This window comes from Bombina bombina, chromosome 4 (genome assembly GCF_027579735.1).
Source record: "Bombina bombina isolate aBomBom1 chromosome 4, aBomBom1.pri, whole genome shotgun sequence".
In the NCBI taxonomy this organism is placed as follows: Eukaryota; Metazoa; Chordata; class Amphibia; order Anura; family Bombinatoridae; genus Bombina; species Bombina bombina.
The window spans coordinates 292,270,188-292,414,366 of record NC_069502.1 but is presented as its reverse complement, the minus strand read 5'-3'; positions in this window follow the sequence as shown (position 1 = coordinate 292,414,366).

Here is a 144,179-nt window from a genome sequence, read left to right as displayed (position 1 = left end):
CGGTCGGCAGATTAGGGGTTAATACTTGAAGTTAGGTGTCAGTGATGTTAGGGAGGGCAGATTAGGGGTTAATACTATTTATTATAGGGTTATTGAGGCGGGAGTGAGGGGGATTAGGGGTTAATAACTTTATTATAGTAGCGGTGAGGTCCGGTCAGCAGATTAAGGGTTAATAATTGTAGGTAGGTGGCGGCGACATTGGGGGCGGCAGATTAGGGGTTAATAAATATAATATAGGGGTTGGCGGTGTTAGGGGCATCAGATTAGGGGTACATAGGGATAATGTAGGTTGCGACGGTGTGCGGTCGGCAGATTAGGGGCTAAAAAAATTATTAGAGTGTCTGCGATGTGGGGGGCCTCGGTTTAGGGGTACATAGGTAGTTTATGGGTGTTAGTGTACTTTAGAGCACAGTAGTTAAGAGCTTTATGAACCGGCGTTAGCCCAGAAAGCTCTTAACTCCTGGCTTTTCTCTGTGGCTGGAGTCTTGTTGTTAGATTTCTAACGCTCACTTCAGCCAGACTCTAAATACCGGCGTTAGAAAGATCCCATTGAAAAGATAGGATACGCAATTGGCGTAGGGGGATCTGCGGTATGGAAAAGTCACAGCTGGAAAGTGAGCGTTAGACCCTTTCCTGACTGACTCTAAATATCAGCGGGAGGCCAAAATCCAGTGTTAGGAGCCCCTAACGCTGGTTTTGATGGCTAACATAGAACTCTAAATCTAGGCGATAGTTACAGAAAATAATAAAAAATTACAAGATTTTTAAAACTAATTACACCTAATCTAATCCCCCTAACAAAATAAAAAAGCCCCCCCAAAAATAAAAAGCCCTACCCTACACTAAATTACAAATAGCCCTTAAAAGGGCCTTTTGCGGGTTCATTGCCCCCAAAGTAATCAGCTCTTTTACCTGTAAAAAAAAATTACAAATCCCCCCCAACATTAAAACCCACATCCCACACAACCAACCGTACTCTAAAACCCACCCAATCCCCCCTTAAAAAAACCTAACACTAACCCCCTGAAGATCACCCTACCGGGAGACGTCTTCATCCAACTGGGCAGAAGTGGTCCTCCAGATGGACAGAAGTCTTCATCCAATCCAGGCAGAAGTGGTCCTCCAGACGGGCAGAAGTCTCCAGACGGCATCTTCTATTTTCATCCATCAGCGTGGAGCGGGGTCCATCTTCAAGACATCCGACGTGGAGCATCCTCTTCTTCTGACGGCTACGTCTGAATGAAGGTTCCTTTAAGTGATGTCATCCAAGATGATGTCCCTTCAATTCCGATTGGCTGATAGAATTCTATCAGCCAATCGTAATTAAGGTAGAAAAAAATCCTATTGGCTGATGCAATCAGCCAATAGGATTGAGGTTCAATCCCATTGGCTGATGCAATCAGCCAATAGGATTGAGCTGGCATTCTATTGGCTGTTCCAATCAGCCAATAGAATGCAAGCTCAATCCTATTGGCTAATTGCATCAGCCAATCGGAATTGAAGGGACGCCATCTTGAATGACGTCATTTAAAGGAACCTTCATTCAGTGTAGCCGTCGGAAGAAGTTGGACCCGCTCCACGCTGGATGATTAAAGATAGAAGATGCCTCCTGGATGAAGACTTCTGCCCATCTGCAGGACTCTTCTGGTTGGCTTTGATGAAGACTTCTGCCTGTCTGGAGACCACTTCGCCCTGCTTCGTTGAGGACTTCGGCCCTGTTGGGTGAAGACTTCTCAAGGTAGGGTGATCTTCAAGGGGTTAGTGTTAGGTTTTATTAAGGGGAGATTGGGTGGGTTTTAGAGTAGGGTTGGGTGTGTGGGTGGTAGGTTTTAATGTTGGGGGGCATTGCCACTTTTTTTTACAGGTAAAAGAGCTGATTACTTTGGGGCAATGCCCCGCAAAAGGCCCTTTTAACCCACCAAATCCCCACACACATAAATACACATTTATACACATGCATAGACACACATAATTACACATTATACACATACATAGACACACATAAACACATTTATACACATGCATAGACACACATAAACATATTTATACACATGCATAGACACACATAAATACACATGTATACACATACATAGGCACACATAAACATATTTATACACATACATATACACACATAAATAAACATTTATACACATACATAGACACACATAAATACAAATTTATACACATACATAGACACACATAAACATATTTATCCACATACATAGACACACATAAATACAAATTTATACACATATATAGACACATATAAACATATTTACACACATACATAGACACACATAAACATATTTATACACATACATAGACACACATAAACATATTTATACACATACATAGACACACATAAACATATTTATACACATACATAGACACACATAAATACACATTTATTCACATGAGTAGACACACATAAACATATTGACATGTGCTGTATATACATTGGAGCCATTCACAGTCAAACACCTTGTCATTTACCATTTTCCTTAACCCTTTTAAACATTTTTATTAATATAATATGATATATTTTTTTAAAATTTTTATTTATAACCAATAATGGGTACAGCCATACACGGTACATCAGTAGTCCACCTTGCAGGGTGGGTTAAAAGATGGAATATTTCAATACAGTAAATTGTAACGACATAATATAATATATAATTGAGTATTTTCAATGCGCCTACACTTGTTCTAGTAAGTATGTGCTTGTACCACCATATTGGGGTTTTATCAATATTAAGTCTAACCTAAACTACATACACACAAATTAAACAAACAAACAGACCTAAGCAAACAAACATGAAATAAGCAGTCTCCTCCACAAAGATATTGGGATAGCGAATAAAGGTGCTAAGCAGTTGTCGTATGCAACTGAGCTACATAAAACATTGATGAGGTCCAAGTTATTAGCCTAATACTGAAAATGGGTTTGACAATTTTAAACGTAAACCTTCGGCTTTTTGCAGAGTGCTTCTGGAAAGAGGCATTAAAATTCAATACAGGCATAACATAACTAGCAGCATTACAGTGCCTTGCAATCTAATTAGCAGACATGTCCAAATTTAATAGCTTCCTTGACCATGGTGAGAATAACAAGTAAGCTCAAATTGATAACCTCAAGCCAATATATGTACAAAATGAAAATATAAGTAGAGCAAGAACAGTAAAGCTAAGATGTAAAAATTTCCCCTTATTCACTCTTTAAAAGCATGGATTATTACAGGATGATATATACATAAAGATCTGGAGTGTCGTGGATATGGGAATATACCTAGATATGCCACCATGGCTATACCAGTTACAGTTTAATATGAGAGATGTATTATCTATCACTGATTATGATAATAGGGTTCTCAGCTATGTGTGCGATATGAGAAAATATTCAAAAGTGGCATAAGGCGAGATTGGCGTCATTGATCAGATGCTCCAGTTTTAGAAGAGTTATAATTGTGATGTGCGTCAGAAGGTATTATCAGGCATTGATAAATAAACACTCACCCAAGGTAATATTCAGATGGGTGTAAAGTGGAACAAGTGGCATAAGAGAAAAAGAAAACAGCATACAAAGCACATCCCACTCAAGGAGGGGGCTGGGGGGAGAAAGAGCTCAAGTATAAACAAAAGAAAATTAGATAAACAACTTATAAACCTATATACTTATAAACCTAAAACAAAAAAAAGAACACAAAAAACTGATATCACAATGCTGCATCCATCTGCCTGAAGTAAACACTATGCCGGACTGTATGTGTATTAGTATAAAGTGAGTTCAGCATTGCGATGTACTTCATGAGTTCCAAGCATACCCTGGGAGAAATGACTGTATTATAACATCTGCAGGTTAAGGAGACATTCATACGATGACAGCCAGTGCTAAAATTGATATTGATATGCATCCCATCGGGTAGAAATTAGCTAAGCCTCAAGGGTATATACCCATACAGTATTATATATATATATATATATATATATATATATATATATATATATATATATATACATATGAATTAGTTTAGGGGCTGACCCCAGTGTCAGTGCGTATACAACAAGCAGAACAGTTCCTTAAGGATCTTTTGAGGCGATGAAGCGGCCGTCCCCATGTGTCATAGGCACCCAGATACAATTCAGCCAACACCGCAACCAAAAAAGACTAGCCACCAGCCAACATGTGTACTGCTACAATACTCAGGAAGAGGCCCCTGCAAGCCAAAACCCAGCGCTGCAGAGCATCAGGAAGACAGCCATCAAATCCGGGGGTCAAGTTCGCAACATGTGCAAAGGGAGAATCCTGCAGCCTGCTCATACACCAGTAGTGGCTCTATGCCCTGCCTCTCCGCACCTAAAGCAGAGTCCTCTAATGGGGCGACTAATATACAGGAGCAGCGCCCATTCCATGTAGTAAGACAGAGGTCCCTCGGCCAAGTTTGTGAAGAGGGTTGCTGGATCATCAGATGTAGCAGACTCCTGTAGATTCATAGTGATTGAGTGTTGCGAATCTCGTATTGAGGAGCAGATGCGTTTATTCACAGGGTCAGGTTCCGCATGATAGGTCCCCTCAGTTGAGTGAATTGCTTCATGCAGAGTTTTAAAGCTGGAGGCTAAGCGGTCGAATACAGGCAGGAAAGTCTCGAGCAACTGAGCAGCAACACATTTTTCTGCCTCCATCGTTCTAAAGCGATCGGGAAGGAGACCAGTGAGTACAACTCTGTGAGGGTTACTATGTACAGTGTGGCGGTTAAGAACGCACCACCATGCCAAACGGCTTTTTACTTTTAATAGGACCTCCGTGGGAGAGAAGGTGATAGTTTCTCTATCTGCATTGATTCTCGGACACGTAGCTGTCAAGAGATGCGCAGATGGTAATGGGTTCAGGCTGTAAAAGGGTTTTCTTTCTTGAAGGTATCTCCGGGCTTCAAAGAAATGCAGCCATCTTGGTGTACCACCCACCGGAAGTCTCAATATGATATATTTTTATTAAAAATTTATATATGTGTGTTTGTGTAATACTTTAATGTGCTTTGGAAGCATTTATTGCTTTTTTTTTAACCCTTACACTTTATTTCAGGGCTCAAGTTGCGCTAAATATTCTAGCACAGTTTCAGCTTTCGCTCGCAAACTACAACTTTCGAATGGTAATATGAGCGCAAGTTATCGTGTTTACCATATCCTTTGAAAATTTAGGTTGCACTCGAGCGAAGTTTGACACCTTCTCTGGTAAACAAGCTTTACTATGTAATATTAAGTAGTGTGTTAATGTATCACATCCTGATCTATCATTAGTGTGTCACTTGCAATCTGACCCTCTATTGGAAATCATATAAAAGCTGTCTGGATTTTCTTAAAGGACACTAAAGTCAAAATTTAACTTTCACGATTCAGATAGAGCATTCAGTTTTAAGAGACTTTTTAATTTACTTCTATTTTCAAATAGTGCACAGTCTTTTATATACACACTTTTTGAGGCACAAGCTCCTACTGAGCATGTGCACAAGTTCACAGGGTATATGGTCCGCTAAATGTATTTGTAATGTATTTTTATGTTGAAGGGCCTGCAATGGAGACAATTGCATGGGATGTTGCAATAGGGGTATATGCAGGTAGGTTTAGATTATAGTGTAGTTTCAATAGCTATCAATTTTACATTTTAGATTTTACAGAGCATTGCTGTTTTAGAGCAGTGCGTTAGTAAACCCATTGGAAAGCATAGTAAAATTTGTATTTCTGTATTGATCTATTAAATCTGAGACACTGCTCTAATGGAAATAGAAATCTTACGTTGTACGGGCAGGGGACACTGTTCGTCCGCTGCCCGTATTTAAGATTACACACTCAAGCAAGTGTGTAATGCCGTCCCTTCCCTTGACTGACCAATTGTATGAGGGAAGGGCCTGTCAGTCACCCTGAGCAAACATGTTCTCTCCTCCAACTAAGAGGTGGCAGAGATTGTAAGAAGCAGCCTGTCTGACATTGTGGGCAGCAGGCTTCTTACATTGTGGTAAGCAGTCTTGCAGATGGGAATCTGCCCTACAAGGAATGTTATTTATAATGTAGTATTTCTATACTCTTTAGTATAACCATACTCAGTAAACTCTACGTCTTCACTATTTTTCCAATTCAGCTAAATCGCTAAAGCTAACTCATCTGCATATTTTTTTGTGAACAAAGTACATAAAGCTGATGGAGAGGCTGGTGAGACCAATGATAATTACTAGATAAATATTTGTTTTCCTATATACATACAATTTTAGGAAATCTGCAATATTTTTTGGCCTCCAAACATTTTGCAAAATTGAATTAATTAAACACAGGCAATATAAGTAATAAACAACCATTGTAATATTTTATTTTTACTATACTTAATTTACCACTGAATGGCAGATTTATTTTATGTTTAATGCCCCTGTAGTCAGTAAAATTATTTTACTGTTTATTTAGCTGTTACCACAATAGTGGCACAAATCTAAAAATAAATTAAAAAGAAAAAGTAATTTGGGGAGAAAAAAATTAACACTTTTTGGACTTTAAAATAAAGCTATAATTATATTTTGAAGTATATATATATATATAGGCTCAGGAGCAGCAATTACAGGGGCCTTTCCAAGTGTTAAACATAGTTATATGTAAGCAACTGTAAAACAATAAAATGTTCTAACACATTAGATTATAATATTTTTGCACTTTTATGTCCCTTTAACAAACACAATAATTTCCTTGAATTTTAAAACACTGCTGTTTTCAACTATTAAACTTGTTCAGAATAAACATATGATCATTAGAATGTTCATTTATGGCTGCAATTAACTGTTTTGATGTTTACATGTTAATCATTAAATTATGCAACATGATATTGAACTTCTTAATTGCACTTGTGATGAAATATTATTATTAGTTAAGTTAAAAAAAATCATATAAACACATTAGGCAGTCATCATCATTACTGAATTAATAGCCGCCATGTTTTACTTGCTGTGCAGCATATATGTTTTTTTTATGTGTAATTCTGAGGAAGACCCCACAAAAGTTTAATTTGTCAGAACATGTCATTTTTGCGTTACTGAGACAAGATAACTTTGTCCAAGATTTAGTAAGGGCCGGCTGGACAAGATTCGCTCCCACAAACCTGTCCTCCTGATATTACGGCTAGCGGGCAGCACTACGCTTCCAGCGTTTAACATTGCACAAGCCACTGCTTTTTCTGGGGTGATTGCAAACTGCCAAATATGGGTTAACAAATTGCATCTTAACTATCAGCTGCATTAAAGCTCTCAAAAGCTGCATCACGCAGCTTCATAAATCTCAGGCAATGGGGCCGAATAAGGCTCGCCAGAAAAAGCAGTTATGAAGCAGCGGTCTAAAGACTGCTGCTTCATAACTTGTCCGCCTGCTCTGAGGCTGCGAACATCAATCCGCCTGATCCTATACGATCGGGATGATTGACAAGAACTGCTTTTGCAATGATAAATGCTGACAGCGTATGCTGTCAGCATTTATCGATGTGCGGCGGACATCATACGCTACATTGTATCATGTCCGTCCGCACTTTAATAAATCGGCCCCTATGTGCTTAATGACCGCAAAAGGAGTAAGTAAAGTCGTACATGGGAGCTTTCAGCTCTTGAGAAAGGCATAGTCAATTATATGCAAGATTCTGTGACTTCTGCTCTTTATTAGCTCCTCAGCTGTGTCTTGCCGAAGAGCTGCAAGGCCTTTCTGTTTAACCATTCATTGAGGATTAAACACATCTATAGTCTATAGTTTAGTCATTAATGCAAAAACTGTATTCTCTAATGAATTAAAGCATGTTATATTTGATTAGAATGTTTCTTTTAAATATATTACTAATATCTATTTACTAATAACTATTGTTATCATTATTATTATTATTAATAAAGTGACAGTGTATACCAATATAACTGCATGTAATAGGCACTAATATAAAGAAGAATATGCACAGATATTGATATAAAATTCCAGTATAAAACATTTTAAAAACCTACTTAGATGCTCCCAGTTTAGCACTGATGATGAGGTTAGGCTGGGACACCCAGTGAAAGGAGCTAAGAATCTGACACTTTGGGGCTTGGTTGGAAGTCTGAAAATCAGCAGAATGTTCTTAAAAAAATACAGTGGGGCAAAAAAGTATTTAGTCAGCCACCAATTGTGCAAGTTCCCCCACTTAAGAAGATGAGAGAGGCCTGTAATTTTCATCATAGGTATACCTCAACTATGAGAGACAAAATGAGAATTTATTTGCATATTATGGTGGAAAATAAGTATTTTGTCAATATCAAAAGTTCATCTCAATACTTTGTTATATATCCTTTGTTGGCAATGACAGAGGTCAAACGTTTTCTGTAAGTCTTCACAAGGTTGTCACACACTGTTGCTGGTATGTTGGCCCATTCCTGCATGCAGATCTCCTCTAGAGCAGTGATGTTTTGGGGCTGTCGCTAGGCAACACGGACTTTCAACTCCCTCCAAAGGTTTTCTATGGGGTTGAGATCTGGAGACTGGCTAGGCCACTCCAGGACCTTGAAATGCTTCTTACGAAGCCACTCCTTTGTTGCCCAGGCGGTGTGTTTGGGATCATTGTCATGCTGAAAGACCCAGCCACGTTTCATCTTCAATGCCCTTGCTGATGAAAGGAGGTTTGCACTCAAAATCTCACGATACATGGCCCTATTCATTCTTTCATGTACACGGATCAGTCGTCCTGTTCCCTTTGCAGAGAAACAGCCCCAAAGCATGATGTTGCCACCCCCATGCTTCACAGTAGGTATGGTGTTCTTTGGTTGCAACTCAGCATTCTCTCTCCTCCAAACATGACGAGTTGTGTTTCTACCAAACAGTTCTACTTTGGTTTCATCTGACCATATGACATTCTCCCAATCCGCTTCTGGATCATCCAAATGCTCTCTAGCATACTTCAGACAGGCCCGGGCATATACTGGCTTAAGCAGGGGGACACGTCTGGCACTGCAGGATCTGAGTCCCTGGTGGCGTAGTGTGTTACTGATGGTAGCCTTTGTTACGTTGGTCCCAGCTCTCTGCAGGTCATTCACTAGGTCCCCCCATGTGGTTCTGGGATGTTTTCTCACTGTTCTTGTGATCATTTTGACCCCACGGGGTGAGATCTTGCGTGGAGCCCCAGATCGAGGGAGATTATCAGTGGTCTTGTATGTCTTCCATTTTCTAATTATTGCTCCCACAGTTGATGTCTTCACACCAAGCTGCTTGCCTATTGCAGATTCAGTCTTCCCAGCCAGGTGCAGGTCTACAATTTTGTTTCTGGTGTCCTTCGATTGCTCTTTGGTCTTCACCATAGTGGAGTTTGGAGTGTGACTGTTTGAGGTTGTGGACAGGTGTCTTTTATACTGATAACAAGTTCAAACAGGTGCCATTAATACAGGTAATGAGTGGAGGACAGAGAAGCCTCTTAAAGAAGAAGATACAGGTCTGTGAGAGCCAGAAATCTTGCTTGTTTGTAGGTGACCAAATTCTTATTTTCCACCATAATATGCAAAAAAATTCTTTCCAAATCAGACAATGTGATTGTCTGGATTTGTTTCCACATTTTGTCTCTCATAGTTGAGGTATACCTATGATAAAAATGACAGGCCTCTCTCATCTTCTTAAGTGGGAGAACTTGCACAATTGGTGGCTGACTAAATACTTTTTTGCCCCACTGTAAGCAAAACTATATATTTTTACAACCCCCACCCCCCCCAGATGGGCTATATAAATAGATCATCTACAAAACATTTATGCAAAAAAAAATCTAGTGTACACTGTCCCTTTAAGTATTAAATATTTTTTAAAAATGTGTTTTTCTATCATTATACACATTTTGTATTATTTGATTTTGTTTTTATCATTTACACACATATATATGAGAAGTGCACAAATATTCTATTAACATTATTAAATATTAATACATTTATTATAATATGCACAAAAATACATTATACATTTTTTAAATATCTCATCTTTCTGCAGAATGGAAGATAAGTGTTTTGCCTACAAAGCCAGCAGATGTCACTATTTATATAGCTCAGATATATGAATAGTGTAACACTTGGTATCATTATTATTATTTTTAGAACTATATAAAAACACCATTCAGTCCCCAAAACATTGAGCTCTTACATAAATTGAAATAATTTAAAATAATTTAAGGCTAGTTTGCTAGTTACAAAGTGAATTTCTACCCTGGTCTATATTAAACTAAATGGTGCCTTGGTGTTGCATCATTCTTTGACCTCTACTATATTTTTTTAAACTTATCTGTTTCAGGAGAGAAAAAAGATGAGAAAAGAGAAAAATAGTTTTTCTTTTTTTTTCTAAATTAAACGCAATTTTCTCACATATGCTAGAAATCAAACTTTAACGAGTTGATCTACTAGTTCTCAAATAGTGAAGCTTAATAATTTTCAAGTACATATAAATATTGCACTTTAACCAGTTCTACAACTGGTGTGTTTCGTTTTATTAATATGTTCGCTTTTATCCCACTTTACATGTTGATATTAATCTTCCTAGGACCAAATCTATCCTCTTTGCCAACTCCACTTTCTTCTATTTAAGATTTCTTAAAACCTGGGGGTTAAAAAGTTTTTTGTACTATATACTGAGAAATCTAAATATTGAAACTGAAATGTACAGATGAGTGTTTCATACTAGGGGATCTATTTTATCAAAGCCTCAAACTATGTTGCATTCGTGTCAATAAGCTCGCAAGACTTTGCTGCCGCGCGGACCTGAATACGATCTCCTTATTTATCAAAAAAGCCGTCAAAAACACTGCGCGTCAAGTACAAGTGCGAAAGAGCAATTGGACCTGGTGTTAACTAACAGTCATCAACGTCTCGGTTTTATGGGTTTTTCACAACTTTATTTATACCATTTCAATACTGTCCATGAACAAGCACATTTCTCCTAAAGCCTAATCTTTTATTTTTTCAACTGTTAATGTCCAAGAATAGATTGATTTATACCTCAACAAACAATATCTCATAGAAAGTTATTTTTTATATTGATTTGTTATATGATACTTTCACAGACCATTATTGTGTATTTGTATTTCTTGGAGTCATATTTTTTATATATAAATATATATATATATTTTATATATATTTATACCCACTATATGTATATATTGTAAATGTACTATTATTTCTGAGCAGAGTAATAATTGTGAATATAACATGTAATCAGAGTATCATATATATTTATTTGCAATCAATGGATATTTTAAAGGGATAGGAAAGTAAACATTTTAAGTTGCATGATTCAGATAGAGCATGGAAATTTTATAACACTTTAAAATTCACTTCTATTTTCAAATGTGCTTTGTTCTCTTGGTATCCCTTGTTGGAAAAAGAATACGCACCTATCCTACACTAGTAGGAGCTTGCTGCTAATTGGTGCCTGCACACATTTGTCTCTTGTGATTGGCTAAATAGATGTGTTCAGCTAGCTGCCAGTAGTGAATGCTGTTTCTCTGCACAAAGGATAACAAGAGAATGAAGCAAATTTGATAATAGAAGTAAATTTGAAAGTTGTTTAAAATGTTATGTTCTGTCCAAATCATGAAAGAATATTTTGGGGTTTCCTGTCCCTTTAAGAGCTGGGCCAGTTTTCTCCCTGCACCTGTCTAACCCTCTGATTGCAATCATTTTTTTAAATGCACCCCTACACACAGGTGTTATAAAATGTGCTGGCATATAAGATGACATTTTCTTACTGAAAAATAAATTCAAGAGAAGGAAGAAATACACTGAAAATAGCATGACAGTAAAGGTAGCGTGATTTTAATTTCTGCTGTATCTGAATCATCACAGGTTTAAAATGAGGGGTGGACTATCCCCTTTGAGCTATCAGTTTAAGATTCTATTGAATCAAAACATCAATTCAAATTTAAAAATCTTGTCTAAAATATTACACCGTGTGCCCTAATGTCATCATCAATGTTTATCTTTAATACTAATTTTACATGGTCATACTTTCAAAGTATAATACACAATGTAACAAATGGCACTTACAAGTTCTGATGAGTGATCAATGACACAAGTATCGAGCAAGCAATTTGATTAGTTAGTGATAGTTTATAATGTGTATTCTGAATCAGACTGGCAGATGTCATAATCATTTGATTATGCATATATTCCAATCAAAAGTGGTGGACAAATTCACTAGTGTGTGGGTTATTAGGAAGTTTGGCATCATATTTGGTGCGAAAGTGTTGAGTCAATATGGCGCGAAGTGGAGAGTGGACTTAAAACATGGTGTGTACATAGAGTTTTTCACCAAAAAATACAAAGGAAGTTCATTATATTATGACAAAGTTGTAGCATAATCCATAAGTAGTAATGTATTTTACATTGTTATCCCTATATCTACTAATCGACCAAATGTGTAGCAATAATATTGGTTGATTTAGAAAGGATATACTCAAATTTAATAAAGTTTCTAAATTTACTTTTATTTATGTAATATACTTCATTCTCTTGCAGCATCGAACATAAGCTTTCTGTGTTTTCAGACTCCCATTGACTTCTATGGCATACGCGACCTCAGCGTGGCGGATTGAAAAAACTAGGTCCGCTGAGTGGAAAAGACGCAAGCGTAAATGTAGAATTTTTGATACTCCGTGAAAGCTTCAAATTGTGTTGAATTGGAGGTGAATGAACACAATTCCGCTCAAATACCAACGGTTTTTCAGCTTCACATCGATCTGCGTCGGATTGAGATCGCAGGATCGTATTTTTACATCACAGATTTCAACATTTGCTGTTTTTTGACGCTTTGATAACTATGGCGGGATCAATCTCGCGACAATTATGACGCGAATTCCCAGGTTTTTTTTTTCAGTTGACGCTTTGATAAATAGACTCCTAGATTAGAAACATGTTGACATTGTATTTGTATTTGCACAAAAGGTGTTATACTTCAGAGATAATTTTCATTCGACTAGATTACGAGTCTTGCATTAGGCTTAAAAAGCAGCGTTGCTTTTTAACGCCCGCTGGTTATTATGAGTCCTTGCAGGTACAGGTGTACCCGCTCACTTTTTTGGCCAGACTTGGAATACCCGCAAAACCACTTACGGCAATTGTGTATCCTATTTTTTCAATGGGACTTGCAATAGCGCCGGTATTACGAGTCTGCCAAAAATGTGAGTGGTAGACCCTCTCCTGTCAAAAACTGGTACCCTACCCCCCTGCATTTTAAAGTCAGTAGTAAGAGTTTTACACTACAACGCCGTAGCATAAAACTCTTAACTAAAGTGCTAAAAAGTACACTAACACCCATAAACTACCTATTAACCCCTAAACCGAGGCCCCCCCCCACATTGCAAACACTAAAATAAATGTTTTAACCTCTATCTCTGCCCGAACCGGACATCGCCGCCACTATAATAAATATATTAACCCCTAAACCACCGCACTCCCCTACTCGCCAAACATTAGTTAAATATTATTAAACCACTAACTACTGCCGGCCCCTAACATCACCGCTCACCGTACCTACATTTATTACCCCCCTAATCTGCCGCCCCCCAACGTCGCCGCCACTATTATTTCTAAACCCAATGTCTAACCCTAACACCCCCCTAACTTCAATTATAATTTAAATAAATAAAATAAAATTACTCATCATTAACTAAATTATTCCTATTTAAAACTAACAATACCTTACCTATAAAATTAAACCCTAAGCTAGCTACAATATAACTAATAATTACATTGAATCTATCTTAGGGTTTAATTTTATTTTACAGGCAAGTTTGTATTTATTTTAAACTAGGTTAGAATAGTTTTCTAAATAGTTATTAACTATTTAATAACTATCCTAGTTAAAATAAATACAAAAGTACCTGTAAAATAAAACCTAAACCTAAGTTACAATTACACCTAACACTACACTATAATTAAATTAATTCCCTAAACTATATACAATTAAATTTAATTAAATAAAATTAGCTAAAGTACAAAAAAAACCCAAAACAACTAAATTACAGAAAATAATAAACATAATTACAGATTTTTAAACTAATTACACCTAATCTAATCCCCCTAACAAAATAAGAATAGCCCCCCCCCCCACCCTACACTAAACTAAATCAAATAGTCTTTAAAAGGACCTTCTTGCAGGGCATTGCCCCCCAAAGTAATCAGCTCTTTTACCTGGAAAAAAAAATTACCAATGCCCCCCCCCCCCAACATTAAAACCCCACCACCCACACAACTAACCCTACTCTACAAACCCACCCAATAACCCCTTAAAAAAACCTAACACTAACCCTTTGAAGATCACCTTACCAGGAGAAGTCCTTCACCCAACTGGGCCGAAATCCTCAACGAATCGGCAGAAGTGGTCCTCCAGATGGGCAGAAGTGAATCCTCCAGACAGGCAGAAGTTCTTCATCCAGACGGCATCTTCTATCTTCATCCATCTGGCGCGGAGCGGGTCCCATCTTCAAGACATCTGACGCGGAGTACCCTCATTCTTCCACGGTGACTGAAAGAATGAAGGTACCTTTAAGTGATGTCATCAAAGATGGCGTCCCCTTCAATTCCGATTGGCTGATTAGAATCCAATCCTATCAGCCAATAGGATTGAGCTCACATTCTATTGGCTGAATGGAACAGCCATAGAATGCCAGCTCAATCCTATTGGCTGATTGCATCAGCCAATAGGATTTTTTTCTACCTTAATTCCGATTGGCTGATAGAATTCTATCAGCCAATCGAAAATCTAAGGGACGCCATCTTGGATGATGTCACTTAAAGGAACCTTCATTCAGCAAGAAGACGTCGGAAGAAGAGGATGCTCCACGCCAGATGTCTTGAAGATGGAGCCGCTCCACGTTGGATGGATGAAAGATAGTAGATGCCGTCGGGATGAAGACTTCTGCCCGTCTGGAGGACCACTTCTGCCGGATTTGTTGAGGACTTCGGCCCCCGGTTGTGGGAAGACTTCCTCCCGGTAAGGTGATCTTCTAAGGGGTTAGTGTTAGGTTTTTTTAAGGGGGGATTGGTGGGTTTTAGAGTAGGGTTGTTGTGTGGGTGGTGGGTTTTAAGTGTTGGGAGGGGATTTGTAATTTTTTTTACATGTTAAAAGAGCTGATTACTTTGGGGCAATGCCCCGCAAAAGGCCCTTTTAAGGCTATTTGTAATTTAGTGTGAGGTAGGGCTTTTTTATTTGGGGGGGTTATTTTATTAGGGGGATTAGATTAGGTGTAATTTGTTTAAAAATCTTGTAATTTGTTTTATTATTTTCTGTATTTTAGTGTTTTGTTTTTGTGTACTTTAGCTAATTTTATTTAATTGTATTTTAATTGTATTTAGTTTAGGGAATTAATTTAATTATAGTGTAGTGTTAGGTGTAATTGTAACTTAGCTAGGTTTTATTTTACAGGTACTTTTGTATTTAGGTAGTTTATTAAATAGTTAAATAACTAATTGGTAACTATTATACCTAGTTAAAAATAAATACAAACTTGCCTGTAAAATAAAAATAAATCTTAAACTAGATACAATGTAATTATTAGTTTTATTGTAGCTATCTTAGGGTTTATTTTATAGGTAAGTATTTAGTTTTAAATAGGAATAATTTAGTTAATGAAAGTAATTTTATTTATATTTATTTAAATTATATTAAAGTTAGGGGGTGTTAGGGTCAGGGTTAGACTTAGGTTTAGGGGTTAATAAATTTAGAATAGTGGCGGCGACATTGGGGGCAGCATATTAGGTGTTAATAAATGTAGGTAGGTGGCAGCGATGTTAGGGACGGCAGATTAGGGATTAATAATATTTAACTAATGTTTGCGAGGCGGGAGTGCGGCGGTTAAGGGGTTAATATGTTTATTATAGTGGCGGCGACGTTGGGGGCGGCAGATTAGGGGTTTAGAAGTGTAGGTAGGTTGCAGCGACATTGGGGAAGGCGGATTAGTGGTTATTAAATATAATATAGGTGTCGGCGATGTTGGGGGCATCAGATTAGTGTTCATAAGTATAATGTAGGTGGCGGTGGTTCCGGTAGGCAGGCAGATAGGGGTTAATAATAAATTGTAGGTGTCGGCGATGTCGGGGGGCTGCATTATTTAGGGGTTAATAAGGTAAGTATAGGGGTGTTTTAGACTCAGGGTTCATGTTAGGGTGTTAGGTGTAGACATAAAATTGTATTTCCCCATAGGTATCAATGGGGGCTGCGTTAAGGAGCTTTACGCTGCTTTTTGGCAGGTGTGTAGAACTTTTTTTCAGCCGGCTCACCCCGTTGATTCCCTATGGGGAAAAATCGTGCACGAGCACGTTACACCAGCCTCACCGCTAACCGCTAATGTAAGCAGCGCTGGGTATTGGAGGGCGGTAAGGAGCAAAAATTTTGCTCAACGCTCACTTCTTGTCTGGGTTGTGAAAAACCCGTAATACCAGCGCTGTCTGTAAGATGAGCGGTGAGCATAAACTGCTCGTTAGCCACACGCACAGCCTCTAACCGGCCCCCAACTTCATAATCTAGCCGATTGGGTCCACAGGCAGCTATCAACAAGGAAGATTAAAGGAAAGTGTACTCTATTTTTTTCTCCCCTTTAATGTGTTCCAATGATCCATTTTACCTGCTGGAGTGTATGAAATGTTTACAAATAGTTTATAATTATTTCAGCATTTGAAATGTTTTTGCCTGTGGGATACCTACCTTACTGAACTTTTCTATACTTGAGTATGTCTTTAGAAAAGCTCTGTAAACATAGCCAGTAGAAAAATAAATAAACTCAAAATGGGGGGGTTAAGAAAGATAAGTAATAAAATAATTAATTTTCAATTCTGTCTAAGGGCCTGATAAATCAAAGATTCTCCTACTTGAAGAGAAATTGTAGTGCAGAACTCACAGGGGCTGAAGTCACTGAATGCTCAAAGAAAAACGGCAGACACTTTTCAGCAATGCGAGATCTCTCTTCATTTCTGCATCTGAAGTATATACAAGCCCAGTGCAATATAGCAACTGCATGATATGAGAGTTTTGTACACACTTACACTTTGTGATTTTATTTTTTTATTACTTTACACTTTAGATTGGGCCTTTCAGTATTATTACATTAAGCTTTGCACTTTATATTTTATTCTTTAATAGATTTAGATTTGATTCCAGCAGTGATTCTTACAAATTCTGATTATGTTTTGAACATTTCTGTGTAACTTTAACAAAGTAGCATCACACTTTTTATATTTCTGCGTATCTTTACAACTTATATTGCACATTTATATTTTCTCCTCTCTTAAAGGAAGCCCCAGAACGGATTCCATCACTACCCTACGTGGCTATTTTGTAGGTGCTTCTGATGCCACCGGTGAATACGGCGTTAAGAGACTAAGGGGCATATTTATCAACGTCCGTATGGAGCTTGATGCCCTGTGTTTTCTGGTGAGCCTCAGGCTCGCAGAATACACAAGTTATGAAGCAGCGGTCTAAAGACCACTGCTCCATAACCTGTCCGCCTGCTCTGAAGCGGCAGACAGACATCGCCCGAAAATCAACCCCGATCAAAATACGATCGGGTTGATTGGACACCCCCTGCTAGGGGCCAAATACAATCGGGTTGATTGACACCCCCTGCTAGGGGCCAATTGCCGCAAATATGCAGGGGTGGTATTGCACAGAGTCACCAGCAGTTCACAAGAACTGCTGGTGCAATGATAAATGCTGACAGCATATGCTGTCTGCATTTATCGATGTGCAGCGGCCATAATCTCGGATCATGTACGCTCGCACATTCTTAAATAGGCCCCAAAATAGCAAAGATGTGACAGTCTCTGGAATTACCTACCCACGTCAACCCTTAAAACTCCTGCCTTTTGGTGCAGAGACCTCCTTAAGTTTAAAGGTAAAAATGCAACTTCTATATAGGGAAGCATCACTCAAAATTCTATTTTCCCTCTATGCTGAGACACATGGACTGCCAGTAATATCAGAATTGGAACTTGGACTTGTATTCTGTTTCTGCGCCCTAACAGATCTGGAATTGGCTGATCTTATTTACATTAGCTCCATGTAGAGGAGCTGCCTCTAACATTAGTGTCTGCAGTACATTATATTTGTTCCCCCAGACCCTGGCCTAATTTTTCACCATTATTACTGTTTTCACTGCGTATATTGTTTGACCTCTTGACTTTGCACCAATGCTGTATCTTAAATTTTGCTAAGACCTATAACTACTGCTAGTGACTCTTGATGGCTACTGCACCTGAAAACTAAGGACTGATCAGCTCTGGGACTTATTAGAATTAGCAGACAATAATTACATAGCAATTGGTGTTCCCATTTTATCTGTGACACCTGTTTCCTTAGTTATTTCTTATTTTCCAGGTTCCAATATGTGACATACACTCTCTAATGTTTACATGTACAGGTGGCCCTACGTTTTTACAACGGTTCAATTTTCCACCGTTTCAGAATAACAACCTTTTTTTTCCAGTCATGTGACTGCTATTGAAAAGCATTGAGAAGCAGTGCATTTATTAAATTAGCCAGCTAGGTGGAGCTAGTCACGCTTATGTTGCACAAAAGCCAAGCAAGCTGTAATTAATCAGTTTAACCAGACCTGAGCTATTCGAGCAGATTTCAAAGGAACAAGATCTTCCTGTCTATAATATCAGTCCAGATTAGAATGCTAGAAAGAACTGTTTGCAGAAAAATGCAAGTGAAGTCTGTGTTGTGATTATTTTATTAGGTTTATAATGCTGTTTAGCAAATGGTGTTTGTTCATTTAATCTTAGTTTAATTATATATTCTGTGTTGTGTGATTATTTTTTTAGGTTTTACTAATGCTGTTTAGCATTTAAAGTCTTCATTTCAAAGCTTTAAAAATAATGTATTAGCTGTTACTTATGCCAATTTTGAGAGGGCCTGGAACCTAACTCCCTCACTTCCCATTGACTTACATTATAAAACTGGGTTTCAATTTACAATAGTTTCGATTTACAAACCATTCCTTCTGGATCCTAACCCCCGGCGTAAACTGCGGGCTACCTGTATAATCTCATATTTCATTTACTGCTAATATAATTTTATTTCAGCTTTTAATATTTTCATCATATCTATGAGTTCATTTTATGCATACTTTTATAAAATAACTTTGCTTATGGACAGGGGCTGCTCAGTAACTAGATATAGCTATTTTCATGCGGAGCTCAGTATAATTGCTTCATAAGCAGGTATCATTTTAATTTCCCTTACTTTGTAATATTTATCCAAAAGAGTCCCATAGACCTGCTCTAAAACCTCCATTGTTTTATATTTACTTTACTCTTTAGGTCCAAGAGCGACCCTCCCACCCATAGGAAGTAAATCTGCATTGTATATGTCCTTGTTTAAAATTCATTGTAGGTTTCAAAGCTATTTATTTATTCAGAGTATATTATAACTCTCTATGGGGGATATTTATCAAAGCCTCAACCACAAATAGCCAGAATTCTGCAGCGTAATTGTTGCGAGATTGATCTGACCTAATTATCAAAGCCTACAGACCAGAAAATGTTGAAATTTGTGACGTAACATACAATCCACCGGTTACTTAGTCCAACGCAGATCGATGCTTACATCATTACAGATGTTCCGAATACACATTCGGCTCTATCTGACACTTTTTTCCCAGTTATCAAACTTCTAACAGGTACGCTCGTGGCTATTCCGGCACAGCATATCTGGGTTTTCAATCCGCCTCCCCTGGAGTCCGCGGATGCCATCAAAATTAATGGGAGTCTGAAAGCAGCGAAAGCTTATGTTCGATGCTGCCAGATATCCCATTTATTTATATGGTAGAAAACAAGTTAAGTTTACACCTAACACCCTAACATTAAACCCTGAGTCCTAAACACCTCTAATCTGCTGCCGCCAACATCACTGCAACCTAAAGTTATTACTACCCCCTATTCCGCCGCTCCCCAACACCGCCGCCACTAAATAAACGTATTAACCCCTAAAACCTCTGGCTTCCCACATCACCACCACTAAACTAAACTATTAAACCCCTAAAACTGTCAGCCCCCCCACATCGCCATAAACTTAAATTAAGCTATTAAACCCCTAAACCCTAAACAACCCGCTAACTTTATATTTAAAATTACAACATCCCTATCTTCAAATAAATTTAAACTTAACTGTAGAATTAAAATAAACTATTTTAAAATATTAATTAACCCTACCCTAACTATTAACTACTATAATTAATTAAACTACCAATTAAATTAACTAAATGACATATTAAAAATCCCTTACCCTACTCCAAAATTATTTAAAGGGAACAGTAAACCTTAAAAATAATGTACATAGTGCAGAATTATATAACATTATTAAGTGCTATAGTTCTAAACGCCTTTTTAACCTTTGAATACGTAAAAATTATGGCGCTTTTACAGACCCCGCTCTCTGCTCTATGCTGAGCGGGTCTGTAATATGCAGTCAGCGCATCGGGCCCAGCTGTATAGTCCACAGCCCGGCCCGACCGCGCCATAGACGATAGAGTGCAGCTCGCTCCTGTCACAGCGGCGGGGGTTGGGTAGCGGCTGGATAGGGGTTAAACATTTTAGTATAGTGGCGACGTTTAGTGGACAGGGTATTAAATAAAGATTGGAAAAAGCTGAATAGACACAAGATCTATGATTGCTAGTTAACAACAGTCCGATGCTCATCGCCCCGTACTTGGTGCGAGCCTTTTTGACATTTTTTTCATAACTAAGGAGAGCGTATTGAGATTACGGGTCCGCGATGTTAATCGATGTTAGGCGAGCGTATTGGTGCCGACGAATGCAACAAAGTTGAGGCTTTGATAAATATCCCCCTATTCTCTTTTAAGTATGAAACCTTTAAGGAGTTTATATATTATTAGCTTGATGTTTCCTCATTATTACTATATTTTACCCAGTATGCCCAAGTGTGGCCTTCTTTATGATTAAGGAATTCTCTTTACAATTAAAAAAAAAGGGGGAACATATACAATGCACAGCTATGTTTAGAATGATTTAACTGATGTCCTATGTTCTTCTCTAAGTATATTTAGGCTTTGTAACCCATAATTGTATCACTACACATATCTTTATTCTACTCTAGCTTGGTCTATATGTGCTGTCCATTTCTTTATTGTAATTGTATTACCTCAATAATATATATATATATATATATATAATATATATATATACATATAAATACATATATATATATATATATATATATATTTAAAAAAAAAAGATTTCTAAATCACATTATAAGATACATGTACATATATAAACAATATAAACATTTTGCACATTCTTGATCATTAGACTTAGAACGCAAGTTCTAATATTAATTATTAAAATTGCATAAAGTTTCACATTTAGGATTAATTTATAATGGGAAGGGTTCAAGTATCAGTCCTAAATTTTTTAGATGGTACCTATATAGTAACATAGTATAAGAGGTTGGAAAAAGTCCATCAAGTTCAACCTAAACAAATCTAATATACTTACAAAAAAGCTTCAGTTGAACTTAATTCTATTAAAAAGGTGACCCATTTAACACAAGCAATCATATGCCTGAATTCTGTTTCTAGCCAGAAATGTATCCAAACCATTTTTAAATGTATCTAAGGTTTTGGCATTCACTTCCTCCTTTGGTAATAAGTGCCACAACTGTATTGCTTCTTACAGTGAAAAAAACTTTCTGTTGCAGGAAATTAAATATCCTTTTTTCCAGCCTTAAATTGTTACCTCTTGTCATAAAAAATTCTTGGACTAAACAGAGGTTCCTGACATCTCTGTATATGGGCCTTAAATATACTTATATAAAGTAATCATGTCACCTCTCAAGCACCTTTTTTCTAGAGAAAACAGACCCAGATTTGCTAACCTCTCCTCATAGCTTAAATTCTCCTCTTCTTAGCCTTTGTGGTCCTTCTATGAAATTTTTCTAAGTCTGGCAAAATCTTTTTTTGAGATCGGTCCTCAGAACTGCACTACATACTCAAGGTGAGGTCTTACCAGGGATTTATATAATTATGTTTCCCATCCTTGCATTAATGCCTCTTTTAATACATGCTTATTAGCCTTAAAAGCTGCTTGCCCTGCATTGTGCACCCATCTTTAAGCTTGTTATCTATTACTACTCCCAAATTATTATTAATTATTATCGGTTATTTGTAGAGCACCAACAGATTCCACAGCGCTAAATTCTCTGTTTGGCTAAGTCCAGTCCCTTTTAAATAATATATTGTCTTCTTATTTTTGCTTACAAACGTTAGAACCTTGCATTTTTCTTGATTAAATATCATTTTCAATTTACCTGCCCATACGTCTACTTTTTGCAGATCCCTTTGTAATGCAAGTTCATCTTGCTCTGACCTTACACAACTTTTTTATCATCTGCAAAAGTAGAAAATATTTAAAAAAACAGGGCCCCAGTACTGATCCCTGGGGGACTCCACTGATTACCTTTTGACCAATCTGAGTATGATCCATTTACTACTACTAGTTGCTCCCAGTCTATTACCCAGTTATTTATCCATGAGCTAACATTTTCAGCTATTCCAGTCCCTTAAATGTTGTACATTAATCTCTCGTGTGGCACCCGTATCAAACGCCTTTGCAAAATCCAAGTATATGACATCAAACTGATTCCCCTTTACTCTATATTTTTAATTACTTCTTCATAGAATCGAATTAGATTAGTTTGACATGATCTATTTCACATAAAACCTATATACCTAGGTCAGTATATTGTGCATGCAAAACATTTCAGGTTTGAGATATCTATTTATTTCAGTGTATTTATCTCTGGTAGGGGACCAGATAGGAATATGGACCTTTTTTTACCAGATATAAGTCCTCTATGCATTCTGCTGTAAAAAAAATTGAGTATGAGATTCCACTGGTTACACGATCTAGCACTAGTAGAAATCTCGGAAAAAGCCTATTTTTATTCATGTGTTTTGAGAAATGAAAAGATGTAATATAAGCATAAACAAATAATAAAAATGAACAGTATTTTACACCAATAGTGTTTATGATTGACACACCACAATTTCAAGCTACATGTTTATTTAGAAGCTGTGAGATTTCCTCACTTAGTGAGTGAACTTGGCTAGGTTGTCAGTTTTCTGAGAACAATGTTCATTGGAAACCCATGTTTTTGTCCACAGTAGATATCCTAAATGATATTCTTGGTCCAGGTTTTTAGAAAAACATCACAGTTTTCCTCACTGATGTCATCAATGAAGCCTAACCATTACTGGTTTTTCATAGAGACAAGCGATACCATCATTATTCAATAGGTTCAGGGGGACGAATTTTTATCAGTTAATGTTCTTCAAACTCCTACAAATTCTCTCACGCTTATCAAAACTGTCCTTGAGTTTCAGTTCATGAAGTTCTGTTACTTCTTTGCTTTTGACATAGATGTATGTTATCCACTAAATCTTCTCATTACAAAAGAGAAACATGTCATCAAGAGTGAGAATTTGACTCTCTGTTGACTACCAAAATAGAAAAACGCTCTGGGAAGCACCAGTTTGGTAAAACATTTTTTTTTATTATTATTCTTAAAAAACCAGTTATCACAACATGACATAAAATCAAATGGAGGACTACTCAACAGCTGATGCACTTCGGTCTCGTGGTCATACTCTAAGCTGATAGCAATAGATTAAAAACAGCTCTTTTAAAGGAAGAAAAGTCCCCATATTGGTTGGTCAATTTATTATATTATTAACTTTATCTGTACCATACAATTTTCTTGTTTATCTGTACTTTCAAGCAGAATTTAGATCTATTTCACCCAAAATATTAATCCTCATTTAAGTAATACCTGTAAAAGTTTTTTTTTATTTTTTTATTTATTTAACATGTACCTAAATGCTCCTAGAATATATGGAAGAAAGTGTCCTAATCCTTTAATTTTTAATATTAAATCCTAAAACTCTACATACCATAGACAATCTAATCCAGGTTTGGTGAGTGCGATCACACTAATTTTCCTATTTATATACTATTTGCATTAAAATGAAAGGAATCAACTGAGAAGAGAAAAGAAAAATAATTTCACCACAATTACCGGTTCAGTTTTGGGTTCAGGCAGATACCCATCTAGAACAATGTTTATAAAAAAAAATAATGAGGTCATAATCAGAATTTAATCTTCCTAATATCCTGTTTAAAAAGCCAGAATACCACCTGTATTGCAAGTAAACTCTTTCTCTATCACCTCCTTGTACAGGGGGGAAAACCTTCTCAAACTGCTGTCCCACTTAAAGGAATTCAGAACTTTTGTGGTATTACATTTGTAAAATGTTGTACTAATGGCGTTCTTGAGGTACCAAATTCTTGTACTGGAAAAATGTTCTCTAATTCTAGATCTTACTTCTAAGGTAGTTAACCCTACATACTGCTTGTCATATAATGTGCATGTATATAAGGTAAATCACAATTCATACACATTTTTTACAGAAACATTGTCCTGTCATGATGATCTAAATTGATCTCCCAGTTCTATTTTTTTCACAGGCTACACACTGTCTATAGTTTTAATTGTACATAATGATAGCCAGGCTGAGCTTGCAACTTGAGGTCTTTGTAATTTTGTGGGGGATATTATGTTACCAATAGCTTTGATTTATTTTGTAAGCAAAATGATCACTGCCTCCTTACCTTACAGGAAGCAGGCTCGCATATGCGAACCTGGCCCTGGGGAGAGCTCTGTAGCAGAGGTCACCTTTTTTCCACAGATTCCTCTTATGTGACATCACAAATAATTAATGATCAAATGATTATATTCAAACGTGAAACCAATACCTTACTTATTTCATATAGAGCCCAATCCACAACCTTCTGGATATTCACCTTTCCAAATCAATAACCAGATCATCTATAAAACGTTTGACAAAATCTATTTGTGTCTGTTTCCTGCTCCCACCACCTCCTACCACCTCATTAAGGAGATTAGCATAGGAGGGGGAAAACTAAGCCCCCATCGCTAGTCCCCACAACACTGGAGGTAGAAAACCCCCTCAACATCAAACACAAAATAGTTATGTGTAAGCAAGAACAAAGGTTGGGTTATGGCCATGATATTATACTCATGAAATATTGAATTGCCTGTAAACCTTTATTATGGGTATGGATGAATATGATTACTTTACATTTATAGTCAACCATGGTAAAGCTATCCTTCCAAACTATGTTGGAAACCAAATTCAATATGTGTTTAGTATCCCTCACATAACCCCAAAGGTTCAATATCACTGGCTTCAAATATGGCATCCAGCCATTCAGATAGGTGTTGTAATAGTGAGCCTATTCCGCTGACAATGGGTCTCCCCACAACATCCTCTGTTGTCCTCTGCATACTGGATTTTGTTGTTTCCCCCTTATGTTGTTCAACTAACCCTGTCACATGAATTTTTGCACATGGGACATTGCAAAGACATTCCATTTGGCTTTTATACCAAAGTCCTTTTCATGGTTGAACAGATTAGCACAATTGTTTTTGTTTTTATATTGGCTTGATCCATTCCAAAAATAAATTATATTTTCCTGTCTTGGGAAGGATCCCCTTATACTTCACTAGTGTTTTGTTTGGTTTCACTAATTATTCTGAGACATTGAATTCCTTGCTGATTTGGTTCCTTGACCATGACATCAAAAAATACATTTAAAAGTACAGTTACACTCATAATAACACTCTCTAATAAAGATTATTAAAAACAATATTGCCTCAAATTTTTTTATAAGTACTCAAAGATAATGAGGTCTCAAGTGTTAGAAGAAAAAAAGGCATGCAAAGGGCTTTTAAGATGGAGATACATAAATGCACATGTCTAAATATGTATGCATATATATATATATATATATATATATATATATATATATATATATGTATGTATATATATATATATATACTATATATATATATATATATATATATATATACTATACAGTATCTCACAAAAGTGAGTACACCCCTCACATTTTTGTAAATATTTTATTATATCTTTTTATGTGACAACACTGAAGAAATGACACTTTGCTACAATGTAAATAAGTTAGTGTACAGCCTGTATAACAAGTGTAAATTTTGCTGTCCCTCAAACTAACAAAACACACAGCCATTAATGTCTAAGCCCGTTGGCAACAAAAGTGAGTACACCCCTAAGTGGAAATGTCCAATTGGGCCCAATTAGCGATTTTCCCTCCCCTGGTGTCATGTGACTCGTTAGTGCTTACAAGGTCTCAGGTGTGAATGGGGAGCAGATGTGTTAAATGTGGTGTTATCGCCTCTCACACTCTCTCATAACTGGTCACTGGAAGTTCAACATGGCACCTCATGGCAAAGAACTCTGAGGATCTGAAAAAAGGGAATTGTTGCTCTACATAAAGATGGCCTAGGCTATAAAAAGATTGCCAAGACCCTGAGACTGAGCTGCAGCATGGTGGGCAAGACCATACAGTGGTTCCACAGGACAAGTTCAGAACAGGCCTCGCCAAAGTTGACCAAAGAAGTTGAGTGCACGTGCTCAGCATCATATCCAGAGGTTGTCTTTGGGAAATAGACGTATGAGTGCTGCCAGCATTGCTTCAGAGGTTATAGGGGTGGGGGGGTCAGCCTGTCAGTGCTCAGACCATATGCCGCACACTGCATCAAATTGGTCTGCATGGCTGTGATCCCAGAAGGAAGCCTATTCTAAAGATGGATGCACAAGAAAGCCTGCAAACAGTTTGCTGAAGACAAGCAGATTAAGAACATGGATTACTGGAACCATGTTTTATGGTCCGATGAGACTAAGATAAACTTATTTAGTTCAGATGGTGTTAAGCGTATGTGGAGAGGAGTACTAAGACAAGTGTGTCCTTGTCTACAGTCAAGCATGGTGGGTGGGAGTGTCATGGTCTGTGTCTGCATAAGTGCTGCCGGCACTAGGGTGCTACAGTTCATTGAGGCAAACCATGAATGCCCAGCATGTACTGTGACATACTGAAGCAGAGCATGATCCCCTCCCTTCGGAGACTGGGCCACAGGGCAGTATTCCAAACTGATAACAACCTCCAAGATGACCACTGCCTTGCTAAAGAAGCTAAGGGTAAAGGTGAGGACTGGCCAACGATGTCTCCAGACCTAAACCTATTGAGCATCTGTGGGGCATCCTTAAATGGAAGGTGGGGGAGCGCAAGGTCTCTAACATCCACCAGCTCCATGATGTCATCATGGAAGAGGACGCCAGTGGCAACCTGTGAAGCTCTGGTGAACCCTCCCATCCCAAAGGTTAAGGCAGTGCTGGAAAATAATGGTGGCCACACAAAATATTGAAACTTTGGGCCCAATTTGGACATTTCCACTTAGAGGTGTACTCTTTTTTGCCTGCACACAGTTTAGACATTAATGGCTGTGTTTTTAGTTATTTTGAGGGGGACAGCGATTTTACACTGTTATACAGGCTGTACACTCACTACTTTACATTGTAGCAAAGTGTCATTTCTTCAGTGTTGTCACATGAAAATATATAATAAAATATTTACAAAAATGTGAGGGGTGTACTCACTTTTGTGAGATAATGTATATATATATATATATATATATATATATATACACACACATATATATATATATATATAATATATATATATATATATATATAATAAATGTTAGAGAGTGCACTCACATGGACTTATTAATAGCTTTTATTCCTTAAATGTGAATGTTTTTCGGGGGCTTAGCCCCTTCGTCAAACATACAAAAAGAGATATTAACTTTACCCGACACTAAATACCTGTGGACTGTAGAGGTATTTGGTGCACCTGCTAGAATTTTGCCTGAATATATATTATTTCAAATTTTGAGAACCAGTTCTTTCTTCTACAGTTACAGGGACAGCGATGGGTCGAATGTGGCCCCGTCGTTATGCCAACCTATACATGGCAAGTTTTGAAACCATGGGCACAGAGCTGTTTATGGATTACTAAATTAAATTTACAGATGGTACATGACGATCTGCTGCTCATCTGGGGGTGGCACTGAACATGAATTGCACCAATGATAATGAAAAGCTCAACATGTTCAACATGGCCCTAAATTTAAAATGCAGTTCTTGAAAAGTCGAATAGACTTCTTGGATGTATGTCTATACAAAAGAAATGCATAAGATACAGTCCCACTCTGTTCAGGAAAGAAACTGACAGAAATTTTTTATTGCACTATACTCTTGCCATCCACCCGCACTAAAAGTGCTTTACCTAAATCATCAACTACAAAGGGTCATTTGTAACAATTCTGAGGACTCCTAACAGCTACTAGAGATGAAGAACAGATTTTTTCAAAGAGGATATCCCCCCAAAATTGCTTAAAATGCAGACACTACTTCAAAATCCAGAACATAACAAAAAGGATGATTCTGAGGAAAGAATGACTTTTGTTACCACCTCTACGGGTGGAAAAGCAGTTGATTGGCAAAACATCTGCCCAATAATTGGCATATATTTTCCACCGATCATGCCCTTCCCCTTCCCAACAGATGGCCCCATCAAGGATAGTTTCAGTCGGTCCAGAACTTCTAAGGGAATTCTGGTCAAACAGACCACTTATGAGCTATAGCAAGAGCTCCTGGCTAAAGATGGAGAAAAAGGGAAGTGTTTCGATGTATAGTATGCACTACTTGCAGTGGTCTCATAACGGGATAGTATTTCACCCACCCACATAGACCCACAGAAGTTTTTCCACAAATGCAGGATAACATGTATCACCACTATATTGAATATTTATTACACTGCATTTGTGGTATATTCTATGTGATAAAATCACTGATGATTTATGCACCCGCATGGGCAAATCACCAGTCTGCAATAAGGACAGCCCTTGAATATGGGCACCTCAGAACAACCAGTGACCTGTCACTTTGTGGAAAAGAAACATACGGTCAAAGACCTAAAGTACACTATCATAGGACCATATTCCACCGTTGTTCAGGGGGAGGGGACAGAAACACCCAGCTTCTAGAAGAACAAGCATGCTGGAAACTTATGTGTTGGATACTCTGATCTCCAAATGGACTCAATACCCAACTTGATGGGCAAGTGTGTCTGTAAGATCCTCTTTGATTTTAACCACTGGTTTATATTGATACAATAACTTATTGGAGACATTTGTAATTTGTTCTGATGCTTAACATATTGGAATGTTTTCTCTCCTCCTTATGCCTAAAGCTCTAAGTATACATATGCTCTATTTACATATGCTTTATCCTGCTAGGATTCTGTTTTTCTATTATGATTTTAGTTGTCACCTTTAAACATATTAAACATACTGTTACAATAATGGAAATTTATATGCCGCTTTTTTTTTTTCCCTCCATTGCTTTACCTTAAATGCTGTTAACTAGGATGTACTCAGTCTTAATGAATATTGACTTGGTGTTGACACACAATACCTTTACTGGCCACCACAAAGTGATGGTTTATCTGGACCTCTGCCCCCTTTTTGGTTGGCTGAGGTTATATGCCGGCTCTGGTGCTTATCGTTAACAGGCTATGTTGCAGTAAATAGATTTGCTGTGCTTACTTTGGAGCTTGAAACGTACATTCCCAATTATGTGTTCTTATATTGCTAGAATTCTAGTTGCTTTATGGTGATTACACACTATGTGTTGGTTTAGGGATAGTTTGCTACCTTTGCTGCCTGCAATAGATCTTTAATGGATCCCTGTTACCAGCCTGGTATTGAATGTTCTTTCCTATTGGCCATATAATGCTCCTATTTATTTATCTGATTTGATTGTTGGCGCCTTGTATGGCTGATATGGTGATATCATTTGGTGTTAGACCCTCTAGTTCTGTTGTATTGCGTAAACAATGCTCACACATTATTTTCTTCCATATTGCGTTTATTTTATTCCATTTGCCACTTTATGTTCTTGGTGATATTTATTTTCTGACAGCCTAAAGATTGCCAGTTATAATATTCCTGTGATCTCGGTATGCACTGTATATGTATATATTAGCCTGATTGGCCGCTATGTGCCGGGTGTTTATTATTGCCATTGACTACAGGTTGCTTATGATTGACTGTTTTATGCTTTATACCGGTTTCTCGGCTCCATTTTTATTCACATTCGATCTCTCAATGTTTTCACTCATTAGATTGAGTATACCTTTTATGTACTAATATAATAATATATTGTGATGGATTGCTTTGATATATGCTGTAATGTACTATCTTATGTTATGATTTATGTTGTTTATTACATTTTGATTCCAGGACCAAAGTCCCGTGTTGCCTGGGATAGTGATGTCACCAGGGGGGTGGCGCCCTACCGAGGAGAGCATGAGAGATGGCGGTGTTTCACATATATGGGTGTTTTGGAATTAGGGTAAGTTTATATCTCTTTTTGTATGTCTGAGGAAGGGGCTAAACCCCCCGAAAACGTTCACATTTAAGGAATATTAGCTTATTTAATAAGTTCTTGGTGAGTACACTCTCTAACATTTATTGTGCATTTCTTTCTGCCTGCAACCCGGGCAGTTCAACTGGGAATCTGGAGTGCTTGACTGTTCTGTTTATATACTATATATTATAATTTATGTGTGTGTACATATGAATTTATGTATTTATATTTGTATACAGTTGTATTCAAAATTATTTAACCCCCATTGCAAATCAGGTTTATTGTCAAAATTTACAGACTTTCAGCTGTTTGCAATGAACAAATCAAACCATTTTGGAGCAGACTTTTCTTGTGCTTTTAGGTCAGTAGTAGCGTACGTTTTTAAATTCTTGCATGGAAACCATCTGTGTTTAATATGCGCCTTACTGTGCAAACTGAAATCTCGTGTCTGTTGCCACCAAGTCTTGATGTAAGTCTTTTGCAGTCACTTGAGGGTTTTTCTCAACCAATCTGGTTGCAGCCATTGATAGCTTCCTTTTTCTGTTGCGCCCACATAGTGGCAAAATGTGAACTATGCTTCCAACAGTGTCTCTAGGAACATTCTCTGCCTTCGCTATCTTTTTGTTTCCTGCTCCTTATTTGTGAAGGAAGATAAACTTTTCTCTTAACTTTTTGGGCCATTCTTTAGACTCAGCCATATTTGTAACATTCAGTCGACCGTAACACTCAACAAACCCCTAACCAGTTCAGGGCCCCCATTTATCATTGTGCGGACGGACATGATCCGCTATAGCGAACCATGTCCGCCGCACATCGATAAATCGCCGGACAGCATACTCTGGCCTCGCTTCCATTGAGTCGTAATTCGGTTTGCGTGCACTTGCACACCGATAAATTTGCCTGTCGGAAGCAATATCGTTTATCGACTGTTTCCAATGGCGCCGTTTATACCTCAATATCGGCAGCCGGACTTCGGCTGCCGAAAAGATCTTCGCGTCCCACAGAAAGTAATAGAAGCCGTTAATCGACTAAATTATACCAGGGTTTCCAATGAAGCGCTAACCGTTAATACACTGCCGGAGGCTGGTCGATACCATTGAGAAATATTAATACACCAGCTCAACTAAGGTGTAAGGAGGAAAAAAGAGCTTTTTGAGTCTGTTTCCTCATTGAAATTGCAAATCACAAAAAAAATTATGAGTGTTTCAGTGTACAAATAACATTATATATGCTACATTTATTGGTCCTATGTATAGGAATATTTGCACCCATGTTTTCATAGAAATATCAATATGTATGTACAATATAAAAAATATATGCAAGCATATATCTACCCTATTCAAAATAAAAACTTTGCCCAGGGATGCTAAAATAATTTCTCAATACATATAGAAGTATAATTTTATCTAATAAAAATCTTCTCCTACATGTATATATGTATGATAATATATATATATTTGACTATATAAATCATATAATTTCAATAATTACTTTTAATTGTTATGTTAAAGGCTGATATATTTAAATAGAAAAAATATAATTACATTCAGTGTCCTTTGATTTCTGATATGTAACTACACATATGTTGAAATTGTAGTTTCATATCAAAAATAAAAGTCATGAGTAAGTATATACTTTCAACTGTTCATTAAATTAAGGATTAGATGTGTGCATAAGTATCAATGCTAAAAAACCTAATAGAAATTCTGTTATCAGATTGCAAGAGGCGGATAGCTGAATAATCCGGAATTATTAAAACACTTACTAAGGACTCCTGCTGGTCAATCAGAAAATTCTTGGTTCAGATATATGGTCTAAGTGTCCCCTGCCAAAGAGAAAGTTCTTTTTATGCTTCTCTGAACTGCTCAATGACTCCTGCGAAAACAAAAAGGAAATTGTAAAAATTAATATTTTGACCTTGTGTGTTAAATTTGGTTTATCTAATATGGGCAGCAAATTTATATATGAAAAATATTTTTTCTTACTTGCTAATATAAAAGTTAAGTCAAAGAGTCATTTAATATCAAAATCTATAAATCAGAGAGAATAAAAGAATAGTTTATCTAGAGACTAAATCTCCTCGCCTAGCAGAGAAAACTTACTTTAATCCTCTTAAAAATTATTGCTCTAGAAAAGTGAAATTAATCTAAATAACTCTGATAACTGGAAGGAAATAATATCCAGGTTTACTCCAACTTAAAAAGAACCTATGAACTATAGAATATTACAACTGTGTAAGAGGTTCTTCTTTCTCTCTGTACTTTATCTGTTTTTTTTCTCCTCTAAATCCTTAGAGAAATTTTCTTGTGTACACATAAGAACTATAGAGATGGCTGTTTAGATTTTTCAAAAATCTGATACTCTATAATAACCATATTTAAATATCAGATGAAGCTACTATAGGTATAATTAATCAAATAATGACGTGAAGGATCAGAATTAAATTAATACATTAGTTGAAATAGGGGGATTTTACCCAGTAGGGTAATAGAACCTGCAACTGCGTACTTAAATTGCTCTTAACTCAACTTGTGAAACTAGATACCTGTAACCTAAATAGGTAAACATACATATGTGGTCTAGCCCTCAGATATAAATGAATGCAAGGACATACATTGCTATTTTGAACGCTATTAGAGTATTCTGCTGTGGTATTTATTGATAAAATTCCTGTTTAAGACCTGCCATAACTCTGGGCTTATATTTTCACAGTAGCACGGAAATAATTCCATCACTAAGATTAAGTAAATTCACATTCTTTCTCCCTTTTTTTTTTTTTTTTTTTCTTCTTCTTCTCTCTTCTTTCCTCCCCCCACACAGATAACCTTCACCTTCACTTCCATCCTTACTTTATTCCTTTTCTACCCCGATTTTTCGTATCACCATTTTGTATGGACAAATTTATTACTTCACCATCCCTCACAATTAAACACAATCCAGGTATGGCAGCTAAACAGAGGGAGCGAAAAAATAAAACTCTCACAGATAGCCCAGCCGAAGCACAAATAGAAAACACTGCAAAAACCCAAAATACTATGACCTCACTAGATACACAAGCTCTAGTTGCTAGCATAATGGAAGCTATAAACCCAAATTCGACGTGTTGAAAACTGAGATTAAACAAGATATTCTAACCTTATCAACAGAGGTAAACACAATTTGCTAGAAGGTTGCAGGAGGTTGAACAACGAATCTCAGACATTGAAGATGTTACAAATGTATATATTCCTAAAACAGAAGCTAACCAGGGTGAAATAGAGAAAATTCATACTAAAATTTAGGAGTTGGAAACAGGTATTTGAGCAAATGACTACAGACCTGAACTCAGAGAAAGAAATATGTAATGTAAAAATGGTCTAAATGTATTAAAATATTCCCATCTAGAGAAATTGATTACCTATTTTTTTCCATTTAGAAACACTGAAATGGTTTTGTTGGATATTTGGTAAAAATACAGAACATGATGAGAGATGTGGGGGGATGGAGGGGGGATTGGAAGAAAGTTCTTCTTTTTTTTCTTTTTTCTCTTTTTCCCTCTCTCTCTTCATCTCCGCTGTTGTTATTTAGTATGCCCCTGCACTATGTTAGGCCTTAGTCTCAATAAGAAATAGATTACTGGTACCGAAATAGATTCAAAGGTGATAGGGAATGCAAAATAGGAACTCTTGAAGTTAAAATTGAGGGTCCTTATTGATAATTATTGTTTATGATATTTTATTGCTTCCCCTAATATTATATAGATGGTTAAGGCCTACAAATACAAGGAATGTTGGTAATTCCCTGTAAACTGTCTATGTCAATATATATATCTAATCATATCTATCTTTTTTTTCTGTTGTATTTTCCAAGAAAAAATTAATAAAAAAGGAATTAAAAAAAATTAAGGATTAGATGAGATGAAGATAAGCCCCCCCCCCATGATTATTCATTGTAATCACCAGTTTCACATATGTTAACAGCAACACACAGCTATAAAAAAACACCACACCTAGCCTAACCTCAGAAAAGATATTTCAAAATTGCAGGTTGAGAGAGAAGCTGACAATGCTTGATGTAGACAGCGTAGGCCTGACATCCCCAGAGTGAGGCTGGATATAGAACCCTGAATGAGCAGCAGGTGGTTGAAAGTTTCAGGCTCACCAGGGAGAAAATATATCAGTTATATGCCCTGTTGCAAGACAGGCTGGAAAGCCAGGGCTATTCAAGCAGCAAAGATACATTATCTAAACATACAATCCCCTGAGATTGAGCACTTGAATGGCAATGGTTACCTCATAGAAAATAATATAGAAAAATAAGTCAAAAGGAAATAAGTTGTTTATCATGAAAGATGAGTTTTATTATTACAGATTTACCCTCATTCAAATGTAATTTTCAATGAGAAAATCATTGAACATATTTATTCAATACAAAACGATGAGACATTAAAGTATATGTGTCCATAGTACTAATATTTATAAATATATGTAATATCATGTCTGCTAAAGCAGATAATACATTTGCAATATTTAGATTATTAACCAAAATACATAAGTGCTTAATATTACATACTTCAAGAGATATGAAGTATTGTCTTTAACATGGAGTTTTTGAAACAATTTAAAAGTGAATTGTGCATTGGTCCCAGGGAGAGTCTGTGTCTGTTCATATGATGTCAATTAAAATGTATTAATCACCTCTATATCATGACAATCACATATATGTTGTGTATACATCAGTGTTTAAATATCATAGAGATATATTTATCTAATTATTCTAAATATTGAATAATAATCTTGACAAAAAGGAGTGCATTAGTCATGATAGGTATTAGTCATGATAGGTATAGATTTCAGATATTACATTCCACATAGGACTATAAGAATGATGCAAGGTATTTGGCCATATCAACAGGAAGGAGTATTTACTTTTCAACTCTTCTATAACTGGATAACCCTTATTAGCTTCATCTGAAGGAGCAAACAACATTTGCTTGTGGAATATAAATCATAACATTTACACATGTCACGTTGACTAATGGTAGATAGCATATACTGTATTAATTTCAGACACGTATCCCCAAGTATTCTTAAATGGCATAATATTCTCAATAAAAGGACACATACATTTATTAACAATGTACACCTGCATATTAATTGACATCATGTTAAATAAAAATGAATAAAGCTGTTTAATTTTTAGCAGATAAACAGCTATTAGAAATAATATTAAGATATATGTTCAAATTTGGGATTAGAACAATGGATGCATATTTATGAGATGAAAATCGCACTTAAAAAAGTGCTTTAGTGCAAAAATTAGATATGATATATCCTGTGTGGAAAAAAAATAATATTAATTAATTCTTGCGGCGGGATTTTGACTTTGGAGGAGAGGGGGAAGTGTGGCGTCTTGTGCGACGCCCACCAGCTGAATGTGAGGCTAATAAATGGGATTCAGGGTCCTGCAGGGAGATGACAGAGGATGCAAGAGAGGATGGAGTTTGGGGCCTATCACGAGCCTCTCCACTGCCTCTGCCAGGCAGACGAGTGAGGCATTATGGATGTCCATTTGGGCTCTGTATCCTCCTGAAAGCCTGCTGCTGCTGGAGCCTGGACAGCCTAAGCTCTCTATGAATGAGCCTCAGTAGATCATCCTGCTGGGACTGTGCCGGACCCCTGTTGTAGAGTGGTGTCTCAGGAACCAATAATTGGCTGGTTCCAGGGGTGTCTCTCCGTATTGGTGACTGGAGGTTGTCTGTGATGGCACTGTTGGCAATACATTGGTGGGTGCAGTGGGGTGGTGGTGTGGATTCCTGTGTGTGCCATAGGAGTGGGAGGCATATAGTACAGGTGATGCAGATCTGTATGCTGCTGTGGTGGGTGCATCATCTGCTGCGGAGGATGATGATGTTGTGGTGGGTGCATCATCTGCTGCGGAGGATGATGATGTTGTGGGGGGTGCATCATCTGCTGCAGAGGATGATGATGTTGTGGAGGGTGCATCATCTGCTGCGGTGGGTGCAGCTGTGGGGGCTGTGCCATTTGTTGCTGTGAAGTATGCATGAACTGCCAGTGTTGAGGAGGATGAGTCTGCTGGGGTTCAGAACCCAGAACATGAAATGTTGTCTCCGAGGTAGATGGAGAAGGGCCTGATACATCCTCCACCTCATATGCCCTAGGCTGCTGCATATCACCTTCCTAAGAGGCTGATATAGGAGGTAGTGTCGCCCTAGACATCCTCCTCAGTGAATGTAGGGAACATCCTGCTGTGGTGTTGGTGCAGCTTTATAACTCCTACTGTTTCGGAACCTACAAATAAATATACGGTATGTTTACATTATCTATCTAATAGAATATATTACTTTGTAGCATAACAATACAAACTATTATATTCCATATTTATGTGTATATATTACATACATATATACACACACACACACACATACACACACACATACACACACACACACATACACACTCACACACATACACACATCACACACACACACACACATACACACATACACACACATACACACACACACATACACACACACACACACACATACACACACCACACATACACACACACACATATAGTGTGTTTGGGATAAAATCCAAGCATATATGACCATAACTGATGAATCTTTATAGGACTGTGTCTTAAAGGAACATTGTTAAGGACAATGACACATGATTTATATGAAATGTTTAATATTTCTTGGATATTATATTATCTATATTTTGCTTGTCGGGTGCAGATATACAATACAGAGTGCTTGCTGAACATATTAAATACAACTATGTAAATTTAGGATTCATAGCTAAACACAGATGGGTATTTATGATCTACAACATATATACATCACATATATGGTTATATTTAATATAGAATATTCACCTTCATACACCTCTTCAGGTGTCACAGAGGTTGTCATTGTCCCCTTACATCCGTGAACAGCTTCACCTGTGATGACATTTGACAGCATCTCCTCCCATGACCTTAGGTGAATTCTCTTGCTAGGACCACCACCTGTCCCACGTGCATATTTGGCCTGCTGTGCCATCTTCGCTTTTGTTTTTCTCCTGCAGTCATGAGATCGGTGTTTTATACTAGCAGTAGAACGATTACGTTCTAAGCAGCTGACTGCCACTCGAATCTCCTCCCACAGCTTATTTCGGATCAGACCGCCCTCAGGTTAGGGTTCTCCAGCTGAGGTGCCCTATCCAAGTAGGCCTCAACAAGAGCCTCCCTTCTCCTCCTCAGAGTACCTCTCCTCTTTTAGGCCTGCCCTTCACACCTGAAGGGCCAGCAGACACAGACTCTCCCTCCTGTGACTGGGGACCAGCCCTCTCTCCCTCCTCTGTCCCTGCAGGCCTGTGACAGGCTACCACCAGCCCCACTCCCACTTGCCACAGTCTGCCCCACTTTCCCTTTTCTTTTTGTGCCTAGCTGAGGCTGACTTCTCCTCACTCCTCCCACCTCCACTCCTCTTCCACCCTCTCTCCTTCCCTCCTCTGCCAGGGTTTGAGGAAGGACAAATCCTCCACCCAAACCTCGACCCCTAGTCCTGCCCATACTACTCCCTACTTCCCCCCCTCCCCCTATACACCCTCTCCACTGCCCTCCCCTTAGCCACCCCCTTCCCAACTCCACTAGGCCTATCCATCCCTTCTCTCCTTCCTCCCTAACTCTAACCTAACACTAAAGTCCCTAGCTTACCTAACTACACTAATTCACCTAACTAGACCCTAAATTAAATATCTCCAAAACTAACTACCTAACCTATCTAGACCTAAATATCTCTATTCAATATCCCTCCAAATAAATAAAAAATTTGGGGGTGAAAATAAACAAAGGGATGTAAATGAAAAAAGATTAAAAAAAGAGGATTATAACAAAATTATAGAAAAATAATAAGGGATGCAAATGAAGAAAGGGGTGGGCTATATAGTCAAATGAAAAAAAAAAATATGGGGATGTAAAAAAAAAAAGGATGGGCAAAATGTATTAAAAAAAAAAAAAAAGTTATATAGTGGGAAGGGGAAGGGTAGTCAAAGGGGGGATGGGAAGTGGGATAAGGGGGTTAATGAAAGGAGTAATAAAGGAAGATGGGGATATGGGGGGTTAATGAAATAAAAAAAAGATGTGAATGTGTTTGTATCAAATAAAAGTGTGTGTGTTTGTGTGTATAAACTAATGTGTGTTAATTAACTAATGTATGGATGTGTGTGTGTGTTCCTAATATTATATGAGCCCTACAATAAGAATATATGAAAATAAAATATCAAACTCTCCACTAACTCTCAAACAACTCTCAAAAACCCAAAACTCCTACCAACGCAACTAGCTCCCGTGTCTTTCTCTCTAGAGGCGATCACAGGTAAAGAGCGCAGGCGCAAACCGTTATTCTTATAGACAGAGGTCGGGTTACCATGGCAATGCACTTGTTATGGTGCGATTTTCGTCAAATCCGACATCGGTTGGCAACGCAAACTTACGTACGGCCGAAAAGAGCGACTGTGCGCAACACGCTAATCTTTTCAATGGAAACCTGGTACTAAAATGGAGCCGTAAATTACTTTTAGCTGTCGTCCGCTTCGGTAGCTTACGGCTCCATTTTTAACGACTCAATGGAAGCGAGGCCTCTGTCGGCATTTATCATTGCACCAGCAGTTCTTGTGAACTGCTGGTGCAATACCGCCCCCTGCAGATTCATGGCCAATCGGCCGCTGTCTGCCACCTCAGAGCAGGCGGACAGGTTATGGAGCAGCAGTCTTTAGACCGCTGCTTCATAACTTGTGTTTCTGGCGAGCCTGAAGGCTCGCCAGAAACATTGATCATCAAGCTCCGTTCGGAGCTTGATAAATAGACCCGCAGGTATTTAATGTGGTCTAGCTCAAGCACATCTGGTGCAACTAATGAAACCCTTGATTAGTTGCATCAGGTGTACTTCAGACAACACCTGTTTTACATTGCAGCCCTTTGCAGTTAAGTAGCTGAAAACATGTAACATCATATGCAATTCATATTTAATAAAGTGTTTGTGTATTTACTGTAAATATTTCACATTCCAATGTTCTTCACATTGGGGAATATGTTCTGTGTATTTTTAAATAGATATTCCTATATATATATATATATATATATATATATATATATATATATATATATATATATATATATATATGTATATATCTATAGCTATATATCGCACCCGTGCTAATACATACACATATTTAGACATATACATGTCTAAATATGTGTATATATTGATATACTGTATACATATATATATATATATATATATATATGCATATACATACATATATACACATATAAACACATATATACACGTGTATACACATATAGACAAATATATATGTACTTTGGAGACCTATACCTATTTATATTCATATATATATATATATATGTATACATACCTATAACTATATATATTCATATATATATATATATATATATATATATAAATAGATAGATTATAGATATATGATAGATATATATTTTCCAAATGGTATGCTGTCGGCATTTATCGATGTGCAGCAGACATGGTGTTACGGTTGACTGAATGTAAGAAATAAGTCTATAATCAGCCAATAGAATGCGAGCTCAATCCTATTGGCTGATTGCATCAGCCAATAGGATTTTTTCTACCTTAATTCCGATTGGCTGATAGAATTCTATCAGCCAATCGGAATTGAAGGGACACCATCTTGGATGACATCATTTAAAGGAACCTTCATTCCAGAAGAGCCGTCGGATGAAGAGGATGCTCCTTGAAGATGGACCCGTTCCGCGCCGGATGGATGAAGATAGAAGATGCCGTCTGGATGAAGACTTCTGCCCGTCTGCAGGACCACTTCGCCCGGCTTGGATGAAGACTTCTCCGGGCTTCGTTGAGGACTTTGGCCCGGTTGGATGAAGACTTGTCCCGGTAAGGTAATCTTCAAGGGGTTAGTGTTAGGTTTTTTTAAGGGGGTATTGGGTGGGTTTTAGAGTAGGGTTGGTTGTTTGGGTGGTGGGTTTTAATGTTGGGGGGGGATTTGTAATTTTTTTTTACGGTAAAAGAGCTGATTACTTTGGGGCAATGCCCCGCAAAAGGCCCTTTTAAGGGCTATTTGTAATTTAGTGTAGGGTATGGCTTTTTTTAATTTGGGGGGCTTTTTTATTTTGTTAGGGGGATTAGATTAGGTGTAATTAGTTTAAAAATCTTGTAATTTGTTTATTATTTTCTGTAATTTAGTGGGGGGTTTTTTTGTACTTTAGCTAATTTTATTTAATTGTATTTAATTTAGGTAAGTCATTTAATTATAGTGTAGTGTTAGGTGTTATTGTAACTTAGGTTTTATTTTACAGGTACTTTTGTATTTATTTTAACTAGGTAGTTATTAAATAGTTATTAACTATTTAATAACTATTCTACCTAATTAAACTAAATTCAAACTTGCGTGTAAAATAAAAATAAACCCTAAGATAGATACAATGTAACTATTAGTTATATTGTAGCTATCTTAAGGTTTATTTTATAGGTAAGTATTTAGTTTTAAATAGGAATAATTTAGTTAATTATAGTAATTTTTATTTAGATTTATTTAAATTATATTTAAGTTAGGGGGGGTTAGGGTTAGTGTTAGACTTAGATTTAGGGGTTAATAACTTTTAATATAGTGGCGGCGACGTTGGGGGCGGCAGATTAGGGGTTAATAAATGTAGGTAGGTGTCAGCAATGTTAGGGCCAGCAGATTAGGGGTTAATAATATTTTACTAATGTTTGCGAGACAGGAGTGCGGCGGTTTAGGGGTTAATATATTTATTATAGTGGCGGCGATATCCGGTTCGGCAGATTAGGGGTTTAAATTTTTTTTTTAGTGTTTGCAATGCGGGAGGGCCTCGGTTTAGGGGTTAATGGGTAGTTTATGGGTGTTAGTGTATGTTTTAGCACTTTAGTTAAGAGTTTTATGCTACGGCGTTGTAGTGTAAAACTCTTAACTACTGACTTTAAAATGCGGTACCAGTCTTGACAGGAGAGGGTCTACCGCTCACTTTTTGGCAGACTCGTAATACCGGCGCTATGCAAGTCCCATTGAAAAAAGAGGATACGCAATTTACGTAAGTGTATTTGCGGTATTTCCAAGTCTGGCCAAAAAGTGAGCGGTGAGCCTGTACCTTCAAGACTCGTAATACCAGCGGGCGTTAAAAAGCAGCGTTAGGACCAGCCAACGCTGCTTTTTTAACCTAATGCACAACTCTTAATCCAACCGAATGTGTGCACTATTGAGAGCAAAATTTAAAGGTTAACATTAAATTTTTTTCCTTGTCTTACATGTCATATTTTACTATTTATTTTTTTTTGGCTTTATATCCCAGAATGATTTACAATTCCAGACAGATATGAGAATCTTTACTTAATCATGATTGTTTGTTAACAGATTCTATTTTAAAGAGACATGAAACACAATTGTTTTCTTTCATGATTCAGAGTGTGATTTTAAACAGCTTTCCAATTTACTCCTGATATCAAATTTATTTTGCTCTCTTGGTATCCTTTGTTGAAATGGATACCTAGGTAGGCTCAGAAGTTGCTGATTGGTTGCTGCACATATTTGCCTCATGATATTGGCTCACCTGATATGTTCAGCTATCTCCCAGTAGTGCCTTTCTGCTTCTTCAACAAAGGATATCAAGAGAATGATGCAAATTAGATGATAGAGTATATTGCAAAGTTGTTGAAAAAAATAAAATTCTGTATCTGAATCATGAAATAATTTTTTGGCGTTTCATGCCCCTTAAAGCTAGATGTAATAACTTGTAGCCAATCAGAAGCCCATATTCCAAGTTTCTACACAAATAATCATATTTTTTAAATAAAAAACAACTTTATAAACAAGAAAATATAATTAATCTGTATTAGTTAACACACTTAATTTATATATACCATTGTGCGGCTAATATATTGATGAATCCTCCAACCCCCTAAAGATTGCTGGAAGCTAACATAAAACACATAGGGATACATCTAAATGCCACAATCCCAGGGTAACCAAAGTTACTCATATTCTTTTGAGGGGTGGACAATGCTTTCTAATCATAATACCTCATACTGGGATAATAGGCTAAAAATAAATTCTTTTAAAGAATTGTAAATTCTTAAAAAGTCCTTACCAGAAAAACACTTGTCAGGCAAATTAGTAAACAATTGTACCAAACATGTGCTAGTATCAGGCCTGCACGTAAATTCACCCGCCACTCCAATTGCCTGGGCAGTTGTCTTCTTATCCCGGTACCAGGTGAGGTGACAGGTAGAAAGTCTGGCAGCCAGAGGTAGCGAGTAAGGGCCCCAGAGGCAAGGAGGTTTGCAGGAAAATTTGGAGCAAGAAGGCAGAGGAGGGCACAAACACAGAGGAGTGGTCAACAGTCTGAGTCGGCAACAGGTGAGTACAGAATTAGGCAAAATCTTTAGGAAAAGGAGGGTCAGAGACAGGCCAAAGATCAGAATATCAGACAATCAGCAAAGGTACCAAACAAAGAGCCAAATGAGCATCTAGGATGGTCCAAGAGGTCAGGGCTGGTGGCAAGCAGAGATTAGTCAAATATCCATGCAGCGATCAGCAGAAAAATGTGCACCCAAGATACAGAGAACTAAACATTGGCAAGGACAGGAAGCAGCCTTTTATAGGTTGCTGATTAGGTAACTGCCTGCAGCTGGCAAGCAGGTGGAGCAAGAGAGTAAGCCAGTGCATACAGTAGGACTCAGTAATTCACTCAAGGTGTAAACGGCCAGAGACTGGAGGATCTAGGTTCAACTCCAGGAACACCAAGGAGCAAAGTGTACTCTGACAGCTAATGATCATCAATTTAATATGTAGGTTGAAGCACAATTAACTGAAAAAGTTGTGTAGGAGGAATGCAAAAACTCTGCTGACAAGGTGAGGTTGCTGAAGACCATTTAATGTGAAATGTCATAACCAAGGCTGAGCAGAGCAACAAGTCATCAGGTAGTTATACTGCATTAGCAAGGTTTCTCCCAGGCAGAAATATCAAAGCAGACAGGGGTTTCCAGATGTGCTGTCCAAGCTCTTTTTGATAAGCTCTTTTTGACAAGCGAGGACTGTAAAAGTGGTGGCCAGCCAAGGAAACAGTGTAGCAGATAAAATACATGTCATGCTTACTTCCCTAAGCAAAAGGAAGATGTCCTGTAGTGCCATCAGATCAGAATTGGCAGAAACCAGTGGAACCTTGGACACCAATCTTCTTTCTGGAGAAATCAGGTCAGAATGGGTTCTCATGGAAGCCAAAAAGCCATTCCTCTGATGTGGAAACAAGGCCAAGCGAATCAACTATGGATGAAAACACAGGAACTGGGGTGCAGAAAAATATCAGCAGGTGCTCTTGACCACTGGTTTTCAAACCTGTCTTCAGGCCTCCCTGGCAGTCCAGTCTTTGAGGCTATCTGAAATAGAGCACAGGTGAAATAATTAGCTTATTAATAAACATAGTAATTTTACCTGCTCTCACCCAAGGTAATCCTGAAAATCTGGCCTTTTAGGGAGGCCTGAGAACAGGTCTGAAAGCCAGTACTCTAGACTGATGAGTCAAAATGTGAAATATTTATCTGCAGCAGAAGGCAGTTTGTTCGCTAAAGGGCTGGAGGACTGGAGAGTGGTACAAAATGAGGGTCTCCAAGCAGCAGAAAAGCATGGTGGAGGTTCTTTGCAAGTTTGGGGGTGCAGAGAGGCATCTGAATGGCTTGAAATGTATTCTGCGGCATGACAACAACCTCAAAGATACAGAAAAATATTCAGAAATATCTTGATCTTATAAAAAACAAGGAGTCCTTGAATTGATGCTATGGCCCCCACAGAGTCCTGATCTCAACATTATCAAGTCTGTCTGGAAATACATAAAGAAACAAAAGCAAATGAGGCTACCTAAATCCACAGAACTATGGTTAGTTATCCAAGATGTTTGGAAAAACCTACCTGCTGAGTTCCTTAAAAAGCTGTGAGCAAGTATACCTAGAAGAATTGATGTTGTTTTGAAGGCAAAGGGTGGTCACACCAAATATTGATTTGATTTAGATATTTCTTTTGTTCACTTACTTTGAATTTTGTTAATTTATAAAAATAAATTATTAACATTTCTGTTTTTGAAAGCATTCATACTTTATAGCATTTTCCACATCTACCTAAAAAAATGTATAGTACTGTATATGTATAGATTCAAATAATGGGGGATATTTATCAAAGGTCTGGCGGACCTGATCTGACAGTGCGGATCAGGTCCGCCAGACCTCGCTGATTTTCGGCGATGTCTGTCCGCCTGCTCTGAGCAGGCGGACAGGGTTATGGAGCAGCGGGCTCGCCAGAAACACGGGCCCTCAAGCTCCATTCGGAGCTTGATAAATGGGCCCCAATATTTCTACCAGTTTTCTTATTTCATAGATTTCATAGAACACATCTCTTGCAGATTTGTTTCTGAAATAAAATCAATACTTATATAACACATACAAATAGATTTTTTTTTAACCTCTCTCTTTCTCCATTCCTTATTACACAACTGTTAATTCTTAAAAATTACCAAATTAGGGCTAGGATTATAGCTGTACTTACACACACACACATACTACTTTATCAACCCATTCTTTATTCCTGACATCCTTAAATCAGACCTTTATGGGTAATTGGGGCTAAACTGTCTAACTTGTAAGACCTCCAATAATATATATATACATTTTTCATATGACTAAAACAGGTTAATTTATAAAGCCCATTTGTAGTCAGTGTGCAGTGTAGTCAAGTTTATTATCAGGACTCAATAATGTACTTATAACTTCTTAAGCTTCAGAGTTTATTAGCCTAGGTCTAACATAAGAATAATCAATGTAAAACAACAAATGACTTTCAGTTTAACATGACTACCAGCATAATAATAGTCTTGAGGCAAAGCCATTACCTAATTGGCTGACAACCAGTACAGTTTACTTTTGTGACTTACTTCAACCCAAACTAAATATCAGTCCACCTCACTTCATCTTTTGTTTTTTTGTTTATTTAAATTCAGAATTTATCTTTAATGTATAAAGTTTTAATAATCAATAAAGAACCAATCTGTGCTTATTTTTCTGAGCACTAATAACTTTTGTTATTGCATTGCTTTTTTATGTTGCTTTATTTAAAAACATCTGCTGTTGAGTTTATTTAATTGTATAGGAACAAATATAGAAAAATAATATTTTTAAAGCTCAGAAGAGTGCTAATGGGTTGTAGATTGTCTCAGTTGAGTTATTTCAGATTCAAATGTGTTTGTTTTTTGCAAAAAATGCATCAAATTTAGCAGAATAATAGTACATTTTGGCTTTAGACCATGGAGGACAGATTCAGAAGAGTTAACTGCATGAGATGGAGAATTCCAGTAAGTAGAGTATACAGTTTCCTCACACTGTGGTGTGAACACAATGAAGATGAATTCAGTGTCATAGTGAAGTGCAGTCAATGAGCTTCCTGGGTCCCCAGAAAAGTATGTATTAATGGTCTACAGGTCAGAAGTATGTTAGAGATATTTTGGAGCTGGGTACTCAGATTACAGATCTAGGTATATCAGCAGTGGGTGATAACACAGCAAAGATTAGGGTGTCAGTGCAAAGATTGTGGAAGGTGTTTCTGGGGAACTATATTGAGAGTTAAGTTTTGGGGTTAGTTGACATGGCCTGACAAGAGGTTAACACTAATTATAATCTCTTAGATGGCTTAGATAGCTGCTTGCAAAGCTCATGGTTGTACAACATTCAGTATTGGGGCAGATGGTATCATCAGCACAAGATTGGATGCCAGCTGCTTTGTGTACACTAAAAGGGAGGTATGCTATGGCACAAAGGGTGCTAAGTTCCTTATTCAAGTGATAACTATTTAAATGGACTGCAATGCCATAGAAAGTGGCTCCTGGAGGCTGCAGGGCTGGAAGGAGTGAGCTTTGACCTGGGAGGAAGAGGCCCTGTATGGGGTAGGTGGAGCTATAGGAGGAGCTGGAGGTGAGGTATTAAAAGTAGTGAGCTGAGCGGGAAAACCAGCATAATTTTGTGTAAGAGTAATGATAAACATCTCTGATTCCTGGTTCTCTCGCTCAGCCTGCGTTATGGCGGATATTGAGGAGTTATTGCGGAGGCTCAGGGAGGCAGCAGAGGAGCGCGGACCTACCTGGCTGGAGTCGCAGGTCCGGTCTTTGTTGGGAGCCTAGGTGGCTGTTTCGGAGGTGGGGCAGGCTGCTCCCAGGAAGAAATTTTTGAGGCGTTCCAGGCCTCCATCTAGGCTCAGTCTGGAGGTGAGCTGCAAGGCTGTTGGAGGGTGGAAGTCCGGATCCGATGCTGTGAAGAGGTCGGTGGTTCCAGAGGTGACGGTCAGGGCATCTACACCATCCAGGCCCGTGGCGGTGATGTCATCGGTGGGGAGGAGCGCCAGCGATCTGGAGGACAGTGGCTGTTCCGGCCACTACAGATTTTTCAGGTGACGCTGCTGTTTCTCACGGCCAGGAGAGGCCTATCAGTGGGGAGAAGTTGTTAGGGAGTGATCCTTGCACCGCTGGCCCTAGCGGTACTCCTTTTGCTTTTGGGGGGGGTTGATAGTGACAGTGAGGGGGAGGGAATTTTGGCCCATACTCAGGATCCTATGGTGGGTGGCGGAGGGGGTGGCCTCAGCTTGCAGGAACAGGTGTGATGGAGGATAGTAACATCAAGGCTCATTATGGTGGTTGCGGTCAGGCATCCAAGGACAGGTCTCAGGGTTTTTTAGTGGACATTGATTATGGGTCTGGGGAGGAGGTTGATGATTTTGAGCTAGCTTCCGGGGCGATGGAGTTGCTTTTGCATTCATCAGACGAGGAGTGTGTCCCTCCCTCTCCTGGGGCTAGCGGTAAGATGGTTAGTCATTTTGGGGGGGTGAGGAATAGGCCCTCCACGCTTGTTAAGCCTCCTGGGGTTTCCTTTGCTGCCGGGGTGTGTAGTAACGATGATGCGGGTGGTTCACATGTGAGTTTTTCTTTTCCAGACACTAGCCCTGCAGTGCAACGGCCTAGCCCCCGGCCTGGCCCGTCCGCGGAGGCGGACACTGTTGATGGCCTAGAGGAGGACTTCTTTGGCCTATATGGCTCCTGGATGGATTCCATTCACCTGGAGACTGATGACAGCGGACAGCGGGATACGTTGCCAGTTGCTGGTGGTGAGGTGAGAAGAGGGGGTAGGCCAGGGGGGTAGAGATAGCCAGGAACCAGAGTGGGGCCAGGATAGGTACGACGCCCACTCGGGGTGGGGGGGGGGAACAGATGGCCGGGTAACTTGATAGGCCATGTTGGGTTTCCTAGAGGGGGATCTAGATGACAGCCAGTGGCTGAGGCCGCCTGGTCAGGGGGTGAAGGGGGTGGGGCTCCCAAGAGGGGTAGAGGGGTGCCTACGGTTATGGGTGCCAGCCTGCACCCAGGGAGAACGGGGGGAGGGGTTTTCTTCCCCTGAATATGTTTTCACGTCCTTCTGTTTTTCAGGATCATCCACGGCAGCCGGACCAGCATACATGGATGGCTGCCACAATGCAGGAGAGTGTACAGCGGAGAACGGAGCCGCATGTTGGCGGGCTCCACATGTCTATTGGAGAGTCCTCAGGGGGAATGCAGTCGGCGGACACTTCCACAAGTGAGACAGGGTTGGTAAATGTGAGGGGGAATGTTGCAGTGAGTGACAGTGATTATGTGGCTGTGAGGGTAGTTGCGAGGTTGTTACAATTGGAGTGGGCTGCCCCTCCTCGGGGTGTATCGGTTGAGAGGTCATGTGTCCCGGCTCCGGGGGCTTTGAATGCTCCGGTGTTGGGGAGGGTCGAGGTCCGCGAGTAGGCGGGGTCCTTGGGCATGGTCGGTGGGGACCCTGTGGCGGTTCAGGGTCCTGGGCCATCGGTGGTTTCTGCTAGTGTAGCCCCTAAACTGGTGAATGGGGCGGAATTGAGAGTGGCTGACACGGCGATGTCCCATTCTTGCCTCTGCTCCATTGGACCACTGGGGATGCATTTGACTTTGGAGGTCAAGGAAAAGATATATAAACGAGAGTTTATTGAATTGTTTTCCCTCCTTCCACTTGAGCAGTCTTTTGAGATTCTGGAGTATTCGAAAAAGGATGTGGCCAAGAAGGAGGAGGAGGAGAGGAATAAAACGTTATAGGAAATTACCTAAAACGTTTACTAATTGGTTCCAAGCATTTTTAATTTATGCAAGTGTGTTTGCTAGTAGGTTCCCGGATCACGGTTGTGCCTTGTTTTGTTATCTAGATGAGATCGCGGCCACGCAGCAGACATACAGGGGTATGGCCCGGTGGTCATACGACGAACAATTTCATCAACGGCTGTCGGTTAAGCCACATATGAGATGGGACGACCAGGATTGTGGCTCAAAATTATGACACCTTTGAGAGCCTCCCAGTCCTTTCGGTCGGGAGCCGGTGGCTCCTCCACAAGTGGGTCCCCGGCTTCGGTTAGGAAGGGGTGTTGCTTCGCATTTAACGAAAAACTGTGTAAGTGGGGCGCCACGTGTAAGTTCAAGCATGAATGCTCTGGGTGTGGGGGTTCCCACCCCTATGCAAAGTGTTTCCGTAAGGGTAAGTCGGGTGGAGCCGGTGATTCGGCTGACAAAGGGAGTGACTCCGGTGAGGCTAGACACGATGGCGCCTTGGCTTGTCCTGTACGCTAGGCGTCAGGGCTGTCGGGAGAGGGCGGTGTTATTGTACCATGGTTTTCCGTTTGGTTTTGTTATCCCGTCACAAGGGGGTTGTCGGGTATTCAGGGGTAATTTGAAATCTGCTCACTTGTGGCCTGGGATGGTTTTGGAAAAGCTACAAAAGGAAGTGTCATTGGGGCGCATGGCGGGTCCATTTGATTGTCCTCCTGTTGCGGATTTGAGAATCTCTCCACTTGGGGTCGTTCCTAAGAGGGAGCCCGGAAAGTTCCGGCTTATACATCATCTATCTTTTCCTACAGGGGGATCGGTAAATGATGGTATTCCTCAGGAATTGTCATCGGTTAAATATGCCTCTTTTGACCAGGCAGTTGCGTTGGTGAGGGAAGCGGGGCATTCGGCTTGCTAGCTAAAATTGACATTGAAGCGGCTTTCAGGTTGTTGCCTGTGCACCCGGCTTTGCACCATTTGCTAGGTTGTTGTGTGGAGGGCTCGTACTATGTGGATTTGTGTTTGCCCATGGGCTGCTCCATTTCGTGTTCGTTTTTCGAGCAGTTCAGTACGTTTCTGCAGTGGGTTGTCTTGGAGCGGTCAGGCTTGTCGTCCTTGGTACACTACCTTGATGACTTTTTGTTTGTGGGTCCGGACGGTTCGAGGGCTTGTAAGCGGCTTCGGGATGTTTGCTGTCAGGTGGCATTAGATTTCGGTGTGCCCATTGCGAAAGACAAATCGGAAGGGCCCGTCACGACCCTAGACTTCTTGGGCATTACGATTGACTCAGTCAGAATGGAGTGCAGACTTCCCAGTGATAAGGTGACGGACTTGCTGGAGGTTATTGACCGCTGTTTGTCGGCGAAAAAGATCACGTTACGTGATCTCCATTCGTTAGTGGGCAAGTTTAATTTTGCATGCAGAATCATCCCGATAGTGAGAGTTTTTTTGCAGGCGGTTGTCACTGGCTACGGCGGGTGTTGTTAAACCGCACCATTTTGTGCATTTATCCAAGGAGCTAAAGGATGATTTATGGGTTTGAAGGCATTTTTTTTGTTGGGTTTTAACGGTTCAGCATTGATTCAGGCACCTAGGGTGTCTAATGAGGAGTTGGGGCTTGTAACTGATTCAGCTGGTAGTTGTGGTTTTGGCGCATATTTTTCGGGCCGTTGGTGTGCGGCTCGGTGGCCGAATGGTTTTTGTTGGGCTTGGTAAAGAATTTGGTCTTTTTGGAACTGTTCCCGATCGTGGTCTCCCTGTTTGTTTGGGAGGCTGATTTGTTTAATCGGTCGGTGGTGTTCTCAACAGATAATATGGGGGTGGTGCATGCTTTGAATACTTTGACAGCTTCATCTTTGCCAGTGCTGCGTTTGTTGCGTCTATTGGTTTTGAAGTGTTTGAGGATGAACGTGTGCATTAAGGCTAAACATATTCCAGGTGTTTATAATTTTATAGCCGACTCCCTCTCTCACTTTCAGTGGCAGCGGTTCCGGGAATTGGCCCCTCTTGTAGACGCGACTGGTTGCCCGTGCCCAGATTATCTGTGGCTGCTTGGGGTGGAGGACTGGCTGGACTGGTGAAGGCTTCGCTGGCTCCAGGTACTTGGGCTGCTTACTCTAGAGTGTGGTGGGACTGGGAGTCCCGGCTGGGTGTCAGGGGTATCCGTGAAGGGGGTTTCGATCTTACTGGTGTCCTGTTGGATTGGATGTGGGAATTGGGGTCTCAAAAATTGTCGCCTTCCGCAATGGATATGCATCTGGCGGCTTTCTCTTTTCACTTTAAGCTCTTGGGTGTGCAAGATGTTACAAGAGTTTTCTGTGTTCGGCAGGTTCTGAAGGGTTTGAAGAAGGGATCGGTAGGGCCCTCCCCTGATAGGAGGAGACTGATTACCTTTTCGTTGCTGAGTAACTTGTATAGTATTTTGGAGGCTGTTTGCCTGTCAGAGTTTGAAACCTGTTTGTTCAGAGTGGCTTACATTTTGGCCTTCTTCAGTGCTTTCCGGATCTCGGAATTGGTTAGTAAGAACTTGTATTCTATGGGGGGTTTGGGTTTTGCGTATGTGGCCGTGTTTGAGTCCAGGGTGGTTCATTGTTAGTCCACCAAGATGGTAGGCCTTTGTCGCACTTTCAGTTCAGGGCAATGCTTAAAAAAGCCTTTTGTCATTTGGGCCTCAATTCGGCTGATTTCGGGACCCAATCTTTTCGTATAGGGGCAGCAACGGAGGCTTCAATGAGGGGTCTTTCCGAGGCAGGGGTTAAAGGCACTGGTAGGTGGGGATCTGGTCATTTTCGTTTGTATGTCTGCCCTGAGTTGGGTCTTTGAAGGGAATTTTTCTAGTGGTTTCATTTGTTTTCTGTGTTTTAGGTGTGGATCGTTCGTGGTTAGTCGGCCATTCTTTTATTTATTGGGCCCGGAGGGCGAAGGTGAATGGATTGCAGTTGGATATTCCCAAGTCTCGTTGTGAAGTTAAATGCTTCGGTGTGAGGGGGCTCAGGTGGGACGGATTGTTGCCTCTGGTGTTGGATTATTGCAGGCGTTTTCAGCCTCCGACTGTTTTGTGATCCACGCTGGGGGAAATTATCTTGGTTTTATGCCACAGAGAGACTTGGTGAGAAGAATGGTGAGAAGACATTTTGCAGCGGATGGTGTGGAGGGCGGCTTGGGATCTGGTACATCTAGACAAAAACACAAGGAAAGTGAATAAGGTCATGGGGGCCTTTGTGCGGAGGCTTGGTGGTGTGGTGGTTCACCACTCAGACTTAGCAGAGGTTGGTGAGGGTGAGTTCAATTTGCCTGATGGGGTGCATTTGAATGACTTCGGTCTGCAGCTGTTTATCCTTAATTTTTAAGCTAGGCACTGTGTGCAATTGGAGGGTTGGCGGGACTGGGCTGAGGTGTCAGGCCAGTCGGTGGCGGGGGTGCTAGCCCTCAAATTGCAGAAAAATTATGGCCAATGGTTAGTGTGGTGGTATTTTGCATTCCCATGGGGGAATTCAAGATGGGGGTTTCTAAGGGCAAGGGGTTCCTTAGAAACATATATGGATGATCGCTGAAGGGCCCAACCACTTGCATGGTTGGGTCCAGTAAATGGAGTTACGGCCATAGTTAAAAGATATGAAAATCAGGAGGGACTAGCACCACTGTGGGTTAATGTGTAATATGTTTACAAATCATTTGCACTGTTATCTATTAAGTTATTAAAGTTTTACAAAGTTATTTATTAAATAAAGGACTGCGGCCAATTTGCACCAAAGCTAAGTTTGTTGTCTGATTATTTATGAGTGGTTGTTGTAAGGATTGGTATTGGGGTCTTTTGGTGGTTTAAGGGGCCGGAGCTTGACGACATAAAAGGTCAAGTGGCTCCTGGAGGCTGCAGGGCTGGACGGAGGGAGCTTTGACCTGGGAGGAAGAGGCCCTGTATGGGGTAGGTGGAGCTATAGGAGGAGCCGGAGGGGAGGTATTAAAAGTAGTGAGCTGAACGGGAAAACCAGCAGAATTTTGTGTAAGAGTAAAGAGAAACATCTCCCTCCCACCCGTCCCTAGTTTTTTGTTAGGGATACGTGTTTTCTCTGTTTTGTCATTTTAGGTTTCTGTCGCAGTTGGAAGGCGGGGGTGCTAGCCCTCAAATTGCAGAAAAATTATGGCCAATGGTTAGTGTGGTGGTATTTTGCATTCCCATAGGGGAATTCAAGATGGGGGTTTCTAAGGGCAAGGGGTTCCTTAGAAACATATATGGATGATTGCTGACGGGCCCAACCACTTGCACGGTTGGGTCCAGTAAATGGAGTTACAGCCATAGTTAAAAGATATGAAAATCAGGAGGGACTAGCACCGCTGTGGGTTAATGTGTAATATGTTTATAAATTATTTGCACTGTTATTTATTGAGTTATTAAAGTTTTACAAAGTTATTTATTAAATAAAGAGCTGCGGCCAATTTGCACCAAAGCTAAGTTTGTTGTCTGATTATTTATGAGAGTGGTTGTTGTAAGGATTGGTATTGGGGTCTTTTGGTGGTTTAAGGGGCCAGAGCTTGACGACATAAAAGGTCAAAGTAAGCCAAAAACTACCCAGGTTTAATTCCATTTTTTATACGTAAACTCCAATGGATTAGAATTGAGGAATATGTCATGAGAAAAGAAAAATATTTATTAGGTATAAGAATTTGGTGGATAAAGATTATGTTGTCTTGCTTTTGAAACTGGACTTAATTTAAAGAAAGTTTGCTTTGGGGTGTTTATTTTGGCATTGATGAAAAAGGTTTATGAGTCTTTTCTATGAGCAGACAAGTCTGCTAGGTGTTTTCCAGGTTATGGAAAAGCTTACTTTCCCCTTAACGTTATTACAATTTTGCTGTCCTCCTTGTGTGTTTGCACCAAAACATAATTTATAATATTTAAGGCTAGATTTTGTGCATAATAGAAAACATATAAGCCTTCTGACTTTACCTGCAAAAGGGAAAAAAATGTAGGCAATTTTTTTTAAAACAAACAAACTATGATTTCTATTGGCTTTCACAAAAAGGAAACAGCCAGCTTATCTATCAAAATCAGAACAAAAACTAATATTATCTATCTCATTGCATGCTGCATTTTAAGTTTTGCAAGTTATCACTATTTACCAGATGTTACAGAAAAATGGAAAGCAGGTATGTTAAAATGATTATTATGGGATGAGTAGATTTTGAGATAATTTGCTTTGGGAAATCAAATGATAAAAACAGTTTGTGTATTAAACTCATCAGATACACATTTCTTGGAAATTTGTGATTTAGATTAGTTTTGGAAATCTACATGCATTTTCAGTCTTTTTTGTTCAATATTTTCCTTCATTTGATGGGGTTCTATATTCTAATTAATCCATTCATACTGGGGCCAATTATGAACAACTTATTTTTGTACGTACAACTCTAAACACATATGTGCCTTACCTGTGAATATATCTATGGTAATATATATATATTAAAGTCTTCTCTAGAACGTGTCATAAAATCTCAATAGTAAAATGTGCCTAGAAAGTGGAATTATTTCCTGGTCTAGCCAGTTTACTAAAGAATTCTAATTACAGGCACGCAGAGAACATCTGATTTATGAATATCTTTGAAAGATAGATTCTAAGAAGATATCAAGTTTGTACTATATGGAGATGAGAGCTATTATATTTTAAAACAAAATACAGTGAGATATGATTATAACAATTTTTGTAAAGATGGTATATAGTTTCCATGTATGTCATTAAAGTTTTATATTATAACATAAGTTTTTGCTTTAAAGGGTTTAGATGATGGACATCAGAATTTTTTTTGTTTTTTTTAAAGTATTTCTATATAGAACACATATAAACATCAACAAAGTCAGCAAAGTAAAAAATCAAGAGACAAGAGAGTATTCAGATCCAGAAGTCAGCAACGGGATTGAAACAAGTGTTGCCACCTTGGCCATGTTTTCCTGGACACTTATGAGTTACACAGGATGCAGGGTGTGCAGGGAGGAACATGAATAGTGCTGTCTAGGGTCACTATTTGTGTACAGTGCATGTTGCCCTCCGCACACCCTACAGCATGTCTAACTCATAAGTGTCCAGAAAAACATGGCCGAGGTGGCAACCCTAATTCCAACCCAAACAGTAAACAGCACACCCTGGAAGCAAACCCTATTAACAGGCAAGGAATACAGGAAGGGGCTGGATTTAGTCTATGGTTGCAGCTGCAGATAGGTGGTGACAGAGAGTAAAATAAATACAAAAGACTCATTTGCAACAAGCAGCTTGCAGCTAAAGTCTTCCAGTGGCACATTGGCAACAAACAACCCAGCAACCTAAAGACCCCAGTTAAACTCCCACACTGACAGAACCACAAAATTGGTATGAGAAGAAAAAAAATACACAAAAGTGTAGCTAGGGTGTGATAATACCCAAGTGACAAACATAAAACCTTTGCACCAATAATAAGGGATGCGTTCTAAAATTGTAATAAATGTAACCTTTGGGGTGTCTTGGACAACTACTCTCTCTCAGAGAGAAAACATTAGAAACAAAGAAAGATAAAATAGAATATGACAAAATGTTGGAGCTACATATAGACTAATACAAAATTTAATTTTGCAATATGAAAGCTAATTACTTTTTTCAGAAAATGTCTTTAATATGTAAGGCACAATTAGACATAAGCACAGACACATTGTTTGGACCAATCATTCCACCCCCCCCCCCCAAAAAAAAATCTGGTATTCATTATCAAATTTTATTAAAATAATCATTTTTCTGATATTTCCTAAACAAAACATCTTCAGGACAGCAGGATCAACTAGACAGCACCTGAAACTTAAATACAATTATTATTATTATTATTATTATTATTGTTATCATTAATTTGTATAGCGCCACACAATTCCATAGCTAGGGGTGCTGTTACAAACCAGAAGCAGCACAATATTTTTTAACTTGGTCAGGACTGTCAAATAACAAAAAGTCTAGCTTACATATTTATTTGCTGAAATTAGAATCAATCACCTTAAAAGGAAATTGAGGGGGGCGGAGCTTGCCTAGGACCATGATGGCTGCTTTATGAGAGAGCTCTGAGAACTTAGCCCCTAAATCGTAATTATCAGCACAAATAAAGCTATGAAAATAGCTACTCTGATGACCGGATTCGAAGGGGATAACAATGAGCCTTATTAAGGCGAAGTTTCAAGAAGCTCCACCACAATTTTGAGGCAATAACTAGCTATTAACTATGTGGCAATTCTAATTATGGTGCCAATATGATATTTAACTGGCTAGTGGAATCCTGCCCACACCAAATATGTGGTAACCGACAAAGGAACAACCTGTGCCTCCTTGACTATAACTCCAGTAAGCTCTGAGTAAAGAAAGGGCTTTTTGCAGGGGCGGCTCCACAGTACAGAGGAGAAATAGTGGCGGTCGCCATCTTGGATGCTCGGTGACGCAGCAGAGACATCGGAGTGCTGGCTTTACCTTTCAGAATGTGGAACTGCACACAATGACACCCTGTGACTTTCTCTAGGGGGATCGGTTGTCACACAATAGGGCAGATTTGAGATCCATGCGGGCTATAGAAATGGAGGCGCCCAGTATCACTGAGAATGCTGCAGAAAGAACATTCGTATCTCACAGGGTACTCAAAACCTCAGCACATCACTACCGCAGACTAGCTATTCCTCTCATGTCAACAGCAGTGACCAATCTACGGGGTCTTAAAGAGAAGTTTTTCACAACTAAGAGACGCAGTCTGCTAAAGTGTGGAATAGGCTGAAGGATATCAGCATGGTGAGGATCCTAGCTTCGTTTAGAAGCATTGATTACAGAGACTGATTTTATATTAACTCTTAAACCCAAGATAGCAAGTTATATGTTTGCGTGATTTCCCTCCCCACATTTCAGCTATGTGTCTTTTCTACTCCTTCTGTATCCAGGTCGTAAGGCTATGCAGTTTGTATTGAGAGCACTTTAGTCTTATTTGTGCTTTGTTCAGTTACTCCCTAAAAGAAATGGGCTACTTTATATTTTTGCCCAGGACCTGCCTCCCTATTAAATATTATATCTTATAGAAGTAATCCTGCAGACTTCGTTGCTGGCACATAATGTCAATTAAACTAGACTCTAGGAAGGTCATTAGCTTATGTTTTATGTTTAATAAGTATTTACATGTTTTATGTATAGATGTATAAACAGATACCAGTTTCATATTCCAGTTTTGTACTATATGCAGATGTACTTCTGAGTTTCTTCCTACAATTTCCCACATGCTCCATATAGAGTTATGCATTCACAAAGGGGATTCTCGCATTCAACATGCTCCATATAGAGTTATGCATTCACAAAGGGGATTCTCGCATTTGATGTCGAAATATCCTATAGTGTGCTTTGAAAAACGTGATATCAGGCTAATCAGACTAAGAGCTGCAGCAGATTTTCAGGCAATAGTATTTAATTCTACCTACACCTACAACATTAGCATTAGTTCTTGATTTACATACAACAGTCACTCTACAACACGGTATTAAGATAGTGGCTCTTAATGTCTAACCGCATAGATTGATAAGCATTTGTATTTGAATGCAGATATGCCTTCTTACATACCTCAATGAACACACTCAAATCTTTAATATTGAATCATGTGTGCTAGGTACTATGTGTGCTAGGTATAACGTGTACTAGGCATAGTGTGTGAAATGTGTGCTAGGTACAGTGTGTGCTAGGTACAGTGTGTGCTAGGTACAGCATGCGCTAGGCAGGGCGGGTGTCGGGCGTGGCGTGTGCTGGGTACAGCGTGTGCTAGGTACCGTGTGTGCCGGGTATCGTGTGTGCTGGGTATCATGTGTGCTGGGTATCGTGTGTGCTAGGCATCATGTGTGCTAAGTACCATGTGTGCTAGGTACCATGTGTGCTAAGTACCATGTGTGCTGGGTATCATGTGTGCTAAGTATCATGTGTGCTAGGTACTATGTGTGCTAAGTATCATGTGTGCTAGGTACTATGTGTACTAGGTATCATGTGTGCTAGGTACTATGTGTGCTAAGTATCATGTGTGCTAGGTACTATGTGTGCTAGGTATCATGTGTGCTAGGTACTATGTGTGCTAGGTATCATGTGTGCTAGGTATCATGTGTGCTAGGTACCATGTGTGCTAGGTACCATGTGTGCTAGGTACCATGTGTGTTAGGTGCCATGTGTGCTGGGTATCATGTGTGCTGGGTACCATGTGTGCTGGGTATCATGTGTGCTAGGTACTATGTGTGCTGGGTATCATGTGTGCTAGGTACCATGTGTGCTAGGTATCATGTGTGCTAGGTACCATGTGTGCTAGGTACCATGTGTGCTAGGTGCCATGTGTGCTAGGTACCATGTGTGCTAGGTATCATGTGTGCTAGGTATCATGTGTGCTAGGTATCATATGGGTTAGGTATCATGTGGGCTGGATATCGTGTGTGCTAGGTATCATGTGTGCTGGGTATTGTGTGTGCTAGGCAAGGTGGGTGCTAGGTACGGCGTGTGCTAGGTATGCAGTGTGCTAGGTACTGTGGGAACTAAGTATCGTGTGTGCCAGGTATAATGTGTGCTAAGCACAGCGTGTGCTAGGTACCATGGGTGCTAGGTGTCGTGTGTGCTAGGTATCGTGTGCGCTAGGTATCATGCGTGCTAGGTGCAATGTGTGCTAGGTACAGCGTGTGCTAGGTATGCAGTGTGCTAGGTACTGTGGGAGCTAAGTATCATGTGTGCCAGGTATAATGTGTGCTAAGCACAGCGGGTGCTAGGTACCATGTGTGCTAGGTATTGTGTGCTAGGTATCATGTGTGTTAGACATCATGTGCGCTGGATATCATGTGGGCTAGATATCATGTGGGCTAGGTATCATGTGTTCTAGGTACCATGTGTGCTAGGTACAATGCGTGCTAGGTTCATTGCCTGCTAGGTTCATGTCACATGGGCGTGGCGTGTGCTAGGTACGGTGTGTGCTAGGTACCATGTGTGCAAGGTGTCGTGTGCTGGGTATTATGTGTGTTGGGTATCATGTGTGTTGGGTATCATGTGTGTTGGGTATCATGTGTGCTGGATATCATGTGTGCTGGATATCATGTGTGCTGGGTATCGTGTGTGCTGGGTATCATGTGCGCTGGGTGTCATGTGTGCTGGGTATCATGTGTGCTAGGTGCAGTGCGTACTGGGTACAGCATGTGCTAGGCAAGGTGGATGCTAGGTACGGCGTGTGCTAGGTATGCAGTGTGCTAGGTACTGTGGGAGCTAAGTATCGTGTGTGCCAGGTATAATATGTGCTAGGCACACCGTGTGCTAGGTACGATATGTGCTAGGCATCGTGCACTGGGTATCACGTGCGCTGGATATCATGTGCGCTAGATTTCATGTGGGCTAGGTATCATGTGTTCTAGGTACCATGTGTGCTAGGTACAGTGCCTGCTAGGTTCAATGTCTGCTAAGTTCAATGCCTGCTAAGTTCCACGCATGCTAGGTTTAATACGTGCTAGGTACAATGCATGCTAGGCATAATATGTGCTAGGTTTAAGGTGTGCCAGGTACAGCGTGTGCTCAGCAAGGTGGGTGCTGGGTACGGCGTGTGCTAGGTACAGCGTGTGCTAGGTATGTGTGCCAGGAATAATTTGTGCTAGGTGCAGTATGTGCCAGGTACTGCATGTGTTAGGTAAAGTGGGTGCTAGACTCAGTGCGTAATAGGTATCATGTGTGCTAGGTGCAATGTGAGCTTGGTACAGTGTGTGCTAGGCAAGGTGGGTGTTCGGTATGGTATGGGCTGGATACAACGGGAGCTAGGTGTCATGTGTGCCGGGTACAATGTGTGTTAGGTACAGTGTGTGCTAAGCACTGTGTGTGTTAGGTACAGTGTGTGCTAGGTATAATGTGTGCTTGATATCATGTGTACTAGGGACAATATGTGTTGGGTATAATGTGTACTTGGCACAATGAGTGCTAGATTTAATGTAGGCTGGATACAATGAGTGCTAGGCACAGTGGGTACCAGTTAGGGTGGGTGCTAGGTACAGTATGTGCTAGGTACAGAGTGTGATAGGTGCAGGGTGTGCTGGGTACGGTGTGTGCTGGGCAGAGCTGCCATCAGGGGGTGACAGGGGTGACTGCTTTCAGGGGCCCAATGGGCAAAGGGGGGCCCATGAGGCAAGAACTAAAAAAAAAAAAAAAAAAAAAATTTTTTTTTTTTTTTAAATTTTGCCAGCCACCAGTGGGTACTACAGCAGAGTGCTAATTGAGCATGGGAAATGTTATTACAAGGAGTATAGCATTAGCATTTGAGAGGATTTCTGAGTGTGCACTAAACCACTATGCACAGTGTGAGAAAGACAATGTGTGCCTGAGTCAGACGGCAGATCACAGATCACTTTCATTTGCAGAGGAAGTAGGACTTACTTAGCAAATGTTTTTTATTTCTTTGTGCAATTTTGGATTGTAACTTCAGTGTGGTAGTAGTTGTATGGTGGGGCCAGGGGTCCATAAAATCAATTTTTTTTTAGCAGCAGTGTATTTATGATTATTTGATAATGCTGTAGAAATTCTATATTTAAAGCCATGCAGAAATGTTTCCTCCTCAATACACAAATGGTAGGTGCCCTTTTGGCAGATATGCATTTTTTTTAATATATATATCATGCATGTCACACACTATTGATTTAGGAGATGCAAGGTGCATAAATGTTTCCTCCTGTGAGTGTTTCTGTGGGTGTCTGTGTTTATATCTTTGTGCTTTTGTTTGTGTCTCTTTGAGTGTGTATGTATTTTTTTTTTTGTGGGTCTCTCTGTGAGGGTGAGTGTGTATGTCTTTGTGCATTTTCTGTGGATGTCTGTGAGGGTATGTGCATATGTCTTTGAGCTTTTTCTATGGGTGTCTCTGTGAGGGTGTGTGTATGTTTGTCTTTGTGTATTTTCTCTGGATGCCTCTGTGAGGGTGGGTGTCTATGTCTGTGTTTTCTGTGGATATCTCTGTGATGGTGTGTGTTTTCTGTGGGTGTCTCCGTGAGGGTGTGTGTATATGTATGTCTTTCTGTGTTTTATGTGGTTGTCTTTCTATGTGTGTGTATGTCGTAGTGTGTTTTCTGTGGGTGTCTGTGTGTGTGTGTGTGTGTATGTCTTGTGTGTGTGCTTTCTGAGGCTGTCTCTGTCGGTGTTTCCTTGGGTGTATGTGCAAGTTTAAGTTTGTGTGTGTGTCCATTGTCTGTTCCTTTTTAGAACATTTTGACCTTACTACTGATTATTCACATCTTTCTACAGACTTTGAGACTGAGACCTTTCCACCATTTAACCTTTAAATTATTGTTTAGGCAGTCCAGGGCCCTTCCTTTCAGCCACTCCATGCTATTGTCATCATTTAGTTGGCATTTTCCTTTACAAAAAGATAATCAGAACTCCATATTTTGTTTTCTAAATCTCCTTTTTTTTTTCTTTTTTTTAAAAAAAGCATTAGTCTACCTCATAACTTGTCTTGTCAGGTCAATGTAAACAAGTGCTGAGTGTCTGTTTGGGTGTCTGTGTCTGAGTGTGTTTCTTTGCGTGTCTGCTAGTGTGTCTATATGTGAATCCTTATGTGTTAGTGTGTGTGTGTTTGTATGTTACTACCTTTACAACATTTCCAAGTTTAAATAGACACTTAAAGGGACACTGAACCCAAATTTTTTCTTTTGTGATTCAGATAGAGCATGAAATTTTAAGCAACTTTCTATTTTACTCCTATTATCAAATTTTCTTCATTCTCTTGGAATCTTTATTTGAAATGCAAGAATGTAAGTTTAGATGCCGGCCCATTTTTGGTGAACAACCTAGGTTGTCCTTGCTGATTGGTGGATAAATTCATCCACCAATCAAAAAACTGCTTTCCAGAGTTCTGAACCATGAAAAAAGCTTAGATGCCTTCTTTTTTATATAAAGATAGCAAGAGAACGAAGAAACATTGATAATAGGAGTAAATTAGAAAGTTGCTTAAAATTGCATGCTCTATCTGAATCACGAATTTTTTTTTGGGTTCAGTGTCCCTTTAAGAATAAAGTGCATATATGTTTTAGTCACTTGGTCAAAAATTGCACATGTCAAAGGGGGGGGTGGGGGGCCCTGATCAATGGTTAAGTCAGGGGCCCCAAAATTTCTAGTGGCGGCCCTGGTGCTGGGTATAGTGTGTGTTAGATACAGTGTGTGCTAGGTATAATGTGTGTTCAGTACAATGTGCGCTAGATATAATGAACGCTGGGTGCTGTGTGTGTGCTGGGCACGGCGTGGGTTAGGCACAATGAGTGTTAAGTGCAGTGTGGGTTAGGTATAAGGTGCACTGAGTACGGTGTGTGCTAGGTACAATGAGTGCTAGATATAGTGTGTGTAGGTATAATGAGTGCTAGATACAGCGGGTGTTACGTACAATCTGTACTGGGTATTTTTTTGACTAGTATGTGGGCAGAACCTGCTCCTCAATTTATATGGTCAAACCCTGTTACAGAAGCATTAGTTATTTTGTTGTGAAGAGCTTATTTCCCAGCAGCAATGCCTGAACCAGCCAAGCCAGCGCCTAAGAAGGGCTCCAAGAAAACCGTAACAAGTATCATTTCATAAAGAGTTAACTTTTTTTCAGCTTTTAGAAACTATTTTCTAAATACAAGTTTGCTGGCCTCAGCTCTAATTAAGTTTAGTGATAAAACATTCCCATTGTCTAATCACCTCCGGAGTCAGACTGCTAATTGATAAGATGGACTGCATTGTTTTCTTATGTGTAACTTGTTATCTGAAGTACTGTAATCCTATTGTGACCTGTCAAAGGACATTGTCTCTCTATCTAAATGTGTGATGGGGGATTTTATGCTTCCCCCTGCCCTGTGTGCATGTAACCTCAATAAAAAGCAGGCTGGGCATCCCAGTCCTGAGTTCTTGGTTGACCCTCAATCGCAGCGTTGACTCGTTTTTGTGGGCAGAAGAGTATCCTAGCTGTACTACAGCTAAGGGGGATTATTCTACATTTGCAAGACTCATATAGAATACTATGGAAAGCAGCTTCTCCCCTCTTCAGCAATAGGGATCCAGGCTACTAAGCGGTCCATCTCTCAGCGAGACTAAGGGTAACCGTAACAAACCCCTTAACATATTACAGCTATTTATCCTGACTAGCTCTTTGGAACATTATATTTAATCTATATGCACCCCCCCCCCCCATATTCAGAGCCCACGTCTGGGTTCAATCTTGGTGAACTATTTTCACCACAAATCCTTGCAATTTATTTATGATGTATCAATGTTTCGACAGCTATTGCAACCGGACCTGCGTGTCCGATCCTTTTGTTTGTGTATGCTTGAACAGGGGTCCTGCGTGTCCCCAAGTGATCTTTACCACAAATCCTTGCAATTTATTTATGATGTATCAATGTTTGGACAGCTATTGCAACCGGACCTGCGTGTCCGATCCTTTTGTTTGTGTATGTTTGAACAGGGGTCCTGCATGTCCCCAAGTGTTACTTTTCATTCTAAAATCAAATAAAAATTCATTTAAAAAAAAAAAAAAAAAAAAAAAGGAAATTGAGAAATCATCACAAAAAATTATAAATTTGACATTTAGAAGCATTTTCTACCTTTGGAGTAATAGGGGCCGATTTATCAAGCTTGATGCCCCTTGTTTCCGGCGAGCCGAAACAGAAGTTATGAAGCAGCGGTCTAAAGACTGTTGCTCCATAACTCATCCACCTGCTCTGAGGCCGATTGATTACGATCGGGTTGATTGACACCCCCTGCTAGCGCCGCAAATCTACAGGGGGTGGCATTGCACCAGCAGTTCAAAAGGACTGCTGGTGCAATGATAAATGCCAACAGCGTATACTGTCGGCATTTATCGATGTGCAGCGGATATGATACGCTATATCGTATCATGTCCACTCGCACTATGTTAAATATACCCCATAGTGTTAACCACACCAATTAATCAGCTAAATTTTTTCTCACATGCAATTTTTTTTAATTTGTTTTCTTATTTGTTCGTTTTCAGATGAATGCAATGAATATGAAAAATGTATCCTTTTTTAAATTCATATGAAAATGATTGCATGTCTAGACACTATGAGGCCTATTTATCAAGCTGTCAACCGCAAATACGCTGGGATTCCGCAGCGTAATTGTGGCGAGCCTGATTCGACCTATTTATCAAAGCCTACAGACCGGCAAAAGTTGAAATTTGTGACGTAACATACGATCCGCCGGTCTCAGTCCGACACAGATCGATGCTTACGTTATTACAGATTTTCCTAATACAAATTCAACACTATCTGACTACTTTTGCAAGTTATCAACTTTCTAACAGGTACGCTCGCCACTATTCTGGCTCAGCGTACCTGGGTTTCAATCCGCCACCCTGGAGGCCGCGGATGCCATAGGAATCAATGGGAGTCTGAAAGCAGCGAAAACTTATGTTCGCTGCTGCCCGATATCCCATTGATTTCTATGGTAGAATAAAAGTTATGTTTACACCTAACACCCTAACATGTACTCCGAGTCGCTGAGGACTTCTGCCGCTTCGTTGAGGATGGATGTCGGGTCTTCAAAAACTGTAAGGGGATCTTCGGGGGTTAGTGTTAGGTTTTTTTAAGGGTTTATTGGGTGGGTTTTAATTTTAGATTAGGGACTTTGGGCGGAAAAAAAGCTAAATGCCCATCCAAATGCCCTTTTCAGGGCAATGGGGAGCTTAGGCTTTTTAGATATCATTTTATTTGGGGGGTTTGGTTGTGTGGGTGGTGGGTTTTACTGTTGGGGGGTATTTGTATTTTTATTTACAGGTAAAAGAGCTGATTTCTTTGGGGCACTGCTCCGCAAAAGGGCTTTTTAAGGGCCATTGGTAGTTTAATGTAGGCTAGGGTTTTTTTGGGGGGGGCTTTTTTATTTTCATAGGGCTATTAGATTAGGTGTAATTAGTTTAAATATTTGATAATTTATTTTTTATTTTGTGTAATTTAGTGTTTATTTTTTATTGTAACTTAGTGTTTTTTATTTTGTGTAACTTAGTTGTTAGTTTTTTGTAACTTAGTAATTTTTAAATATGTAATATAGTTAATTTAATTTTAGTATAACAGTTAGGGTAGGTTAGTTAGTAGTTTAATATAGTTTAATGTAATTTTAGTATAATAGTTAGGGTAGATTAATGAATAGTTTAATATAGTTTAATGTAATTTTAATATAATAGTTAGGGTAGGTTAATTAATAGTTTAATATAGTTTATTTGAATTCTAAAGGTAAGTTTAAATTTATTATAAGATAGGGATGAGGTAATTTTAATGTAAAGTTAGCGGGTTGTTTAGGTTTAGGGGTTAATAGCTTAATTTAGTTTATGGTGATGTGGGGGGCTGGCGGTTTAGGGGTTAATACATTTATTTAGCGGCGGGATAGGGGTTAATAACTTTATTTAGTTGCGGCAGGGTCTGAAAGCAGCGGGATAGGGGTTAATAACTTTATTTAGTTGCGGCGGGGTCCGGGAGCGGCGGGATAGGGATTAAACATTTTAGTATAGTGGCGGTGTTTAGTGGCAGGGTATAAATAAAGCTGGGAAAAGCCGAATAGCAGCGAGATCGATGACTGTAAGTTAACAGCAGTCCGATGCTCATCGCCCCGTACTTGGTGCACAGCTTTTTGACAGCTTTTTTGATATATAAGGTGAGCGTATTCAGGTCCACGGCTGCGATGTTAGGCGATGTTAGGCAACCGTATTGGTGCGAATGCAGCATAGTTGACGGCTTGATAAGTAGGCCTCTATTACTTTTCTTGCAGTCAAGAGTTAATAAGGCTGTGGGTATTTTACATAAAATGGAAAATTCAAGAACAAGGGGTCATGAGCTTAAGCTAAAGGGTAGTAGATTCAGGAGTAATTTGAGGAAGCACTTCTTTACAGAAAGAGTGATTGATTTATGGAATAAACTTCCTCAAGAGGTAGTAGCAACAAACACTGTGGGGGACTTTAAAAATGCATGGGACAAGCATAAGGCTATCCTATGAACTAGATAAGTTTATACTGTTAGGTAAGGTCGGGCAGACTTGCTGGGACTATGGCTCTTATCTGCCATCAATATCTATGTTTCTATATCTATGTTTCTATAAGTGGATTCTTTAAGCGTGTTTGTGTAGTTTTATTATTATTATTTTATTATTATCAGGTATTTGTAGAGCGGCAACAGATTCCACAGTGCTGTAAACATAGTCGGTGTACATGATAGCTTTTGTAGGGGTCAAGTGGGTAGAGAGCCCTGCCGAGAGTTTCACTGTTGTAGTCGGCTCTTATGAAGCAATCTGTAAACAGCTGGGCCCATAGGCTTACAATCTAAGGGGTTCAAGGGGAAAGCAATGGCATTAGGAAAGGTTAGTGTTGGTTGTATGCATCCCTGAATAGTAGAGTTTTTAGGGGGTGCTTGAAGCTGTTAAAACTAGGGGAGAGTCTTATGGAGCGAGGCAGGGAATTCCACAAGATGGGGGCCAGTCTGGAGAAGTCCTGTAAACGTGAATGTGAGGAAGGAACAAGAGAGGAGGAGAGGAGGAGATCCTGAGCTGATCGAAGGGGACAGGAGGGAGAGTATCTAGAGACAAGTTCTGAGATGTAGGGGGGAGCAGTGCAGTTGAGAGCTTTATATGTCAGGGTGAGGATTTTATGTTTAATCCTAGAGGCAAGAGGAAGCCAGTGAAGGGATTGGCAGAGAGGTGCAGCAGATGAAGAGCGACGAGTAAGGAAGATGAGCCTGGCAGAGGCATTCATAATGGATTGTAAAGGAGCTATGCGGCAGCTAGGTAGACCAGAGAGGACGGAATTGCAGTAGTCGAGGCGGGAAAGGACGAGAGAGTGGATTAAAATCTTGGCTGTATCTTGTGTAAGGAAATGTCTAATTTTAGCAATGTTTTTAAAGTGGAAGCGGCAGGCTTTAGCCAAGGACTGGATGTGAGGAGTGAAGGAAAGATCTGAGTCAAGTGTGACCCCAAGACATCGGGCAAGCGGGGTAGGGGTAATGATGGAATTATCAACAGTTATAGAAATTTTGGGGGTGGAGACATTGAAAGAAGGGGGAAAAATAAGGAGTTCAGTTTTGGAGAGATTTAGCTTAAGGTAGTGAGAGGACATCCAAGATGAGATGTGAGAAAGACAGTTAGTGACACGGGTTAGTAAGGAAGGAGGTAGGTCTGGTGCAGAGAGGTAGATTTGGGTGTCAACGGCATACAAATGGTGTTGAAACCCATGGGACTTTATTAAGGAACCTAGTGACGACGTGTAGATTGAGAAGAGAAGGGGACCAAGGACAGAGCCTTGAGGTACCCCAACAGAAAGTGGTAACGGGGCAGAGGATGCTCCGGAGAAGGCTACACTAAATGTACGGTTAGTCAGATAGGAAGAGAGCATAGCTGATATTAGATGAGTAAGGCAAAAGATCTACACTATTAGCTCTTTAAAAAAAAAAAAAGCTGTGAACCAGATTTTCAAACAACATGCACACCCAAAGGAGATCTTCAACTCTTTGCCAGATGCATGCTGTGTTACAGGATACAATGGTCTAGATTATGAGTTGAGCGGTAGTTTGTGATTACACTTTCACGTAAACCCCACTAGATTTCGACTTTTTGTACGCGTCGGCATCTATGCATATTTATCATTAAGTTAAAAAATTAGGTATGCCTTTATTAAAATGACATAAGAAAATACAAAAGACAGCTACATTTCAAGCCTAACCAGCACTAACCTGACATGCAAGTATGAATATTTTATATGCCAATGTCCTTCACATAGAATATGTTCTATTTATTCATATATATCTATATCTATATCTATATATATATATATATATATATATATATAAGGGCTCCAGTGCACACACATACTGTATATATATGTTTATACATTTATACAATGTTGCTGCAATGTGTATATATGCCTGTAAATACATATATACACACATAAATACATAATAATTTCAAATGTATACATATTTAAACATAAATATACATGCATATACAAATTAATACATTTATATGTATGTATCTCCATGTTAAAGCTATTTGCCTTCCTTTTTTTTTCTCTTACACCAGAGACCTGATATCTTTGAGCCCGTGTAGCTTTTTTATGCAATTTTTAAAAAATCATTTATACAGTATCTCCCAAAAATGAGTACACCCCTCACATTTTTGTAAATATTTTATTATATCTTTTCATGTGACAATACTGAAGAAATTACACTTTGCTACAATGTAAAGTAGTGAGTGTACAGCCTGTATAACAGTGTAAATTTTCTGTCCCCTCAAATAACTCAACACACAGCCATTAATGTCTAAAACGCTGGCCACAAAAGTGAGAACACCCCTAAGTGGAAATGTCCAAATTGGGCCAGATTAGCCATTTTCCCTCCCTGGTGTCATGTGACTCAATAGTGTTACAAGGTCTCAGGTGTGAATGGGGAGCAGGTGTGTTAAATTTGGTGTTATCGCTCTCACACTTTTTCATACTGGTCACTTGAAGTTTAGCATGTCACCTCAAGACAAAGAACTCTCTGAGGATCTGAAAAAAAAGAATTGTTGCTCTTCATAATGATGGCCTAGGCTATAAGAAGATTGCCAAGACCCTGAAACTGAACTGCAGCTCGGTGGGCAAGACCATACAATGGTTTCACAGGAAGGGTTCCACTCAGAACAGGCCTTGACATGGTCGACCAAAGAAGTTGATTTACGTGCTCAGCGTCATATCCAGAGGTTGTCTTTGGGAAATAGACATATGAGTGCTGCCAGCATTGCTGCAGAGGTTGAAGGGGTGGGGGGTCAGCCTGTCAGTGCTCAGACCATACGCCACACACTGCATCAAATTGGTCTGCATGGCTGTTGTCCAAGAAGGAAGTCTCTTCTAAAGATGATGCACAAGAAAGCCCTCAAACAGTTTGCAGAAGACAAGCCAACTAAGGACATGGATTACTGGTACCATGTCCTGTGGTCTGATGAGACCAAGATAAACTTATTTGGTTCAGATTTTGTCAAGCCTGTGTGGTGGCAACCAGGTGAGGAGTACAAAGACAAGTGTGTCTTGCCTACAGTCAAGCATGATGGTGGGAGTGTCATGGTCTGGGCCTGCATGAGTGCTGCCAGCACTGGGGAGCTACAGTTCATTGAGGGAACTATGATTGCCAACATGTACTGTGACATACTGAAGCAGAGCATGATTGCCTCCCTTCTGAGATTAGGCCACAGGGCAGTATTCCAACATGGTAACGACCCCAAACACACCTCCAAGACAACCACTGCCTTGTTAAAGAAGCTGAGGGTAAAGGTGATGGACTGAACAAGTATGTCTCCAGACCTAAACCCTATTGAGCATCTGTGGGGCATCCTCAAATGGCAGGTGGGGGAGCATAAGGTCTCTAACATCCACCAGCTCAGTGATGTCATCATGGAGGAGTGGAAGAGGACTCCAGTAGCAACCTGTGAAGCTCTGGTGAACTCCATTCCCAAGAGGGTTAAGGCAGTGCTGGAAAATAATGGTGGTCACACAAAATATTGACACTTTGGGCCCAATTTGTACATTTCCACTTAGGGGTGTACTTACTTTTGTTGCCAACAGTTTAGACATTAATGGTTGTGTGTTAAGTTATTTTGAGGGGACTGCAAATTTACACTGTTATACAGGCTGTACACTCACTACTTTAAATTGTAGCAAAGTGTAATTTCTTCAGTGTTGTCATATGAAAAGATATAATAAAATATTTACAAAAATTTGAGGGGTGTACTCACTTCTGTGGGATACTGTAGATGATAGTGTTATTATGAGCGTAACTGTACTTTAAAATGTATTTGTGATGTGTTTTGTGCAACTTTTTTGTCTCGCATAGCGGTTAACCAGAGCTCTGAATTTGTGCTATCCGGATGCATGTTAAATTCAATTGCGCTAAAACAAATGTGTTTACTATCAACTCATAATACCATGCTACTTCCAATGTGCGCAAAGAGCCATGATAAACCCCTTTTCGCTTGTGCGCAACATTTAGTGCACCACTTATAATCTAGCTAAATATGGGTAATGTACTTTCAGTAAGCACAGTTAGATACACCCATTTTGAAGAGTGGCAGCAGTGTGCCAGAGAAACACAGCATAGTGTTCTATGAGCATAAAGCTCATTGCTTGTTGACCTTCTGTTGCTATTAGATTTACTCATACAGATAACATGTTTTTGGTTGTATTTACTTTTGAATTGCTAGCATAATATGGGTATAAATTGACTAGGGTTGACAGCTGTCCTTACCACACAAAAAACAAAACCACAAAAAAACTGTAGGTAGAGGCCAAACAATAGCCCATCTCCACAAGTTTCCACAAGCCTTATGAACCTGCAATATTTTATTTTTCACAACTGAGCAGTGATTTGATATCCTTGGCTGCCAATAATGGACAAATGAATTATTTTACTTGTCTAGTTGCCATTAACAGATACAACAGTGATTTGACACCTTTGACTGCCAGTAGCATGCACATAGCAATGTGTTTACACATTATGAAAGTTAAAGGGGAAGTCTAGTCAAAATTAAACTTTCATGATTCAGATAGGGCATGTAATTTTAAACAACTTTCCAATTTACTTCTATTATCTAATTTGCTCAATTCTTTAGATATCCTTTGTTGAAGAAAAAGCAATGCACATGTGTGAGCCAATCACACAAGGCCTCTATGTGCATCAACCAATCAGCAGCTACTGAGCATATCTAGATATGCTTTTCAACAAGTGATATGAGAATGAAGCAAATGAGATAATAGAAGTAAATTAGAAAGTTGTTTAAAATGACATGCTCTTTCTAAATCACGAAAGAAAAAATTTGGGTTTCATGTCCCTTTAACTCATACTATTACTCAGGTTGGTAGTAAATATGTAACAATGTGCTGATAGTCACATATATATATATCTATCTATATATCTATCTATATATATATATATATATATATATATATATATATATATATATATATATATATATACCAATAATAATTAAAGAGAAAAGAGCAGTTAGCAGAGATCCTTAACTGCTAAAGAGTGACCAAGACTGCACTAGAGTTCAGAAAAGTTTTAATTAATATGTCTGCTAAGCATACTTAAATACACCACAATAGTAAAACATATTAAAAAATATACGTTAGTATGAGGAAAAAATGTCCTTGCAAACATTCTTTAGTGGCACCCACAAATGCCTAGGAATTAATAGGAGCACATAAGTGCAAAAGCATGCTCCCAAACATATATATCCTGTTTTCGGCTTGTGGACAGTTATTAACAGTGAAATACACACCTCTTCAGGGCTACCGCAAGCCTCAATCACAGAAGCAGTTAAGGTATGACTTCCCTCTTATAGCAACTACTGCCCACAATAAAGCTGATCCTCATAACGCTTGCTCACCAACAGACGTTCCATCTCCCCAAGGTGAGTACTTATCCGGTTCTCAATTCACCTATTGCAGCCACTGGTCTGGAGAAAAAGCAAGGTAGATCCGTCACATACTACCACTCCACCACATGTGCCAAACAATTGCCAGGATGATGCGTTTCGCCCCCTCCCATTTTAGGGCTGGACGGGGGTTCTTCAGATATGTTTTTACACCCCAATTGTTCCCCTTACCAGTAACAAAAAACACAGAGCAATGATTTTACCTCAATGGCTAGTCAACACTTATACAATCCACTGATGTATTTCACTCATCCAATCCACTGATAAATTTTGATATCCACTTAGACGGCCTGAAGAAACACATTTAAAAGGGATTCACCTGACAAACCAATTAGTAGTTGGATGTCTTTCTGCTTGCCTTTTGCTCCACTAAATGGTGCTACAAAATTACAAAACAAAATACAGTTGTTAAGCAAAAACATTCTGATTACCCAGATAAAAGTTGTCTATATATTGATTTAATATTTAGCCAATATTTATCTAGAATGATGTAAATATCAATGGACATGTCAAGTTTTATGTGTAACCTGCCAGAAAGATTTACTGAAAAATAATATTATCCAACTACCATTTTATAAAATTCACGATAAATAGTTCAAGCCATCTAAATTATAGAAAGAAATAAAAAAGTCAAACCCTTTGTTTATGCTAGATATGTACATAGTGATCTAATAAATAAATGCTGTTACAAAAGATGTTAATAAGTCTATGATATAAATTCTAATGATAGAATGCATTTTCATTCCATATTGATTAGGTTAAATCTGTAGGAAACACTAGGATATTTATAAAGTGGATAGTAATGAAGAGCACAGATATGTAACACCTGGGTTCTTACTTAAAGAAATAAAGATGCTGTCCTTTGTCTGCTACAATTTAGGATCACCTGCTGCTTTGATTTATTTTTTAGTTTTATTTAGGCTTAATTTTATTATATTAGAAACAGATGGAGTTCATTTAAAACATTAACATGCTTAGACTGCAATTATAATTTGCATTTGTAAAATGTGAGAATATTTTATTTTATGTTATATTTTCCGGCAACTAAAAGTCAAAATTCAATACAGTTATGAATATTGTTTGTGAGCTGTCGTCTACTTTAAAGAAAAAAAATTGCTTTATTTATTACTATAAAAAGACGGATTTTCACTATAATATCAATAAAGCAAATCTCAATTTTCAACATAGTAAATTGTGAATTATTTTGTTGATCTACAAATGTAATTTTCAGTAACAATCATGGTACAAGGTAAGGGTTAATAAACATTTTAACTTTATAGCATTATATTTTAGTTAAAAAAATTACCATTGATATTTTCAAGTAATATGGTACCTTCAACTAGACTTTTTTTGGTCAGTGCAACCATTGATATGTTGTATTGACTAAGCACATTGTTTCGCAACCCTACAAGTGAGGCCTCTCATTGGCTACACAGACGGATGGTTGCATGTATTTAATTAAATATCTAAATAATATATGAATTAATTTAAATAAAATGTTTCAGGAGGCCACCCAGCAAGTACACTTCAGTTGTTAATTAGATTAATTTACAAAATATAATCTATAAAAATATTTATTTTTTTGCTAAAACTAAATCATGACATTTTTATTTATTAATGTATATATTTAAAATTGGCTACTTGTAGGATATGAATGTCCCAGTAAAAAGAGGAACTGCAGAGAGTAACCATTCCCTTTAAAATGGTTAGAAAATGCAAAATATGTGTTCAATTATGCTAATAAAAATAAATCATTACATTTTGCTAAATTTCTCTCGGCTCGATTACGAGTTTTGAGGTATGAGTGAAAAAGCAGTGTTATGGCTCTTTGCAGGTTTAGGGGCACCGCACACTTTTTTGGCCGTAACGAAACGTAATTACCTCAGCTTTCAAAAATTCCTTTTTCAATGGGACTTCCATAGCGCCGGTATTACGAGTCTGCCTGGGATGCCAAAAAGTGAGCGGTACACCCTATACCGCCAAGATCCATACCGTAAACTGAAAGTCAGTAGTTATGGGTTTTACGCTACAAAGCTGTAGCATAAAACTCATAACTAAAGTGCTAAAAAGTACACTAACACCCATAAACTACCTATTAACCCCTAAACCAAGGCCCTCCCGCATCACAAATGATAAAACAAAATTTTTAACCCCTAATCTGTCGCTTTAGACATCGCCGCCACTATAATAAACATATTAAACCCTAAACCGCCATACTCCCGCATCACAAACACTAGTTAAATATTATTAACCCCTAATTTGCCACACCTAACATCACCGCCACCTACCTACATTTATTAACCCCTAATCTGCCGCCCCCAACGTCGCCGCCACTATACTAAATGTATTAACCCCTAAACCTAAGTCTAACCTAAACACCCCCTAACTTAAATATAATTAAAATAAGTGTAAATAAAACCTATTATCATTACCTAAATAATTCCTATTTAAAACTAAATACTTACCTGTAAAATAAACCCTAAACTAGCTACAATATAACTAATAGATACATTGTAGCTAACTTAGGTTTTATTTTTATTTCACAGCTAAGTTTGTATTTATTTTAACTAGGTAGAATAATTACTAAATTGTTATTAACTATTTACTAACTACCTAGCTAAAATAAATACATATTTACCTGTAAAATAAACCTAACCTAAGTTACACTAACACCTAACCTTACACTACAATTAAATAAATTACATAAATTAAATACAATTACCTAAATTACAAAAACAAACACTAAATTACACAAAATAAAAAAATAAATTATCAGATATTTAAACTAATTACACCTAATCTAGTAGCCCTATCAAAATAAAAAAGGCCCCCCAAAATAAAAAAAAACCTAGCCTAAACTAAACTACCAATTGCCCTTAAAAGGGCCTTTTGCGGGGCATTGCCCCAAAGAAATCAGCTCTTTTACCTGTAAAAAAACAAACAAGCAACCCCCCAACAGTAAAACCCACCACCCACACAACCAACCCCCCAAATAAAATCCTAACTAAAAAAACCTAAGCTCCCCATTGCCCTTTTAGCTCTTTTTCCGAACAAAAATCCTTATTTTAAAAATAACCCCCCAATAAACCCTTAAAAAACCTAACACTAACCCCCAAAGATCCACTTACAGTTTTTGAAGACCCGACATCCATCTTCAACTAAGCCGGCAGAAGTCCTCAACGAAGCGGCAGAAGTCTTCCTCCAACCGGGCAGAAGTCTTCATCCAGACGGCATCTTCTATCTTCATCCATCTGACGAGGAGCGGGTCCATCTTCAAGACATCCGGCGTGGAGCATCCTCTTCTTATGACGACTCTTCCAGAATGAAGGTTCCTTTAAGGGACGTCATCCAAGATGGCGTCCCTTGAATTCCGATTGGCTGATAGAATCAGCCAATCGGAATTAAAGGTGAAAAAATCCTATTGGCTGATCCAATCAGCCAATATGATTGAGCTCACATTCTATTGGCTGATTGGAACAGCCAATAGAATGCCAGCTCAATCCTATTGGCTGACCCCTTGAAGATCGACTTACCGGGAGACATCTTCATCCAAGCTGGGCAGAAGTGGTCCTCCAGACAGGCAGAAGACTTCATCCAAGCTGGGCAGAGGTGGTCCTCCAGATGGGCAGAAGTCTTCATCCAAGCCGGGCAGAAGTGGTCCTCCAGACGGCAGAAGTCTTCAAAGTCTTCATCCAGATGGCATCTTCTATCTTCATCCATTCGGCGCGGAGCGGGTCCATCTTCAAGATATCCGACGCAGAGCATCCTCTTCGACTGACGACTACTCGATGAATGAAGGTTCCTTTAAGGGACGTCATCCAAGATGGCGTCCCTTGAATTCCGATTGGCTGATAGAATTCTATCAGCCAATCAGAATTAAAGGTGAAAAAATCCTATTGGCTGATCAAATCAGCCAATAGGATTGAGTTCGCATTCTATTGGCTGATTGGAACAGCCAATAGAATGCCAGCTCAATCCTATTGGCTGATTGGATCAGCCAATAAGATTGAAGCTCAATCCTTTTGGCTGATTGCATCAGCCAATAGGATTTTTTCACCTTTAATTCTGATTGGCTGATAGAATTCTATCAGCCAATCAGAATTCAAGGGATGCAATCTTGGATGACGTCACTTAAAGGAACCTTCATTCTGGAAGAGTCGTCGTAAGAAGAGGATGCTCCGCGCCGGATGTCTTGAAGATGGACCCACTCTTCATCGGATGGATGAAGATAGAAGATGCCGTCTGGATGAAGACTTCTGCCCGGTTGGATGAAGACTTCTGCCTGTTGGATGAAGACTTCTGCCTGGTTGGATGAAGACTTCTTCCGCTTCGTTGAGGAATTCTGCCGGCTTCTAGGAGGATGGATGTCGGGTCTTCAAAAACTGTAAGTGGATCTTTGGGGGTAGTGTTAGTTTTTTTTAAGGGTTTATTGGGTGGGTTTTATTTTTAGATTAGGGCTTTTGTGCGGAAACAGAGCTAAATGCCCTTTTAAGGGCAATGCCAATCCAAATGCCCTTTTCAGGGCAATGGGGAGCTTAGGTTTTTTAAGTTAGGATTTTATTTGGGAAGTTTGGTTGTGTGGGTGGTGGGTTTTAATGTTGGGGGGTTGTTTGTATTTTTTTTACAGATTTTAAGAGCTGATTTCTTTGGGGCAATGCCCCGCAAAAGGCCCTTTTAAGGGCTATTGGTAGTTTATTTTAGGCTAGGTGGTTTATTTTGGGGGGACTTTTTTATTTTTGAAACAAGTAGTTTTTATTGAGTTTTCATAGCAAAAAAAGGGTAAAAGATACAACAATTGTACGAATCAAACGTACATCAAGCGTAAATACATCAGAACAAAGAGCATAGGCAATACATTAATGACGTTATTACCAAATTAAAAGGGGATAACAAAATTCACTGGAACATAAGGTAATGTCAAAAATAAAAAAAAGAAAAAAAAAGAAAAGAAAAAAAGGGGGGGGGTGAAGGGGTAAGGAAGGGGAGGGGGAGTAGGAGAGAGGGGTATGCTAGGGGGCCTATAAGGGGAGGGAGAAGATCATGTGAGAGGCCAATACGGAATTACAGAAATATGGCCGGGGGTTTTGTCAGGATGATTGCGGGTGTACTACAGTCTAGGTGTCAAAACTAGGGAGCCAGAGAGTGTCGAACCTGCCCTTCCAATCAGACCAAGTCAGTTCGAAAAAATCAGACCTACCAGAGGCGTAATAAATGCTCTTTTCCATGGAGTATATATAGGCCATAGTAGATATAATATCTGACCAGGCCGGGGGAAGGGATCTTTTCCAAGCTCGCGCTATGTTAAGTTTAACTGCTGACAGGAGATAGACGCTAAGGGAGCCCTGATGTTTGGGAAGTTTACATGTGCCTAGGTGGAAAAGGGCCGTCTCGGGAGTTCTAGGTAGATTGATACCCAAACTGGCTAGAGTGGAAAAGCATTTATGCCAGATGGGCTTGAGTCTGGGGCAACTCCACCAAATGTGGATCATGTCCCCTATATGTCTCTCCAGCAGGTGGGGGAGGCCCCAGAGAAAATTTTCGCGAGTCGGGCTGGGACATAGTACCAATGCGTGAGTACTTTTATGTAGGTTTCTAGGATGGTAATGCAATGAAGGGTTTTCTTAGTCAATAGGAGCGTGCGTTGTCACTCCTCGGGGGGTTTCGTGAAATCTAACGTCCGTTCCCATTTTAAAATGTGTTGAGCTTTATCAGCTGGGGCAGCACCTTCCATGAGGGTATAATGTAAGGATAGTGGTTTGCCCAGCCTGAGCCCCTGTTGCCATCTAGCTTCCCAGATGGTGAGTTGCCTAGGCAAAGAGGGTTTGAATCCCCATCTGGACAGGAGGCTAATGACCCTTGAGTGTTCGAACTTCATGTACGGCGGGGTGGACGGAGATACATTAAGTTGGTTAAAGGGGGTGAAGATTACTTGAGTAGAAGTAGACCAAAGGTCCGACACTTTCATGACACTCATCCTAGCCCAAGCAATTGGGTGGGAGTCAGGTAGACCTGATAAGAGGCCAGCTATGGAAGTGATTGGAGACGGGTGGGGAGCCACCTTAGGGTTATGTCGTAGGCGGTCCCAGGCGGACAGACATTCCCGAATGATCGGGTTTGTGGTGCCTAGGCTCCTTCTGCAGTGGGGTGGTGACCATATTAGATCTCGCAGAGCAAGATTGTGTGGTAGGTAGGGTTGTTCAATTGTTCTCCACTTGCAATCTGACCCCTTAACTCCCCATTGGGAGATGTGGGTGAGCATGGCGGCATCTGCATACCTAAAAAAAGAGGGGGACCCCACACCACCGTGCATTCTAGGGTATTGCAGAATGTTATGGGCAACTCTAGGGGGCTTGCCCTGCCAGATGTACCTGGTACAGGCGCTCTGGAACTGTATAAGAAGGGTTCTGGGAACCCTAATGGGGAGACAGCGAAGGGCATATGTAAATTTAGGAAGGTAGCTCATCTTTAGGGCCGCTATGCGGCCCAACCAGGAAACCTGAAATTCCACCTCATAGGCAGGGACCGAAGCTCGGCTAATAGGGGTTTGAAATTATCATCGATAATTTGGGGGAGAGAGTCAGACAATTTAACTCCAAGGTGGGAGACAAACCTATTGCTAGGGATAAACTTGTATTTTTCGCATAGGCTTCTGGAGACCTCATCATGGAATCCAGAAATAAATAGTTCCGATTTTGAGTGGTTCAACTTATAGTACGACATGGTACTAAACGCCTCGAGGAGGGAAAGGAGTCTCGGGACCTCTCTCAGGGGTCTGGAGAAGAACAGGGTAGTGTCATCGGCAAATAGGGCCACTTTATGGACCGTACCATGCAGGGTAATTCCCGTTATCTCTTTATCTGCCCTAATTGCCGCGGCCAAAGGTTCCATGGCCAGCGCAAACAGGATCGGAGACAGGGGGCAACCCTGCCGGGTGCCATTGAAGATAGGGAAGGGGGTGGGATCAAATCCCAATCCTCTTACTGAGGCAACTGGGGAGGAGTATAAGGCCTTAACTGCGCGTATGATTTGCGAGGGGAATTGGAAGTTCTCTAAGACCCGCCAGAGGTATTCCCATCTGACGCGGTCAAAGGCCTTCTCGGCATCAAGAGAAAGCACCGCAAGTGGCCTATCTAGTCTCTTGGCTTCTAGAAGGATGTCGAGGAGCCTCCTGGTGTTGTCCGGGCCCTCTCTCCCTGGGATAAAACCAACTTGGTCTGGGTCAATAAGTGTTGGGAGCAATTTTGCTAATCGGTTAGCGAGAATTTTGGCATAAATCTTAACATCAGTGTTGATAAGCGAAATGGGTCGATAATTTGCGCATAGGGTTGCGTCTTTATTGGGTTTAGGGATAGTGATGATAGAGGCCTCTAAAAATTCACTGTTAAATTTCCCTGTGGACATTGCCTTGTTAAAGAATCTGGTGAGCATAGGGGCGAGTTCTTGCAGGTATGTCTTGTAAAAAATAGCCGTAAAGCCGTCCGGCCCAGGGGCCTTAAGGGATTTCAACTTTTTGATGACCATCTTGACCTCTTGGCCAGTGATCGGGGTGTCAATACTCTCTATATGAGTTTTGTCAAGGGTGGGGAGTTTTAGGGATTGGAGGAATGAGCTTATGTTTTCCGAAGGGGCTTTCCCGGGTGTCGCCTCGTCGCCTATATTATAGAGCTCAGAGTAGAACTTATTAAACTGTTGGCCGATTTGGGAGGGGAGTCTGAAAGATTGTGTGCCCTGCTTGATTTCGTGGATGCGGGTGGCACCCGTGCGGTGCCTAATTTTATTGGCAAGTAAAGAATCTGCTTTATTGCCTTTAGAGTACAGGAGGTGTTTTAAACGGAGGAGATTAGATTGCGTCCTGTGGAATTCTAGTTGGCAGATATGCCGTCTGATATCTTCCACCTCAGATTTGTGTGCTATGGGGTCTAAGATCCGTCGCTGTGTCTCAAGTACCCGCAGTCTACAATGTGCCTGAGAGAGGGAGAGGCCTGCCTGTTTCCTGAGGTAAGCCTGCTTGCGAATGAAGAGGCCTCGAAGGCTAGCCTTAAAAGCTCCCCAAATTGTGTTCTCGCTAACATCTGGGGTATCATTAGTCTGGAGGGTGAAGCGGATCTCCTTCCTGATCTCCTCTCTGAATGGAACATCCAAAAGGAATGGTGCGGCAGCCTCCAAGGGGCTCTAGTCCTAGTAGTGTGGTTGGAAACTATATCTAGGGTGACCAGGTCATGATCCAACCACGGGCAGGGATGTATGCTCACGGAGCGGACCAGAACTAGATCCAAGGGGTGGCAGAAGAAATAGTCTAACCTAGAGTATGTAGCATGTGGGTGGGAGAAGTGGGTGTAGTCCCTGTCTAGAGGGTGTAAGGACCTCCATATATCGAAGTAGGTAAACTGGCACATAAGGTCCCTGAATCTGCGGCTGGTTGGGTCGCAGCTGGAGGAAAGTCTTTTAGAAGGACTAGTTTTCCTATCAATCTTCCCATCCCACACCATGTTCAGGTCCCCTGCAAGGATTACCCTACCTTGTTTGACTTTATCAACATGTAGGAGGACTTTCCTAAGGTACCTAGGTTGGAGCGAGTTCGGGAGGTAGACTGAAACCAGAGTATAAGTGACATGGTCTAGATTACAAATAAGAATGAGATATCTGGCTTGAGGATCTCTAAATATGAAGAGGGGTTCATAGGCCACTCTTTTGTGTATTAGTATGGCTACTCCTCTGGCTTTTTTGGTGTAGGAGGATGCCTCGAAAACTGGGTATTCTCTAGATGTTTGGAAAGGAGGGGAGTCCGCTAACAGGTGCGTCTCTTGGAGAGAAGCTACATCTGCCCTGTGATGGCATAAGGAACGGGACAGGAGGCATCTCTTGCCCACAGTATTAAGGCCTCTAACATTGTGGGTAAGGAACCTAAGGGAGGCCATTGAGAGATGTTTTACAAAGGTAGAGGGAGGGGTAGGGGTCAAAGATTGGGTGGGGGAGGAGGGGTGTGAAGGGAAGCAAGTGGAAGTAGTCCACTTATGTGGGGCCCTGGGATGGGCACCAGAAATTGGGGGGGGAGCTAACCTTGTCTAGAAGGTAGAGGGACTAGTGGGCTTTTTTATTTTGATAGGGCTATAAGATTAGGTGTAATTAGTTTAAATATCTGATCATTTCTTTTTTTATTTTGTGTAATTTAGTGTTAGTTTTTTTTGTAATTTAGTTAATTTTATTTAATTTAGGTAATTGATTTAATTGTAGTGTAAGGTTAGGTGTTAGTGTAAGACAGGTTAGGTTTTATTTTACAGGTAAATTGGTATTTATTTTAGCTATGTAGTTAGTAAATAGTTAATAACTATTTACTAACTAGTCTACCTAGTTAAAATAAATACAAACTTGCCTGTGAAATAAAAATAAAACTTAAGATAGCTACAATGTAACTATTAGTTATATTGTAGCTAGCTTATGGTTTATTTTATAGGTAAGTATTTAGTTTTAAATTGGAATTATTTAGTTATTAATAGTAGTTTTTATTTAGATTTATTTTAAATACATTAAAGTTAGTGGGTGTTAGGGTTAGGGTTAGGTTTAGGGGTTAATAAGTTTAGTATAGTGGCGGCGATGTTGGGGCTGCAGATTAGGGGTTAATAAGTGTAGGTAGGTGTCGGCGATGCTGGGGGCAGCAGATTAAGGGTTAATAAGTATAATGTAGTTGTCTGCGATGTCGGGGGCGGCAGATTAGGGGTTAATAAGTATAATGTAGGTGTCGGCGATGTTGGGGCAGCAGATTAGGGGTTAATAAGTGTAAGATTAGGGGTGTTTAGACTCGGGGTTCATGTTAGGGTGTTAGTTGTAAACATAAATTTTGTTTCCCCATAGGAATCAATGTGGCTGCGTTACGGAGCTTTACACTCCTTTATTGCAGGTGTTAGACTTTTTTTCAGCCTACTCTCCCTATTGATGTCTATGGAGAAATCATGCACGAGCATGTAAAACCAGCTTACCGCAGCTTTCAGCAGCGCTGGTATTGGAGTGCGGTATGGAGCTCAATTTTGCTTTACGCTCACTTCTTGCCTGCTAACGCCATTTTTTTTTTAAACCTGTAATACCAGCGCTGTAGGTAAGTGATCGGTGACAATAACTTGCAAGTAAGTACTGCACCCCTCATAAGGCAAAACTCGTAATCTAGCCGTCTATTATTAATGCTGGTATCTAGTGCAACAAAATAAGGCCTTGATCACAATATATCTAATATTAGTGGTTGATATAGAGTTTTCAAATATGTTTAATATTGCTCTAGATTCTAAGTTTTTGAGCTAACTTTTGATTGGAAGCAATATTTTATTTTTTCTGCTTTTTGAGTGCAACGGTTAGCACAACTGAAAACCTTAAAGGGTAGTGCGTTAAAAAAAACACAACATAAATACATTAAAAATTACAGTTACACTCAAATAAACACTATCTGATAAAAATTATTAATATAAGTATAAAAAAAGTTATAAGGGTTCAAAGGTATATGATATATGACAAGGTGTTTGACTGAAAAGGGCTATAATATATACATGCATACATACATATACATCTCTAAATATGTGTTTGTACATATATATATATATATATATATATATATAAATGAGTGTGAGTGTGTGTACATATGTCTTTATTTATGTATGTGTTTTACTGTATGTATGCTATACATATTTCCCAAAATATATATAAAAAAAAATAACAAAACCATTCTCCACTTCTGATACTTTAGTCATTGGGGCCTATTTATAAAGCCGTCAACCGCAAATACGCTGGAATTCCACAGTGTAATTGTGGCGAGCCTGATTCCCCTTATTTATCAAACCCTTCAGTCTGGCAAAAGTAGAATTTTGTGACGTAACATACGATCCGCCGGTCAAAGTCCGACACAGATCGATGCTTACGTCATTACAGATGTTCCGAATGCAAATTCAGCACTATCTGACTACTTTTGCAAGTTAACAAATTTCTACCAGGTACGCTCGGCACTGTTCCGGCCCAGCGTACCTGGTTTTCAATCCGCCGCCCTGGAGGCGGCAGGTGCCATAGGAATCAATGGGAGTCTGAAAGCAGCGAAAGCTCATGTTCGCTACTGCCCGATATCCCATTGATTCCTATGGGAGAATAAAGTTACGTTTACACCTAACACCCTAACATGTTCCCCGAGTCTGAAAACACCCCTAATCTGCCGCCCCCGACACCGCCGCCACCTACATTATACTTATTAACCCCTAATCTGCCCCCCACACCGCTGCCACCTACATTATGTTATTAACCCCTAATCTGCCCCCCTACACCTCCGCCACCTACATTATATTATTAACCCCTAATCTGCCCGCCCCACACCACCGCCACCTACATAACACTTATTAAACCCTAATCTGCCCCTACACCGCCGCCACCTACATAACACTTATTAACCCCTAATCTGCCGTCCCCAACGTTGCCACCACTCTATTAAATTTATTAACCCCTAAACCTAAGTCTAACCCTAACACCCCCTAACTTAAATCTAATATAAATAAATATAAAAAAAATTACTATCATTAACTACATTACTCCTATTTAAAACTAAATACTTACCTATAAAATACACCCTAACATAGCTACAATATAACTAATAGTTACATTGTAGCTATCTTAGGGTTTATTTTTATTTTACAGGCAAGTTTGTATTTATTTTAACTAGGTAGAATAGTTACTAAATAGTTATTAACTATTTAATAACTCCCTAGCTAAAATAAATACAAAAGTACCTGTAAAATAAAACCTAACCTAAGCTACAATTACACCTAACACTACACTATAATTAAATAAATTACCTAAATTAAATACAGTTAACTAAATTAAATACAATAACCTAAATTAAATTATCTAAAGTACCAAAAAAAACCAAATTACAGAAAATAATAAACAAATTACAGAAATTTAAACTAATTACACCTAATCTAATAACACTAACAAAATAAAAAAAAGCCTACCCAAAATAAAAAAAAAAAACCCTAGCCTAAACTAAACTACCAATAGCCATTAAAAGGGCCTTTTGTTGGGCATTGCCCCAAAGTAATCAGCTCTTTTACCTGTAAAAAAAATACAAACAACCCCCAAACAGTAAAACCCACCACCCACACAACCAACCCCCCCAAAAAAAAATACTAACTAAAAAAACCTAAGCTCCCCATTGCCCTGAAAAGGGCATTTGGATGGGCATTGCCCTTAAAAGGGCAGTTAGCTCTTTTGCAGCCCAAAGCCCTAACCTAAAAATAAAACCCACCCAATACACCCTTAAAAAAACCTAACACTAACCCCCTGAAGATCGACTTACCGGGAGACGTCTTCATCCAAGCTGGGCAAAAGTGGTCCTCCAGATGGGCAGAAGTCTTCATCCAAGCCGGGCAGAAGTGGTCCTCCAGACGGCAGAAGTCTTCATCCAGATGGCATCTTCTATCTTCATCCATCCGGCGCAGAGCAAATCCATCTTCAAGACATCCGACGTGGAGCATCCTCTTCAGCCGACGACTACCTGACGAATGAAGGTTCCTTTAAGTGACGTCATCCAAGATGGCGTCCATTAGATTCCGATTGGCTGATAGAATTCTATCAGCCAATTGGAATTAAGTTAGAAAAAATCCTATTGGCTTATGCAATCAGCCAATAGGATTGAACTTCAATCCTATTGGCTGATTGGAACAGCCAATAGGATTGAGCTCGCATTCTATTGGCTGTTCCATTCAGCCAATAGGATTGAAGTTCAATCCTATTGGCTGATTGCATCAGCCAATAGGATTTTTTCTACCTTAATTCCAATTGGCTGATAGAATTCTATCAGCCAATCGGAATCTAAGGGACGCCATCTTGGATGACGTCACTTAAAGGAACCTTCATTCGTCGGGTAGTCGTCGGCCGAAGAAGATGCTCCACGTCGGATGTCATGATGATGGACCCGCTCCGCGCCGGATGGATGAAGATAGAAGATGCCGTCTGGATGAAGACTTCTGCGGTCTGGAGGACCACTTCTGCCCGACTTGGATGAAGACTTCTGCCCATCTGGAGGATCACTTCTGCCCGGCTTGGATGAAGACTTCTGCCCGTCTGGAGGACCACTTCTGCCCAGCTTGGATGAAGATGTCTCCCGGTAAGTCGATCTTCAGGGGTTAGTGTTAGGTTTTTTTAAGGGTGTATTGGGTGGGTTTTATTTTCAGGTTAGGGCTTTGGGCTGCAAAAGAGCCAATTGCCCTTTTAAGGGCAATGCCCATCCAAATGCCCTTTTCAGGGCAATGGGGAGCTAAGGTTTTTTTAGTTAGTATTTTTTTTGGGGGGGGGTTGGTTGTGTGGGTGGTGGGTTTTACTGTTGGGGGGATTGTTTGTATTTTTTTTTACAGGTAAAAGAGCTGATTATTTTGGGGCAATGCCCCGCAAAGGCCCTTTTAAGGGCTATTGATTTTTGTTTAGGCTAGGGTTTTTTTATTTTTGGGGTGCTTTTTTTATTTTGATAAGGCTATTAGATTAGGTGTAATTAGTTTAAATTTCTGTAATTTGTTTATTATTTTCTGTAATTTAGTGTTTTGTTTTTTTTGTAGTTTAGATAATTTAATTTAATTTAGGTTATTGTATTTAATTTAGTTAATTGTATGTAATTTAGTTAATTGTATTTAATTGTAGTGTAGTGTTAGGTGTTATTGTAACTTAGGTTAGGTTTTATTTTACAGGTATGTTTGTATTCATTTTAGCTAGGTAGTTATTAAATAGTTAATAACTATTTAATAACTATTCTACCTAGTTAAAATAAATACAAACTTGCCTGTAAAATAAAAATAAACCCTAAGATAGCTACAATGTAACTATTAGTTATATTGTAGCTATTTTAGGGTTTATTTTATAGGTAAGTATTTAGTTTTAAATAGGAATAATGTAGTTAATTATAGTAATTTTATTTATATTTATTTAAATTAGATTTAAGTTAGGGGGTGTTAGGGTTAGACTTAGGTTTAGGGGTTAATACATTTAATATAGTGACGATGATGTTGGGGATGGCAGATTAGGGGTAATAAGTGTTATGTAGGTGGCGGCGGTGTAGGGGGGGCAGATTAGGAGTTAATAACATAATGTAAGCGGCGGCGGTGTGGGGGGGCAGATTAGGGGTTAATAAGTATAATGTAGGTGGCGGCGGTGTAGGGGGTGGCAGATTAAGGGTTAATAAGTATAATGTAGGTGGCGGCGGTGTAGGGGGCAGATTAGGGGTTAATAAGTATAATGTAGGTGGCGGCGGTGGGGTGTAGGGGGCGGCAGATTAGGGGTTAATAAGTATAATGTAGGTGCCGGTGGTCTGCGGGAGCAGTGATTAACGGGATAATAACTTTATTTAGTTGCGGCGGGGTCCGTGAGCGGCGGTATAGGGGTAAAACAGTATAGTACAGTGTGGGTGTTTAGTGACAGTATACCAATAAAGCTGGGAAAAAGCACCCGTACTTGGTGCGCGGCTTTTTGACAAACTTTGGAGAACGTATTCAGGTCAGCGGCAGCGATGTTAGGCGATCTTAGGCGAGCGTATTGGTGCCGGCGAATGCAAGTAAGTTGACGGGTTGATAAATAGGGGCCATTATCTTGATGTTCAGGCTTTCAGTAAATTACAGTATAGTTTAAGGTATTTAGAGTTATTAGCTTGAGGTTTAGGATATTTAGTCATTTATGGTAGTTTTGGCACATCACAATATAGAGACAAGTACATTTTTACAAATAAGAGAGAATTCATTCACTTCTGTTGATTGGGTAGCAAGAGCATAATTTAGCCAATTGGATGATATTACTTGTTTCAAAGGGGAGGATTAGACCCCGTCAATGCCTTTTTATTAGATTGGCCAAATATCTTTATGTGAGTGAATGAGTGACAACAACATGGGATAGCAGTTTACTTGCGTAGGGATCCCTGAGGGATTATACCCAGGTTTCTGATTTATTGTACAAAGTTCAAGTGAGGGGTCTTTTTTTTACATTTATTATTGATCTCATTTTTAAGCAGAGTAAGTGAATACTTCTGTTATGTTATTAAATTATATAATGCTTTAATACTCGTTATTGTACTCATATAAATTATGCAAAATCTGTATTTTCACAGGGTGATTGTTAACAGCAATGATTTATATATTTTTAGATCAACACCTTTGTATTTATTTGCTCTTGTTCATGTTTTTTTTACTAATTGTTTTGAAGCCTTAATATTATTTGTACTATACTTCTGTTTATGATCACACTGGTGTGTTTTGATAACTCTTATTAGAATATGGATCTGATTGGTTCAAGTCCTTTTTAAATACGCTCAGGTTTTGATTCATTGCTACTCCTGATAAAATGGCAGAGGGCCGAGAATCACATAGTAATATAAGCATTTAATTGTATTTTTATAAGTTTTTAAAGTTTTAAGTTTTGATCATTATCCTGAAAATCTAAGAACTTTTTTGGAGATTGCCTATATTTTCTCCATGGCCATCAGCAGACTGTGGCCCCGATGATCCAAAGTGCTATGAGGCTGCTATATCGATTGAGCCTATCAGAATATTCCAAGCTCCCAACATAGCAGCATCACAGAGAGGCGCTTACTATACACACCATTGGTCAGTGATGCTTGCTTAGAATAAAATATCTATTAACCTCTATGCAGCCACATACACACCGCAATAAACCAACTCTTAACCCCTATGCTGCCACATACCCACCACAAGTATTTTTCTATTAACCCCTATGCTGCCATATACCCACCCAATAAACTATCTATTAACCCCTATGCTGCCACATACCCACCACAATAAACTAATTATTAACCCTATGCACTAACCTAACCCTCTAAACTAAACCCCCTAAGTTAGAAGAAAAAAAAATAATAATAAACTACAGTATCCAGAATAAAAAAAAAATTACACCTAACACTAAACTACATGCCCTATAAAATAAAAAACCCACCCAAAAAAAAAGAAAACTCAACCCTAATGCTAAAATAAATTACAATAGCTCTTAAAAGGGCCTTTTGTAGCATATTGCGCTTAAAACATTTTTTTACAAAATCCCCCACCTACATTAAATTAACCCCCCAAAAGAACAAAATCTAACTAAAAAAACCTGGCTAACTATAACTAATCCCAAAAGTGGTACTCACAGTTGTTGTGGAATCTGGCTCCTCTTGACTTGACATTGGGCTCTCTTCATCCAGGCACTAGGGGCCCATCTTCAGGCAGACTTAATATTTTAGTATTTTGTAGGCCTTAATCTCCCAACCACCCCCATAGCTGTATGGGGCTTTATTAGGTGATTATTGATGGTTACCATTTATTAGGCCTTAATCAACTTACCACCACCCATACCTTTTTCTCTCTTTTTATTAATTTATTCTGTAGTGTATTGAAGGCTTTTTTGTGATACTAATATCCTTCATATTGCAGATTTTTCTATTCGCTAAGATGTGATTAGTTACAAGATAGATGATGCTAAGTTGTTTACAAAGAAGAACCATTCACAACTCACAGAGATGGCTACAAATACCTTTAAATAACTGCAATTTACACATTGCAATGTTGTTGTTTTTTTCTGCAAGATGTTAGTATCTCTAAAAGGTTTTAATAACCACTATCCAAAATATTATAAATTAGAGGGTGTTTATTTGCTCCTTGCTTTATTCATTGGAATAATAGAGACTGATTCAAACGTTTCACAGTATTTCTTATGAAATCATGGATAACCACGGTTTTGAAAATCTCTTGTTTTATTTGATAGAATTCATAATTACTTATATAGGATAATTAAAATAAAAGCAATGCCCTCAATTAAAAACTAAATTAACGGTTTAAGTATTCAAAAAATAAATAAATGTTATTTTTAAGGGCAATACTATACATTATATATTAGTTCAAAGGGGGGGTATGCTGAGTATTATACATTAGGCCTTCTAGATCTCTGGACTGCAGGAGGTAAGGCTAACAAAATTAATATGCAAAGAAGATTAACACTAGGGACCTATAATTTCTTACAAATGTTTTCGCTTTAAGGATGAAGCAACACAAGACGATGTGATTTTTTTTTTGTTTTATAACAAGGTAGAGCTTTTAAAATATAACATATGACAGCATGTGGGAATGAGACAAGTGGATATTCTAGGCAGGGAGACTACATATTTGATTTGCCTAACATTTTCACTAAGTGATCTGAATACATTTATATGTTTAAATCTACAATGAAAGATGCATTTAATTAACAGAAGACCGTCCAGGGAGAGGATTATAAGAAAATGATGAATGTGGTTTCATTGTCTATTATTGTGGAATCAAATGTAATTTTAAACAAATAAAGCTTTTAAAACATAATTTTACATATGCTGGGAGCATAAAGCATTTGAATAACGGAAGCCTTCAGCGGAACTGTTTCTGAGTATTTTGGTACATGCTTGCAAGTTATGATTACTGTAATGTCTGGGCAATGTATATCATGCTCTAAAACATCTGGATTCCACCAACTGAAGCCTCTCTGTACATCCTCAGTGGTTGAGCACATTCTACGCAGGGGTCAAGTCCTACAAAAAAAAGTGTGGGAACTCACCAAGATTTATAATCCCAAAACAATTAATATTGTTTTATACACACACTATATTTATATGTATATAATCTAGTTAATGAAAGCAAATTAAATCCAATGAAGGGTTGAATGGTTGCCTTTGGGCCTGAGACTCCTCCTCTGTCACAGAGTCTCACCCACTTAAGGTGCAATAGTCCTATTTCTGCTGAGGGGAGCTAAATAACCCCAGAGCAAGCAACACAGAAATGTAAGCACCATGTGTTCCACACAGTGCGGGGTGATCACATAGCAGGACCACTGACAGGCTTGCATTTAGTGTATTGTAAGAAGTGTTACTGCCCATTACCAGAGGATCACACTATCCCTCTAACCAGACTGTGCTCCAGCTCCTCCAACCAGCAGCAGCAGTGTTTACTGAAGCATTTCTGTTCTCTGTCCACCTGCAAAAATAGTGCAGGAATTACGTTCCCATGCGTTCCCACTCAACTTGACCCCTGATTCTACGGTTTAATAATTAGCTGCTAAAAAAACATTTCAATGTCAATGCAATCACAGCCATCCATTTCATTGTTTATTACTCACTTAAGGCCTGATGCACAAAAAATCTCCCCCACTGGGAGAAATCACACACAATCTGTGGGATTTGTTTAGACCTATATTGTTATATAGGAGTATCTCCTTCCCATACTGAACCCTGAATACTGGGATAAGCATCTCTTAAGGTAAAATTTGTGTTTTTAAAAATCTATCACCTAGATTACAAGTTTTGCGTTTGTGTTTTAACGCTGGAAAAATGGCCATTTCAGCGTTAAAACAGTAAGACAGCCATTAGCCTGTAACGCAACGTCAGTCCCGCACTAAAAAAAATGACGTTTTTGCGTGGGATTTCCATAGCGCTGCCATTACAAGTTTTGCGGTGAGGCTAAAAAGCTTGCATTACAGCCTATACCGACACGATCCATTCCGCAATCTGAGACCAGTAGTTATCTGTTTTATGCAACAAAACCGTTACACAAAACTCATAACGAAACTGTTGCAAAGTACACTAACAACCATAAACTACCAATTAACCCCTAAACCAAGGCCCTCCTGCATCGTAAACACTATAATAAACTTATTAACCCCTAATCTGCCGCTCCCGACATCACCGTCACTAATACAATTTATTAACCCCTATTTCACCGCTCCCCGACATCACTGCCACTATAATAACAATATTAACCCCTATTCCGCCGCTCCCCGACAACGCTGCCACTAAATACATTTATTAACCCCTAAACCTCTGGCCTCCCACATCACTGCCACTAAATAAACCTATTAACCCCTAAACCGACAGCCCCCCACATCGCAAAAAACTACATTAAACTATTAACCCCTAAAAATATAAACAACCCCCTAACTTTAAATTAAAATTACAAGATCCATATCTTTAAATAAATAAAAACTTACCTGGGAAATTAAAAAAACTAAGTTTAAACTATATATTAAACTAACATTATTATTGTACTAAATATAAAATAACTATCAATTAAATAAATTAAATGACACATTAAAAAAAACCTAACACTACTAAAAAGTGTAAGGTTTTTTTTTAACTTTTTTGGGTGGGTTTTTTTTAGATTAGGGTTTGGGCTTTTCTTAAAAGAGCTAAATGCCCTTTTCAGGGCAAGAAAAAGAGCTGAATGTCCTTTTAAGGGCAATGCCCATACAAATGCCCTTTTCAGGGCAATGGGTAGCTTAGATTTTTGTTAGAGTTAGGTTTTTTATTTTGGGGGGTTGGTTGGGTGGTGGGTTTTATTGTATTTATTTTTCAGGTAAAAGAGCTGATTTCTTTAGGGCAATGCCCAACAAAATGCCCTTTTAAGGGCTATTGGTAGTTTATTGTAGGCTAGGGGTTTTTTTTTATTTTGGGGGGGCCTTTTTATTTTTATAGGGCTATTAAATTAGGTGTAATTGTTTTTATTTTGGAAAATTTTGTTTGTTATTTTTCGTAATTTAGTGTTTTTTATTTTTTGTTATCTAGTATTTTTTATTTTTTGTAACTGTAGATTTCATTTTTCTTAGTAGTGTTAATATTTTTATTATAGTGTGGGCGATGTTGGGGTGCGGGGGAATAGGGGTTAATAACTTTATTATAGTGGTGGCCATATCGGGGGTGGCAGTTTAGGGGTTAATAAGTTTATGTAGGCGTCGGCAATGTCAGGGGCAGCAGATTAGGGGTGTTTAGACTTGGGGTTTATGTTAGGGTGTTAGGTTTAAACTTAACTTTTTTCCCCATAGACATCAATGGGGCTGCATTATGGAACTTTTCATTCCGCGATTGCAGGTGTTAGTTTTATTTCTAACACTGTCTCCCCATTGATGTCTATGGGGAAAGCGTGCACGAGCACGTCAAAGCAGCGCTTGGATTTTGTGTGGTATAGATATCATCACCACCATATTGCACACTAAAGGCGGCTTTTTAGAAACTCGTAATGGCAGCGATATGGAGGGTGAAATAACTTTTGCTGTGTTCGTTTCACACCCTCGATAGTGCAAAACTTGTAATCTAGGTGTAAGTGAGGAACTTTGCCGTACTGACGAGACTTCATATATCATCTTGCCTGAGCGGAGTACTTTATATAACTGGCCCTCATGAGTTCAACAGCTGAAAGGGCCTAAAAACACCTTAAAATGTACTATTAAGTATCCTAAAGTGTTTTTGAATGTAACATTGATTTTGTACGGTACACTGACATTGCCCTCACCTTACTTACATCACAATATGGATACAAATGTTATCTACTCAATCAATTAAAGTGTAGAAATTAAGTGAATGTAAATGTTGATGCTTAAGTGCCCGGTTTTTAAAAATTAGTTTAAAAACAGGGGCCCTTTAATTCATCAAAATTTACATTTCACTCCTGTTGTGAAAAAAACTTACCTTTTAATCTTCACAGCAGCTCCAGCTTCCTCCAGTCGTCGCAAGCCATTTCTGATGTCAGAAATGAAGGCTAGATCATCCTCCAATCACTGCTTCCCCCCCAGGGGAATCAGTGGCTGATTCAACGCCGTTATTGGATGAAGCCGGATTCCTCATTTTAGACCCAGGAAGAGGCTTTGCAACGGGTGGAGGAAGCTGGAGCTGCTGTGAATATTAAAAGGTAAGTTTTGTTTCACAACAGGAGTGAAATGTAAATTTTGATGAATTAAAGTGCCCCTGTTTTTAATCCAATTTTTAAAAACTGGGCACTTTAGCATCAAAATTTACATTCACTTTAATTATAAGCATCTTTAAACTAAAACTAAGTAGCCAAATCTATCACTTTAAGAGATAGGAAGGTCAAAAATAAACTTGCATGATTCAGATAGAGCATGCCATTTTAAGACACTTTTAAATTCACTTCTATTTTCAAATGTGCTTCGTTCTCTTAGTATCCCTTGTTAAAAAATGAATACGCACATATCATACACTAGTGGGAGCTGCTGCTAATTGGTGCCTGCACACATTTGTCTCCTGTGATTGGCTAAATAGATATTTTCAGCTTCCTATCAGTAGTGCAATGCTGTCCATTCAGCAATGGATAACAAGAGAATGAAGAAAATTTGAAAATAGAATTAAATTGGAAAGTTGTTTAAAATTGTATGTTCTATCTGAATCATAAAAGAAAATGTTGGGGTTTACTATCCCTTTAACAGACACCCATGCCCTCTATACCTTTAATGCCCCTTTTCAAATCCATAAAATAAATACTTGCACATCACTATGCTTTTTAAGCACAACAGGTTAACTACACACATGCCACCATTTAATGTCTTTACACACTATTAAAAGGGTTCAATCAGCATACAGGCCCTTTAGACCGTCATGTATGTGCTAAACCCACAATCATAATTTTATTTGTCATTATATATGTGTACACATTTGAGCTTTGGATTACAAAATCAGAATATAAACGAAGCAGATTATGATTTTGTGTTGTTTTTGGGAGATAACAATTCAAATCTTCTGGACTATTGATGGCAGAAGTGCTTTATGATTGTGATAACTGGGAATACACAATATCAGTATCTGTATACATATTTTTCCATTAATTTAAGGTCTAAAATCCACTTTCAATGAGAGGTGGACTGTTTTTTTAGTTTCTAGAAATAGAACGTTTAGTGGCCATTAAAATGGTTTAAACACATGGACTAGATTACGAGTGGAGCACTATCATTAGCGCGAGGAACGTAAACATGATCACGAGATTGCTGTGTTTTCTTACGCTCGAATCCATCTTACAAGTGGCAGGCAATTAAAATTACCGCAAATTCATTTGCGCAAACTCACAGTAATTTATGCTCCTCATGGGCAAGATTACATATGTGGCGTCGCCCGCAAAAGCCGGCGACGCCAGTTTTTACGCTGTTTTGGTATCACATATACAGCGCTGCTTATAAATGCGGCGCATATATTTCACCCGTCTCCTGCAATTTTTACTCCCATAAGGTAACATAGAACCGCGTCACAAATTGGTATCACATATTCAGCGCAACGACTTACGTGGCGAAAATTGAGAAATTTTATTGCAAGTATGTGAGCACCGTAACCCCTTGAAAATAGTAACTAACACCTAATGCATGCACAATATCTATCTACCTCCTAAAAATAACTAACACCTAACGCAAGCGCAATATCTATCTACCTGTTAACCGCCAACCCCCACCGCAATAACTAATAAACTATATTAACCCCTAATCTGCCAAACCCCACATAGCAAAACATATAATTAACTTATTAACCCCTAATCCTGATATGAACGGCCAATAGGAATTCAGTAGCTCTCATCCTATTGGCTGATTTGAATTTGAAGACTCAAATCAGCCAATAGAAATGCAAGGTACCCCGTATTTAAACTCGTACCTTGAATTCAATCCTCAGTGTGCGGCGTTGATCGTACGAAGAGGATCTCCATGCTCCATGGTTCCATGGTCACCTGTCTTCAGTTCCGCACTCGCCGGTCTTCAGTTCCGCACTCCACTCTGTGCCGGCTTGTTCCTGGAAGAAGATAGAAGATATCGCCGCTTGGAAGAAGACTTTACCATTGGACTTCAGGAACCGTGAGTACCTGGGGGTTAGACTTAGGCTTTTTTTTTTAATTTTTTGGGGGGTTTGTTTTTTATAGATTAGGGATTTAATGGACCTTTGAAAAAGAGCTGAATGCCCTTTTAAGGGCAGTAAAAGAGCTGAATGCCATTTTAAGGGCAATACCCATACAAATGCTCCTTTAGAAGGCAATGGTTAGTTAAGGATTTTTTAGTGTTAGGTTTTTTATTTTGGAGTGGTTACTGTAAAAAAGCTGTTTACTTTAGGGCAATGCCCTACAAAAGACCCTTTTAAGGGCTATTGGTATCTTAGCATTATATTAGGGGGTGTTTTTATTTTGGGGGCTTTTTTATTTTCATAGGGATTAGGTTTAATTTTTTTATTTTTGATAATTTGGTTTATTATTTTATGTAATGTTAGAATATTTTATATTTTGTAATCTTAGATTAATTTAATCTTAGATTTTTTTTATTTTTAAGCAATGTTATCCTTTTTATTTTAATTGTTTGTAACTTATTTTTTAATTTAGGTAATTGGGGTTAATTTAAGGGGTGTTAGTTTAGGGGGTGTTAGGTTAGGGGGCTTAGTAATTTAATTAGTTATTTGCTTTGTGGGATGTTGGTGGTTTAGAGGTTAATAGTTTTATTAGGATTATTGCATTGTGTGGGTTTGGTGGATTAGAGGATTTAGATTTATAAGGTTAATAGTTTTTATAGGCATTTTGACATGTGCTTAATGGAATATTAGGGGTTAATAGTTTTAATAGGGACTTTGTGATGTGGGTTAATGGCGGATTAGGGGTTAATACATTTATTAGTCAGTTTGCAATGTTGGGGTTGGCGGACTTTTATTAGGTAGATTGCGATGTGGGTGAATGGTGGATTAGGAGTTAATACTTTTATTATTAGCTCCGATGTGGGTTTGATGGCGGATATAGGGGTTTTACGTGCCGGGTTTATTTTTGTGAGGCGGGTTAGACTTTTACGGGAGATTTGACTCCAGAAATTTGTATTTAGGCTCATTTTTGGACATTGTTTATCCGACTTACGGCACTTTATGAACTGCCGACGGGGTTTATGTGATACTCCGATGTGCGAGGTAAAATTACGGGTGGCACGGGTTTCAGCAGTTTCACTGAAGCTTGCACCACATATGTAATCTTGCCCCATGTTTTCTATGGTAGCTTTAAGCAATAATGTGCGCTCGTATTACAAGTTGAAAGTAAATGCGATCACTCAAATGCAATCACATTTACCGCTCAAACCTGAAAGGTCACGTAAAGAGTTTGTCTGGTGGAAACAGTTGCACTAAACTAAATTATTAACCATTAAACCGCCACACACTCACATTTCAAACTACCCCTCTTCACTATTAATCCCTTAACTGCCAACCGACCCACTGGAAAGTAAACATCTACACTATTAACCCCTAAACCTCCACACACCCACTTTACAAAGTAAACTTCTACACTATTAACCCTTAGACCTCCACACCTCCACATCGCAAAGTAAGCTTCTACACTATTAACCCCTAAACCACCACACACCCCACTGCAAAGTAACCACCTAACCTAAAACCCCTTTAAGTTTTGAACATTTTTAAGTTTTAAAAAATTTTAACCTTACCTTTTACAAAACAAAACCTACCATTACTTAAAAAACTAATATTACAAAAAGTTAAAAAAAAAAATTAGAAAAGTAACAATCAAATTACCAAAAATAAAAAAAACCTAACCTAACAATTACCTTATCCAAAAACAGACTAACCTTACCTTTAGGGAAAAAAAACTACCTTTAAAAATAAAAATAAAAACTTACCTGAAAAATTAAAACAAACTATCCTTACCTTTACAAAAAATCTACCATTACTTTAAAAAAAATACCATTACTTAAAAAAAACCTAACATTACTCTTTTGCTGCCCAGAAAAAATAAAAAATAAAAACCCTAATCTAAAAAAAACACCCAAAAAAACCCTAACACTAATCCCCGAAAATAGAACTCACCAAAGATTAATCCTGGTGGCGGTGCTGCATCTTCATCCCGGCGGTGGTTTATCTTCATCCCGGTGGCAGTCCATCTTCTTATATTCATAACAGCGGCAACAGTCTTTATCCATCTTCAGATCTTCAACAACAATTCTCTTCATGCAGTCACCAGCCGCACACTTAATGCAAAGTACCCCTTATATATATATGATTACCCTTGCATTACTATTGGCTCATTTTCATGGTAAAAGTCAAATCAGTCAATAGAATGAAAGCTTTTTCTATTGGCTGATTTTAATTTGAACAAGCTGACCTCTGGAGGTCAATGAGCTGGGACACTGAGAGCTACCAGCTTGTCTCTATAGGCACATTGGAGTGCCGCTCCACTTGTGAGTACCATAACACATGTTTGCCTATTTTATCAAGTCTGGACCAGTCTTTATTGCTCTAAAAAGTGCCTTCTGTTTCTTTTTTGTATTTCCAGAGTGAGAGTGTGATTGTTGCTAGAAGAGCTGCTGCAGTTAAGACTACTGGGACTTTTCTGTCCATAGAACTGTTTTTGCTATATTACAGACTGGTGTGTTCTATGTGCCCCCTATGGTCAAAGGCTATTATTACGTAGAGGTTGTGTTTTTTGGAAGTTTCCAAGAACAGGTGCCCCATGGAAGGGCAAGGAAAGCTATAGAAATATTATCATGATCTGACCAATAACAACTTACTATCTTAGGTTGAGGAAGTCTATTGAGTATCCTAGAGTCACAGAATAAGTAATGTATCCTGGAATATTATGTACGTGGGTTTCAAATAGAAAGTATAATCCCTCTCTAACAGCGAGAGACTTTGCCAACAATGATATAGATTATATTATAATATTGGGTTGCAAAAGGATAAGCAATTGAAAACAAGCTCTTATCAGGGCTTTTATTCTCAGGAAGCTTTCTATCTATTATGGGATCCCAGATTAGATTAAAGACCCCTCCTATAAATCTATCACCTCTCTTAACCCGGTCTATTAGAGGCTTCCTAAGAAAGCCCAACTAGTTAGTATTTGGAGCCTATAGCCTATAGCATTACTAACATGAACTGATCATCATTTAACTTACATACTAAAATAAGGTATCTGCCTTTTGGCTCTCTTTCAGAAACATGGAGATCATAGGATATAGATCTGTGAAATTTTATTGCAACTACCTTTTTCTTTTCATTACACAAAACTACTTCACACACTGGAAATACATTAGAAATAATGAGAGTTTGTTAACTCTTGAGCATAGATAATATGAATAATAAAAGAATGCTAGTGCTTAACACTGTGTAAAAACACAAAAAAAGTATTTAACTCAATGTGCACAACCTTGTGCTAATATAAAGTGAAACAATATAGTCCTTTAATTGATGGAGGCGACTCCACTTCTGAATGTGCTATTAACCTCAAAGAGAGAGAAAATATCACTTTGTGAAGCTCCGCTAGAATGAGGCAGAAACAGGTTGAGAATGGTAGTGTGTAGAGCATATATGTACTTGAAAAGTGATGTTGTGAATAGTTCGCCGGCGAATAGTTCCCGGCAAACATAGCATGTTTGCGTTCGCTGCGGACGGCGAACATATGCGATGTTTGGTCCGCCCCCTTTTCCTCATCATTGAGTAAACTTTGACCCTGTACCTCACAGTCAGAAGACACATTACAGCCAATCAGCAGCAGACCCTCCCTCCCAGACCCTCCCACCTCCTGGACAGCATCCATTTTAGATTCATTCGGAAGCTGCATTCTTAGTGAGAGGAGGGACAGTGTAGCTGCTGCTGATTTAATAGGGAAATCGATAGCTAGGCTAGTGTATTCAGTGTCCACTACAGTCCTGAAGGACTCATCTGATCTCTGCTGTAAGGACAGCACGCCAAAAAGCCCTTTTTAGGGCTAGAACATCAGTCTGCTTTTTTTTTTCCCTGTGTAATCTAATAGCAGTTGCCTGCCTGCCAGCGTGTGTGTCAGGCTCACAGCGTATACTGTGCCCACTTGCCCAGTGCCACCACTCATATCTGGTGTAACAGTAGTGTACATTTAAAAAAAACAACACTTTTTTGACTGTGAAATAATAGCAGACAGCTGCCAGTACCCAAGATGGCCGCCAATAAGGCAGATGGGGAGGGTTAGAGAGCTGTTTTGGGGGGGATCAGGGAGGTTGGGGGCTAAGGGGGGATGCTACACCACAGCATATGTAAATATGCTAAAAAAATTAAAAAAAAATTAAAAACCTTTTATTTTAGTACTGGCAGACTTTCTGCCAGTACTTAAGATGGCGGGGACAATTGTGGGGTGCGGGAGGGAAGGGAGCGGTTTGGGAGGGATCAGGGGGTCTGATGTGTCAGGTGGGAGGCTTATCTCTACACTAAATCTAAAATTAACCCTGCAAGCTCCCTACAAACGACCTAATTAACCCCTTCACTGCTAGCCATGATACACGTGTGATGCGCAGCAGCATTTAGCGGCCTTCTAATTACCAGAAAGCAACGCCAATGTCATATATGTCCGCTATTTCTGAACAAAGGGGATCCCAGAGAAGCATTTACAACCATTTGTGCCATAATTGCACAAGCTGTTTGTAAATAATTTCAGTGAGAAACCTAAAATTGCGAGTTTTTTTTAAATTTGATCGCATTTGCCGGTGGAATGGTGGCATGAAATATACCAAAATGGGCCTAGATCAATACTTTGAGTTGTCTACTACACTACACTTAAGCTAAAATTAACTCTACAAACTCCCTACATGCTCCCTAATTAACCCCTTCACTGCTGGGCATAAAACACGTGTGGTGCGCAGGGGCATTTAGCAGCCTTCTAATTACCAAAAAGCAACGCCAAAGCCATATAAGTCTGCTATTTCTGAACAAAGGGGATCCCAGAGAAGCATTTACAACCATTTATGCCATAATTGCATAAGTTGTTTGTAAATAATTTCTGTGAGAAACCTAAAGTTTGTGAAAAAGTGAAAAAACTTTTTTTATTTGATCGCATTTGGCGGTGAAATGGTGGCATTAAATATACCAAAATGGACCTAGATCAATACTTTGGGTTGTCTACTACACTACACTTAAGCTAAAATTAACTCTACAAGCTCCCTACATGCTCCCTAATTAACCCCTTCACTGCTGAGCATAAAACACGTGTGGTGGGCAGTGGCATTTAGCAGCCTTCTAATTACCAAAAAGCAACACCAAAGCCATATAAGTCTGCTATAATGTCATGTCTGGTACACAGTGTTGGGGCAAGGGTCCATCTGACCACTGATACCTGGTCGGCAAAGCATGGTCAGGGCACGTATATCACCTACACTGCGCACTGTGAAGCGGGTGTAACCCTTACACTACCTGATCGATACAACATCATACCTGATGTTTTAAAGCACGTTATTCCAAACAATTTAGGAATGTTAGGTGATTTATGCCCTTTATGGATTAAAACCAGACTCTGCATCAACTATGTAATTTTCCATGGGAGTTTTGCCATGGATCCCCCTCCGGCATGCCACAGTCCAGGTGTTAGTCCCCTTGAAACAACTTTTCCATCACTATTGGGGCAAGAAAGAGTCCCTGTGGGTTTTAAAATTCGCCTGCCTATTGAAGTCTATGGCGGTTTGCCCGGTTTGCCCGTTCGCAAACTTTTTTGGAAGTTTGCGTTCGCCGTTCGTGAACCCAAATTTTTATGTTCACGACATCACTATACTTGAAACGTCTTAAGGGTTATGCTGCCTGATTGAGACGTGAAGCTATGCTGTGTGTGAGTGTTCAATGTTGGGGTGGGGATTCCTTACCATATAAAAATGCATGGATGCTGGATCATTCCCTATTTTTTCTTGTCTCTGACTGCTTGTGAGAGTTTTTTTCCTGTCTGTGCATGATGGTTCATCCAAGACGTCAATCTATTCGAATAAAGCAGCTGCAGGAGTCTTCACCAGTGACACAGTGAGTATCTGTTAGGGGGAGAGAAGTTAGATATGGTTCTGGGGAGGAAGGCCTCACTCCTTCTCAGGATGTGATTCCGCCCTCTGGCCTATCATCCACCCCTTCCATCTTCCCCTAACATAGAATAGGGACCTTTTTGATTCTGGGGTGGTAGCGGGGGTTTAGGGGAGGAGGAGAATGAGGATGTGGCCCTCGGTGGCTCGGTCGGCCTCCCAGGGGCCTTGTTTGGGGGGATGGTGAGGGTTGGCCGGGGCAGATGGGCCTAATTTGGGGCCTGCGGGTGCTAGTTTGGGGGGCCTTTGGGCCATAATCGGGATCTTTCACCTGGTGGCCTAGTGGCCTTCCGCCCTCCTTCCCTGCATCGGAGTAACTTGGATGGCGGCCTACCCAGTTCGACTCCCTTTATGGATGGTACCGGTGGGCCGGGAGGCCTAATTGGCCCATACCGGTTGGATTACTTACCGGACTTACCCATTTCTGAAACGGCGATGATGGTGGTTGCGGCCTTAATCCAGGCCGTTGTGGCGGTATCCGGTCTGGGCGTAGTGGGGGTCGGCGGGCAGTCTGGCAGTGGTCACCATGGTCCTGCAGGTGGCGTTTCAGTGACAGGTCATTCCATGGTGGGCGTCTTTCCTTCTCCGGTGACGACTTCCGGGCAGTATGGCACGGCCATGACGTCACTTCCGGTAGTCACGGCGGTGACATCATTTCCGGTCATGGGCGCAGTAGCAGCAGGTCGGTCGAGCGGAGTGGTGACAGTGATAGCACAGGTGAGTCGGGAGTCCGGGGATCCTGGGTGGGCGGCATGGGAGGCAGGCATGTTGCAGTAGAAGTAAGGAAGGCGGTGGTAGAAGCGGCTCCTCCAGTTCCTTGGGCACAATGGGGACCTGGGCAAAGGGGGAATGCTGGTGTGTTTCCGGGGGGGCAGGGTGCATGGTGCGAGAGAGAGTGTGAGGTGGGTTCCAACAGAACCTTGGGGCTTGGGGCAGTTGGGCACCAGGGGGCAACATGTTGAGGATCAGTTTAGTGTGGGGCATGAGCCTCTGGGGAGAGGACAACAGGCTGTGATGGGGGAAATTTTTAGACTGGCTTCCATGTTGACCCAGGGGGCAGGATTTTGCCTACGGGGTAAGGGCAACCTCAACAGGCTGCACAGAGCAGTGGGGCACGGGGTGGGCTCATGCCATATGAGGGGATGAGCCATATGATGGCACCATATGCATTGGGTACGGGGGTGAGCAGTGGGGTGGGGACAGTGAGTGGGGTGGGGCAGTGGCAGGCACCAGTGCCAGGGCAAGGTAGAAGGCAGCAGGCAGGGGATTCTTGGGGGCAAGGTGGGCGTGGCGCCCATCCGGCGATCCTTGGTACTTGCGGATCTTCTCTTTCTTTACAGGCAGATGACAGCATGGGCAGTGCTGCAGTGTCGAGGCGTGAAGAGATTCCGGGTCTGTCAGGGGGTTCAGTGCTGGGGATTCAGCATGGAGGACTGGAGAGGCAGGCGCCTCCTCTTTTGGCAATGTGAACAGGTGAGTAAATTATTCAGTTGGGGTTAGAGGGTGGGGGGGTCGGGTCATCCAGTGATACTGGCTCAGAGAGTGACAACTCCTTGGGGCCAGTTTCAAAACCTCAGAAACGGTGTTAAAGTACCTGCGTAGATTAGTAGCATGGCAGGAGAGGCAGGAGTCGAGGTTAGCTTGGGGGGGCCCATGTAGGGACTCCTTGTCAGGGGGAGAGTAGTAGCGCTCCCATAGGGTCAGGGGCTGTTAGCTAGGCTGTAGCAGACTGGAAGGTGGCGTTGCAGGGGGATGCCTATCACAGCAATGTTCATTCATTGCATTCACACCTTAAGGCCAAAATAGTTAAAAAGATTAGGGAAGGTACGTGCACATATTTGATTAGTCGCTCGAGGCAAATAAGGCAAAGGAGCGGAGTGAGAATGGCTCTGGTCCAAAAAAGTTCAAGAGGAACTGAAATGATAGATGAGTGGTGGATGGGCTTTAGGGTACTGGCATCCTGCTTTATTGAGGCAAAGCCGGAGCTGTGTATAGATCTGCTGAAATATATGGAGACGATAGAGTTTGTGCATAAGACATATAAGGAAGGTGTTTGATGGTCTTATGATGTGGATTACAGGTGAAAGATGGTAGGGAACCCATTGTTGACTTTTTGGCACGATGGACGTCTATTTATGGCAGAGCCTGGGAGCGGAGCGATCTCCCTCACCCCCACCAGGAAGGAGGGTGGGGTTGAACAGGCAGCCAGGAGGTGTGAAGAGAAAGGGCCGGGAGTGCTGGAAGTATAATGACAGGAAGTGTGAGTTGGGAGCAAACTGCTCCTTTTGTTACTCCTGCTTATACTGCGGGGCAGCTCACACAGGGTCAGAGTGCTTGAGGAGAAAGGAAGGAGGAGATAGGGGTGCAGGTAGAGGAGCAATTGGCGCAAAGGGCTGCAACGCCTCTGAGGCTGTATGCCCTTGAGCCACGGCTCAGGGCCTACCCAGACAAGGGGTGGCAGAACTACTCATGTCTGGCTTATGCAAGGCTTTCGCATCCCAGTGTCGGGGGAGGTAGTAGGGGCTCAACAGAAGCGGAACTTGAAGTCGGCTTATGAGTACCCCAATGTAGTAAGGGAAAAGTTGTACATGGAGCTAAAGTTGGGGTGCATGGCAGGCCCAATTAGAGAACCTCCCCTGAAGGGACTAGTGGTCTCCCCACTGGGGGTTGTGCCAAAAAAGGAGGCAGGTAAATTCCGGCTGATTCAACATTTATCGTACCCGAAGGGTAAATCGGTGAATGATGCTATTGACCCGGAAGTTAGTTCCGTTCATTACCAGTCTTTTGACCAGGCAATGGATTTGGTAATGCAGGCCGGTGTTGGAGCACTCCTGGCAAAGCTGGACATTGAGTCAGCTTTCCGCTTGCTGACGATTCACCCGGCATCCTTTCGGTTGATGGGGTGCTGGTTCGAAGGAGCTTACTTTGTGGATCATTGTCTACCAATGGGGTGCTCGGTCTCCTGTGTTTTCTTGAGGAGTTCAGTAAATTTTTGCACTGGGCAGTCTCATCGGCGGCGGGGGAGCCTAAAAGCACACTGTTTGGATGACTTCTTGTTGGTAGGCAGAGCTGGGTCAGTGGAATGCGCAAGGCTCATGTCAGTGATAAAAGCATTGCTTGCTCAATTTTGGGTTCCTTTGGCGGAGGATAAGACCCAAGGGCCGTGCACTTGCCTAACGTTCTTGGGCATAGAAATTGATACCCAGGAAAGGCAGTGTCTGTTTCCAGCGGATAAGGTGGGGTGGATGCTTGCTGCAGTTTCAGTGGCAGCAGGGTGGCTTCCGTTACGAGAGTTGCAGTCGTTGCTGGGTCTTTTGAATTTCCCTTGCAAGGTAATTGGGCAGGGTGTTCAACAGGAGGTTAGAGGGCCCATTGAAGGGGGACGGCAGGGGTGCACAGGCAGTGTAGGATTTCGCAGGACATGAAGGAGGATTTTATGGTCTGGAAGTTGTTCTTAGAAGATTTTAACGAGATATTGCTGTGGAGACGGAGTAGAATGTCCAGTTGGGGTGCATGGCAGGCCCAATTAGAGAACCTCCCCTGAAGGGACTAGTGGTCTCCCCACTGGGGGTTGTGCCAAAAAAGGAGGCAGGTAAATTCCGGCTGATTCAACATTTATCGTACCCGAAGGGTAAATCGGTGAATGATGCTATTGACCTGGAAGTTAGTTCCGTTCATTACCAGTCTTTTGACCAGGCAATGGATTTGGTAATGCAGGCCGGTGTTGGAGCACTCCTGGCAAAGCTGGACATTGAGTCAGCTTTCCGCTTGCTGACGATTCACCCGGCATCCTTTCGGTTGATGGGGTGCTGGTTTGAAGGAGCTTACTTTGTGGATCATTGTCTACCAATGGGGTGCTCGGTCTCCTGTGTTTTCTTGAGGAGTTCAGTAAATTTTTGCACTGGGCAGTCTCATCGGCGGCGGGGGAGCCTAAAAGCACACTGTTTGGATGACTTCTTGTTGGTAGGCAGAGCTGGGTCAGTGGAATGCGCAAGGCTCATGCCAGTGATAAAAGCATTGCTTGCTCAATTTTGGGTTCCTTTGGCGGAGGATAAGACCCAAGGGCCGTGCACTTGCCTAACATTCTTGGGCATAGAAATTGATACCCAGGAAAGGCAGTGTCTGTTTCCAGTGGATAAGGTGGGGTGGATGCTTGCTGCGGTTTCAGTGGCAGCAGGGTGGCTTCCGTTACGAGAGTTGCAGTCGTTGCTGGGTCTTTTGAATTTCCCTTGCAAGGTAATTGGGCAGGGTGTTCAACAGGAGGTTGGAGGGCCCATTGAAGGGGGACGGCAGGGGTGCACAGGCAGTGTAGGATTTCGCAGGACATGAAGGAGGATTTTATGGTCTGGAAGTTGTTCTTAGAAGATTTTAACGAGATATTGCTGTGGAGACAGAGTAGAATGTCCAGTCAGGCTTTGCATTTGTTCACAGACACGGCAGGGGCCTATGGCTATGGGGCATGGAGCGTGGAGCTGTGGCCTCGGGCATGGGCGGTGCAGGGCTTGACCAAGAATCTCACTCTCCTGGAGTTGTTTCCCATTGTAATAGCCATTGAATTGTGGGGGCAGCAATTGGCCAATAGGAGGGTGATCTTTTGGTGCGACAATATGAGCTTTCTGTTTCCTATAAACAATATTTCAGCCTCTTTCCCTATTGTTGTGAGGCACATACGGTGGTTAGTTCTGAGGTGTTTGTGGCACAATATTTACTTTGTGGCACGGCATGTGCTGGGGGTGAATAATGTGGTGGGATATGTTTAGGAGGCTGTGTGTGAGTGTGCAACATTGTTGCAAATGTTGGGTTGGGGATTCCTCACCATATGAAAATGCATGGATGCTGGATCACTCCCTCTTTTTTCTCGTTTCTGACTACTTGTGAGAGGTATTTTCCCCCACCCATCCCTCCCTTTCTATTTGATGTTTGACCTTATTTATAGGTAAAGGGGTGGCACTGAGAGAGCGGCTACCTCTAGGGTGGTTTTAGGACTTTGACAGGAGCATGTCTAATCAGGCTCGCTGATTGTAAGCCCAAAGTGGTAAAGTTTGCTTCCCGTTAATGGTGTTTGTTGTTGTGTCTTACATCATGATGGCCCTTATGGTTTGAAGCTTTAAGTATGAGAATAGAACATGCCAACTGGCATGGCGGGGTTCCAATATTTCACAACTCATTACATATAAGTGTACACACACACACGCACATACATTTGATTTGTGTGTGTGTGTGTGTATACACGCACACACGCATGCACATTCATGCATGTGTGCACATACACACACACACACACACATAATGCACACACATACATGTACAATATGTATATATACTAGCACACACACATACACACACACATTGTACACACACACATTCACAATATGTATATATACTAGCACACACACATACACACACACATTGTACACACACACATTCACAATATGTATATATACTAGCACACACACACACGTTCTTTACAAGGAGAAAGGGGGTACATCTTCCTATTTTCTTTCTTCTTTCTTTATTCTTACAATTATGTGTGCATGGATACACATACACCCAAATATTCCTATTTACTGAACAATTTGTTTTGTGTATAGGCATCTAAAATGTACAAACATCTTTTCTAGATTTAGAATGTTTATTTTATTAAAATATTTTATTGAGCTCAAAACATGCCTCAACCCATTATAATTAATTAATTTGGGGTTACAAAAATAGATATTTCTAATACAAAATCTTTCAATTTTCATATTCACAATACAAACAATAGGTTAGATGATCAGATTCACATCTAGATTCAATGAATCCTTTTTTTATAATTTTTTTTTTTTTTACACACACACATTTTCTCTTTATTTTTCTTCTCCCTTTTTTTTTCTCTTTCTTTTTTCTCTTTTTCTCTTTCTTCCTCTCTTTACCTTTTCAAATACATAGGTACACACAATTTATAAAAAATAATGTTCACCACACAAATTAATATGTGTTTATACAACAACTATTAAAGTAAACAAAGTGACCATCTATACAAACATACATCATTTACAAGAATTTAACATTTTTCATATGCTTAAATACAAACAATAGGTTCAAAAATTTAGATTCCCATTCAAATTTTGATTATAAACCATTTTACTTCATACATACACTCTTTCTATCCACTATAAAGATTTAACATTTTTCATAGGCTTAAATATAAACAACAGGTCTAAAACTCTGTCTCCCATTCAGAATTGTATTTTGAATTACTTTACCTCTTACACACACACTTTTTTATCTGCTAACATTTTAACCAAATATATTATCTTTTAAATGCAAATGAATAGCATCTATTATAACAAAATTTAGTGAGGTTACATATGTAATAAATGGTAGTAAGCATAAAGTGACAAGATTGTTATATTTCACCCATTTTTGCAACTAACAGGTTAAATTTTAGATTCTCATATACATACAACCTTGCAAATTAGTCTGATTATCCAAATTGTAACAGCTGGGATCCTGTGTTGGTTCCACAGCTGAATGCACACAAATGTTTTTCTATTGGATTACATATCTGATGACAACTTCCTCTTTTGATACACAAATGTGTATAAATTGCCAACAATTGTTAATGATGACATTCACTTTTTTATCTGATGAAACAACCCCTGTAGGTTGAGAAACGCGTCATAAAATATTAAAAGACATTTTTATTTGAAGTTGTCTGTGTTGTGGTTCATACATACCATCTGAACAACACACATAAGATTACTCCTTTGCAGCACCTGAAGTCCATACAATTCCAGACAACAGGAGAGAAACACCAAGTTGCAACTAGGACAAGTGCCTTTGGAGCCTGGCTCCTACAGTGTACTAGCCACTGTTAAGTGCTAGCCTGCTCTCTTGCACTGGTTATAGTACAGTGCCACACCATCTGGTAAGCATAAAATCTTCTTTTATCTGTACCTGCATTCCAGACGATATCACGCTATTGTGGCGCCCTCTCTCTATTCTTCTTTAATAATTTTTATGGTTTCCACAAGGGTGTGGTTGAGCTAATGGAAGGGGCATGATGTTGCAAGTCGCAGCTTGTAACGCTTCTCCCGCGGGCCTGCTGACCTAGAAATCCCTTGTGGATGATGCAATGAAGGAGCATTGCAGCACCCAAGCAGGGCCGGTGACCTCACTACGCTTGTTGTAAATATTAAGTTGTTTATATATATATTAGGTCTTAGATGCCGCCACCTTGAGTTAAGCCTTAAGCTTCACAGAAAAAGTTTAGAGTTTTTGTGCCTGGTTGTTTAAATAAATGCGACCTTGCTCCATGGTCTTTTACCTCCAAATCAGTGTCCATGTGTTTATTGTGGGTAAGGTGGGAGTGAAGTCATGGCGATTTGACCCTTAAAGGGACAGTAAACCCCAAAAAATTATTTCATGATTCAGATAGAGAATACCATTTTTAAAAAGTTTCCAATTTACTTCTATTATTAAATTGATTTCATTCTTATGTTATTCTTTGTTGAAGAGATACCTAGGTATTTAGCGTGCACATGCCTGAAGCAATACATGACAGGAAATAGTGCTGCCATCTAGTGCTCCTGCTAATGTATAAGATTGTTGAAAAACTGCTGTTATATAGTGCTGAAGATACGTGCACACTCTTGAGCTTACATTTCTGCTTTTTAACAAAGGATAACAAGAAAACGAAGAAAAATATGATAATAGAAGTAAATTAGAAAGTTGTTTAAAATGGTATCTAAATCATGAAAGAAATTTTGGGAGTTTTATGTCCTTTTAAGGACCTTACTGGTGTGTTAAAGAGCTTTATCTGAACTCTTAAGTAAAACAGCATGTGGTAAAAACCAATCATCGGATGCCAGCACCAGGACAGCAGCCGGGTCTCAGTTGATAAAATGTATTGTTAAAAACAATGGCCTAGATTTAGAGTTCTGCGTTAGCCGTCAAAAGCAGCGTTAAGGGGTCCTAACGCTGGTTTTGGCCGGCCGCTGGTATTTAGAGTCTTGTAGGTAAGGGTCTAACGCTCACTTTCCAGCCGCGACTTTTCCATACCCCAGATCCCCTTACGTCAATTGCGTATCCTATCTTTTCAATGGGATCTTCCTAACGCTGGTATTAGAGTCTTGGCTGAAGTGAGCTGTAGAGCCTCTACCGACAAGACTCCAGCCGCAGAAAAAAGTCAGTAGTTAAGAGCTTTATGGGCTAACGCTGGTTTATAAAGCTCTTAACTACTGTGCTATAAAGTACACTAACACCCATAAACTACCTATGTGCTATGTACCCCTAAACCGAGGTCCCCCCACATCGCTGCTACTATATTAAATATTTTTAACCCCTAATCTTCTGACCGCACACCGCCGCCACCTACATTATCCCTATGAACCCCTAATCTGCTGCCCCTAACATCGCCGACCCCTATATTATATTTATTAACACCTTATCTGCCCCCCCCAACGTCGCCACTACCTTACCTACACTTATTAACCACAAATCTGCCGAACAGACCTCGCCACTACTCTAATAAAGTTATTAACCCCTAAACCGCCGCACTCCCGCCTCGCAAACCCTATAATAAATAGTATTAACCCCTAATATGCCCTCCCTAACATCGCCGCCACCTAACTTCAAGTATTAAGCCCTAATCTGCCGACCGGACCTCGCCGCTACTATAATAAATGTATCAACCCCTAAAGCTAAGTCTAACCATAACCCTAACACCCACCTAAATTAAATATAATTTTAATCTAACGAAATAAATTAAATATTATTAACTAAAGTATTCCTATTTAAATCTAAATACTTACCTGTAAAATAAACCCTAATATAGCTACAATATAACGAATAATTATATTGTAGATATTTTAGGATTTATATTTATTTTACAGGCAACTTTATATTTATTTTAACTAGGTACAATAGCTATTAAATAGTTATTTACTATTTAATAGCTACCTAGTTAAAATAATTACAAAATTACCTGTAAAATAAATCCTAACCTAAGTTACAATTAAACCTAAGACTACACTATCAATAAATAAATTAAATCAATTAACTACAAGTACCTACAATTACCTACAATTAAATAAACTAAACTAAATTACAAAAAAAACAAACACTAAATTATAAAAAATAAAAAAAGATTACAAGAATTTTAAGCTAATTACACCTACTCTAAGCCCCCTAATAAAATAACAAAGCCCCCCAAAATAATAAAGGTCCCTACCCTATTTTAAATTAAAAAGTAAACAGCTCTTTTACCAGCCCATAAAAGGGCTTTTGCGGGGCATGCCCCAAAGTAAACAGCTCTTTTTCCTGTAAAAAAAATCACAATACCACCCCCCAACATTACAACCCAACACCCACATACCCCTACTCTAACCCAAACCCCCCTTAAATAAACCTAACACTACCCCCCTGAAGATCTCCCTACCTTGAGTCGTGTTCACCCAGCCGGGCACAGATGGACCAAAAGAAGACATCCGGAGCGGCAGAAGTCTTCATCGTAACCGGGCAGAAGAGGACATCTGGACCGGCAGACATCTTCATCCAAGCGGCATCTTCTATCTTCATCCATCCGACGAGGAGCGGCTCCATCTTCAAGACCTCCGGCGCGGAACATCCTTCTTCAATGATGACTAGACGACGAATGAAGATGGCGTCCCTCGAATTCCGATTGGCTGATAGGATTCTATCAGCCAATCGGAATTAAGGTAAGAAAAATCTGATTGGCTGATTGAATCAGCCAATCAGATTCAAGTTAAATCGGATTGGCTGATCCAATCAGCCAATCAGATTGAGCTCTCATTCTATTGGCTAATCGGAACAGCCAATAGAATGCAAGCTCAATCTGATTGGCTCCTCCGGTGGATACCGCACAAACAATAAGATGGCACAGCGTGTCATCAAGCTCAAAAAAAAGGTGATCAATAACAGAAGTGGCTGAGACTGAACTGACAGACCGCACTTCTAAGGTGAGCCGCAATTGCGTTACACTAAATTAACATGACGACATGCTTCTACTGTCTCTCTGTAAAAAATATCACCAAACGCCCCATTTAGGTGTATAGCCCATGCTGGATATAAACGGACTGTGAACACACCTAATTAAGCCTCTAGATTCTCAGTACTTAAGGGGACTTCTACCTCAATAAAGAGAGCTCAAAGTAACTTGTAAACAGGCTTGAGGCCTTGGCACCGCGATAATCAATCTACCCACAGTTTATAGGAAGTGTTAATTTTCCACATGCATGGGCTGGGTAACTGGATGGCCTGGCTGCAGCCTCACAAACACTTTTAGAGCTGGGGGTTAACAGCACACCATAGAGGAGAAAATAATTCACAGTTCTGGCAAAAATTCTTAAAAGGACGCTAAAGCTAAAACGATAGCTCCTAATAAAAGCAACCCTATCTACACTAAACCTAGGTGATCACCCCGGCAAGATTCACTAGGAGACAAAAGGACAGACACCGGGCGATATCTAGGGGAGACAAAGTTCAAAATATACTTGCTCCCGTTTTCAGCATATGGCAGCTAAGAAATCTAACAGAGTGGGTAGGAAACTGACAGCTTCTAAGACCCCTTCAGTCAGCTCTTTCTTTTCACAACAAGACCAGGACTTGAACCAATCTTTAAGTGATAATCTGCACCTAGCCATGGCAACTCCAACACCCCCGCAATCACTGCAGAATACAACTGACCAACTATCACAAATTCAATCTACTATTGCAAATCTCCTGTCTAAATCAGACATTGCAGATCTCAAATCTTTTATCAAATCTGAAATTTCTACTATCAGACAAGACATAGGGGAACTTGGATCCAGAATTGAATGTTTGGAAGAAGGACAGGAACATTTGGAGGCCACGGTCAGCAACAATATTCAACATTTAAACTGTCAAGACCCTGTAATACAAGATCTGCAATTAAAGTTGAGGACCTTGACAATAGAAACAGACGCAGCAACTTAAGGATCAGGGGGGTACCCGAAGACGTCTCTCAAGAAAATCTGGTCACATATCTTCTCCAATTATTTAAGCAAATTGCTCCCTCACTGGAATTGTCAGAGCTATCTCTGGACCGGGCACATAGAGCCCTATGGCCAAAGCCCCAGCCCACAAGCCCCCCTAGAGACATAATTATGAAATTTGTTTCTTCACACCCAAAGAAACCATATGGAAACAAGCAAGGACCCTGGGTTCTATATCCTTCCAAGACCACACTTTACAAATTTTTCAAGATTTATGCCCGACCACAATTGAAAAGTGACGTTCTCTTAGATTCATAACCGCAACCCTACAGGAAAATAAAATAAAATATAGATGGGGTTTTCCATTTAGCCTTTTGATACAGAAAGATGGCAAGACATAGAAGCCAGAAGACCTAGACAGTCTTTCTAAAAGTCTTGGTTTGTCCTTTCAACATCCACAGCCGCAGCAACGGTCACCACAAAATCTCACACCAGGAGACGTGGGGAAACGCCCCGGGTCTCAATGGCAAATGGTTTCCAGAGGGAAAAAGAAGAGCTGAAGATTCTTTATGAACATGAACGGCTGTCAACTCAGTTCAACATTGAGCTGTTCAAGGAATGGACACAGACCTGGAGCAGAACCTACACAGACCTACAAGCAATCATTCTAACTGGCAATGTACACATTTTAGAAGGGTTTTTTTTGTGTGTTTTTTTTTTTTTTTTAAACTTGCACCTAAACCAGGCGAGATTAGGCCCTGAACTTTAAGACATTTATACTGTGCATGTTTAGCATAATAAATGTGGGTCATTGAATTTCTACAGCAGACTATGTGTATGTTGCCCAAAAAGGTCAGTAAACGATGTGTTTGGTTAATTGTTCTTCATTTACTTGAAAAGTTTTCAAATAGTATACTCAACGCACTCATTTATTTGGTGGGCTAGACACATTGACTAGATTGCATTCTTAAATAATCGTGACTGACACTGTGATATGCCGATGTTTTGAAATTATAGTTATTTGTATATATTTCTACAAAGACCTGTTAGTTTCTAACGAGGACCTGTACGACTAAGGTCACCTTAAGTACAATATCATCCCCATACAGCTGTTGGGAGGGACCCTGGTATAGAAGGTCGTGCCTCAGCAATAAAGCAACTGAGATGCTGTAATTCGTAAAATGTTAGTAAGAAGAAAACTAGCACTACTCTGTTAAGAATTTAGAGAAATACCCTCCCCAAGAGTTAAAATGTTGGAGTTTAGGGGAATAGTTGTTAATACCATTTGGTTCACCATTGATTATGTTTGATTGGGCAATGATGCTGAAAATGCTTCCTCACCTAAGTCACTTTTGACTAAGTAATGTTTTTGTTATATGTACAATGTTATTTACTTGCTCTCTCTTTCTTTTCTTCTTTTCTTACTGCCGACTATGTTCACACACCCTACACTAGCACATTAACATGCTACTCTATAGCGAGAATGAACTCCTCAATAGACATTAGCGTACTCACCTTTAGTAAATTTTTCAATATCTACTACACACCAGACTAGAAAACCCTTAGATTCCATCCGGATACAAACAATTAATGCTAAAGGCCTTAATATCCCCGCTAAAAGATCCCAAGCACTGAAAGATTTTGACAGAAATAAAACAGATCTGGTTTTTGTACAAGAAACCCATTTTCTTAGGAGCAGGGAGCCCCTAACTTTCGCTTTTAAATTTGGCACGTGTTATTACGCTTCACACCCCAGGTCTAAAAAACATGGCGTTGGGATCTTGATTAGAAGGAACATACCATTCACAGCTATCAAAACTCTTAGAGACCGGGAAGGTAGATACATCATATTAGTAGGATTATTGTATGGTCGCCCGTTCACTCTAGTGTCTCTATATGCTCCGAACGCCAAACAGGCACGCTTTGTTAAAATAGTAACAGATCTTATCCTAGAACACCAAAAAGGGATATTAATAGTCTGTGGAGACCTAAATCTACCACTGAACCCCCAATTGGACTGCTCAAACACAAGTTCCTCGATCCCTGTATCACAAATTACCGGTACCACCAATTACCTTAAAAGACTTTGTGTACATGACCTTTGGAGGATCTTTAACCCTGAGAAGAGAGATTATACATTTTATTCGTTCCCCCATAAGCGATACACTAGGATAGACTATATTTTTACAGATGTGACAGGTTTATCACAGTTTAACTCCTCACAGATCACCCCGCTGACTTGGTCTGACCATGCATCAGTGATTGGTACATTAACTTGGCCATCTAAACCAATACGAGACTTCATATGGAGGCTAGATGACTACCTCTTACTAGACCCCCTGGTAGGACAACAAATCTCTAAAAGGCTTACGGAATATTTTGCTAATAATGTAACAGCAGATGTCTCACTATTCGATGTTTGGGAAGCACATAAATGTGTGATTAGGGGGGAATTTATGGGCATTAAGGCACATACACTGAAACAAAGATGCACATATTTAGCAACTCTACTATCTAACCTAGAGGTCTTAGAGTAAAAGCACAAACAATGTCCATCTGACCATTCCTTGTTAATAGCCTTGCAAACAGAACGTGAAAACACAGAACATAAAAGACAAACATTAAAATTAGGGCAAATACACTATGAGGGACGAAATAAAGCTTGCAGATCTCTTGCAAGATATCTCAAACAAAAGGCACACAAATATACTACGAATACGAGATGACAGCAACAGAGAGCACTTTTCCTCCAGATCAATTTCCAACACTTTTATAGACTTTTACCAAAAATTATATAACCTAAATAGCTCAACCAATTTGACAACCTCAACCCAGACAGCAAAAACTACCGCTATAAATACGTACCTATCCTCTCTCCAGCTTCCCCATATATCCCCCCTTCAAAAAGACCAATTAGAGGAACCTATATCAGCAGAAGAAATTAAACGAGTTATAAAAGACCTCCCAAATGGTAAGACACCTGGTCCTGATGGATTTAGCAATAAATATTATAAACTATTCCAAGAGGAACTAATACCACATCTCACCCAATTTTTTCGGCATATTGACGAAGTTAAAACACTGCCCGCGAGTGCTTTAGAGGCCCATATCATACTATTACCAAAACCAAACAAATCATTGGAACATCCGTCACACTATAGACCTATTTCACTTTTAAACTTCTATATAAAAATATATACAAAGGTCTTAGCCAACCGAATAAATCGCTTTTTACCAGAAATAATCAATCAGGACCAGGTGGGGTTTATTCCCAAATGCGAGGCCAAGGACAACACGGTCAGGGCCTTAAATTGAATTCATTATGCACAAGACAAAAATATCCCAACAGTTTTGCTGTCGTTAGACGCAGAAAAGGCCTTTGACCGTGTTGATTGGGAGTTTCTGCGCTCCACCTTGTTACATATGGGATTTGGCCCTAAAATACTAGACAGAATATTTTCTTTGTACTCGAATCCCAATGCTAAATTGTTAATTAATGGAACCCTGTCACAACCTTTTTCTATATTTAATGGTACACGCCAGTGCTGCCCCCTATCCCCACTCCTATTTGCATGTTTTATTGAAACCATTGCGACCAAAATTAGACATAACCACCAAATTACAGGCTTAATGATTGAGGATCAGGAATTTGTACTATCCCTCTTTGCTGACGACATACTGTTTTCCCTGTCCAACCCGGAAACAGCTATCCCACCATTATTACGTGAACTGGATCTTTTTCATTCCCTTTCCAATTTTAAAATAAACTCCGCTAAGTCAGAGATCTTAAACATTAACCTAGACGATAATGCGCTACACAGTGTTAAAAAAATAGCCCCTTTTACATGGTGCCAACACACACTACACTACCTTGGCATAAATCTGGCATATAACCTGGAACTAGTTTTTAAACATAACTATGAACCAATCAAAAAGAACATTATCAGGGATCTCTCGTCGTGGCTCTCTAAAAAGCTAACTTGGACGGGCAGAATAAATGTTCTTAAAATGAACATTTTCCCTAGACTTCTGTATATTCTCCAAACTTTGCCTATCCCTCTACCCAAACACTATATTTCGAGCATACAAAAAGCATTCAGTGACTTTGTTTGGCAAAAAAAGGCCCAGAATCAGCACTAAGATCATGCAATCCCCCAGACTCCAGGGAGGCTTGGGGATTCCTAACATCTCCCTATATAGACAACCCATCTTTTTACAAAGAATAGTTGACTGGCACATACATCTTCAACACAAAAGGTGGGTACACCTAGAACATTTAGTCTCAGGCGTTTCACACTTAGGGAGATTGTGCTGGAACATGGGGAAACGTAAAGCCAGTCTGAGCTATAGCACTCCTCTTGTGGTAGAAACATATAGTATATGGGAACACCTCTTAACCCACAATAATTATATATCATCTAGGCCTTCCCCTTTAACTTCTCTTATAGATAACGATCAATTTTCATTGGGAAGGAATAGCACAGATATATTGCAGGAGTGTAACACGCGTGACCTTAATATACATATGCTGACGGGTGGAGAGAAACTTCTCCCTCAATCTGAACTGGTAGATAGGCGGTTGACTTATTTTCAGAATTGGTATAATTATCACTGTGTGCATCAATATATCAACAGACATGAGCAACATAGAAACATGCTGCGACCACTTGCGAACTTTGAATCCTTGCGTGTTCGCACACCCCCTCTCTCACACACACTTGCCAGGATATATAAAATGTTAACTGTTATCCCACCAGGACACGTCCCACCGTACATGGAGAGATGGGAGGAGGACCTGGGTATTATAATTCTTCCACAAACGAACTCTACTATTTTTCAAAATATAATAAAATGATCTATCTCCCTTTCATTAGTGGAAATTAATCTAAAGTTGTTACATAGATGGTACCATACCCCCGGAAACTCCACAGACTGTTCCACCTCAGATCAGACCGTTGTTGGCGGTGTGGTCACAGAGGCAGTGATATGGCACACATGTGGTGGTGGTGCAATGTAATCCAAAACTTCTGGAGGACCGTTATCACTGAGATAGAGAAAATATTAGACACTACATTCAGTATGGACCCACTAATTTGGTTGCTAGGCAACCCGCCTAAAATCAAGCATAAAGCTCATTATAAGCTGTTTTATATTATGACAAATAGTGTGAAATACTTAGTAGCCAAAAATTAGAAGAGTAAACATACCCCTACTGTGGAGATGTGGACGAGGCGAGTATCTGAATTCATAGAACTAGAGGTATACTATTATATGATCAATGATAAAATGGATACTTATGCGGAAATTCTAGCCACATGGGAACATTATCTCAGACAAACTAAATAGTAGCAAGGTGTTACATTATGAGAAACACAGATATACCACTTCAGTGTCCTGAGAGACGCCAGACTTAACTAATCCCACAACACTAACCTTCAAATTTAGCAAGAGGGTACATCTATCTTTCACTCCTAGTTGGGAGTGTGGTCTCGCCAAAATTACAGATACTAATCAGGTGCGTACATAGTTCGGCTATACCTATTTTCCTTTCTTCTGTACCCATCTTTGGGTACATGTATTTTCTCTTTTTTTTTCTTTTTCTTTTGTTTTTCCTTCCTCCTTAACCTCCCCATGTTAACATAATGACATAAAACCTTCGAGAAGGTGGAGGTCACCTTTTTTCTTTGGTTATTGTTGTTTATAAAGTTTTAAAATTTTTACTGACAATGTTGGATTACTATAAGGAGCTGCGTCTCCCATATTGTATCACGCATATTTTTCCAATAGATTTAGATTAGGGGTTAATACTTGAAGTTAGGTGGCGGCGATGTTAGGGAGGGCAGATTAGGGGTTAATACTATTTATTAAACAAAAGAAACACAAAAGGTGAGAGTTGCACACTAATAAGTAATTAACTAGAGAACAGGTGCTTCCTAGAAAGATACATATGAGAACAACATAGAAAAGGAAGTGGGGATTTCACAATAAGAAATTCCCAAAAGTCTAGGTAAATCCAGCACAACTGTAAAATTGAATAAAAGCGCTACAAAAAGCTTGTATGTCAAAAACAATGTAAATATTTATTAAACAAATGCACAATACACACATTCACATTCATACAGGGGATCCCACACAAAGCAGTATTAATGAAGTACTGGCCAAAAAATTATTATCTGGTGCACCAGGGGAAATAGACCAAAAACAGTCCATTTAAACTTTGCAGGTATTTGTAATCCAATAAGTGCAGCGTTAATGCAAGAAATGGATGCAGTTATACAGTCCCCGGTGTATAAAAACCAGTTACTTCAGACTTGAACCCCCAGAGTTACTGAGTCGGTTGGTGCTTAAAAGACATAGCATAGGAGGAGCAATAAAAACACGCGTCTTTATTCACAGGTGCTGTATTCCTTTAAGACAGTGATATTCGGTGTACAGATTCGTATAACATATTCTACCTGTATTTGTTCACGCGGTCGCTCCTCCTAGCTGCCTTGTACATGGAGTGTCCAGACATCAGGGGTAAGTCACGATGAGCAGGGGATCTGCTGTAAGGGCTGCCAAGCACGACGAGTCCAAATGCTCGTTTCGCTCCTTCAGTCAGTGCAGCATGGAGCTTCTTCCAGGTGCTAACGACACCTTGATTACCTGCCTTTTTATTGGATACCGGTTTCCAGAGTCCTTTCAATTTGATGAAATTTATGTCAATCACAATTAGCCATTGTTGCAATGTCTTTGCAATTGTTACTTTTAAAATACAGCTAAATTAAGGGCTTCACAAGTAACCAAGGTGAGGTATTCAATAGCAGAAGTTGGTTGTATACAATTAAATGATTCAAATACTCACTCACACACACATCCGCAACAACTCATATATACAAAATATGCTAAAAACAGTTTTATTTTAATACACCATTGTGCAATATTTAAAAGACAATACTTAATTATGATGTTATGTGTGTCAAATTATTCTAACAGCAAATAAGTGCATTTTAGCTCATCATAGTAGTATATATTTACACTTTTGATTTATTTTATTAATTTTGAGAACCCACTATCCATACACATATGGAAATAAAAGGAGATGTGCAGATAAAGTAAGGTATAAGGAATTAGCCTAAAAAGGAAGCAAATTCCAATTTTTCATTTAAGCCATTAGGAGATAGAGTGTTTAGTTTGTACATCCATCTTGTTTCTTTTTGTAAAAGAATTTTATCAATGTCCCCCCCGCGCATGCTCAGTTTGACTGATTCTATTCCAATGAAGTGAAGTTCGTCAATTTTTGATTCGTGAAATTGAGCAAAATGTCTCGCCACTGGGCTGTCAATATTGAAGTCCTTTATATCGTCTCTATGTTCTGTAATGCAGGAGCGTAATTCTCTAAAAGTTTTACCCACATAAAAGCATTTACACGAGCAATAGAGAAGATATATGACTCCTTTTGTGGAACAATTAATAAAAGAATTGATTTTATATGTGACACCTGTATTCGTGCTAAAAGTCTTAGTTTTCTGCACGAATTGACAGCAGACACAGTGATTACAGGGGGAACTGCCGACTATTTTTTGGGCATTGCGTTCTAACCAGTTAGATGTAGGCACTTTGTTAAATTCACTCTTAACAAGGAGATCTTTCAAATTGTTAGGTCTCCTTGCTGTCATTAGGGGATAGTCCCCCACATGTTGATGTAATGTAGAGTCATTAGTCAGCAAATGCCAGTTATTGTTAAGAATACTTTTAACTTTACTCCAATGGGCATTATATTTAGTAATAAATCTGATTTTAGTGTCTTCCACATTCTCACTTTTGATATTATTTTTGTACAGAAGATCTTTTCTTTGATGCTGAGATGCTTTATAGAGTGCTCTTTTTACACATCTTTTTGAATACCCTCTCTCAAGGAAACGAGTCGCCATATCTTTGGCCTGTTGTTTAAAGGTTTGATCTCCAGAGCAAATTCTGCGAAGGCGCAGAAATTGCCCATAGGGAATACCCCTCTTAAGATTTTCAGGGTGATGACTCGTTCCCAAAAGAAGGCTATTAGTTGCAGTCGGCTTTCGAAACACTTCTGTTTCAATTTTGCCTTCGTTCTTACTAATTTTTAAGTCCAAAAAATTGATGGTAGTAGAATCATAACTACAAGTTAAGAAGATATTTAAATTATTCTTATTCAGGAGGGAAACAAATTTAAGTAGATCCTCCTCACTGCCATCCCATAGCAGGAGGATATCATCCACATATCTGATCCAGAGGGCTACATGCGCCTCAACTATGTCAGAATGCTCACCAAAAACAATTTGATCTTCCCATCCACCAAGGTGTAAACAGGCATATGTTGGGGCGCATGTAGCCCCCATTGCTGTCCCTTGTTTCTGTTTATAATATTTGCCATCAAAAATAAAAATATTGTTTTCCAGAACAAATTTCAAAAATTTAGAATGTTTGCTATAGCCCACTCCTCTTGTATTGAGAAATTTTTCACAAGTTGCAATTCCAATAGAGTGGGGAATTGAAGAATATAAGGATTCAACATCCAACGAGACCAAAATGGTCTTGTCAGAAACATTGATTCCATCGAGTTTTTTAATAACATCTGTTGAATCTTGGACAAAGGTACGTAAGTCATTTACAAACGGCTGTAAAAACCTATCAACATAGTTACTTATTCCTTCAGTGGGGCCCCCCATTCCAGAGATGATGGGGCGTCCAGGTGGATTTTTAATGGATTTATGTAACTTTGGTATCCAGTAGAAAACTGGTGTTTTTGGTTTGTGACTATACAGGAAGCCAAACTCTTGGCTTGTAATCAAATTATTTCTACGTGCTTCATTTAGTAAAAAAAGAAGTTCATTGTGAGATCTATGAAATTCTTCAAAAGAAGATTTGGCATATTGTGTTTCATCAAGTAATTGCCGCATTGCCTCTTTGATGTAGTATTCTTGAGTAAGAATGACAACATTACCCCCCTTGTCGGCCGGTTTTATGACCAATTCCTGATGATTAATCAGTTCTTTAAGGGCTCTGCGTTCAGATTTAGTAAGATTATCATTGACAATCTTTGTGGTTTGAATTTGTGTCAACTCCTGGGAGACATTTTGAACAAAAACCGAAATATTTGGAATGGAAGAAAAAGAGGGCATGTAAGTAGATTTTTTCTTTAAATCTGTTTTTGGAAGGATATCTGTAATTTCATTACTCTGTTCGTAGAGAAGAGTCTCCAGACAATCCAGAGTATCTCTCTCTTTTCTACAGGCCAGATCTACTTGTATTTTTGGCGTCATTATCTTTTTTAAAGCGAGTTTTCTCGCAAAAAGATGTAAGTCCTTGGTGACCTCAAATAGATCTAGACTATTAGAAGGGCAAAAACTAAGTCCCTTTTCCAGTACCTTTATATGTTCGCGATTTAGGGGGAATGAGGAAAGGTTGACAATACCCATTTTATGAGAGGGGTGTGGGCCTAGAAGTGAGTCACTTTCCTCTTCTAGTTGTATCTCATACGATTTCTGGTCATCATATATTGTCCCTGATGTCGTCTGTTCCCCCTCCCTCTTCCTTCTCTCCTCTCTTGGGATTGCCCTCCCGTGCCTCCTCCTCCCACCTCGTCTAGTCCTACCCCTAAAGGGTGCATACGTTGGTTATTTGAATCATTATTTTTATTTTCACCATCAGAATCCATATCAGAATTATCTGTACCTGAATCATAGTAATTTTTCGTGTTAATTCTATTCCTATATATATAGATTTTATTTCTCCTATAGTCTTCCTGATCTCTTATTAATTTCCTCCTCTTACGTGTTTTTAATTCCCCTTGTAATTTTTCTATAAGTTTTTGTGTCTCTTTATTTAATTTCTCAAATGATGTGTCATTTTCAAATTTGTGCAAACATTCGTACACATCATCCACATCTTTTTTACATTTTTCCAGTTTTTTACCATCTTCCTCTATTATTAATGCAATCAAATCAAGTGAGCATTTTGTTAATATTTCATTCCATTTAGCTATAAATTCATTATCCGCATCTACACCTCGCAAGTTAATGCCGGGGTCTAGGCGGATTCTCAGACCTCTTGGAATTATCTCCATCTTTAAATAGTTAGTAAGACTTTGATGTTCCCATTTAATTTTTATTTGTTTTGTCAATTTTTTCTTGTACAATTTGAATGCAGAAACAACATCATGTATGGCCTCATCGTCTCCCTCTATCTGCACATCTCCAGTCATTGTAAAGGCTTCATTAATATCAGTAGACCAACGTTCATCCGATAATTTGAATGCCATATTTAAGAGAAATATATATAAATATAGGGTCTCAAAATTGTGATTTGGCAACAAAGCTTTTAATCATTAAAATAATTTTTATAACAATGAAACAATGCCTTGTAATTAATATTTCAATATTTTTAGAAGGTGCAAACTCAGAAACTCCAAGGTAAAAAATACTCTTATTTGGAGCTAATGGATATAGTAAACAAAAGAAACACAAAAGGTGAGAGTTGCACACTAATAAGTAATTAACTAGAGAACAGGTGCTTCCATTCCAAATATTTCGGTTTTTGTTCAAAATGTCTCCCAGGAGTTGACACAAATTCAAACCACAAAGATTGTCAATGATAATCTTACTAAATCTGAACGCAGAGCCCTTAAAGAACTGATTAATCATCAGGAATTGGTCATAAAACCGGCCGACAAGGGGGGTAATGTTGTCATTCTTACTCAAGAATACTACATCAAAGAGGCAATGCGGCAATTACTTGATGAAACACAATATGCCAAATCTTCTTTTGAAGAATTTCATAGATCTCACAATGAACTTCTTTTTTTACTAAATGAAGCACGTAGAAATAATTTGATTACAAGCCAAGAGTTTGGCTTCCTGTATAGTCACAAACCAAAAACACCAGTTTTCTACTGGATACCAAAGTTACATAAATCCATTAAAAATCCACCTGGACGCCCCATCATCTCTGGAATGGGGGGCCCCACTGAAGGAATAAGTAACTATGTTGATAGGTTTTTACAGCCGTTTGTAAATGACTTACGTACCTTTGTCCAAGATTCAACAGATGTTATTAAAAAACTCGATGGAATCAATGTTTCTGACAAGACCATTTTGGTCTCGTTGGATGTTGAATCCTTATATTCTTCAATTCCCCACTCTATTGGAATTGCAACTTGTGAAAAATTTCTCAATACAAGAGGAGTGGGCTATAGCAAACATTCTAAATTTGTAAGTAAACTTTTGAAATTTGTTCTGGAAAACAATATTTTTATTTTTGATGGCAAATATTATAAACAGAAACAAGGGACAGCAATGGGGGCTACATGCGCCCCAACATATGCCTGTTTACACCTTGGTGGATGGGAAGATCAAATTGTTTTTGGTGAGCATTCTGACATAGTTGAGGCGCATGTAGCCCTCTGGATCAGATATGTGGATGATATCCTCCTGCTATGGGATGGCAGTGAGGAGGATCTACTTAAATTTGTTTCCCTCCTGAATAAGAATAATTTAAATATCTTCTTAACTTGTAGTTATGATTCTACTACCATCAATTTTTTGGACTTAAAAATTAGTAAGAACGAAGGCAAAATTGAAACAGAAGTGTTTCGAAAGCCGACTGCAACTAATAGCCTTCTTTTGGGAACGAGTCATCACCCTGAAAATCTTAAGAGGGGTATTCCCTATGGGCAATTTCTGTGCCTTCGCAGAATTTGCTCTGGAGATCAAACCTTTAAACAACAGGCCAAAGATATGGCGACTCGTTTCCTTGAGAGAGGGTATTCAAAAAGATGTGTAAAAAGAGCACTCTATAAAGCATCTCAGCATCAAAGAAAAGATCTTCTGTACAAAAATAATATCAAAAGTGAGAATGTGGAAGACACTAAAATCAGATTTATTACTAAATATAATGCCCATTGGAGTAAAGTTAAAAGTATTCTTAACAATAACTGGCATTTGCTGACTAATGACTCTACATTACATCAACATGTGGGGGACTATCCCCTAATGACAGCAAGGAGACCTAACAATTTGAAAGATCTCCTTGTTAAGAGTGAATTTAACAAAGTGCCTACATCTAACTGGTTAGAACGCAATGCCCAAAAAATAGTCGGCAGTTCCCCCTGTAATCACTGTGTCTGCTGTCAATTCGTGCAGAAAACTAAGACTTTTAGCACGAATACAGGTGTCACATATAAAATCAATTCTTTTATTAATTGTTCCACAAAAGGAGTCATATATCTTCTCTATTGCTCGTGTAAATGCTTTTATGTGGGTAAAACTTTTAGAGAATTACGCTCCCGCATTACAGAACATAGAGACGATATAAAGGACTTCAATATTGACAGCCCAGTGGCGAGACATTTTGCTCAATTTCACGAATCAAAAATTGACGAACTTCACTTCATTGGAATAGAATCAGTCAAACTGAGCATGCGCGGGGGGGACATTGATAAAATTCTTTTACAAAAAGAAACAAGATGGATGTACAAACTAAACACTCTATCTCCTAATGGCTTAAATGAAAAATTGGAATTTGCTTCCTTTTTAGGCTAATTCCTTATACCTTACTTTATCTGCACATCTCCTTTTATTTCCATATGTGTATGGATAGTGGGTTCTCAAAATTAATAAAATAAATCAAAAGTGTAAATATATACTACTATGATGAGCTAAAATGCACTTATTTGCTGTTAGAATAATTTGACAGACATAACATCATAATTAAGTATTGTCTTTTAAATATTGCACAATGGTGTATTAAAATAAAACTGTTTTTAGCATATTTTGTATATATGAGTTGTTGCGGATGTGTGTGTGAGTGAGTATTTGAATCATTTAATTGTATACAACCAACTTCTGCTATTGAATACCTCACCTTGGTTACTTGTGAAGCCCTTAATTTAGCTGTATTTTAAAAGTAACAATTGCAAAGACATTGCAACAACGGCTAATTGTGATTGACATAAATTTCATCAAATTGAAAGGACTCTGGAAACCGGTATCCAATAAAAAGGCAGGTAATCAAGGTGTCGTTAGCACCTGGAAGAAGCTCCATGCTGCACTGACTGAAGGAGCGAAACGAGCATTTGGACTCGTCGTGCTTGGCAGCCCTTACAGCAGATCCCCTGCTCATCGTGACTTACCCCTGATGTCTGGACACTCCATGTACAAGGCAGCTAGGAGGAGCGACCGCGTGAACAAATACAGGTAGAATATGTTATACGAATCTGTACACCGAATATCACTGTCTTAAAGGAATACAGCACCTGTGAATAAAGACGCGTGTTTTTATTGCTCCTCCTATGCTATGTCTTTTAAGCACCAACCGACTCAGTAACTCTGGGGGTTCAAGTCTGAAGTAACTGGTTTTTATACACCGGGGACTGTATAACTGCATCCATTTCTTGCATTAACGCTGCACTTATTGGATTACAAATACCTGCAAAGTTTAAATGGACTGTTTTTGGTCTATTTCCCCTGGTGCACCAGATAATAATTTTTTGGCCAGTACTTCATTAATACTGCTTTGTGTGGGATCCCCTGTATGAATGTGAATGTGTGTATTGTGCATTTGTTTAATAAATATTTACATTGTTTTTGACATACAAGCTTTTTGTAGCGCTTTTATTCAATTTTACAGTTGTGCTGGATTTACCTAGACTTTTGGGAATTTCTTATTGTGAAATCCCCACTTCCTTTTCTATGTTGTTCTCATTCTAATACTATTTATTATAGGGTTTGCGAGGCGGGAGTGCGGCTTTTTAGGGGTTAATAACTTTATTAGAGTAGCGGCGAGGTCCGGTCGGCAGATTTGGGGTTAATAAGTGTAGGTAAGGTAGCGGCCACGTTGGGGGGGCAGATTAGGGTTTAATAAATATAATATAGGGGTCGGCGATGTTAGGGGCAGCAGATTAGGGGTACATAGGGATAATGTAGGTTGCGGCGGTGTACGGAGCGGCAGATTAGGGGTTAATAATATAATGCAGGTGTCAGCGATAGCGGGGGCGGCAGATTAGGGGTTAATAAGTGTAAGGTTAGGGGTGTTTAGACTCGGGGTTCATGTTAGGGTGTTAGGTGCAGATTTAGAGTGTGTTTACCCATAGGAAACAATGGGGCTGCGTTGGGAGCTGAATGCTGCTTTTTTGCAGGTGTTAGGTTTTTTTTTCAGCCCAAACTGCCCCATTGATTCCTAATAGATAATTTATGTATGCTTAAAAACATACAGCTAGATTACGAGTTTTGCGGTAAAAGATGCTCGGTACTAATTTGCAAGTTATTGTCACCGCTCAACTCCCTACAGCACTAGTATTACAGGTTTTCATGAACCCGGTGTTAGCAGGCAATATTGTAGCGTAAAGCAAAATTGAGCTCCATACCGCACTCCAATACCAGCGCTGTGGTGAGCTGGTTTTACGTGCTCGTGCACGATTTCCCCATAGACATCAATGGGGAGAGACGGCTGAAAAAAATTCTAACACCTGCAATAAAGCAGCGTAAAGCTCTGTAACGCTGCCCCATTGATTCCTATGGGGAAACTACATTTATGTTTACACCTAACACCCTAACCTAAACCCCGAGTCTAAACACCCCTAATCTGCTACCCCCGACATCGCCGACACCTACATTATACTTATTAACCCCTAATCTGCCACTCCTGACATTGCGGCCACCTACATTACACTTATTAACCCCTAATCTGTCGCCCCCGGCATAGCCACCACCTACATTACACTTATTAACCCCTAATCTTCTGCCCCCAATGTCGCCGCCACCTACATCACACTTATTAACCCCTAATCTGCCACCCCCAATGTCGCCGCCACCTACCTACACTTATTAACCCCTAATCTACCGCCCCAACCTACACTTATTAACCCCTAATCTGCCGCCCCAATGTTGCCACCACCTACATTACATTTATTAACTCCTAATCTGCCACCCCCAATGTCGCCACCACCTACCTACACTTATTAACCCCTAATCTGCCGCCCCAACTTCGCCGCCACTATACTAAAGTTATTAAATCCTAACCCTAACACCCCCTAACTTTAATGTAATTAAAATAAATCTAAATAAAACCTACTATTAATAACTAAATAATTCCGATTTAAAACTAAATACTTACCTGTAAAATAAACCCTAATCTAGCTACAATATAACTAATAATTACATTGTAGCTATCTTAGGTTTTATTTTTATTTCATAGCTAAGTTTGCATTTACTTTAACTAGGTAGAATAGTTAGTAAATAGTTATTAACTATTTACTTACTACCTAGCTAAAATAAATACAAATGTACCTGTAAAATAAAACCTAACCTGAGTTACACTAACACCTAGCCTTACACTACAATTAAATAAATTACATAAAATAAATACAATTAACTAAATTACAAAAAAACAACACTAAATTACACAAAATAAAAAATACATCATCAGATATTTAAACTAATTACACCTAATCTAATAGCCCTATCAAAATAAAAAAGACACCCAAAATAAAAAAAACCTAGCCTAAGCTAAACTACCAATAGCCCTTACAAGGGTCTTTTGCGGGGCATTGCCCCAAAGAAATCAGCTCTTTTACCTGTAAAAAAAATATAAACAACCCCCCAACAGTTAAACCCACCACCCACACAACCAACCCCCCAAATAAAATCCTAACTAAAAAACCTAAGCTCCCCATTGCCCTGAAAAGGGCATTTGTATGTGCATTGCCCTTGAAAGGGCATTTAGCTCTTTTTATGCCCAAACACTAAGCTAAAAATAAAACCCACCCTATAAACCCTTAAAAAAAAACCTAATACTAACCCCCGAAGATCCACTTACAGTTTTTGAAGACCGGACATCCATCCTCAACGAAGCGGCAGAAGTCCTCATCGAAGTCAGCAGAAGTCTTCATCCAAGTGGCCCGAAGTCTTCATCCAAGCCGGCAGAAGTCTTCATCCAGACGGCATGTTCTATCTTCATCCATCTGGCGCGGAGCGGCTCCATCTTCAAGACATCCGGCGCGGAACATCCTCTTCAATCGATGTCTTCTGAAGAATGAAGGTTCCTTTAAGGGATGTCATCCAAGATGGCGTCCCTTGAATTTGGATTGGCTTATAGAATTCTATCAGCCAATTGGAATTAAAGGTGAAAAAATCCTATTGGCTGATGCAATCAGTCAATATGATTGAGTTTCAATCCTATTGGCTGATCCAATCAGGCAATAGGATTGAGCTTGTATTCTATTGGCTGATTGAAACAGCCAATAGAATGTGAGCTCAATCCTATTGGTTGATTGGATTTTTTCACCTTTAATTCCAATTGGCTGATAGAATTCTATCAGCCAATCAGAATTCAAGGGACGCCACCTACCTACACTTATTAACCCCTAATCTGCCGCCCCAACCTAAACTTATTAACCCCTAATCTGCCGCCCCCAATGTTGCCACCACCTACATTACATTTATTAACTCCTAATCTGCCACCCCCAATGTCGCCGCCACCTACCTACACTTATTAACCCCTAATCTGCCGCCCCAACATCGCCGCCACTATACTAAAGTTATTAAATCCTAACCCTAACACCCCTAACTTTAATGTAATTAAAATAAATCTAAATAAAACCTACTATTAATAACTAAATAATTCCGATTTAAAACTAAATGCTTACCTGTAAAATAAACCCTAATCTAGCTACAATATAACTAATAATTACATTGTAGCTATCTTAGGTTTTATTTTTATTTCATAGCTAAGTTTGCATTTACTTTAACTAGGTAGAATAGTTAGTAAATAGTTATTAACTATTTACTTACTACCTAGCTAAAATAAATACAAATGTACCTGTAAAATAAAACCTAACCCGAGTTACACTAACACCTAGCCTTACACTACAATTAAATAAATTACATAAAATAAATACAATTAACTAAATTACAAAAAAACAACACTAAATTACACAAAATAAAAAATACATCATCAGATATTTAAACTAATTACACCTAATCTAATAGCCCTATCAAAATAAAAAAGACACCCAAAATAAAAAAAACCTAGCCTAAGCTAAACTACCAATAGCCCTTACAAGGGTCTTTTGCGGGGCATTGCCCCAAAGAAATTAGCTCTTTTACCTGTAAAAAAAATATAAACAACCCCCCAACAGTTAAACCCACCACCCACACAACCAACCCCCCAAATAAAATCCTAACTAAAAAACCTAAGCTCCCCATTGCCCTGAAAAGGGCATTTGTATGTGCATTGCCCTTGAAAGGGCATTTAGCTCTTTTTATGCCCAAACACTAAGCTAAAAATAAAACCCACCCTATAAACCCTTAAAAAAAAACTAATACTAACCCCCGAAGATCCACTTACAGTTTTTGAAGACCGGACATCCATCCTCAACGAAGCGGCAGAAGTCCTCATCGAAGTCAGCAGAAGTCTTCATCCAAGTGGCCCGAAGTCTTCATCCAAGCCGGCAGAAGTCTTCATCCAGACGGCATGTTCTATCTTCATCCATCTGGCGCGGAGCGGCTCCATCTTCAAGACATCCGGCGCGGAACATCCTCTTCAATCGACGTCTTCTGAAGAATGAAGGTTCCTTTAAGGGATGTCATCCAAGATGGCGTCCCTTGAATTTGGATTGGCTGATAGAATTCTATCAGCCAATTGGAATTAAAGGTGAAAAAATCCTATTGGCTGATGCAATCAGTCAATATGATTGAGTTTCAATCCTATTGGCTGATCCAATCAGGCAATAGGATTGAGCTTGCATTCTATTGGCTGATTGAAACAGCCAATAGAATGTGAGCTCAATCCTATTGGTTGATTGGATTTTTTCACCTTTAATTCTGATTGGCTGATAGAATTCTATCAGCCAATCAGAATTCAAGGGACGCCACCTACCTACACTTATTAACCCCTAATCTGCCGCCCCAACCTAAACTTATTAACCCCTAATCTGCCGCCCCCAATGTTGCCACCACCTACATTACATTTATTAACTCCTAATCTGCCACCCCCAATGTCGCCGCCACCTACCTACACTTATTAACCCCTAATCTGCCGCCCCAACGTCGCCGCCACTATACTAAAGTTATTAAATCCTAACCCTAACACCCCTAACTTTAATGTAATTAAAATAAATCTAAATAAAACCTACTATTAATAACTAAATAATTCCGATTTAAAACTAAATGCTTACCTGTAAAATAAACCCTAATCTAGCTACAATATAACTAATAATTACATTGTAGCTATCTTAGGTTTTATTTTTATTTCATAGCTAAGTTTGCATTTACTTTAACTAGGTAGAATAGTTAGTAAATAGTTATTAACTATTTACTTACTACCTAGATAAAATAAATACAAATGTACCTGTAAAATAAAACCTAACCTGAGTTACACTAACACCTAGCCTTACACTACAATTAAATAAATTACATAAAATAAATACAATTAACTAAATTACAAAAAAACAACACTAAATTACACAAAATAAAAAATACATCATCAGATATTTAAACTAATTACACCTAATCTAATAGCCCTATCAAAATAAAAAAGACACCCAAAATAAAAAAAACCTAGCCTAAGCTAAACTACCAATAGCCCTTACAAGGGTCTTTTGCGGGGCATTGCCCCAAAGAAATTAGCTCTTTTACCTGTAAAAAAAATATAAACAACCCCCCAACAGTTAAACCCACCACCCACACAACCAACCCCCCAAATAAAATCCTAACTAAAAAACCTAAGCTCCCCATTGCCCTGAAAAGGGCATTTGTATGTGCATTGCCCTTGAAAGGGCATTTAGCTCTTTTTATGCCCAAACACTAAGCTAAAAATAAAACCCACCCTATAAACCCTTAAAAAAAACCTAATACTAACCCCCGAAGATCCACTTACAGTTTTTGAAGACCGGACATCCATCCTCAACGAAGCAGCAGAAGTCCTCATCGAAGTCAGCAGAAGTCTTCATCCAAGTGGCCCGAAGTCTTCATCCAAGCCGGCAGAAGTCTTCATCCAGACGGCATGTTCTATCTTCATCCATCTGGCGCGGAGCGGCTCCATCTTCAAGACATCCGGCGCGGAACATCCTCTTCAATCGACGTCTTCTGAAGAATGAAGGTTCCTTTAAGGGATGTCATCCAAGATGGCGTCCCTTGAATTTGGATTGGCTGATAGAATTCTATCAGCCAATTGGAATTAAAGGTGAAAAAATCCTATTGGCTGATGCAATCAGTCAATATGATTGAGTTTCAATCCTATTGGCTGATCCAATCAGGCAATAGGATTGAGCTTGCATTCTATTGGCTGATTGAAACAGCCAATAGAATGTGAGCTCAATCCTATTGGTTGATTGGATTTTTTCACCTTTAATTCCGATTGGCTGAAAGAATTCTATCAGCCAATCAGAATTCAAGGGACGCCACCTACCTACACTTATTAACCCCTAATCTGCCGCCCCAACCTACACTTATTAACCCCTAATCTGCCGCCCCCAATGTTGCCACCACCTACATTACATTTATTAACTCCTAATCTGCCACCCCCAATGTCGCCGCCACCTACCTACACTTATTAACCCCTAATCTGCCGCCCCAACGTCGCCGCCACTATACTAAAGTTATTAAATCCTAACCCTAACACCCCTAACTTTAATGTAATTAAAATAAATCTAAATAAAACCTACTATTAATAACTAAATAATTCCGATTTAAAACTAAATGCTTACCTGTAAAATAAACCCTAATCTAGCTACAATATAACTAATAATTACATTGTAGCTATCTTAGGTTTTATTTTTATTTCATAGCTAAGTTTGCATTTACTTTAACTAGGTAGAATAGTTAGTAAATAGTTATTAACTATTTACTTACTACCTAGCTAAAATAAATATAAATGTACCTGTAAAATAAAACCTAACCTGAGTTACACTAACACCTAGCCTTACACTACAATTAAATAAATTACATAAAATAAATACAATTAACTAAATTACAAAAAAACAACACTAAATTACACAAAATAAAAAAGACATCATCAGATATTTAAACTAATTACACCTAATCTAATAGCCCTATCAAAATAAAAAAGACACCCAAAATAAAAAAAACCTAGCCTAAGCTAAACTACCAATAGCCCTTACAGGGGTCTTTTGCGTGGCATTGCCCCAAAGAAATCAGCTCTTTTACCTGTAAAAAAAATATAAACAACCCCCAACAGTTAAACCCACCACCCACACAACCAACCCCCCAAATAAAATCCTAACTAAAAAACCTAAGCTCCCCATTGCCCTGAAAAGGTCATTTGTATGTGCATTGCCCTTGAAAGGGCATTTAGCTCTTTTTATGCCCAAACACTAAGCTAAAAATAAAACCCATCTAATAAACCCTTAAAAAAAAACTAATACTAACCCCTGAAGATCCACTTACAGTTTTTGAAGACCGGACATCCATCCTCAACGAAGCGGCAGAACTCCTCATCAAAGTCAGCAGAAGTCTTCATTCAAGTGGCCCGAAGTCTTCATCCAAGCCGGCAGAAGTCTTCATCCAGACGGCATGTTCTATCTTCATCCATCTGGCACGGAGCGGCTCCATCTTCAAGACATCCGGCGCGGAACATCCTCTTCAATCGACGTCTTCTGAAGAATGAAGGTTCCTTTAAGGGATGTCATCCAAGATGGCGTCCTTTGAATTTGGATTAGCTGATAGAATTCTATCAGCCAATTGGAATTAAAGGTGAAAAAATCCTATTGGCTGATGCAATCAGACAATATGATTGAGTTTCAATCCTATTGGCTGATCCAATCAGGCAATAGGATTGAGCTTGCATTCTATTGGCTGATTGAAACAGCCAATAGAATGTGAGCTCAATCCTATTGGTTGATTGGATTTTTTCACCTTTAATTCCGATTGGCTGATAGAATTCTATCAGCCAATCAGAATTCAAGGGACGCCATCTTGGATGATGTCATTTAAAGGAGAATTCATTGTTCAAGAAGACGTCGATTGAAGAGGATGCTCCGTGCCGGATGTCTTGAAGATGGAGCCGTTCCGCGCTGGATGGATGAAGATAGAAGATGACATCTGGATGAAGACTTCTGCCGGCTTGGATGAAGACTTCGGGCCGCTTGGATGAAGACTTCTGCCGGCATCGATGAGGACTTCTCCCGGCTTCGTTGAGCATGGATGTTCGGTCTTCAAAAACTGTAAGTGGATCTTCGGGTGTTATTTTTTTTTAAGGGTTTATTGGGTGGGTTTTATTTTTAGATTAGGGTTTGGGCGGAAAAAGAGCTAAATGCCCTTTTAAAGGCAATGCCCATCCAAATGCCCTTTTCAGGGCAATGGGGAGCATAAGTTTTTTAGTTAGCATTTTATTTGGGGGTTTGGTTGTGTGGGTGGTGGGTTTTACTGTTGGGTGGTTGTTTGTATTTTTTTTTACAGGTAAAAGAGCTGATTTCTTTGTGGCAATGCACCGCAAAAGGCCCTTTTAAGGGCTATTGGTAGTTTAGTTTAGGCTAGGGTTTTTTTATTTTGGGGGGCTTTTTTTATTTTTGTAGGGCTATTAGATTTGGTGTAATTAGTTTAAATATCTGATAATTTATTTTTTATTTTGTGTAATTTTGTGGGTTTTTTTTGTAATTTAGTTAATTGTATTTAATTTATGTAATGTACTTAATTGTAGTGTAAGGTTAGGTGTTAGTGTAAGACAGGTTAGGTTTTATTTTACAGGTAAATTTGTATTTATTTTAGCTAGGTAGTTATTAAATAGTTAATAACTATTTACTAACTAGTCTACCTAGTTAAAATAAATACAAACTTGCCTGTGAAATAAAAATAAAACCTAAGATAGATACAATGTAACTATTAGTTATATTGTAAATAGCTAAGGGTTTATTTTATAGGTAAGTATATAATTTTAAATAGGAATTATTTAGTTAATGATAGGAATTTTTAATTAGATTTATTTTAATTATATTAAAGTAGGGGGTGTTAGGGTTAGACTTAGGGTTAGGTTTAGGGGTTAACAACTTTAGTATAGTGGCAGTGACGTTGGAGGCGGCAGATTAGGGGTTTATAACAGTAATGTAGGTTGTGGCGATGTTAGGGACAGCAGATTAGGAGTTAATAATATTTAACTAGTGTTTGTGATGCGGGAGTGCTGCGGTTTAGGGGTTAATATGTTTATTATAGTGGCGGCGATGTCCGGAGCGGCAGATTAGGGGTTAATAATTTATTTTAGTGTTTGCGATGCGGGAGTGCCTCAGTTTAGGGGTTAATAGGTAGTTTATGGGTGTTAGTGTACTTTTTAGCACTTTAGTTATGAGTTTTATGTTACAGCTTTGTAGCGCAAAACCCATAACTCAGTGGAGGCTTCTCCATATGTTCACAGCCGCACGTGAACCCCCAGCCCAAAAGAAGGGAAAAGAAAAAAAAATAATAAATAAAATATAATTTTTCCAATAGCCCCACTATTTGAAAAATTATATTTAATTTATAGCCCAAAAAAATAAAAGCCGTCTTTTTAAAAAAAAAAAAAAAAAATGTTTGTATCTTTATTTTTTATTATTTAACCGCACGTGCGGTTAGCCTGATGCTTGTCATTATAGGGCTCTTACTAGATTTGCCTGCAGCCTGCTCCGCCTCCCAACCCATTCCTATACTGTCTTAATCGCACAGCTCAGCCTGTGCGATAGACAGTGTGATTGAGCAGAGAGGTGGTGCATCACTACAGTCACGTGATGACGCTGGGGCTTGATGAGGCTCCTCCCGCTTAACGGCGTGAAATCTCATTGCAAAGATAGTCGTTGAGCTGAGAGGAGCTCATTTTGCAGAGTCTCAGTGACCTGGGCTGGCCGAGTTGGAAGTTGGTGGCATGGGCAGGGCCACCATCAGGGTGAGACAGGGCCAGGGTGACTCCATTCAGGGGCCCAGTGTATTCAGGGGCTCAAAGCAGTCCCCAGCTGCCAGCTTTATTATTCTTATAATATGCGCATGACTGTCATCATAGATGTGCGCATGGGTTAAAGTATCCAATAAGCCAGGGGCATTTAGGGGTGAGCTGGGAGGAATCATGGATTGTGCAGGTAAAAACAGAGTGAATGACTTCACACTTGCAAGTTGCAACAGTGCCGCTTTTCAAATGAACTTCTGGCACTGCCTTTTCACTGCCAGCTCATTTTCTGGCCTCATCACACTGATCGCATACTGTATGCAGGCTTTGGTGGTACCAACTCAATGTGCAGTGAGGAATCGGATGGGTGAGTGTGCTGCTTATAATACTTGTGTGCCCTCAGGGTTTAATTGTTTCATACTCAAGGTGTCTATAACAAATATCCATAGCGTTTAGTAAAATGCTGTAGCTAGGGAGAAGTATATGGGTAACAGCTGCACTTCTCTATAATGCTTTTCACTGAGATTCAGCACGAAGATCTGTAATTTGTGTCTAAGATTGCAGGGGGGGAGGGCTGGGCTTCCAACACGGAGGTCATGCAACTCATGCTGTTTTATGTTAATACTCTCTCTCCACTGCTGTTCCGAGACAGAATGACTGGCTCTTGACCTCACTACTTTCAATGCATTCCTTTAGTAAAACAGTGGGGAAAGGAATAAGGGGGGATGACTCAAAGTGAGCATAGCAGTCAAAGGTGCTCCCTTCTAAATTTAGCTAAAATAATTTATTATAAAAAATTGTCCGAGTTGCTTTAGCTTTGAGCTAGAAAGTGTATATATATTTCAGAGTTGTTTTTTTGTTTGTTTTATAAATATGTTTGTAGAAAATATGTTGTGTGAAAGGCAGGGACAGGCTATAAATCATTCTTCCCTGTAAAGTAGTTCAAGTTACTTATGCTATCAGAAACTTCTCTCCAAACAATTGTTTAACTACTTGGCTGCCAGAGAGGCCCTTATCCCTTACTTGGTTAACAAAAAAATGCTATGTGTCTGCATAGGTTGTTAACATGTACTGTATGTCAAATTGGGTGTTAAAATGATACCATGTTCATTTGCAGTATTAGTGGTATTGTTTTAAACATTTGTTATGTTTTATGCAGTATAGCTTCTTCCATATTTATATAAATATATAAAATGTATATACACACTCTGAAAACTACCTACCTCATACATTTTGAACATATGTGTCCAACCTTTTAACTATTAAATAAATTTAATGTGATTTCTCTAGCCCTCTTTGTATATAATAAATTCTACACTAATCTCTCTCTCTCTCTAGATATATATAGATATGTAGGGCAGAAATACTGCAAACCCTAATGCAATATGCTGCACACACCTATGATTAGGTAGATTTTTTTTTTTTTTTTAAATGTTGCCAACTATGATAATGTAATGTATTGCTGCAGCTGCCTTTAGTTTGTGCACGGAATGATGGTAATTTTACTTCCCATGCTGTGCACAATTTCAAGCAGCTTCAGTAGCAGAAGTAGACCCCAGAAGTTACAGACTCAGCACTGCAGCGTGTGACCTGTGTGTGCGGGGGGGGGGGGCAGCCAATAGTTTAGTCAGGGGCCCCAAAATTTCTAGTGGCGGCCCTGGGCGTGGGCACTGACCGTGTACTTAAATAAGGCTGCAGAACCAGTGAGTTTCCCCTACTGAAACGCAGATCAACGCTAGCAGCTGCACTAGGGGTTAAAGGCTGGGCACAAAATACATTTTTCTTTCTGCACCTCCTCTCTCTGCTCTCTTTTTTATCTTGAACTATTACACATTCTCATCTTGCCTCCTCTCACTGGACTGTACTCATCTTGCCTCCTCTCACTGGACTGTGTGCCGGCAGAACGTTGACAGCTGCAATATCCTAAATAACAGAGCAGTGAGAGGAGACAGAGTAGTGTGTGTGATAGTTCAATATATAAAGTATTTTTCTTAACAGAGAGAGGATATGCAGAGAGGAGAATGTGTTTTATGCCCAGCCTTTACCCCTAGAGCAGCTGCTAGTGTTGAGCTGTGCTGCCTGCAACAGCAGATTTTTTATTTAAAAGTTCATAATAAATGCCCCAGATTTGTATATCAATAAATTAAAAGTTATATTTATATGCTTTCTTTGACATGTAAATGGGTGAGGCCATTTGATGGGAGGGGCTTTCTCAAAGGGGTGGGGTCTTGTGCACCACCATCTTAAAAATTCACCAGCCGCCACTGCCATAACTACTGACTTTCAGTTTACGGTATGGATCTTGACAGTATAGGCTGTACCGCTCACTTTTTGGCCGGAGAGGCAAACTCGTAATACCGGCGCTATGGAAGTCCCATTGAAAAAGGACTTTTTGAAAGCTGCGGTAGTTACGCTGCGTTACGGCCAAAAAAGTGTGCGGTGCAGAAATACCTGCAAGACGTAATACCAGCGGTTGTGAAAAAGCAGCGCTATGATGCTTTTTTACCCATAACGCAAAACTTGTAATCTAGCCGATAGCCCTAGTTAACCTATAGAGAGATGTATAGGAAAATGACGAGGGAAAGGAATGAGGGCGGGAGGAAGTAAAACATGGGGAAATGCAGTCAATACAGGCTTTAACTTAAATGTTGCTAGGATGTTCCCACTTAAGAGAAAAAGGGGGGGTTGTAAGCATATGAGCCTAAATATCTAAATTTAGGAGCACTTATATTTAGTAGACAATTTTATATCTAGAGCAACACAATCTTAACCTATGGAAAATGTATCATACTAGGGATGGACCTCTCATAGTTCAGTTGAACAGTATCCACAATAACATCAATTAACTTTTTGACTCGCTGTAACATAACATGAAAAATTTAAATCAGTGAATATAGTTCTAAAAGCGTTGGTACATTTTATATAAAGAAAACAATCAGTATCCCTTACCAACATAAGGATATCCCAATCTTATAAACTGCATTACAATAAACTGACATATTGGTGTGAACTCTCAAAATACTAAATATGAGGGATAAATTCAAAACAATCAGTATAATAAAACAATATTATATTTTCAGCATTCAATTATAGTGTGCTAAATATAGCGCCAGATTACAACGTTTTTGCTTGCGTGCAAACACTGCTCAAAGTAAACCTTTTAACATGGACAGGTTAGCACTCGTATTACAAGTTGAAAATAAATTGTTTGTGCTTGTGCGAAACCTAATGTGCTGATAAAAAAACAACAACACACTTTTCGATCACATGCTAATCAGACACCACATTAGACCTACAGCACTAAGTCTGAAGGAAGTTCCAATGTTATTCACATAGAAGAAAATGTTCTTTTGATGTTTATATATATATATATATATATATATATATATGATTATTTTTTTGTAAACTATATATCTATATCCATATTTCTATAAGAATATTTACAGTTATAGATATATACAGATACATACAGAAATATATATTTAAAAAAACATAGAACATTTTCTTCTAAGTGAATAACATTGGAATATAAAATATTTACATTAAATACTTAGAAAAAGACATTATTAAAAAAATCTAATATTTAATAATGCATTTTACTAAGTATTTAGAGGGACAGTAAACATACAAAATAATGTTATATAATTTTGCACATAGTGCAGAATTATATAACATTATCTTAGCGACACCTTTATACATCTAAAGCATTTCCTGATTTTTTTATCCTAAAGTTCGACTCCTCTCAAGGTTCTACTGGTCTTGTTATTCAAATGCACTTTGCGGGTGCGCTGCCTAGTCACAGTGCGCCCAATTGCACCATTGAAGTGAATGTAGCTTGCTCCCGCTACCAGATCAGAGCGGGAGAGAGCTACATTCACTTCAATGGCGCAATCGGGCGCGCTGTGACTAGAGTGCATTTGAAAAACAAGACCCGCTCAGTAGAACCTTGAGCGGAGTCCAACTTTGGGATAAAAAAATTAGGAAATTATTTAGATGTATAAAGGTGCCGCTAAGACAATGTTATATAATGCTGCACTATGTACTCAATAATATAACATTATTTTGTATGTTTACTGTCCCTTTAATGTAAATATTTTACATTCCAATTATTGTTATTAAGTGTTAAGATATGTGGGGCTAGATTATGAGTGGAGTGCTATTTTGTGCTTTCAGTAGCATGTTAACTTTGCATAACAGAGGTTTTTTGTTACATGTTGGCTTGCGCTCGTATTTACAAGTTAAAAATAAAAAGTTAGCATTAGAGCGAAAACTCAACGCATGTAAAAAGTTATGGAGCATCAAACTCCAGACTTTAATGGAGCGTGAAAACTGCAGAAAAAAAAGAGCAAACTAACAATAAATAAATATTTCTATATAAATATTTCATGATTTTTTGGCAAAATATATATCTATACCTATATATCTATATGATTATATATAGGTATGCATATATACATATATATATATATATATATATATATATATAGGAATATCTATTTATAAATACTTAGAACATATTTCCCTATGTGAAGAACAGTAGAATGTAAAATATTTACAGTAAAAAAATAGTTAAAACCATTATTAAAAAAGAAAAGGGATACTGAAACTACATTTTTTTCTTTCATGATTCATCGAATTTTCATGCAATTTTAAGCAACTTTCTAATTTACTCCTATTATCAATTTTTCTTCGTTTTCTTTTTGTCTTTATTTAAAAAGCAGGAATGTAAGGTTACGAGCCAGTCCATCTTTGGATCAGCACCTGGGTACAGCTTGCTGATTGATGGCTAAATGTAGCTACCATTCAGCAAGCACCATCCAGGGTGCTGAACCAAAAATGGGCCGACTCATAGCTTACATTCCTGCTTTTTCAAATAAAGATAAAAAAAGAACGAAGAGAAATTGATAATAGGGGTAAATTAAAAAATTACATGCTCTATCTAAATCATGAAAGAAAAAAAATGGGTTCAATATCCCTTGAATATTGAATACAAATTTGTTTTCATGTTTTTATATATCTATATGATTATATATAGGTATATATATATATATCTACAGATGTATATAGGAAATTCCATTTATAAATACTTAGAACATATTTCCCTATTTGAAGATCATTGGAATGGGAAATATTTACAGTACATACATAGTTAAAATCATTATTAACCCCTTAATGACCACAGCACTTTTCCATTTTCTGTCCGTTTGGGACCAAGGCTATTTTTACATTTCTGCGGTGTTTGTGTTTAGCTGTAATTTTCCTCTTACTCATTTACTGTACCCACACATATTATATACCGTTTTTCTCGCCATTAAATGGACTTTCTAAAGATACCATTATTTTCATCATATCTTATCATTTACTATAAAAAAAATTATAAAATATGAGGAAAAAATCGAAAAAAACACACTTTTTCTAACTTTGACCCCCAAAATCTGTTACATATCTACAACCACCAAAAAACACCCATGCTAAATAGTTTCAAAATTTTATCCTGAGTTTAGAAATACCAAATGTTTACATGCTCTTTGCTTTTTTTGTAACTTATAGGGCCATAAATACAAGTAGCACTTTGCTATTTCCAAACCATTTTTTTTTTTCAAAATTAGCGCTAGTAACATTAGAACACTAATATCTTTCAGGAATCTCTGAATATCCATTGACATGTATATATTTTTTTTTAGTAGACAACCCAAAGTATTGATCTAGGCCCATTTTGGTATATTTCATGCCACCATTTTACCGCAAAATGCGATCAAATTCAAAAAATCGTTCACTTTTTCACAAATTTTTTCACAAACTTTTGGTTTCTCACTGAAATTATTTACAAACCGCTTGTGCAATTATGGCATAAATGGTTGTAAATTCTTCTCTGGGATCCCCTTTGTTCATAAATAGCAGACATATATGGCTTTGGCGTTGCTTTTTGGTAGTTAGAAGGCCGCTAAATGCCACTGCGCACCACACGTGTATTATGCCCAGCAGTGAAGGGGTTAATTAGGGAGCATGTAGGGAGCATTTTGGGGTAATTTTAGCTTTAGTGTAGTGTAGTAGACAACCCCAACTATTTATCTAGGCCCATTTTGGTATATTTCATGCCACCATTTCACCGCCAAATGCAATCAAATTAAAAAAAAACGTTAACTTTTTCACAATTTTAGGTTTCTCACTGAAATCATTTACAAACAGCTTATGCAATTATGGCACAAATGGTTGTAAATGCTTCTCTGGGATCTCCTTTGTTCAGAAATAGCAGACATATATGGCTTTGGCGATGCTTTTTGGTAATTAGAAGGCCGCTAAATGCTGCTGCGCATCACGCGTGTATTATGGCTAGCAGTGAAGGGGTTAATTATGTAGCTTGTAGGGAACTTGCAGGGTTAATTTTAGCTTTAGTGTAGAGCTCAGCCTCCCACCTGAAACATCAGACCCCCTGATGCCTCCCAAATAGCTCTCTTCCCTCCCCCACCCCACAATTGTCCCCGCCATCTTAAGTACTGGCAGAAACTCTGCCAGTACTAAAATAAAAGGTATTTTGGGGCTTTTTTGAGGGGTTTTTTATAGCATATTTACATATGCTGCTGTGTAGGATCCCCACTTAGCCCCCAACCTCACAGATCCCCCACTAAACAGCTCTCTAACCCTCCCCCTCTGCCTTAATGGCAGAACGTTGACAGCTGCAATATCCTAAATAACAGAGCAGTGAGAGGAGACAGAGTAGTGTGTGTGATAGTTCAATATATAAAGTATTTTTCTTAACAGAGAGAGGATATGCAGAGAGGAGAATGTGTTTTATGCCCAGCCTTTACCCCTAGAGCAGCTGCTAGTGTTGAGCTGTGCTGCCTGCAACAGCAGATTTTTTATTTAAAAGTTCATAATAAATGCCCCAGATTTGTATATCAATAAATTAAAAGTTATATTTATATGCTTTCTTTGACATGTAAATGGGTGAGGCCATTTGATGGGAGGGGCTTTCTCAAAGGGGTGGGGTCTTGTGCACCACCATCTTAAAAATTCACCAGCCGCCACTGCCATAACTACTGACTTTCAGTTTACGGTATGGATCTTGACAGTATAGGCTGTACCGCTCACTTTTTGGCTGGAGAGGCAAACTCGTAAATACCGGCGCTATGGAAGTCCCATTGAAAAAGGACTTTTTGAAAGCTGCGGTAGTTACGCTGCGTTACGGCCAAAAAAGTGTGCGGTGCAGAAATACCTGCAAGACGTAATACCAGCGGTTGTGAAAAAGCAGCGCTATGATGCTTTTTTACCCATAACGCAAAACTTGTAATCTAGCCGATAGCCCTAGTTAACCTATAGAGAGATGTATAGGAAAATGACGAGGGAAAGGAATGAGGGCGGGAGGAAGTAAAACATGGGGAAATGCAGTCAATACAGGCTTTAACTTAAATGTTGCTAGGATGTTCCCACTTAAGAGAAAAAGGGGGGGTTGTAAGCATATGAGCCTAAATATCTAAATTTAGGAGCACTTATATTTAGTAGACAATTTTATATCTAGAGCAACACAATCTTAACCTATGGAAAATGTATCATACTAGGGATGGACCTCTCATAGTTCAGTTGAACAGTATCCACAATAACATCAATTAACTTTTTGACTCGCTGTAACATAACATGAAAAATTTAAATCAGTGAATATAGTTCTAAAAGCGTTGGTACATTTTATATAAAGAAAACAATCAGTATCCCTTACCAACATAAGGATATCCCAATCTTATAAACTGCATTACAATAAACTGACATATTGGTGTGAACTCTCAAAATACTAAATATGAGGGATAAATTCAAAACAATCAGTATAATAAAACAATAATATATTTTCAGCATTCAATTATAGTGTGCTAAATATAGCGCCAGATTACAACGTTTTTGCTTGCGTGCAAACACTGCTCAAAGTAAACCTTTTAACATGGACAGGTTAGCACTCGTATTACAAGTTGAAAATAAATTGTTTGTGCTTGTGCGAAACCTAATGTGCTGATAAAAAAACAACAACACACTTTTCGATCACATGCTAATCAGACACCACATTAGACCTACAGCACTAAGTCTGAAGGAAGTTCCAATGTTATTCACATAGAAGAAAATGTTCTTTTGATGTTTATATATATATATATATATATATATATATATATATATATATATATGATTATTTTTTTGTAAACTATATATCTATATCTATATTTCTATAAGAATATTTACAGTTATAGATATATACAGATACATACAGAAATATATATTTAAAAAAACATAGAACATTTTCTTCTAAGTGAATAACATTGGAATATAAAATATTTACATTAAATACTTAGAAAAAGACATTATTAAAAAAATCTAATATTTAATAATGCATTTTACTAAGTATTTAGAGGGACAGTAAACATACAAAATAATGTTATATAATTTTGCACATAGTGCAGAATTATATAACATTATCTTAGCGACACCTTTATACATCTAAATCATTTCCTGATTTTTTTATCCTAAAGTTCGACTCCGCTCAAGGTTCTACTGGTCTTGTTATTCAAATGCGCTTTGCGGGTGCGCTGCCTAGTCACAGTGCGCCCAATTGCACCATTGAAGTGAATGTAGCTTGCTCCCGCTACCAGATCAGAGCGGGAGAGAGCTACATTCACTTCAATGGCGCAATCGGGCGCGCTGTGACTAGAGTGCATTTGAAAAACAAGACCCGCTCAGTAGAACCTTGAGCGGAGTCCAACTTTGGGATAAAAAAATTAGGAAATTATTTAGATGTATAAAGGTGCCGCTAAGACAATGTTATATAATGCTGCACTATGTACTCAATAATATAACATTATTTTGTATGTTTACTGTCCCTTTAATGTAAATATTTTACATTCCAATTATTGTTATTAAGTGTTAAGATATTTGGGGCTAGATTATGAGTGGAGTGCTATTTTGTGCTTTCAGTAGCATGTTAACTTTGCATAACAGAGGTTTTTTGTTACATGTTGGGTTGCGCTCGTATTTACAAGTTAAAAATAAAAAGTTAGCATTAGAGCGAAAACTCAACGCATGTAAAAAGTTATGGAGCATCAAACTCCAGACTTTAATGGAGCGTGAAAACTGCAGAAAAAAAAGAGCAAACTAACAATAAATAAATATTTCTATATAAATATTTCATGATTTTTTGGCAAAATATATATCTATACCTATATATCTATATGATTATATATAGGTATGCATATATACATATATATATATATATATATATATATATATATATATAGGAATATCTATTTATAAATACTTAGAACATATTTCCCTATGTGAAGAACAGTAGAATGTAAAATATTTACAGTAAAAAAATAGTTAAAACCATTATTAAAAAAGAAAAGGGATACTGAAACTACATTTTTTTCTTTCATGATTCATCGAATTTTCATGCAATTTTAAGCAACTTTCTAATTTACTCCTATTATCAATTTTTCTTCGTTTTCTTTTTGTCTTTATTTAAAAAGCAGGAATGTAAGGTTACGAGCCAGTCCATCTTTGGATCAGCACCTGGGTACAGCTTGCTGATTGATGGCTAAATGTAGCTACCATTCAGCAAGCACCATCCAGGGTGCTGAACCAAAAATGGGCCGGCTCATAGCTTACATTCCTGCTTTTTCAAATAAAGATAAAAAAAGAACGAAGAGAAATTGATAATAGGGGTAAATTAAAAAATTACATGCTCTATCTAAATCATGAAAGAAAAAAAATGGGTTCAATATCCCTTGAATATTGAATACAAATTTGTTTTCATGTTTTTATATATCTATATGATTATATATAGGTATATATATATATATCTACAGATGTATATAGGAAATTCCATTTATAAATACTTAGAACATATTTCCCTATTTGAAGATCATTGGAATGGGAAATATTTACAGTACATACATAGTTAAAATCATTATTAACCCCTTAATGACCACAGCACTTTTCCATTTTCTGTCCGTTTAGGACCAAGGCTATTTTTACATTTCTGCGGTGTTTGTGTTTAGCTGTAATTTTCCTCTTACTCATTTACTGTACCCACACATATTATATACCGTTTTTCTCGCCATTAAATGGACTTTCTAAAGATACCATTATTTTCATCATATCTTATCATTTACTATAAAAAAAATTATAAAATATGAGGAAAAAATCGAAAAAAACACACTTTTTCTAACTTTGACCCCCAAAATCTGTTACATATCTACAACCACCAAAAAACACCCATGCTAAATAGTTTCAAAATTTTATCCTGAGTTTAGAAATACCAAATGTTTACATGTTCTTTGCTTTTTTTGTAACTTATAGGGCCATAAATACAAGTAGCACTTTGCTATTTCCAAACCATTTTTTTTTTCAAAATTAGCGCTAGTAACATTAGAACACTAATATCTTTCAGGAATCTCTGAATATCCATTGACATGTATATATTTTTTTTTAGTAGACAACCCAAAGTATTGATCTAGGCCCATTTTGGTATATTTCATGCCACCATTTTACCGCAAAATGCGATCAAATACAAAAAATCGTTCACTTTTTCACAAATTTTTTCACAAACTTTTGGTTTCTCACTGAAATTATTTACAAACCGCTTGTGTAATTATGGCATAA